Here is a 142,747-nt window from a genome sequence, read left to right as displayed (position 1 = left end):
TTAAGAACCAATGGAGAACTCCCTTCTTAAAGGGTTTTTGCTGATTATTGCTCAGGCAGAAACCAAATCAATTCATTGTTTACAAACTTGGAAAGAAAATTTTGATATTTCATTAATGAAGGACATAATCTCTTTGTTTGTGTCCAAATTTGAAAGCAAACCACTGTTTTTGGTTTGTAAAAAACCCATTTCAGGGGAATATTTTTTTTTTTTTTTTTTTTGGCAAATTTCAGCACAAAATCTACTGTCTTTCAACTTGAAGTTCGAGTGTCTTTTAAACAATTTTTTGTTTTGCAAAATTTCGAAAGCATTCATTTTGAAACATTATTTCTAAAATAAACTAGTCTTTTTTTAACCCGCTTCAGCGGCCTGAATTACTCAGTCTCCGATGTATGAACACATCGACGGTGTTGAAGGCTGTGTTTAGGTGCTGGTGCTGTGTCAGTGTGACAGGACAATAATCAATGATGCTGTGCCAAGCTGTTCTTCTCTAAACCACGATGAGCAACGTCGACGGATGCCCGCCGGACGCGCTGGAAGGGGCGGGTATTCCTCACGGCACAATGTCTATTCGCGCGCTTTGCGACTGGATCCAGGCGGCTACGGAGATTCGGGACACCGTCATCACGGACATTTGCTGGTGGCAGGAGGCGGACACGATCCTCAAGCATCAATGTCTGGCCTTGCGCTTTCATCATGCTGGTCTGGCCTACGACCTGATCCTCGAGCGCGCGGGGAAGGCCATTTTGCGTCCGTTTGAGCTGGCAGCGGACAAAGCAACATTCATGGCGGCGAAACCGGAGCCCGACACAGCTTTTCATGGAACTCATCGATTGCTATTCGCGCTGGTCACGGACCGCAACATCCTTCCAAAAGGTATGGCGCTGTTTTAGTTGCATCATGATAAGGGGAACCATTCTGGCTAGGGACCTTTTGCGTTGACGCATTTAGAGACTTTCTTGACTACAAATGGTCGGGACCGTATCCTCGCCTGTGTGATTTGGCACGTTATGTGGAAATTATCGCTGGGGAGGAACCGCGGTACAGCATTGCCACAAGCAACTGTTACTGGTTTTCACGCATCGTGTTCCATACTCTGGCACTGCGCCATTATGCCTTCCCATTTGTTGCGACATCGATCACCCCGCGGACGTTTGTCATCCCGCGCACTGCCGCCCTTCAGACGTATGGGACTTCAGAAGTCAAGGACCTCGAGCTCTCCCGCCACGATCCATCCTCGGTCTCCCTCGTCTTCCGCTTCCTGCACTACGAGGAGTGGCGGAACGGCATCCTGATGTTCCGTCGTTTGGTGGTGATCTTCCTGGTGTTGATTTCGCTCGGCGCGACGAGCGGGGTGGTATACGCCGTCTACCACGCTATCCGCCACACATCGCCGATGGTGGCAAAGACGCGCCCCATCAAGTCCACGGCGGGGACCATGGCGGTGTCGATCCTGATCACCCTAATTTTCCTGCCCCTCATTTGTGTGATGATTGGGTTAGTTGCGGTGCGCTGGATCACTGCCTTGCTCACGTATCTGCTTATCCGTCGGCGGACATTGCAAGTTTTGGATCTTTTTGGTGCGCACGCCTGGTTTGCTTCAAGTTGAGGAGACATCGACAAAGCTGACACTATTCATGCAGACCGAGGGATGAAGATGGAAAGCATCCGAGGGGACTACGTTCCCCCGAAATTGCCATTCCAGAGGCACAGAAGAGCAGCTGCCGGACCCAACGACGAGGTCTCTGAGACGATGATTGTGTCCAGGCGGCCCCGGACGTTGCCGAAACTGTGGGTGCACGTAAGCCATTTCCCCCCGTATCTACGCCGCTTCTGAGCCCTATGCTACCAGGACGAACAGATATACCCTTGCACGAAAGAAGCGTACCTCGCGGCGTGGGCACGATTAAGTGCGGGCAACCAGGCTGGCTGAGCGCGTGAGTAAATTGTGAAATCGGTGGTGTCTGATTCGCCAGACGTGTATAAATACCGGTCGATAGAGTTCGTGTGCAGAAGTCACCGATCACGGAAGGCACGTCCCGAGCGCCCGGCGCCAGACTCCCACGTCGCGTAACGCGTGACACCGCTTCTCCTCCTCGTTCCCCCGCCACCGGCAGCAACGACCGCATCGCAGGGATGCCTGCGGAAAACGACGAGCTGACAGCAACGCTTTCCACCGCTCTGCACTCCCTTTCGCACGCGCGCAAGGCTAGCTTACTTCTGGACACAGCGCTGGGGCTGATCCAGAATGGACGGTATGTCTGGTCTGCAAGACCTCTTTCGACGACTGAAATGTGCTGCGACAGATACGGGCCGGAGGTGGAGAGCTATCTTGAGGTATACCTCAAGACTCCGGGATTAGAGAGACGGGATATAGTGAGGGCCCTGTTGGCGCGGGGGACTGCAAGGAAACGGGAGGGAGAGAGGCTAGACGAGCTAGCGGAGCAAGGTGTGTGGCTTCTTATATATTCCACCGTCACTGAAGCTTGCGTCAGACTTCAAAGCTGCCCAGAAGCTGGAGCCAGGTAACTCGGAGGTGCAGCGGTACTTTCAGCGCGAGACGGTGAGTCGTTTTCTTCCGCTCGTCCGCCTCCTGAATTCCAGTAGAAAATTGCTTTTGCGAGCGACCCGGCGTCGCATCGCACGCCTCTTGAAATCTGGGAGCGGATAGCGTCCTTTATTCCCCGATATCACCTTCGGACGTGGTTTTTCGTCTCCCCTTTCCACCGCGAGATTGCGGTCCGGCTCATATTCGATACGCTGGACTTGTATTTTGCGGAGGACCAGCAAGACGCTCTCAATCGCGGTCTCGACGTTTTCGACCGGGTGAAGACGGACAAAGTATTTGCTGGGCGAATAAAGACGCTAAGGATTCATTGGGCATATGAGGAGGGCGAAATGCTTGATTTAATGATGCGTGCGTCTTTATATCTCTTTTTCTTCTCTCTGTCCTGAACCGATGCCAGGTATATTCCGCACAACCATCCCCGAATTCCACGCATTGCGTTCATTTGAATGGATAGGATATCCTGAATTACGGGCAGAGCTTGTCCAAACTGTCCTTTCAGCCCACCCCAGGCTTCACGGCCTGGGCCTCATTGGATGGCATTTCGACGCCGTTGGCGTTTCTGCCTTCCACAATCTTCACAAATTCACCCTTCGAGCCGAAGACGACGACGGGTTTGCGGATATGGGAGAAGTGCGGTCGGTACTGGACCATAACTCCGAAACGCTCAAACATCTGGTGCTTGGCGCCTACCTCATGCGGGCCCACAGCTGGGATGCGGCGTTTGGGAGCGTGACCATCCGTAATCTCACCCACCTCGACCTTGTCGATACCCGCATATCACAACTCGTGCTTGTTCGCATAGCGCAAGCGCATGGTCTCCAGAGCCTTACACTGCATGGGACGTTCGAAGATCCCGTTGCCGCGGGTGTCGTATTTGGCACTGATGTCCAAACTGGGGAGGACCACTCGCTCTTGCCATTGTTGGAATCGTTCCGCTTCATCCTCATTGGTCATGATGACCAACCAGCGCTATACCGATCTGTCACCCAATTTCTTGCCTCCCGTCAGCGCCTCCGGAGACTGGACCTCGGCAGCTGTCCGTGGGAGCTCGTGCACACCCTCCTGCCCACCCTTCCTTCGTTGCGCGTATTTGGTGTCCGAATCGCTCATCTGACAGTCGCTGCGTTCTCATCATTGGTGGACTGTCTTCCGTCATCCCTAATCGCCTTGCACCTATCCACCGCTGTCGCAGATAGACCTGTCCACGACCCCGCGCTCGTACATCGGCTGAAGCAATTTACCTCCCTTGGCTTTTTGCACCTCCAAAATAGCGCGAGTCGGCGGCCACAGCCTAGCTTGATGAGCGAGAAGGAGTGTGCGGTCCAGACCGACGCGTGGGCCGGCGCGGCAAAGGGTGTCGCGGCGGCCCTGTCGAGCATCGATTTTCTGGGCTGGCATGGCGAGCACTACGTTGTTATACGCTCGGGAGAGCGGGTCACGTTGAAGGAGCTGCCGGGGAGAAGACATCTGGACTGCGGGAGTGGTGTGGATTTGGGCGGGGAGGATGCAGCGTGGCTGGAGAGGAAGGATGTGCCGATGGATTATGAGATGCCTGTCGGCAGGGACGGGTAGAGCTTCCGGCATTTTTTCTACTTTCTCTCTCCTCTAGGCCCCAGATACTGTGTATAATTTTGCTGTACCGTAAGCTCGAAGAACGTTTTCGCCCGCGACGAATATCGATGACGCCGCGTCCATTCCAAACTTGAATTGGTACAGGTTCATGAGACTACCAGAGATAGGAAGATAAGATGCAGACCCCGCCGAGAAACTGGGGCGAACAAACAACGCTGACTCTCCACAAGTTAACCACTAATCTAGTTTGAAATACAACCACTTATAGGAGGCATTTCCCACTTCAACGTAATTGAGGGGGCTCTTAGGTGGTTGGTAGATTTCTGTGAGAATTATATCATTTATTCTTTCCACGGTAATGAGCTGTCAATATGACCACTATATGAATAATAACATATGGACCCCATAAATTCCCTTTCATGCACGATAGCCTTGCAATATATGGAGAATCTCAGAATAAATGTTGGAAACCTTTGAATCAATTCTATTAAAAAAATATTCATATTAGTGCATAAAAGGACAATAAGAATATATTCTTGATTTTATACACTATTAAAAGTTGAAAAGGTTTTTAAGCAAGATAATGTAAATCGCTTTGCCGTACCGCGTTTCTCATGCTATGGGCACGTGACCGGTACCATTTGAAAGGGAATTTTCTGCTCTTTCCAACGGCGCTCCTCCATCTGATAATGACCAAGACAAGGTAGATGACTTCAACTGGGATGATAAGGATAATGCTCTGGATAATAAAGAGTTGCAAACTTGGCTTGTGACTTATATCGTTCTTGTAGATGAAACTGTAGATTCTGATACAGAGTGGCTGCCTGCAGATATGCTTCACAAGGTCAAATGACGCAGGAAGGAGCACAAGGATAAGGATAAATTGTAATAATTATGTATGATACTAATAAGTTAATCATGCAGCTAGACAACCTCATTATACAATAGGACTAGGACATGTTGGTAAAGCAAAATGAATCTTACAAGAGCCTAAGTGGAGAAAGAGATTACAAGGCTAACAGGAAATGTCTATTTCAGCAGGAGCATGGACATTGACAGCTTTGACACCTGTTGAACCAGAACCTGAGGCTGACCAAGTTAGACCAAGCACTACTCTTGTGGCAAAGAGCAAAACCTATCAACACCAAAATATCATAAACTTAGCAAGTGACTCTGAGTCTGAGAGGCAACAAATGGATATGGATACAGAGCCAGTAGAGAGATTTTATAGGACCTATTTCTGCAGCACCCTCACCAGTGCCTGGTGCTATCTTCAGCTGCAAGCTCTATACAGTTAAGTCCAATCTCAACTAGGCTAGCAACTCCAGTCGCTGCTCCAGAGGAAACTATAGTCTATCTCTAATGAAGATAATGAGCAGACAGACAGATTTGAGGAAGAGTGGGAGGCAGAGCTGGAGGAATAAGTCTCAGAGCATTTAGCTGATATCTTAAGCTGGGATGGAATTAAAGAGCTAGTTGATCAGTGGCTTAAAGAAGGGAAAAAGAAACATATTCCTCTGGCACAGGTTGATCAGTGGTGCTTGAAATTTCTGTACCCTCATGCTGAAAGGATTCTTAAGAATCCGTGCCAGTATTGTGATTGCAAGGCAATGACATGAGAAAGAAGGTGTTCATTTTGCTAGACATGTTTGAATGCTAGTTAGGCACTTTGAAGTCTTTAGGAGTCTTCCTAGGGAAGCCCAGGGAGGCATGCAGGATTCCTGTTCTCTTTGATCAGAAGAAAATATTAGGAATGCTACTAGGACTTGGTTGGAGGCACAACCATCTGGAGGTATTATTTTTCTAAAAATTTTCAATATGCCATTAACACAACAATTTTACCAGGTATCACTACTAATAAGCCTTTATGTGAAAGAACTGCAACCCGCTGGTTAATAAAACTAGGCTGGAGATTAACTGTCATACACAAAAGTGATGATGGAAAGCAAAGAATCCAGAAAATACATTTATGCCTCAAACCAATCCTTCAGTTGCTCAAAGAGGAAAGAAACAAAGATGACAACTGATGCCAAATACCAAGCACTGGAATATTTAAATACATGCCCACCTGAAGTGATTAGTGTAAGGGCAACCCCGGAGGCCTGAGATCAAGGTCCTAGCAGGGGAGGATCCAAAGCGTGAACATTGGTAAGCGAATACAAATGAAGCTGACCTAGCAGGGGAGGATCCAAAGAGAAGAAACTCTAAGGGTCCGCCTGCTAGGTAGCTGACTATATACTGCTTGTCCGTAGCTGCCGCTGTCGGGCACAGAAGGCTTGGGCGGCGTCGCAGGCGAGGTCCCAGGGCGACCGTCGGGAGGGCGTTGACGGATCGGTGATTGTGCGGGCGAGATGGAGGGCCGGACCGGAGACGGAACCGGAGTCGGACCGGAATCGGAGGCGTCTCCGAGGGGCCGAAAGGGAGGTTCCCCTGACATCACCCCCCCCTTTGAATGCGGCGTCCCGACGCATAGACCGGAACGGAATCGAGTCGAAGGTCGCGGAGGCGATGTGTCGTGGCTTGCCAGGGTACTTACGATAGAACTCCGCAATTTTCTCCGGGGCGAAGACGCGGTCGAAGCGGACCCATTGGTCGTGCGATGCGTCGTAGCCTTTCCATCTGACGAAGTAGTTCAGCCGCTTATACCTCACCCTTGCGTCCAGGATTTCCTCTACTTCCCACTCCGGGACTCCGTCCTCGAGGTCCGGAGGGGGCTGGTCGTAGCCGGGGCGTCCGTCGAAGGGGTCGTCCTGAGCGAGCTCGAGCTTGACGACGGGGAAGACCGGGTGGAGCTTCGAGTAGCGCGGAGGGAGGTCGAGCTTGTAGGCACCTTTGCTGATCTCCGCGACTATCTTGAACGGCCCAAGGCGGCGATGGGAGAACTTTTCCGAGGGTCGAGTCGTCCTGATGTCAGAGGCATCCAGCCAAACACGGTCGCCAACCTTAAACTCCGGAGACGGAGTCCGTCTCCGGTCGTAGTAGCGCTTGTACTCCTCTTTGGCCTTAGTGAGCGCGGCCTTGGCTTCAGCAACACCAGTGGCGATCCGGTCGCGGAACTCGTTCACTGACTCCATGGCGGAACGGACTCCGGGTTCGAAGCCCATGCGCGGGAGCCGTCCCGTGTCCGTCATGAAGGGGACCTGCTGCGTGGAGGAGTGAACGTGGTTGTTGTAGGCGAACTCCGCGGCCGGAATCAGCTCATCCCAGTCGTCCTGCTGGTAGTTGGTGAAGATCCGCAAGTACTGCTCCAGCTCCTGGTTGACGCGCTCTGTCTGACCGTCTGTCTGCGGGTGGTACGCGGTGGACGTGGCGGGCTTGATGCCGATTAGACGCCAAAGTTCTCGGGTGAAGTCCGCGATGAACTGCGAGCCGCGGTCGGAGACGTACTTCTCCGGAGTCCCATGGTGCCGCCAGACATTCCGGTAGTAGAGGCGGGCTGCCCCTACTGCATCGACCGTCGTATGACACTCTGAGAAGTGGGCGCTTTCTGAGGGTGTCAACGACGACCATGATCGCGTCGTACCCATGGGCTTCGGGAAGCTCTACGATGAAGTCGACGGAGACGGTATGCCAGCGTTCCGGAGGCGTTTCCGTGGGGTGCAGTTCTCCGTGGGGCAGTCTCCGGAGTGCCTTGGTGCGACAGCACAAGTCACAGGTCGCAACATACCGGCCGATATGGCGAGACATCTGAGGCCACCAGTAGTTCCGGGAGACCAACTCCAGGGTCTTGAAACGACCTGCGTGTCCGGCGACTCGGGTGTCATGGCAGAGCTCGATGATGCGTCTCCGGAGGTCCTTGTCTTTTGGTACGACGATCTTTCCTCGGAAATGGAGAAGACCGCCGGAGACGGCCCACTCGTCAGAACGTGAGGAGCGGGGGCCTCGAGCTTGACCTTGAACCTTAAGAAGTTGCCGGGCCGCTAGTGCGACGGGCTCCTCCAGGTCAGGCTCACCGGAGAGGGCATCACGGATGTCACGGAGGAGTTCAGAGCCGGGACCGAAACGGAAACGCCCTCGAGTGCGCGGACGTGGAAGAGTTCAGGCCGCAGAAGGACGACGTCGGAGTTGTCGGAATCGACTCCGTGGTCGGGTCTCCGGGAGAGGGCGTCAGGCCGACCCATATCGCGGCCAGGTTTGTGGTGCAGCGTGAAGTCGAACTGGGAGAGGTACAGAGACCACCGGGCCTGTCTCCGGTTGAGGTGTTGCGTCTTCCTGAAGTACTCCAAATTCTTATGGTCAGTCCAAATCTCGACAGGGTGCGCGGCGCCCTCGAGGAAGTGTCTATATTCCTCGAGTGCGCGGATGATCGCGAGCATCTCCTTGTCGTGGATTTCGTAGTTGCGCTGGACATCATTTAAGCTTTTGGAATAGAATGCTACAGGGTGCCACTTCCCGTCCGGGGCGGATTGTGAAAGAACCGCCCCCTCGCATAATCAGAGCTGTCCGCCTCGAGTCGGAAAGGCCGTGTGTCGTCCGGAATCGCCAGGACCGGTTCCGAGGTGACCGCGTCCTTGATCGCTTGGAACGCGGAGGCCTCCCGCGTCGCCCCAAGTCCATTGCTGGTCCTTCTTGGTGAGCACGAAAAGAGGGCGCGCAAGGGTCGAGAAGTCCCGAATGAACCTGCGGTAGAAGTTAGCGAACCCAAGGAACTGCTGAATGTCCTTCTTGTTTTCCGGAGTCGGCCAAGCGGAGACGCCTGCGACCTTGACGGGGTCCATTTCGACGTGGTTGTGGGAGATGATGACTCCGAGGTACTCGATTGACGATTTTTCAAAGTCGCACTTCTCCGCTCGGAGGTACAACTTGTGCTCCTGGAGTCGCCGCAAGACCTCCTGAACAATCTGCCGGTGTTTCCGGAGGTCGGAATGGGCGATCAAGATGTCGTCAAGGTAGATCATGACGTCTCCGGAGAGGATGAGGTCCTGAAAAATGTCATTCATCATCGTTTGGAACGTCGCGGGAGAGTTTGTCAGGCCGAAATACATCACCAAGGGCTCGAACAGGCCTCGGTTAGTCCGGAAAGCCGCTTTCCACTCGTCACCTTCCTTGATCCGGACGTTGTTGAAGCCCCAACGGACGTCGAGTTTGGTGAAGTAACGAGCGCCTTTGAGCCGGTTGATGAGGTCGTTGATCAGCGGAAGGGGGTACCGGTTTTTGACAGTCATCGCATTGAGAGCACGGTAGTCCTGGACGAAGCGGAGTCCGCCGTCCTTCTTCTTGACGAAGAAGACCGGAGACGCCATCGGAGACTTGGAGGGGCGAATCCGGCCCGTCGAAAGCCCTTCCTCGATGAACGCGTCGAGCTCGCGTTGCTCGAGGGGCGAGATGGGGTACACCTTGCAGTTGGTGGGCTTAGCGTCGGGGACGAGTTCAATGGCGTGGTCCCAGGCTCTCCGCTCCGGTAGCGTGTCGAAGGACTCCTTGTTGAAGACGTCCTGGAACTCCTTAGCCCAGTCCGGGATCTCGGAGGGCGGAGGGGCGGAGTTCCTGGCGAAGGCTTCGGCCAGGCGTTGCGAGACAGTACTGCCAGCGTATCTCCTCCGAGGGGCGGAACGAGGTGTAGAAGATGCGGTCACCATCTTCAAGCTGACCATCGTCATCGTCGTCGTCGGAGTCCGGCATCAGATCAGGCAGGCCGGAGTCGTCACCGGAGACGGAGTCGTCTCCGTCATCAGACCCAGAAAGGTCCATGGCGCAGACCGAGGGGAACGGGCCGGAGCGGAGACGCGCTTCTGAAGCGACCGGAGTCGCCGCAACTCGGTCCGTTCGACCCGCTCTTCCTCACGGCAGGTCGAGCAATTGCGGGGGCACCGTGTCATCTTGACCTCCTTGGTTTCCCAATTGATCTCTGGGTTATGTTTCCGCAACCAGGAATACCCCAGGATGAGGTCTTGCTTGCCAAGATGGGTGACGGCCAGCTGAACTCGTTCGGCATGGCCCTTGTAGCGCAGGACCAAGTCCGCGATCTGTTTGATGGAGCCAGCGTCATTGGGGGTGCCATCGACATTGAAAACCGGAATCGGCTGATCGAGGGTGCGGACCGGAATGCCATTCCGAGCAACATAGTTTGTGTCAATGAAGTCGGAGGTGGCACCACAGTCGACAAGCCCAGAGAGTGAGAGCTTCAGCGCTGGTGGTGGACTCGAGCTCTAACGGGAGGTGGAGGGAGTTCGCCCCAGGGGCAGCGGCAACGGTGTACTGCTTGGGCAGTTTCTTTTCCCAGGCAGTGAGGCGGCGGAGGACGATGACCGGAGTCGCGGGCGGAGTCGGAGACGGAGTCGAGGCGGGGGCAGGAGAGGGTGTGTCTTTCGTTTCGGGCTCATTGTAGGGCAAGGAACTGCATTCATCATACAAAGAGGCAAAACGATTTATAGACGCGAACGAGGGCACACCAGTCACTCGTCGCGGGGACAAAATCCTCTCCGGCCATCGACTCCGCTGCCGTCTCCGGCAGGGCAGCTGTGTCCGTGTAGCGGGCGATCAACTCCGCTAACATCTCGTCACCGAGTTGTTGGATCACCTCGTCGAGGATGTCCATTGAGCGGACATCGGCGGGGAGGGGGCAATCCCGGGCGAGATGGTTTGGGTCGCCGCACCTGAAGCAGGCGCGACGAGGGGCACCCCGAGCCCTGGTGCGATCCAACTCCATAGGGACGGGAGCTGGAGGCGCCGGAGCGGGGCGCGGGCCGCGGGTGGCACGACCGGAGCCACCGGGCGGAAAGGGGCCGGAGCCGGGATGCGGTTGACCGGAAACGGAGTCCGAATCAAACCGCCAGGCGTCTTGGGGGCGGCTGACTTGATCAGCTTGGCCCGGACCAGGGCCTCATATTGACGGAAGGCCCGGGTGCGCCAGCTAAGGTAATCCCGGAGGTCCGGGGGGTCGTTCGAGGACGTGATTCCGTTGTTGATCAGGGGGTCAAGTCCGTGGCGGAACTTGGTCACCTTGACCAACGCGTCTTCGAATCCGGCGAGGTCCATCAGGTCCTCGAAGTCGTCGGTGTACTGGTAGACATCCTTTGTGCCCATGTGATAGGCGGAAGTCTCCAGTTTGGAGAGAGCATGATCTTGCTCGTTCTCCTCGACGAACCGGAGTCGAAACTCGGAACGAACGAGCCCCAGGACGGAAACGGAAACGGGGCTTTGCTTCCGTGGCGCTCCGCCCATTGCTGAGCGGGTCCTTCTGCCATAAACGACATGGCATAGCGGACGGCCTTTTCCTCACTCGCCTCTCCGTTGACCACGAAGGCCTCAGGGGCAAGGCGGGCGTAGGTGCGGACCGCGTAAAGGAACGCGCGCCCGCTTTCCGGTCGCCGTTGAAGGTGAACGGGGGGTTTGGTCGCAAGACCAATTTTGAGGCGAGGTTGATGTCGCCAAAAAGGGCTTCGGAGTCGCCCTGGACCGGGTCGGAGTCGGAATCGACGTCTCCGGCGATGGTGTTTGGGGTCCGCCAGCATTATTAGCGGCGGCAGCGGCAGCGGAGCCTGGTTGGTGAGTAAAGCAAGGGCCTCAGTTAGGCTATCGATTTTCGCCTCGAGTGAGTCCAGCCGGGCGTCTGCGGTAGGAGTGACTCCGGACGGCATGACGGGTGCGGGGACCACAGGAGTAGAGGAGGAGGGGACAAGTGGCAGGGGCGGTGACGAGGGCGGAACGGACTCGTACTCCGAGCCTGAGTCAGCGCCGAACCTGGCAATCTTGTCCGGTTGATCCCGTAGAGAGTTTCTTCTGCTGTAAGGGCAACCCCGGAGGCCTGAGATCAAGGTCCTAGCAGGGGAGGATCCAAAGCGTGAACATTGGTAAGCGAATACAAATGAAGCTGACCTAGCAGGGGAGGATCCAAAGAGAAGAAACTCTAAGGGTCCGCCTGCTAGGTAGCTGACTATATACTGCTTGTCCGTAGCTGCCGCTGTCGGGCACAGAAGGCTTGGGCGGCGTCGCAGGCGAGGTCCCAGGGCGACCGTCAGGGGAGGGCGTTGACGGATCGGTGATTGTGCGGGCGAGATGGAGGGCCGGACCGGAGACGGAACCGGAGTCGGACCGGAATCGGAGGCGTCTCCGAGGGGCCGAAAGGGAGGTTCCCCTGACAATTAGAAGGTTTATTCAAAGATCAGATCATAGAGATTCATGAGTGCCTACAGAATGGAACTTACTGGAAAGGTTGCTGCATGGGCTGTCAAGAAGCAAAAGTCACACAGAGCATGCAATAAGAGTATATTAGCTGAGATAGGCAAGGCAGGAGTTAATAAGTAATAGTTTCTTTCATATACATAATTAATATGGTGGCCTAGAGACTCACTGAGGTACACAATGTTGTTGTTGAAATGGTCCAAAATATTTGCCATACATGACTTCTTGTGGGAAAATTCTTTTTAAGTGCTGAATCTGATTCTGAATAGAGCTAAGGCTAATTTGTACTAAATCATATATAATAAAGTTGTCAGGTTTGATTGTCCACAACTGTAGGAAACAAGTGGCCAGGAAGCAAGTTTAGTTGCATATTTGACTTAGTATCTTATGACAAGAACAGATACATACTCCGGTTCATTTTGTTAGACACTTTGGAGGTTGAGCTTAATTGTTCCTTCTTCTGTGTTTCATAATAACAGTACTAAGTGATCTATAGAAAGTAGATTCTATTGCTATATTTGGATATTCTGAATCCATTAGTCGTTTCCTGCAACTCGAATCCCTGAACACACACACACACATATACACAAACAAATAGTGGATCAGTAGGTTGATAGAGTTAAGGTCTTGATTAAAGCTCCTCACGAGTGTCGCAGGTAGGGTACCTGTACTCTACCTGCAGGTATCAGAATGTCTAAAACAAACACCTGTACTTTAAGCATCTGTGGGAAACATATAGGCACCTGTACAGGTATTCTGCAGGTTTTGATAAATAATATACTAATATCTAGTAGTTATACTGGTCATGAATATCATATAAGTATATGAGATGCTCTCAATAGCTATATTCCTCAAATATATGGGCCATAATCCACTAAAAGAATATAGCCAAAAATATTCAGTCAGTATCTCAGGCAGACCTGTACTCATCAAGACTCTTGATTGAGCTCCTCTATTAGTTTGCTTTCCCAGTGTATTAACAGCAACCTAACATCAGGTGGTTTTTAACAAAAAAAAACATTGTGACCAGTTACTTACAACCTAGATACTGTACTATTTTGTTTAGGTGTCCACGTTACACGTTACACGCAGTTGCAGCACGCATACCTGTGGCCTCCGTTACGCGTTTGCAGCCGGATTGCGATCAAAAACAGCCCTAAAAAGGCAATTTTTCGTTCCGGCGTCAGTTTTATAGTAATACACCCCCCGGACAGTTGATCGAAATACTACAGTAGGTTGAAAAGTTACCTATCTGGGTTGAATAGATTATACAAGGCCATATACCATTTTCAATTGATATATCAAGTCTTTTTCCACCTACTCAGTACCAAAGTTCCCAATATAAACAATTACTGATATTGGATAACCCTCATTAGTGCCTCTAAATATTCAAATGTGTATACTGAGTTAGTTTTCACTCATATTACTGATTGTTAAGTGACCTATAGTGGCAGCTAAATAATTGTGTTAGGATTGGCTAATCATTAGCTGATCTACACCTGATACAGTGATATATTACTAAGTGGATAACCTATATAGGTGACTGAAGCACTATTAAGGGTGCCTAAATGATAAGATCAATATTCTGGGCAATAAGATGTTATTAGTATAGCTATATCACCTACATGGATGCTGCAATATCTCCATTGATCCTGCATCAAGTGAGATAATTCTTGTACTGGTAGGTAGGTCATAACCTAGTGTTCATATGATCTGATGTGATCATGGCCATATATCTTGAGACCATGATATTACACTGTTTTTCTCCAGTTTTTATGTTTCAAATTTGATCAGACTCAATGATCACTTGATATCTCACTGAGAAATCCATGCATAAGCATAATCCAAGTTGTGCTCTGTTCTAATAGATGTCCATCATAGATATAAGAGCTCCCCATATTTTCAGGTATCATATCTACCTCTCTATATGATATATATCTTAACCCACCAATCTCCCAATAACTCACTTAGAGGTGAGGGATCCCAAATGGTATAAGGGTAGGAAGCATGAGGAGGGGTCCCCCTATGAGATTACATTTCTTACACCACATTATATGCATGGAAGATCCTGTTATTCCCCATTATAATAATGAATAGTACTGCACATCATATTGACAATACAGCTGTAATCTGCTAGTTGATTATAGATCACATATGTAAAACTTGGCAATGAGGTGTATACATCTATCCACATACTCTGATTGATCTATATATATTCTCAGAGGATGAATTGGGGACCGGGGTGCATATTTTGAGATGAGTTGAGTGAAAACTGGTTTACATGAATGGTGGGGATGTTTGGATGTCTAGTAGAACCCTATACTATAATATATTATGGTTCTGGAAAGTGTTCCAGAAGGTAGCTGAAGAGAGGGTAATCACCCATAGAGCAAAAGACAGTGTCTTTGCTATTACAACTGATCAGAAATTGATTTACAGTATGATCTAAGACTTCAATATAGGATTGTATATAGGCAACTGCATGGGTAGGCCAAACCCGCACGGGTAGGCAGGTTTTACCCACGGGGTTATGGGTACGGGTCAGCGAGGCGGATACCCGTAGCCTAATGACTCAGCTGGCTCTACTCTAGGTATGAGTAACGCCTCGGATACCCATAGGTTTACCCGTGCAGTTGCCTAATTGTATAGACCTTCCAATGAGCCCCTCCAGCACTTGAATCAACCTCATAGCTATTCGGAATCTCTCACAATACTATTATCAGTGTTATCTATCCCAAAAATGATGAGTTCACCATAGTATGACCTTTGTGACTCTCATTGATCTGAGTACATCTAGAGGTAGGGATATTACACATCTTCCAGAAAACAGTGCCCCTATCATTTTAGCTTATCTCCGTCCTAGAATATATAGCACCCAAGGTCTCAGGGAACTACCTGACCCTCATAGCTCCTGTGTGGTTATAAATGGATAGAGGTGTGGTAGACCATTCTATAGTATCAGATCAAATTGGATCATGAGATTTGATGCATAACCGTATTAACGATATATCCAAAATATATTTTGGTGTATTGTATCTTTGGACAGCACTAATGCATATAGTGCCAGGATATCAGTAAGACATTGCTCAACTTAGTATTCAGGCATGCTTGGCAGTCAATAAATCAGGCTAATGGGGATAAAAAAACATAGCTAATGAGGTTCAATGATAGTAAAATGGTATGACTTTCAAATAAACTCTCTCCCAGCTATATTCACCAAGGCTAGCTGGAGATCTGTGCTCATCTTTCAGAGGTAATGAAGATCAAATGCCACTGATGAGTGAATACATTGTTTTCTCAGTGTCATATTCACTAGGTGTCATCAGAATACATACCAGAGCCCTATGTTAGAGTAGCCACGATGTATGACATTCTCTGATGATTCTGTCTGTTGAACTGTGAAAATTTCCTTTTTGGGAAACATGTCACGCCTGTGACTCCATATAACAGTGTGTAACAGCATGTCTGGAAGCTGAAACCAATGTTTGATTATCAATATATATAGTATCATATAGATGAATATAACAAGCCTGTAGATGTCACATACCAGTGTCACATCTTGTTGTCTGAGTCCTATGGTGCCATATTTATTCATAATTATCTATACCCCAATGGAGTTGGAGAGAAAAAGCCTTGGAACTTGTTTATTCTGCTTTTTATTAATTATTCATTACTATGATTAATTATTCTTTACTATGGTAGAGAAAAAAAAATGGCTGTGAATTGTCTGGTCTGTCCAAACAATTCATAATGAAGCAAAGACCCACCTGCATTGCAGTTTGTTGTGCCAGCCTTACAGCTTCATCCTCAGCCTCTAGTTTCTGGCGCTTCCGACGCTCCAGCGCAGCTTCGAGCCCCTTGTCAACATCATTGAAATCAGGACATATTGACGGATGGAGGTCGTGGGATTTTGCATTATTGTAGACCTTGGTACACAGCCCCAGTGGTTGGCAGTAAGAGAGCAGGGCCATGAACAGGCCAACAAGAAGAAATAATAATGGACCGGAGTGTATTTGAGAGCTTCGCAAACATTGCGGTGGTGGTGGTGGGCTGAAGCCAAGAATCATCTTGCTATCAAAATTGTTGCAAACATAGATTCAGTGCACTTGGTTCTCTACATGTCTCACTACACTACTTCAGTACCACACCATGGATTTTGTTATCTCAAAATATTATTTATCCCAGCACTAATTTCAAGCTGAATTGTAGAATACCAGTACCGTAAAAATTTGGACGGGTATAGTACATCTGGGGCTTCTTATTTTTTTTTTAGTAGATATCTGGAACTATATCTAGACTAAACCGCAGCCCGTACCGAAAGACCGACTCTATCAGATTCACAGAGAGCAGGGCCATCTTTTTCTTCGCTATAGCCAATTCAGCATCATTGTATGAGGCCATAACTGATGCCTGCAACACAAATGGGTGTGCTGCATCTTTCCAAGTCCTGTCTCTCTTCTGGTTCTCGCTAGTCCGGCTGATCATAAATTGGATAAAAAGGGCCTCTTGGAATGAAAAGTAGGATGTGATATTCAAATATGTGAGCTTTGGGATGAGAGCATGATTTTTGGACAATTCATCAAGCAGTGGATCATCTAAGATAGGATTTGAGACATGCTCATCAGTTTTTGCAACCTCTTTGAGAATGAGTTCCTCTAGCAAAGGTGTTTGTTTAAGGGCACTCAGTAATTCCTGAGAGCTGAGGCTGATATTCTGGAGTTGTAGCACTCTAAGCAGAGGAGATCGTTTGGCAAAGTGGCTAAAGACCACAGAGTCCCAGGCAATAATAGGTTGACTGCTGTATCCTGCTGGTTGAATGTCCAGATACTGGAGCCTAGGCAGGTTAAGCAACTGCAGAACACTCATGGCAACTGGAGATGACACTGATTCATCTTGCCAACCTGAGGTCATCTTCAGATGCAGAGCATATATGCTAGACTTGAATATAGGATTTTTTGGCCACTGCTCAAAATTCTGCCCCTTTTCCAATTCTGAGAAGGTCACACTACACTGTTCAGAGCAGTTCTCAATAAATGAAAACAGCTCATAAATTGTGATATCTGAATCTCCTTTAGCATCCCTAGTGCAGACAAAGTCTACATCTGTAAGCTGCTTCCAGGGGACTGGTGGTGGCACATTGTCAAAGTGCAACCTTTTGAGCATAGGAGCAACTTCAAAGAGGGAACAGTTACTCCAGAAGTCAATAGATGGTGAGATTTCCACTTCGTGTGAGCTAGAGGTTAAATGAAGATGCTCAAGATTTGGAAGATGGTTCTGAATGCCCTTGAGCTCTGTCAACTCTTCTCGGTCTGCCCATAGTGTAAATGATTTCCACTGTTGTGAATGTGCTTGGAGTAAGCTAATGGTTTCCCGTTTTTCCCAGTTATCTGGGAAGGAGAAATGCCATTCAGATGGTTCAATAGTCATGATCAAAGTAACAGTGAGTGGGGCCTTGTGAGCCAGTGCCAAGGCTTTCTTGACTGCCCTTGCTGCAATCTGATCATAAACTGCAGGTATCATATTGACAGAGATGACACCCCCAGATAGATCTTGCATTCATGATAGTGGTATACCAGTGGTAGCAGACAGTTGAGAGCTGTCTCCACTGCTGCTGGTGCAGAAGATTCATGACATAGGCATCCTCTGAATTCATAGTGGATGGTTTCGCAAAATTCGGAAAAAACTTTGCAGCTTCATAGAGGATCTTGAGCAGGACCTCAGTGGGAATCCTGCGGAGTGGTGCTAGAACACTGGTGCAAGCAGTGCAGTATTGTTTAAAAGCATTGTGCTCCTGTTGGAGCCGATCAAGTCCTGGATGGAGCTGTATTTCTGCTGTATAGTGGGCCAATTCTGTTTGGTAGGCACTGATTTGCGAGTGCAAGATGGTAGAGTCAGGTGGCTGGGTGTTGCTCCTAAGAAGGGTCAAGATAAAGTTAACATCTATAGCAGATGGCCAGCATTTTGACTGGAAGCAGCCATCTGTAGCAGGGCTCAAGGGTTGCAGCCAATCCATAATGCAGGTCACTGTGGGCTCTAGATATCACTTAAGGGATTGACTGCAATTAGTAGAGGTTCCCACCAATAGACTGTCTGAACTTGCAGGGCTGTGAAGATGCAGCAGATATGCCAGAAGACAAGCAGATGGTCGTTGCAGGGCAAGGGCAGTATGACGTGGGAAGGAGCTTTTAATATCTGATCGATGATCATTCTTCCTGATCAAAATCGGCAAAACATCACATCTATCTTCGATACAGGTTCCCATCCCAAGCATTGCCCGCGCATAGCACTAACGAGGGATATCTAAGCGTTGAGACGCGTCTCTTCCTTCCCTTCCCCACCCATGGCCGCCCTTACGACTGACTTGTCTCCTCCCTCAGGGGCCCCAAATAACCGCCCCACTGGCGGTGCACCAAGCAACCTGACCTGCCCTCCAGAAGACCTGGACGGCGACACGCTGCTGCCTGACCTAGGCTTGCCTGTGGCCGCAGGTCAGGGGCTGCTTGTGTGTAGCTACGGTGGCAGCCTCCTCCTACCGGAAACAACCTGTTTATATGACGTGAGCGGCGAGGGAAATAGCAGTTTCAAAGTTCATGGGTACTGACGTTGCCCCGGCCCTAGGCTCACGGCAAACTCGTACCTGCCAGTGTCCCGCTCCCATCATCGTGTGTTCGTCGTCTTTCGGACAACAGTGACACTGGCAGCAGCTCGATTGCGTGAGTTGTGTCTCCGGAGTCTGCCATGGAGTTCATATTCATGGCGATAGATCCACTGCGTCTGCGACACCTGTAGACTCCCCTTCAGCCAGCACCTCGCGGCAGATCATCTCAACACCCACCGGGACATCCGCGCCAGCCACGCAAACACCGTTGTCCGGTACTACCGGCCTGGGCCAGGGAGGTGGTCAACAGACAAACCCTGCTGCCGGTGTAGGAGGCCAGGACGCGACCGACGGGCACATAAACCACGTATTCACGACGACGATAACCGCCGCAGATGGCTCCGAAACGACAGGCAACATCTCCGCGAGGTAAGCTTACCAGACCTTCCGAGCCAGAATTTGACGGCGCTGACTCCTTCTATCCTAGCGCGGTCGTGCACAAGGTCCCGACCAGCTCGATCGTTGGTGGGATCATCGGCGTATCAGCGCTTATCGCCGTGCTCGTGTGGCTGTTCCGGCGCTGGCGCGCAAACGTCCGCCGAAAGAGGGAGGAGCAGGAGGAGTGGGATACACTGAATGGGAATGTGTTCAAGGACCACCGTGACTGGCTCGGGCGCGAGCAGAGGGCGTTGGTGGAGGACCGGGACGGGGAGTAGAAAGCTCTGGAGTATTTATTTTCAGAAAAACAACCTGTAAAACGCTTGGACTTGCTGGGCATGGGGATGGCCGGACCCGTTATGAGGCACTGTATGCCTTGGATAGTCGGTTTGTGCTGTGAAGTGAGTTGTTCAAGCCCATTACTAGCAGTTCTTCGACGGAAACAACTGGGAAGTGGATAATAAGTATTGGGCAACGGTTGCCATGCGCTCAACGAGGGCAACGATGTTCAACATGCCTGGATTAAACAGATGGAGCATGCCACCTTATCAACACAGCCGTTGCGCATGAAAGGACTTACGTGGGCGTCTAGGTGCGGCCAAGCGCGCGATCCGTTTAAGCTTTTTGGCTGTGCGGGCTGCGCGCGGGGATCTCCGCGTGGTATGCGTATCACGGGACCGTATTTCCGTCGCGCGGGGATTTTTACCGTCAGCGACCGGCGGAGCGCACGACAAGCTGAAGGCAGCAGTAGAGCAGCACGTTATCTTGCCGCGCATGGTGCGCAGGGCCACTATCTTGGATGGGCACAAGCATCGCAGCAGCGCAATGTGTGCGGAAGCCAGCTGCTCGATCTGTCGACCCAGAAGCGGGCTATTTTCGTAGAGGTTCTCTTGTCCGGGCCGCTCCCCTTGCGCGGGACGCTATCTGGCCACACATGGTGCGGGGCGGCTCTATCAGACGTCCCCACAACGCAATGTGGAAGAAGCCGGCCAGACGCGCGATCGCCCGGGGAGAAGCGTGATGCGATCACGTACGATCAGGGCTTGGCGGTGCCCGTCGCGAGCCCTGTCAGCCCCGTCGTTCTTCCCGGCAACAATTGCGAGATGCGGCGTGTGCTGCTGCTCGTGGGCTTATCGGGTGGGCGGTCGTATAAGAGCAGAGAGTCTCCAGAGGGCAAGACACGACCGAAAGGAACGAGATGTTCACCGCCTCCCTCCGTGCCACGCTCATCGCGCTCTCCTTCGCCGCTGCAGTTTCGGCTGCCCCGGGGCTTTCGCTAGCCCTCGACGGTACGCATTTGTGCCAGATCCCTGCTGAAGCTTAACAAGTCCATAGGCCCCAAGGAGGTTGACGGCGTCGGCGCGCTGAAGGTCACGGCCAAGCTCGTCAACACCGGCGACGTCGAGCTCAAGCTGCTCAACGACCCGCGCACGGTCCTCCACACCTTTGAGACGGACTCGTTTTCCATCGCCGATGCAGCCGGCAAGGGCCCCGCTTTCCGTGGCGCGTTTGTCAAGTACTCCCCCGAGAAGGTCGTAAAAGAGAACAAGGGGAGCTCGTTCACCGTCCTCGCCCCTGGCGCTTCGGTCGAGATTAAGCACGACTGTGAGCCATGTCCTTCTTGTGAAGCGCGCACTGCTGACCAAGAATAGTGTCCAAGGCATATAACTTCACCGCCTCTGGCGAGTCGACATACGACATCGTTGCCGCGAATGCGTTCCAATACGTCGACGCCTCGGGCAAGCTCGCTACGATCCACGCCAACGCTGCTGAGGCTGCCCACACCACCTCGCTGAAGGGCACGCTCGCTGTCGCCCGCCGCGGCCTCGACAAGCGCATTGCCTACCGCTCCTGCTCTTCCTCCCAACAGAGCCAGCTCGTCTCTGCCGCCTCCGCGGCCCAGACATACGCCAACAACGCGGTGAGCTACCTCACCGCCAACACCGCCTCCACCCCGCGCTTCACGACCTGGTTCGGCTCGTTCACCAGCGCGCACCGCACCACCGTCCTGAACCACTACACCAAGATGGCCGCCAACGCATACTCGGGCTACACGTACGACTGCACGTGCACCGACAGCGACACGTACGCGTACGTCTACGCCGACCAGTTCGGCACCATCTACCTCTGCGGCGTCTTCTGGCAGGCGCCCACCACCGGCACCGACTCCAAGGGCGGCACCCTCGTCCACGAGTCGTCCCACTTCACCGTCACCGCGGGCACACAGGACTACGCCTACGGCCAGAGCGCGGCCAAGTCGCTCGCCACCAGCAACTCCAACCGCGCCATCGCCAACGCGGACAACCACGAGTACTTCGCGGAGAACAACCCCTCGCAGTCGTAAATGAGCTAACGTAGAGTAGACGGAATGCGCTCACTGTATTTTATATTGCAATCGAATTCGTGGCATTATTTAGCATTGAGCCCTCGCTCCCGCGGGAGAAATAAGATATCTGCGCAAAGGAACAATGAGAGTCGCGACAACAGGAGCAAAGTGAACGTTGCCTCTGATGCCTGACTAGAACTGACTGAGTTAGTCCGTCGTTGCAGAGAAGGTTGGGTTGTAGTCGGAGAGCCGCGACGCAATGCGCAAAGAGGAAAAAGAAGGATGAGTCCAGATAATAGTCCGAGTCACGGTCAACGTCCGCTGGCACGACTGCCCAACTTGAATTGAACGCGCAGCCTGAGGGAGTAGTGCCCATCGCAGAGCTTGTTGGGGCTCCAGCCGTTCCAGATCTAATCATCGAAAGTGAGAACCCACGACGGAATTTAAAGAAAAAAATGCACCACGCCATGCTTCCAATGCATCAATGACCCGGCCTGTGCGTGGGGCAAACAGAGCCCGCCGTCGTTGTTGTACGGGGGTCAGCGCGCCCGAAAGGCCGGGAGGGACAGGAGATGCGTCGATGATCGTAGTCCGACGCGTGGGTTGAGGGTTTTGCGTCGTTGCTAGAGGCAGAGTAGAAGCCTTGAGTGCCAATTTCATCGACTAGTATGCCTGAGGCTCATAGCCTAGGATTCAACGGAAGAAAATAGGCGAAAAGCAAGTCTTTAGCCCATAAGCGTCCGCAGCACGGGCGGTCGGCAGCGCGAGCTGGTGGTGGTCGAGAGCAAAAAGGGAGCGACAGCCGTAAGCGACGTCACGCGTCACGCCGAGTGAAGTCATGGCGGGTGAGCGGCCCAAGACGAAATAAGCAGTCGAATCGCAACGGCCACATATGATTCTGTCGGCTATACCAACCAAACTTAGCTGCGAGTCGAAACTCGAGTGTCCAATCCATTCGGCCCGAATCATTTTCAGTGTCCGATCGACAGCGTGTGAAGGTGCTTTTTTCTTCTTCATGATACCACCACTACGAATAACAGTCGAGAAGAAGATTTCACTTAAGCTGCCCTCCAATCCTCCAACACTCTGACCATTGTGACTTTGACAGGCTATATACGACAATATGCCACTGGACTGCCACACGGAATGGCAACGGAACGACGGATACTTCTGGGAAGCCGCCAGAGACGTGCGAGTTGGGTGCTTCCGCCGTTCGTCTTGCCGATTCAAGACTGAAGGAAGCTGTCACCAGTCCCCCACGAGTCACGACGAGGAGGGGAGGGTTTTGCCGTGACAGCGCGCATGGAAGGCTTAAGGGCAATAGAACTTGAAGATGACTCTCATCTCACTCTCGGATCCGAAATGCGCACTTTGCGGTGTGTGACTGCGTTTTATGACCCTACTACCAGATGCTCATCTGCATACAAGGGTGCATGTGCTCCTGCTCCGTCGTTGAGCCGAACAAGACTCGGGAAAGGCAAGAGTCTTGCTGGACAGTGCGTATCAGAAGAGAAGCGCTGGCAAGGTACAGAACTTTCTTCCGAGGAAGCTTCCATACCGCCAGGCACCCTTATAACCCACTCCGGGGTCCGGAAAGCGTTCCACGCGATCCCAATGCCTCCCCAGACTGCCCGCACGTCCGCACACCCAACCCAACTCGACACCGTGCTGCGCCACATCTCCACTGCCGCCGGCGTGCTCGATGTCCTTGCAAACAACGTCGCGACGCCGTTCCTCGACGTCCTCTGCGCTACAACGCGTGCGCTGGTCTTATCAGCTCAGGTCTACTGTCTGCCCATATGCCCTTTGTTATTTCTGCTGATTCACAATAAAGAATGTGCGCCGGAACAAGAATGAATGCACTGATCTCCTTGAAAGTACCAACCAGCTTCTGCAGGCCATTCTTGTGTTGCTTGTGAAACAGGACAGTAAGCTGCTGTCTTCAAGTGCAGTAGAACATCTCGGCCGCCTTGTGGAGTAAGTCCGGCTTCTCTGTGTGGTGTAATTAGTGGCTGACCTTTGTGGCAACACACACAGGACTCTTCACAAGGTGCATCATTTCCTCGAAGCACAACAGGACCGTAGTCGTTTCAGGCAGTTCTTCAAGCAGTCTGAAACCACGGGGATCCTCAAGGAGTGTCATGCAGGGCTGCAAACTGCACTGGATTTCTTTCTGGTATTGTATCTTTCATTTCAATGAATCTGGGTTGTTGATTGAAATACCTCCAGCTTGAGCGGTATGAGATCTTGAATGACATCAGAGATCTTCAGCTCACTGCAGACAATGATCACCAAGAGATTCTGCAGATGATCCAGAGTATTCAACCTGGCAATAATGAGATGTCAGACTCAGAGTCAACCTTTTCAGTGAGCAGCAATAGCAAGCTTTATTATAGTACTGAATCTCCATATAACTAGATCACAAAAGATTCCCTCAATAGGTAAACACTCTTAGCATTGATCTCCCCTTTCTCACAGTCATAGCTCCTACTCACTATCTCTCCTTCCCTCTCAGCCAAAGATATTCCATGGCCGTGAAGCTGAAACAGAGGCAATACTCTCCACTTTTGTTACTAGTACCCCACGTGTAGCAATCCTTGGGGCTGGTGGGATGGGCAAGACAAGTCTAGGCAAGGCCATCCTCCATGATCCTCTCATAATCTCCCAGTTTGGAGATCACAGATACTTTGTACCCTGTGACACAGCAGCCAACAAGGTTGAGCTTGCCTCTGTCATTGCTGAGTATGTGGGTGTCAAAGCAGGCATACATGCTCAAGATCGGACCCGCTTTGTAGTCAAGCACCTTGCTAAGGGCCCCAAAACTCTGCTCATGTTAGATAATCTAGAGACTGTCTGGGAGCCAATTTCAGGACAAGAGGATGTGGAGGTTTTGCTTGGTTTATTAGCAGGTATTGAGCATCTGGCACTGTTGGTAAGATAATCCTATCCATGATATCCACATTGTATAACTTATAACTTAGATAACTATGCGTGGTGCAGAACGACCCGCCCAAGTGCAGTGGACACGTCCATTCCTGCCTATACTCAAGCCACTCTCAAATGAGGCAACTTACAAAGTCTTCACAGACATAGCTGATGGTGTTGAGCAAGACCAGTTTTTGCATCCATTGCTCCAGCTTTCAGATAACATGCCACTTGCAGTCACTCTTCTGGCACATCTTGTTGCAGATGAAGGTGACTGCAAGATTATCTTAGACCGTTGGGTGCAGGAACACACTTCTCTGCTTTCAGATGGAATCGATAAGCGTTCTAATCTAGAGATGTCTATAGCACTGTCCCTGTCTAGTCCCAGAATGCTAATACAGCCTGAAGCTCAAGAGCTGCTAAGCTTACTTAGCATTCTACCAGATGGCCTTTCTGATACAGATCTTACACAAAGCAACCTCCAGTTGTCCAACAACAGCTTGAAGACCTTGAAAAGCAGCCTTTTAGGAAGCAAATCAGCTTTGCTCAGAACAGCTTTAGCTTATATGAATACTCAAGGCAGGCTCCAAGTACTTGTGCCAATCAAAGAATATATGCAAAAAGTTGCTCCACCTTCTGAAGCACTTATCCAGCCTTTGCGTCAACATTACCAGGGCCTTCTACAGATCTACAAAATGCATTATGGAACATTTGGTCAAACAGGTGTCACTTCTTGGCTTGGATCAAACTTTGGGAATGTCCAAGTGATTCTCCATAGGGGGCTCCAACTCTCTTCACAATCAACTGTCTCAAGTTGTATTGCATCTATCCATTCCCTGGATATGTTCAGCATTGGCACTGGTAAAGGGAAGCTTAGACTGGTGGATGATATCCCTTTCTTCTTAGCCAAGCTTGAACCAATGGACCATCAGCTAGAGGCTGTGCACCAAACACGATTCCTAGATAGCTGGCGATTCCATCCCATTCCAAACCCTGAAGATTTAATCCAAACTATTATGAAACACTGTGAACACTTTGATGATGCACCAATCAAATGTAAGCTAGATTCATAGCTCTAGTGCATATATTTATTGACATTCCACTCAGGTCATATCTATTTTGTCATTGGAGCATTTTATCATCATCATGACCACAATCCAGCCAAAGCTCATGACATGTTCAATATTGGTCTTTCCCTAGCAGAATCTACCTCCAACACAAAAACAGCAATGTGATCTCCTTGACTCTATTGCTCATCTGTATTGGATGACAGGTGATTTTGGGAAAACTAGACAATATACAGGAGAATCCCAGATTCCTAATACAACACAATAATATTTGATCCCATCATTACCACTTAGCAAGGGTAGGTGCATGGGACTATTAAAAATAATTATTAGTAGGCTATTTCCAGGGAAACATCCTATGATGAAATCCATCACAATGGCCAAGGGGAAGGGAAAAAAAATAAGGAACATACACACTTACAGCTGGACCAACCGATCGTGACATGTGTGAGAATTGCCTATTTAGGCAGGTATTTCACAGGATTATGTGATTGACTCATCTGGAAATAATGCTTACAAACTGTTGATCATTCTTTAGGGATGTCACCCGGAGCTGTTGCCCCGGGTCTACAGCACCTGTCGACGGGTGCCCGTTACCGTGCCGTTTAGGGCTTGGTTTATATAGGGGTGTTTGTAAACCGGTTTATAAACACCCCTGTTTTATATGTTTATAAACAGCCTGGCTGGAAACCCCCTGTTTTATGGTTTTATATTAGTAAGCACCCAGAAAGGAAAGAAGCTAGCAAACCAGACTTACTTTACACTAATATTGCTTCTATATACTGCTAGTAGGTTTGATCATATCTTATAGGTCTATTATAATATATTGTTTCTTATCAAGTAGGATCTCAACCCACTTTCGGCTAATATTGCCATATTGATCATGATTAATCCAGTAAGTATTGGGAGCTTGGGTGTGTGACTATACTATACTAACCATACAGATTAATTATTATCAAGGTTATCATGATTTTTAACTGTTCTAAAGGATTCATGACAGGGGTTCTCAAGTCTGCTGATAAGTAAATTATACACGTTATATATAACTAATTCATGTTATGCAAACTTACAAGTGATAGTTGATATAACCTTGCTGTTTCAACCCCTAATGTCTATGAATCTCAAAGTCATGAAGTTAAAACACTAAAATTTGCTGCAAAAAAATTCCTAAAAAGGCAATTTTGATCTCTCCGGTCATATCGGCTCAGTTGGTTTATAAAACCTAAAAACCGGTTTATAAACAAGGTTTCAGAGGCTATTTTTATCAAACCGTTTGATAACCTCCAAAATTTTTACAAACCAAGCCCTAGTGCCGTTGGCAATCCAGCCAAGTGGTTGCGATGGCAAGGTTACAGGACGGCTTGGACCCGTCATTACCGTCGGAATACGGCCGTTACCCCCGAACTTTGATACCTCCGAAGGCCAATTTTGTCCGAACAAGAGGCCAAATTTGGGCAAAATTTGTCCGAACATGTATGAAAGTTCCTGGCGGCATCAAATCGCTGATGGGATCAACGTCGCGTGAATTCAGGCGGAAACGCATGAAACAGCGAAAATCGATCAAGAGATCGTCGCAGGATGCAGCGAGCGCGAAAACCACTAGGCTAGGGGGCCACGAGGGACTGCATTCGGGTGTCCGTCACCGCTTCGCCGCTCTGGCGGCCGGCAAATTTGTCCGGACTTGGTCACAAACTGGGACCGACTCTTGACCAAATTTGTCCGCACAAGGTGCCAAAGTGATCGGCACTTTTGCACCCAATTGTGTCCGAATCTGTACCCAAGTTAACACCGTATTTTCGGGGGTCCTCGTTACGGCCGTTGTTACGGGTCGACGGTTGATGGCCATCAAACAGGGTTGGGGCGTTGATTTCTCAGTCAATTCAGAGGTTTTCTGGCCCTATTTGGTGGAAATCATGCCTGATTGGTCTAGATGGCACGGAAACCAAGCGAAATAAATTTAAAGTGGACATGCACCACCTTGAAAGTCACACCGAGGTCACGTTCCGGCCGGGAGATCTTCTGAAACACTCTGGCAGGTCAGTTCTCAGCCATGTGAATCCCGCGTCATTCAACTAACTGCATGACGACAGTCAATCTAATGCCAACATTAGTTCATTGATGAGATGCAGAGAAATTGCATGGTCAGAACCTATGTTGAACCTATGGAAACATCTCCTTGCACTCATTGATTAATGCCTCATATTCGACTTCAGTCTCAGAAATTTGTGTCCCACAGGTAAGCCCTGACAACATCCATATGCTGGTGATGTGTGTCATAGCCCTCAGCCCATCATTGTTCAACACGGGGACGGGCCATAGTGTTCCTGGGCGAATAAATAGCTTTTTTATGAAAAAAATCAACATCTATCCTACGCGTCATGCTGCCCCCGCCCCACTTCCCACCGCCGGCGACGCCGCCTGCACTTCCACCACCGGTACCTCTATTCCCTCCTCAGCAGCCTTACGCCTCTCCGCCATCCCCTTCAACTCCCGCATCCGTCCCTCTAATTCGCGGATCTGCTCCTGCCCCGCCTGCATCTGCGCCAGCATCCCAAGCTGCAGCCCCGGACTCAGCGGGACACTTATCCCGGGCGTCTCGGCCAGCATCGGCGAATAAGGGAGCGGCATCCCCGACGCAGCAATCGCCTGCATCTGCCGCAGCACGTCGTTCGGGGAGAGCGTCCCAGTCGGGATGCCCATCGCCGCCATCACCGCCATCCGCCGCTCGATTTCCGCCGTCAGCGGGTCTGTCGTCCCGGGCTGTTGTTTCACGGGGACAGACTTTTTCCCCCCACGCCGCTTTCCCTTCTCCTTCCGCCCCTTCTCCTCCTTTCTTTTCTCTTTCTCCCGCTCCCTTTCCTCTCGCCGCTCCTTCCGCCCCTCCCTCTCCCGTTCCACCCTCGTTTTCACTCTGTCCACAACGCCCGCGTCGTCCCACCACCCGTCCGCGAGCCACTTGCGCTCGTGGCTATATATGCACTTGGCGCCGAACTTGCACAGGCCTAATAAATGGTACAAGCACACGTTCTTCCCCAGCCCATCGCGCACACTCTTGTGGTCCGCGGCATGGGAGAACGCGCAGGCACTGCCCCGCAGACAGCCGCCGTGGTTGTAGAAGAGGCAAGGTGTGCCCGAGCCGGTGTGGTTCGCATCGGAGGTGTCCGAGGTGGACAAAAGGTCTGGGTCCAGAGTTGGTAAAGCGGGGAGGGTAGAGGTGATCAAGGGATCGGCGGGGTCGAAGTCTGGGTCGCTGGGAGAATCGGGAAGTGGCTCGGCGGTGAGCTCGCGAAGCTGGGCTTGGGCGGGTTCGTTTTTAGGGTCCAATTGAAGGACAGTTTCGAAGTCTGTATCCACACTTAGTGTTGTAAAAGAGAATGTGAATACTGGGACACACCGACGATGGCTGCTCTTAGCACGCCACGGCCCTTGCGTGCCATCCCACGGACATATCGGGCTTCCACCAACTTCGGGTCAAGGTTAAGAGCGTTAGAGGCGGAGGCCTCCGCGTCCTCAAATCTGCCAGTGTGAAAAACTTAAGGTTTTCACAAGAAGGAAAGGAGTACTCACCTGCCGAGATGCATCCACGCGGTCGCAAGGTCACACCTCAGGACCGGATTCGTGCGCCATAATGCACAGGCTTCCCCGAAAGCCGCCGCTGCAGCCTCGTACTCCTGAGCTCGCATAGCAGCCACTCCCTGCAGCGTATATGTATCAGCGTCGCATCCGAATGAAGAAAAGGGGGAGGGGGGGGTGATAATAAGAAGGTACAGTTGAAGGAAAGGCTTGTATCAGGACTGTGCACCGATAGTAGAAGGACGGCGAGGAGAAATGGAAAGCTTTTGAAAAAACTCACCGCCTCCCGCTTCTCGCCCGCCTGTTCCCTCCTTTTTGCGGCGCTTTCGATCCGGCGTATAGCCCGCGTAGCAAGTAGTCGCTCCCTTGCGTCAGCGTCGTCAGCTGTTAAAACAACAACCACATCTTCCCGCTCCCCGGCCGGTGTGCTCGCACCCGTCTCCAATGCTGGGGTGGGCGTTAGCGCCGGGGTCGGCAGCGCTGGCGCTGCTTGTGTGTCCGCCATTGGCTTTTGCGTGTAGTGACTGTGTATGGTTTCGTGTGAGCTGTAGAGTGTATAATGTGAGCGTAGGCGGTAGTAGGGTGTGCCGTGGGTCTTCTGGGTGCTGGAGAAGACGGGAAGCAAGAAGCAGCGGGGGGCTGTGCCCTTGTGGGATGCGCGGCAACGGACAGGTGGTGATGCTGATACCGATCGCTATGTGCTGGCTAGGCGCTATCGATCGATGGGTGACGTCAGGGATGATCGCCTACGGTAAAAAACATTCGAAATCTAATTCCACTGGCGCCGTCTGCGACGACTCTGCGTAGAACAGGACGGCGTTGACTCAGATGCCACGTGTAATCGTACCAGCCGGGCTACGTATGTCAGGGCGCCTATTCTGCATAAGCGCCGCCGTCTGATGCAGCAGATCAGCCGTCAGAGTCTCCCGCATATAGCTAGGCTATCTTATTATTATGAGCAAAGACACAAGTGTTAACAAATTAAATAAATAAGTACTTATACCAGTCTGAAGAGCACACAGCTCTATGCCACATAACACCATGGAATGCATTCTCAATAACATGTTAAATTCATAAAGATAGTTACCTATTGCCACCTAGAAATAATTAGTTATGCCATATGCTATCACTATTGACAATTGTAATGTGGTGACAAATCCTAAATAAGGCAATTCACTCCAGCAGAGATGGCAGGGTTGAAGTTTTCAGTTCAGTTCAGGTTGGGGGCATTTTTTCATGAATCCCAAAGTAGTGCTGAGATTGCTCCACTAAGGGCAAGTTGCTAGTGAACACCAAACTACTGACCACCAGATTCTCATGCCTTTCGACTCCCCCCCCCCCGAGCCAAGTGTCACGACTGGAATGAGTTTCTGCAATCTGACATTCACTTTTGCTTTTACTTCTACATAAATTCTTCTACTCTTTTTCCTCCAAAATCTTTCTATTTGTCCGGACATATTGACCGTTCTTCTGACGAACACTGCACAAGCCAGTACTTCCACAACAGTGCCTCAATCTCTCAACCAAATTTCTCTAAGTCATGAAGGTGTGACTGACATCCATCTTGGCTTCAGAAGTGGCATCATATTGATGTTGTAATATACCCTTCTTTCCTTTCTCCCTTCCACCATCTTCCTATTGGCAAGTCTTTCCACTTCACTGTACCCATTGCTCTTAGTGATGCTCAGGTCTGGTTTAGGAAATTGATTGCCTTGGGCTGCGGAGCTGCCTGCTTGTGCTGACAAAAACTTTTGTCAGTCACACTGCCAGTGCTACTACACAGCTGACGGAACATTGAATTCATCAGGGGTGTCATGTGGCCGACCCCCTGATGAATTGATTAAATGCTACAGTATGTTAGTAGTAACACTGAAATCCACACTCTGTCATAGAAGACGATAGCAACCAGTGACCTATTCCTTCCATCCAGCAGCCTTCTCCACTTCCCACTACAGACTCTGTCTCCCAGTATGTCTGTCCTAACCCAACATATGACCCTGTTTCATGTCTAGGCTACATCGACCTTTCTCTTTCCGGCTGCCTAGGACCATATGCAGCTGCAAAGGGGCAAAGGAGAGTGTTCTGGGTACATTCAATAGTTTCTCTGTACTATAAATTTACTGCAATCCATCCTGTTTCATTCCATTCTATCAAGTCTTTGGTCCTAACTTATTGAAGTCTGCTGCTGGAGAACCTGTCAGGGGAACCTCCCTTTAGGCCCCTTGGAGACAATTCCGATTCTGGTCCAATTCCGGTTCAGCCCTCCATCTCAGCCACACAATCACCGATCTGTCAACACCCTCCCAACAGTCACCCTGGAACATTGCCTGTGACACCTCCAAGGCCTTATATGCGGCAGCTACGGATGAGCAGTATATAGTCAGCTACCTAGCAGGCAAACTCCTAGAGTTTCTATATCATTTCTGTCACGGATAAGACCCGGCCCGTCCGCTCCGGCGCTGGTGTCGGGCCATTGCGGGCCCGTAACACGCAGCACGTGACGACGGGGAACATGCGCCCCAGTAGGAGGAACGCACACGTGGGAAGCACGTGACCGAGAACGACGCGTCGAGCCGTCGCCGAGCCCAACTCGACACCAGGGGACTGGGGAGGAGTGCTAGGAGGTCAGGAGTAGCCTGGCCCGCAAGGGATGTGCGATCGTCCCCTCTGCGGCCAGGAACGGGAGCGAGGAGGAGGAGGAGAGGCCAGGGTGTCCGATCACCCCCTTTGCGGGCCCGCGTATATAAGGCGCGATAGTGTACCCTGTACTCTATCACTTAGATCGTCTGAAGAACTACCTTACTCCGTGCGAGGAGACGCTATCGACTCATCGGGCCCGACACGACCCGATTCGAACCATCGACCACCGACTACGACAAGGGACCGAGTTCACGGGCCCTTTCGGTTTCGATCTACACCGCCCGCCGTACTTGCGGGCCCGACTATTCGTCTGTTCTGTTCCGGGCGCGCGTTCTTAGGAGAAGTCCTTGCACGGCCCGACCCGCAGTCTGACAGAATCTAAGCGATCCCCCTACACCCGCAACAGAATGGACACTACCACCGTCATCGCACTCCCGGCGTGGGCTACGCTAGTGGCTATCGTCATCGCCTCCCTTGCCTACCTATACGGACGCACCCTCGAAGCCCAACCCGTGGTCTTCAACCGCGTCCTCTACGGGAGAAAGGAGCCCGCCCTGAAGTGGGGCACCCCTAGGCGGGTCTCCCTGGACGAACACCATCGACACATGGAACACGCTTGCCCGGCCCATGGTGCCGGGCCCGCCGCAAAGCGCCGACGCCTCAACAACTCACCGCCCCTCCCCGCGTACGGCCGAACCCCGATCCGAATCATCTCGGACCGCCCCGGGGCCACCGGCACACTCTGCCTGATAAAATGGGGCACACCTCCCTCCGCACGAAGGCCCTGGGGGCCGTTCTTATCTCTCTCGTAATCTGCTCTACTTAATCTGTGGCGGGGCCTCTGTCCCCTAATAATAAATCTCTTTCTTCACCCATCACACAACGGACGAGTGCAAGACGAATCGATCGATTATAGACAGCAAAAATACAAAAAGTGGAAAATACGCAGACAAAAACACGATACGGTCCGAACCACCACGGGGGCGCCCTACGGGAGAAGGCCGACTTGACAAGGCGCGCAAACGATGACAGCAAACAAATGGACGGGGATACCCGAACGCCGAGGCCCGAGTAGACGGGGAACCCCGGCCGATTCCGCGAAGAACGACCAACGAGTCGCCGAAGCCTAATCCAGGTCCATCATGTCGAAGCTCAGGCCGTCCTGACGGCACACATTCGCATACACCTCTCGTTTAGCGGCCCGACGCTCTAAACCCTCCGGCGTTTCCCAAAATCCCGACCTCTCTCCTTCGGACCGGTGGATAGCCAGAAGAATGGTGCCCAGATAGCGGCATACGTCCGGCAACGTCCCGCGATGCTGTCAGGGACTCCAGCGAGTTCACCAACCGGAGGTCTGCGTCCAGGGAACGCATCGACGACAACTCCGCGAGGGCGCGGGATCGAGCATCCGGGAAGCCCCCGTCGGCCGAATGAACCGCCGATTGTTGCAACAATAGCACGCCCAACGGCGACAAGCGCTGATCGGCGGGTACCGACAGGTCCTCATGCAACCGGGCGAGACTCGGCAATAGCCCGATTCAAGTCCCACTCCCTCCCGAACCACAGGGAGACTCGAGGGAACGAAGGCACCTGGAAACCCATGGTGGGATAAGAAGGAGGGTGGGTCTTACCCGCAGGAACGGATGGCCGGGACGATGCCTCTCCTAACGAGCGATCCACGACAGGGGAGGCCGGCCGGCGGAAAGTGGGGCGAGGACTCGGCGGGGGGACGACTTGACGATGGTGGAGGAGACGGGCGAGCGGGTGCGAACTCGTTTTCGCACGGGGGACAGGGAGGAGTCCCGAGAAGACACTGACGAAAGGGACGACCGGGCGACGCCGACGGCCCGAAGAAGGCCAGACCGTCGGGGTCGGGAACCGATCCTCGTTTGAACGGGGCAAATAAGAGAACAAGAAGGATCGGTACGGGACCAATGCGGACAGCCCGACTAGATCGGCGAAGCGGGGATTGGGACGTAGCAGCGCAAACTCGCCATCCTCGACTTGACGCTCCCAAAATTCGAAGGAAAACTCGCGCAGATCCGCGGAACGAGCCTTGTACGCATCCGCAAAAGACCGCCAACGCAGACAGGCCCGATGGAGCGGGCTGCATGCGTCACAAGCCCGACGCACGGGACCAGGGAGTTTCTGGGGCGAACTATCTGGGACGCCCCACACGGTGCATAAACGATCATGAGCGATGCAATACTCACAGCGAGGGGAAAGGGATCGGATCACTGTTCCTGGTTGACGAGGGGGCTCCCCCCGGAAAAGCGCCAGCTGTCCAGTAGATTCTAGACGAGGGGCCAAGGGGGTGCCGAAATCCCGTTGCAACGGGGCAGGCGACATGGCTGGGGAGAAGGAAGGGTCGAGGGCATCCGTAGCCGACTCGTGTTCAGAGGCGTCGATCCCCACTGAAGACAAACGACGAGGGCCGGCGATCACCTCCACATCCGAGTCCGAACCCGAGTCGGAAGGTAGGAAAAGCAGGGTCGAAACCGGCGGGGCACCATCCCGTTCCACGTCGACCTCCATCGAAGACGAAGACCGCGCCCGAACCACCGGCGCAGGGGGAACGCGCTTCAGGACCGCCGTCGACTCGGAACCCTCCGGATCACTCTCGGGGCTCGGGAATTGATCATCCAACCAGGCCGCCAACGGGAGGAAGCTGAACGAAACACCCGCTTCCGCCTCATCCAACGAGGGGCCGCCCGAGAAGGCAAACTCCTCCCGAGGGTCAGGCAAGGAAACTACCCGAACGAAGGACGACCACCGGTCGGCATGGAGGAACGGCGGCACGAGAGATGGAGGGAGAGGGCCCAGCAGCCGGGCCAACGTATCAGGACGCGCCATGTTCTCTTGGGGAAATACGCGGAAGGCGGCCACGTGGGCCAGGATAAGGAATCGATCCGATACGAAGGAGGGAAGGCCGGCCTAGGAGGCGCAAGACAATGCATGCAGGATAAGGCGCTGGATGAAGACCGTAAGCGCACGGCCGGAAGCGAGCCAGGAAGGAAGCATACCACCCAACGCCACAAGCGGGGAAAGAACGAATCACTGGGGAAAGAAGTGTCGGCAGAGAGGAGATGGGCAAGGAGGCCGCGGCCCAGTTGTCCGAACAAGGGGCGGATATCCTGAAGGGAGCCGTCCTTGCGACGCCAGATGAAGGAGGAGGGAAACGCATCGAATAAAATGCCAAAGTAAAGGTGGTGGGGCCCGAAGACAACAGGCTGCCACAGGCCGGCTTTCATCAGGCGGTCGAACTCGCTTTGCCACAAGATTCGACGAGAGGACGACGGGAACTGGGGCGCTGCAGGGAGAACTGGGAGAGTGGGAGCTCGATGCGAACAGACTACGGGGGCCAACTGAGGGAGCAACTTGGAGGAGTACTCGGCAGCTTGAGACAGAGGCAAGTCCTCCAACGGACGGAGGCGCTCGAACGATCCCCGGTACGACGGGTCTCGCCCTTGCGCGATGGGCCAGGAGGCAGGAAACTCGACGAGAGACATAGAGGCGAAACGAACGAACAGACGACCAGGTTCCGACGACGGGGGAACCATCTGAGGGGCGAGGGGGGGCAATAACCCGGAGCGATACAAGTTGGGGGAGGACATGGAGAGAATTAGAAGGGGAACCCCGGCTTATATGGAGAACGAACGCGTTCTATATCGAACTCGACCGAGGCGCGCAGCACAGCCTATTCGCAAGCAATACGAACAAAGGACGCGCAACTGAATTGAAAAACACCTACGATACACCGCACGTGACCGCGGTGAAACACTTGATGGACAGGAAGAATCGATCTGCGTACGCCACGAGGCGACAGAAGCCGCGGGAGATTAAAATGCGCAGCCGAAGCTTAGCTTAAGCTTATGGGCTGGATGGAATTTGCGATTGGAAAGACGAGCTAGAGTCAAAATTAAACCCGAGAAACCGGGGCGACCGAGCCACGCCGACTCGAGACGAGTCGTTCCTGGGGAGGGGGTGATGTCACGGATAAGACCCGGCCCGTCCGCTCCGGCGCTGGTGTCGGGCCATTGCGGGCCCGTAACACGCAGCACGTGATGACGGGGAACATGCGCCCCAGTAGGAGGAACGCACACGTGGGAAGCACGTGACCGAGAACGACGCGTCGAGCCGTCGCCGAGCCCAACTCGACACCAGGGGACTGGGGAGGAGTGCTAGGAGGTCAGGAGTAGCGCCTGGCCCGCAAGGGATGTGCGATCGTCCCCTCTGCGGCCAGGAACGGGAGCGAGGAGGAGGAGGAGAGGCCAGGGTGTCCGATCACCCCCTTTGCGGGCCCGCGTATATAAGGCGCGATAGTGTACCCTGTACTCTATCACTTAGATCGTCTGAAGAACTACCTTACTCCGTGCGAGGAGACGCTATCGACTCATCGGGCCCAACACGACCCGATTCGAACCATCGACCACCGACTACGACAAGGGACCGAGTTCACGGGCCCTTTCGGTTTCGATCTACACCGCCCGCCCGTACTTGCGGGCCCGACTATTCGTCTGTTCTGTTCCCGGGCGCGCGTTCTTAGGAGAAGTCCTTGCACGGCCCGACCCGCAGTCTGACAATTTCAACGGTAAGTTCAGATGACACATTACACATGCACCTGGACTGAGCCTAATTAAAATAGGTTATGTGTTACATGTGAATTTACCATCAAATGTGTCCTAATTAGGCAATAATATATTTAAAAAAAAACTTCGGCGGGCCTACCATATATAGCAATTCCATCAATGATAAACTTGGTACATTGCAAGTTCATTGTGTTACGTGTTACACCTGCTGAACTTATGATTAAAATGATACAGTGGTTTCAAAAGTGACTGAACAAGATAACATACAGAAGTGCGGTATCCTTCTCATTTCATTGCTGTAGATCACGTAAATTTAGGACAAAATGTGTATGGAATAACTATTGTTAGGAATGGAATGTACTGTCCATATTTCATCCAGTTTCATCTCATTCTGCACCATGGAGTTCTTCTCACTAGGAATCAGTCTCAGTGTCAGGGGAACACTGACCAGTGCCCCTTCAGGGGCCCTGACCCACCCTGACCATCGTCCATAGCCTCCTTCACACACACACAATCCCCGATCTGTCAAGACTATCCCAGCAATCACCTTGGGACCTTGTTTGCGATGTCACTCAGGCCTTCTATGCTCTATGTCGGCAGTTATGGACAACCAGTATATAGTTAGCACTATAGCAGGTGGACCCTTAGTGTCAGGGGAACCCCCCTTTCGGTCCCTCGGAGATGCGTCCGATTCCAGTCCGACTCCGGTTCTGACTCCGGTCCGGCCCTCCATCTCGCCCGCACAATCACTGACACGTCAACGCCCTCCCGACGGTTGCCCTGGGTCCTCGCCTGCGACGCCGCCTAAGCCTTCTGTGCCTGACAGCGGCAGCTATGGACAAGCAGTATATAGTCAGCTACCTAGCAGGCGGACCCTCAGAGTTTCTTCTCTTTGGATCCTCCCCTGCTAGGTCAGCTTCATTTGTATTCACTTACCAATGTTTACGCTTTAGATCCTCCCCTGCTAGGACCTTGATCTCAGGCCTCCGGGGTTGCCCTTATACTTAGAGTTTCTTCTCTTTAGATCCTCCCCTGCTAGGTTGGTCCCTCTGTGTATTTCCATAGCTCTTATTCATGCTTTAGATCCTCCCCTGATAGGACTCTCGTTGGACCCTCCAGGGTTGCTCTTACAGTGGCTGGATATGAAAACATATATTTATGGCCATGATCTTATGGGCTCAAGCTCGGGATGAACCAAGGTGCACATGGGTAATGGTGGACACTGTATTACCAATGAATGGGGTATATGCACCATAGGCAGTGTGAGCCTTGCCTAGAGTGTTGGTGGCTCTGATTATTTCCGTTTGTCAAACTGGACACTTTTATCCATTTTTTATCTCTGCTTTTATGTGTAGGCGTCACAGATAAGACCCAGCCCATCCTCTCTGGCCCTGGTGCCAGACCACTAAGGGCCCCCAACTCGCAGCATGTGATGATAGGTAACAGGTGCCCTAGCAGGCACCCCGAGGATTCGGAACAAAAGTGGGGCATTTTTAAAAATTTTAATGAGGGAAATAAAGTTGCCAATAATGCCTACTATTTTTGTTGCCTAGATATCCATCCAAAAATGGTCCATATTTCTGACCAGATTTATGAACAATAAAAGTAAAAAAAAAGGACCCAGATCTGATCACAATCTAGGTCTCAATAAGCTGGCATTTTTGAAAACAAAAAGATTTTAAAAATGCTATCTTTTTTTCAACCCAGATTGTTCTGATATCTTTCCCCACTTTTTCATCTATTTTTTGTCCAAAAAATTGTTATAAAAATAAAACCAGTTTATTCAATAAAAAAGGAGAACAAAAAAGGCAGGTCAGATAATAGTGAAAAAAGGGGTGCATTATTCTTAGTGGCCGATGATCGGCCGACTCACGACCACGTATCGGCAGCGGGAAATTTTTCATTCATTTATCATCAATTTACAAAAAAAAAGGGGAAGTCACACTACGAATGAGCACGCAGATATTCAGTTCCCAGTTTGTGCTGTGCTTGCTGGATTTTCATGGACTTGGTCATCAGTCGGAGGGACTTGCGCCACTGTTCCTGCGTTCGCAATACTCCTTGCCCCGACTCCATCTTGACGAGTTCCTTGTCAAACCACTTGTCACAGTTTGGCGACCACCATCCAACATTGAGACCTGATTGCGCAAATGCTGAGGGAAGTGGCCACCAAGATAGACGACGCTGTTGATGACCCGTGGCGTCCCGTCGATCCAATTGATCTAAAAATAATCAGTCCGTGTGCTAGATTTTCGGTTTGACTGACCTGTTGCTATTGAATAAACCCCACAAATCAGATCCTCTTCCTCGGCCGTCAATTTCTCGAAGAAAACAGCCCGTTTTGGCCCGGGAATAGGGAAGGATGCATTGGCATCATATATGTCGAGGTTGTCTCGCGAGCAAAGACTAATCGGGCTCTCGATGATAAGATGGGCGATTCGCGAAATGATGCCGCCAGCATAAATCGCAAGTTTGCCCCGAGGCGAGCGTAAAAATTCGTCGGCAAGCCTGACATATCCGTAGTAGTCAAGGAGTGTCGGCATGTAATTTGCCACGCGAAAGCCCAGTCGAGGCATTGGTGGTGGAACTGCTGGGCTCCAACGCCGTCGGAGCGTCTTCCACAGCAGTGTAAAATTGGCTTCCGCCAAGGACAAGAAGAGCGATGATTGTAGACCAATCTCGGACGGATGAGCGCAACAAGTTTAGTACAGCCTGGGCACGGGGTATCACGATGCAAGATTGCTCGCTCTTGCCTTCACCATGGGGCCGAACGATGAAAATATATCTTTCATGCTCCTCTTTTGCATCCACTCGTTCCACAACTTGAACATCGATTCCGCGCTGTTCCCAAAGATCATGGTGCGTTAAATCAAAACAGCCGAACGGAACATCAGCAAGTGAGCTGGCGGACTGGAGTGCATGTAGAAATGCTCTCACATCTTGGGGCGGGTCCGTGTCCCAGTCATTATTTCCCATGGCATTGAGTGCCACATGCGGCTGTAACATTTCCTTGGGCAGGGAATCACCCTCGGAGCTTCGAAAACCAAAGTGAACACGTAGAGTGTCCGCCACTGAGTACGTCTCTATGGGCGGCACCCTGCAAGTCCTGTCTACTTCAGCATGTTCTAACTGGGACCCCGTAAGGAGGTCATCAGCGGCAGCATTGGGTTCTTGGACGACAGCGGCCGCGTTGGGATGTATCTCTGGCAAATCCAGGGTGATGGAAGATTGGCTTGGCCAGAGCCCGTCAAAATTACTGTCTCCAGCAAATAGATCATCTTCCGCTTCCATCCGAGACCTGTCGTCCATGGCCAGCGGATTTAAAGGCTCACAGAGGTCCCACTCGTTATTGTATTCGTCATAAACTCGAGTTTCGTTCGAGTAAAAGTCCCAAGTCTCCTCGATTTCCGAACGAGGGACACGATGGCGGATGTAGAACTTATCGTCGTCCGTGTCTCTCCATTCCCAGACTGTGGACTTGCGGCGTATATATATTTTTCGTCCGCGCATAGGTCAGACGAACAAGACGCTGCTCTTTTTCCTTTTCTGTCTCTGCAGCCTGCCGCCGTGCGTTCTCTAGCTTGTGACGATAGAAGAAATCGCGGAATGACTCATCCTGCTTTTGTCCGCTCCGTGGCTCGACTCGGGGATGCTTACGCGGAGGCTTGTAGTCGTAATTGGTGAATACGCCATGTCGCCGAATGTTGGGATCAACATAGACCCACTCAATCGAGGGGTACGCATCGGGGGAGTCATAAATTGCCGTCAAATTCTCAAGCTTAACTTCAAGTTTGAAGTTTTGGCAGAGCTCCAACCGAAGAAGCTGCGGGAGAGTGGTGGAATTGAATCTGATATACAAGGGGAGTGGGCGGTTATGCTTGAGCATTAATGCGAAGATCCATTCGACTCGACAGAATTTGCGGATATCATCCGCGCTGACGAAATTGACGATGCCGCCAACGGGGTTGCTGGTCATGTTCTCTATTGTTTGTTCGAGTGAATCCCAGAGTTGAGGGTGTGTTTTCGTCGATGAAGGGATTTTCTGGCGCCAGTCAGCATCAGTGAAGGCGAGATCCAAAAGTGTTGCGTGCATTGCAATCGCTGCAAGCACAGGGAGAAATGCTTCTTGCGCGTCCGCCGTGGCTTTGAGCAGCGCATCTTTGGTTAAGAATGAGTCTTGGTAGCGGAAGTGGGAGGGTGAGTGAGTAAAGAACCCAAGGAAGCGATTGGGGAATCTCGCAGTGGTTTCAATGCATTGCCACCGCAAGACGGCGAGTAAGAAACCTTCAAGCCGCAGCCAACGGTTGGTGATATTCGGACTCAGCTTCCAGCGTGATTCACGAGTGATGAAATTGGAGTCCAGCGGCGGTCGCATTTGGGCTGGCACCTCCACTGTTTCCCGCTCGATTGCTCGTCGGGAAATGTTGAGACATCCGAGAAGCGGGCCTACCCAAGGTTTTGTGGGCGGGATCATAGTGGAGTGTGGGAGCTCGCTGTCAACCCAGGAAGTTTGGTAAGGGTTACTAGTGGAGGAAAAAGGAGGGGGCGCTCGTTTTGCGGTGGGAATTCGCCTTAGAAGTTGCCGATCCGCATTGGGGACGAAAAATGAAGCATTGCCCGCTCGAGTAAGGCCAGTGAGCGCAGCAGTGGGCTAAAGTGGCAGTGAGTACAGGATAATTTTGTTATTTTCTGAGAAATAACGCACATGAGGCCGTTCACGATCGTCGAGTGAGCTGACTGGGAGCAAAATGCGCTGCGATCCGACAGACATTGCGTGCGGCAGGGCCGATAAAAACACCCAACGTGTAACGTATGGGTAGTTTGGTGGCGAGTGTGCTTTGGGCGTCGGCGCAAAACCAGCGGGATAGAGGGTCTGTCGAGTTGGCGGTGGGAGAAGGAAGGAGAAGAATCTTAACGTGATGTGACGTGACGTGGCATGTGATCGGCGTGGCAGTGATGTGATCGGCGTCCTTCCTTGGTTTCGACATCCATGTGAGTTTTCCTCTTCGACCCTCACTGGAAAAACTGACGCACTTAGAGCTTTATTCCCGCCAACCACTGCCATTCCACGTCAAGTCCAACATGCGAGCCATACGTTACACGTTGGCTGCTTGTTTTGACTCATCTTCAACGTTGCTGGCGGCCTCAAACTCGATCGCGTTATCGTGAAGACGGCTCATATTCATCAAGTGGGACTAAAACTACTACTACGACTACAACTACTACTACGACTACCTCAGGCTTCCATGCTCCTCACGATTACATACGATCAGTGGCTGCGACAAACAACGCGAAGTTCTTCTGCGAGATCTTGAGGGACTTCTCGACCAATTTTGGCTGGGACGCAAGCCACTTTGCATTGTAAAGACAACGCGGGAGATCTGTGGGCGGGCTCCTAGCTCCATTCGCACCCCCGCGAGATCTGGGGGCCGTTTGGATGCCTCCAAAGTGGATTTCAGCCATGCGGTCGGTTTGATCGTCGACCATTCGCATGTAGTCCACGATTACGGGCTCCCGCCAGACGCACAGCCTGATCGTGAATGTCTTGACCTTCTTCCCCTTCACAAATGTGTCGGACTCTTCTTCTTCAGACATGCCGCTGGGGCCGAGGAGGTGGAGGAGCTCGAGAATACGCTTCCAGGCGGCTAAATCTTCCGCGCCGTCAATGGACTTGAAATAGATCACCGCTTCTACTGTTCGAACACGACGTTCAAATTTCTACATCGAATCAGTAACGCGTCTACTATGACTGATGTTCATACCGAGTGTTGCCCGTTGACCGTTCTTGATGATTCCCGACGTCGATTCAGCATGAAGTTGCCGCGCGCTGTCGCCTCTGCCTTGGTCTCAAAACGATTCGCTTTCTGGATGAAACGAGGCTGAAACTTGTTCCAATCCCCGCGAATCCTTTCCAGCTGCTCCGGCAATATGGTTTCCAAGTACTCGCATCGGATCTCGCCTTTTCCAACCAAGTTCGCTTCCTCCGCATCTTTTGCAATCGCGCGCTCGATGACGGCTTGCATGTGGACTTCGTTCCAAAGCGAATGCAAGTAGCCTGTGTTAAAATCCCATTGGGGGATTGCTTTAGGCAACGCGATTATCTCCCCTTCCATGATATCCTCCATTTCCATCGCAAAAACTTCTTCACCTCCTGAGGCGTAGCTGATTGGTGAATGCTGAAATCGAGGACTTGGTCGACGCCAAATAGATCGCACATAGAAGTGCGAAGCATAGCCTAATATGATCCTGGTTAGTTTACTTCACAAAGTCATATATGTTCTCACAAATGCGATAGCTTTGAGTTCTCTCGTCGCTGGTTTCAAGCTGTCCTTTGCGCTGGCCAACCTCGGAGAACGCTTCGGGCCGTCAACGACAATGGTGATGCGAGTATCCTCCCCCAGTTTCCCCAGATTCCGCAACTTCGCGACTAGATCATCCACATCCACGTCGTCCTCGTCCTCGGGAGGATTAGAGCTTGAACCAACAATTGGTGCTGGATTCAGCGGAAGCTGCGGCGTTGCATTGCTCATATTCTGCAGCAGCTCTCCACTAAATCGACCCCGCCGCTTTGGGATAGCTGGTGCTGAAGACTTGAGTTTAGTGCGCACCCTCTTGATCTGGGAACGAAGCTCAAGGACCTCGTCGTTGCGCTCGTTCTGACTGCCCTGTGAGTAACAACGAAAACCGATGCCATCTCCATCACTGACCATTGCACGATGAAGATTTACCGTGGTCGCCGCCAGGCCTTGCATCTCGCTCAACTATTGTATCTGTTAGTGGTCGCAAAGCGACTGAAGATTCAATACACATACCATGTTAACCACTTTCTTCTGCTCCTCTTGAAGTTTTTCGCGCATGGCAGAGTCGCTGTGCTCGAGCGCCGCCATCTGCTCGGTGGTTTTCGCGATGTGGACTTGCATTGCGAGGATCTGCTGATCCTGCTCGAGACGAATGCGATGAGCCTCATCAAGGGCCTTGGTCAGAAGCGCGTTGTGGTCAGCAAGCTGACGACGGTCTGCCTTCGCGTTTGTTGCTGTCTCCTTGTGGTACGCGGCCTCTTCGCGTGCCTCGTCGAACCTCTGGCGCTGGGGACCCGAGACGAGGGCTCGCTTGATAGGACGTTCGACGCTGGTTGGCGAGCGATCGTGAATGCCCATGTCGTCGTCCATGTTGGGAAGATGCAATGGAGTAGAGTGGTCTCGAAGTGTGTAACGCGTTCGAGCTCTGGTGTTCACGAAGGATTCAAGGTCCTTTTATATCAGTGGACTCCCTCATCAGAAGAAGGGACCGCTCGCGGGCACGCGCAGCACGTCTCTGTGCATAGTTGTGCTTGTATGGGTCCGTAATGAGTTTCGAGGGCGATTGCCGCCCATTCAGGGCGAAGGGAGATTTTAGCAGGGATGGGCTCGAAGGGCAACGAAAAGTCATTGATTTGCGGGACTAATCGAAAGCATTTTGAGCAGTTGAAGGCGGGGGGAGATTGACAATTGAGGAAAATCAATGGGGGTAGAGGAATGGAGATTTTCGCCCAGAGTTGCTTAGCGGCCGCTGCAGACCGGACCTGGGCGAAGGGAACAATAGTCGTGAGAGGCGGAGTGTCGGTGTGGAGGCGGCTGAGTCGGGCTAGAGGCACTGCCAACGTGTAACGTATGGCAAATGCGACAATAGCATGGGAGGGAGATGAGAGGGAGACGACGGGAGCGTGACTGATTCACATCGGTCGATCTACGCGGATCAGATCTAGACCGATCATCGGCCGTCTGACTCACCATACGCGTTATGTCACACTCCCACAGCTCCTCGTTCTGACCTCGTCCAGCTCGTACTTGCCATATGTTACACATTGGCAGTACCTCCCGCCGGACGTCCCCAGTCAGCTTTCCTTCTCTTGGAGCGCCTTCGGGTTGGCCGCTGTCGCTACCGCTCTTGTCAGCCTTGGCCTTGGCCTTAGCCTTGGCACCATTGGCGTCAGTTCGTGCGCCGCATGATGCCTGTACGTTGTCTTTTTGTTGCCCATTTTCGTCTTCCTAATTGTCTGTAGGGTTTAAAACAGCTCGTTGAAGACGCAATCATATCAAGACATTCTTTCCAATGTGCGGACACCACCACACCTGCTGCCCAACTGTCGCAGACTCTTTTTCCGGTTCGTCGAATCCGCGTCATTTTCGCCGTCGCTGATGCCGTTTAGTTGCAGAATTTTGCTCCAAATGCGATATCTGCCCCACCTGCGGAACCCCGCCTCAGTCCGAAACGGTCGTTTCGCCGCCTTCCCCACTGTACCCCACCAACTATACTTTTCCTGGTGCTCATTTGCCAAATGGTGATCAAGGTATGTTTCTTCAATCCTTCCTATTCTACGGCTGACCACATTCACAGCATATGTTGCCCCTCGTATTCCGCCCCATATGCTCGTCACTTTGGCCCTTATCCAGGTTCAGCTTGATAGCGGGTGGACTCATTTGATTTTACCCTATACGGCTATCTTTGTACTCTTTTGCTTGTCCTAAACACATGGCTTATGCCCAACGCGGAACGATTGATGTGGAACAACGACATCCATAAGCAGAATAAGGGCGGCTGCTGTATAAAGAGGCCTGGCCGATTTGCGAGAGTTAATCTACTCCTGCCTCCTTGTCATACGTTACACGTTGCCAGATGGCGCCGGAGCATTATCGCTGTAAACGCTGTCCCTTGAACGACCGTGTGGACCACATGGTTCTCAAGGTGGACAAAATCCAACACATGCTTGATATTCAGGCTCATCTGGACCGGGAAGCGGCAGCTGGGCAAGCCATTGACGAGCTCGGAAATCTCCTGACTGCTATGGTTGTTACGGACGACGATATTCGCAATCCAGCACAAGAGCATTCCAGGCTATTCAGCTCACGCGATGCTTCTCAAGCCGACGCGCCTGATGTTCCAATGGCCTTTGCAACCCTTTCCGCGGACGATGCGATGCAGCACCTCACCTCCGTCTTATCGCAGCAAGTACCTGCAGAACAGCCAACACTTGCGATGGAAGCCGCGGCTCTAGCATCTGCCGCGCAGCCATCCCGGGTGCGGTCTCGACAGCAAGATGAAACCCTGCTGCGAGATATGTTGCAATGCATCCGCGATGCTCGCGAAAAGCTCACTATGTCACATTCCTTGGATGCCGCCCCCGAAATCCTGGAAGCCGACCTTGAACACGCGGCAACCTTCGTCACTCAAGCTAGCCAACTTCTGTCAAGCATCAAGATTGTGTCGGAACCCTCGCGACAAGTGAAACGGTTGCGCTCCAAGAGCCAGGAAGTCGCGTTCCGCGAACTTGTGGAGAGTGTCCGATCTGAAGCTCGCCTTCTTGACGCTGACATCGATGTCATTGGTGCCATTGTCCCGAAGGTGGCTGCGACTGATGAAGTCAAGTATGAATCAGGTACATGGTTTCTCTTTGACTATAAAATGAGTTCTGACCGCGACTCTAGGCCACCACTTCATCAACCCAGTGGGCATTTACGATACTGTAGTACAGGTTGTGACCCTACTAGCGGTTATATGCCATGTAGTCATGAGGGTCAGCGAAAACCCTGTGAATCTCATCCTTCGTTTCGTGAATGTCATCATTCAACTGACGATGTCAACTGCATCTTCGAACGCCAATCCGACACCCAAACAAGAAGACATCTTAAACCAGCTTCCAACAAGTCTAAATATGGCATTGCGACGCTTTAAGCTTGACCCAACAACTGTTGTCTATGCCACTTGCCCATCCTGCCATTTCATCCATAAACCAACAACCGACAGACTCACGGGTGACGCTGTGTATCCTCGCACGTGTCAAGGCTTCCTTTATCCCAAAGATGGTCCATTTGTTGGGTGCAACGAGTCATTACTAGAGTTGCGCAACGGCAAGTGGAGACCGATCAAGCCTTATGTTTATGCGTCATTCCTTGATTTCCTGGCCAGCATGCTTGCCACCTGCTAAGCCCAATTATCTACTCTAATTAGAATGAAGAGCCCACTAGGGTCTTCATTCTAATTAGAAGGGAACATATGAAAATGCCTATGCTGCAGTAAAGCTTACAATAAATCTTCTATAACTGCAATAACTTCACAGCATAAGATGATACTGACCCTAAGTGTCTATGCTGCAAATGTCATGCCTATGCTGTAAATATAAATATTTACTACAAGACAAGAAGCCTTAAGCTGCAACTAGAGTACTTATGCTGCAAGAAAACTGCAATGATTTCTAGCTATATGACATAGTAAGTCAGTGGCTGCTACATATGCTGCAGTAAATTCCAGACATTTACCCTAGTAGGTAAGTCCAGTTCTATCCAATCATAGACTACTTGAAAAGGAAATTTACACAAAGTTCTAATCTTTAGTAAAATTCCAGCAACAGGCCAATACCTACCAGCTCCATACAGTCCACTATATAATGTGACATAAATGTTACCAGTGTGACATGGTTCCAAAGGAAATTTTCACAGTTTAACAGCAGGATTACCCGAGATTGTCACTGATTGTCACAAAATCAAAGTTGTGTATTTTAACTATACAAAGAACTTTTGTTAAATGACGGACCTATAGTCATAACTGAATAATTGTGTCAGTAATGACTAATCATTTGCTAATCTCTACCTATAATTCACTAAATAGACAACTTACAGAGATGATTCAAGCACTATAAAGTGTATCTGCAAGATAAGATTAATATTCTTGACAATACAGTGTTATCAATACATATAGATTATCTCATCATTATTTATCACACACCTTGATGCAGCAATATCTTCACTGATTGTGCATAAAGTCAGATGATTGTTATACTGGTAGGTAGGTAATAACCTAGTGTAGACATGTTCTGATGTGGGTCTGGTCTCATACTTTTAGACTATACTGTTATACCACTTTTCTGTAGTTTTCCTTCATTAAATGTGATCAAGCACAATGATCACTTGTTATCTTGATGAGGAATTCATGGATAAGCTTGATCCAAGTTGTATTCTGGTCTACTACATATTTTGCATAATTATGAGAACCTCCATATTTTTAGGCATCATATTCACCTCTATATATGGTGTATATCTTATTACTCCAATCCCCTAATAACTCACTCAGAAGTGAGGGGTACCTAATGGATTGAGCGCAGGAAGCATACAGAGGGTCTCCCTAAGAGATGGAATACCTCTCATCTTGTTTTATCCATGAAATCTCTGGTAAATGTCTATTATACACATGGCTGCTAGTATACATTATATTGGCAATATAGCCATGATCTGTTAGTTGATTATGGATCAAAATATGTCAAGTTCAGTCAATGAGGTATATACATATACCCGCATACTCTGATTCATGAGTGTATGCTCTTGGATGGTGAATTGGGGCGGACATTCAACTACTAGGAAAGTGTGAAGACTGGTTTACAGGAACTTTTGTGAGGTCTATAAACTGAGTGTTGGACCTTGAGGTGGGTGTATGAAAATATTTGAATGTCTAATAGGACCCTATTCCAGAATCAGTTGTGGTTCTGGAGTGTGCTACTAAAGGTAGCTGAAGAGAGGGTAGGTACCCATAGAGTAAAAAAGAGTGTCTTCACTATTGCAACTGGTCAGAAATTAATTTCAAGTATGATGAAAGACTTGAACTTAGGATTGTATAGAACCTCAAATAAACCTGTCCAGCACTTGAATCAGCCTCATAGCTATTCTGGATCTTGTACAGGACCATTATCAATACTATCTATTCCAATAATGATGAGTTCACCATGGTCTAACCTTGGTAAATCCGGAGAATCTGAGTATATATCATAGTAGGGGTATAGTATACCTCCCAGAAACTGGTGCCCCTGCCCCTCTAGCATATCTCTATACTAGGTTAGATGGCACCTAGGGTCTCTAGGAATTCAGTGACCTCAACACTTTCAGTGGGGTCACTAGTCGGCAGGATTATAGTGGAATATCCTCTGTAACTGGATCAACTTGGATCATGGGATTCCATGGATGAGGGCCCAAGATATCAGCAAAATGCTCCTCAACTCAGTATTCAGTCATACTTGGCAGTTAATAGATCAAGGTGATGGTGACAGATGGTATAACTGGATGGGCTAGGATATGGTGACATGATACACCTTTTAAATAAGCTCTCTCCCAGCTTTATCCTCTACGGCTAGCTGAAGATCCATGCTTATCTTTCAGGGTTGATGGAGGTTGAATACCACTGATGAGGGAATACATTGTATTCTCAGTCCCATATTCACTGTGGATTAGGAAGTCACACACTAGAGCCTCAGTCTATAGTATCTACACCTACAATCCAGCCACCTAGCATGTTTTAATTTTGAGATATTCCATTTTTTATGAATGGATGGTGAATATGGTAATTATATCAAATCATGATGATGAAAATATCTCATTGATCAATGATACCTTTGAGAACCTTCTACCTAGTACTTGATTCATGTGTTTAGCTTAAGTATCTATGGAGATAGAGGCCAATCAGTTATCTATTGACCAGTGATTGAACAGTTTTAACCTAGCTATTGAGCTACAACTATAGGTCACTTGATAAAAGTTGTTTGTATAGTAAAAATGCACAACTTTGATTTTGTGATGATCTGTGACATTCTCTAGTCATCCTGCTGTTAAACTGTGAAATTTCCTTTTTGGGAACTATGTCACACTTGTGACCTTGTGTCACATTCTGTAACAGCATATACAGAGCTGGTAGGTATTGGCCTGCACAGGTGCTGAAATTTTACTGACAATTAGGAATTTCCTTGTCAGGTAGTTTACGATTAGATAGAGCTGGACTTACATACTAGGGTAAATGTCTAGGACTTACTGCAGCATATGTAGCAGCCACTGACTTACTATGTCATATAGCTAGAAATCATTGCAGTTTTCTTGCAGCATAAGTACTCTAGTTGCAGCTTAAGGCTTCTTGTCTTGTAGTAAATATTTATATTTGCAGCATAGGCATGACATTTGCAGCATAGACACTTAGGGTCAGTATCATCTTATGCTGTGAAGTTATTGCAGTTATAGAAGATTTATTGTGAGCTTTACTGCAGCATAGGCATTTTCATATGTTCTCTTCTAATTAGAATGAAGACCCCAGTGGGCTCTTCATTCTAATTAGAGTAGATAATTGGGCTTAGCAGGTGATGCTTGCAGATGCCGAAATCGAGAAGTTATGTGAGGCTGCTTGCGACAAAGCCTTCAAATCTGTCAATGAAGCATTCCAAAACCCAGATGCTCCACCCTCGAAGGAAGAGGTCAACAGTGTGTTTGAAGCCGCGTTCTTGCGGAACTTCGAGGGTCCCGTTCCTGACAAGCTGTTCATTGAACGTGATGGGAACCTACGGCTCGCTCTTGAAGTCATGCTAGACTTCTTCAATCCTAACGGAACTCGCAAGCGGGGAAACCACGACTCCATTGGTCTCCTTGCTGTCGTCAATCTCAATCTTCCAGCCGACATTCGCTATCGCCCCGAACTGATGTGGATTAGCATTATTGTTGGCCCACACGAGCCCAACCACGACCAGGTTAGCTACTACTTCCGCCCTCTTATCGACGATTGTGTTGATGCCTGGACGCGTGGCATTCGACTCTCACGAACAGCATTGTATCCCGAGGGCCGTCTAGTCCATGTAATGATTGTGATTAGTGTGAATGATCTTCCTGCAAGTCGTAAGGCCAATGGCCTGGCAGCTGCTACATCGGACCATGTCTGCTCTGTTTGCGATCTCATAGGTGTCCAAAACATGTACCGTACCGACTTCAATAATTGGAAAGCCCGTGATGTAAAAGTCTTGCGTGCGAAGGCCTATGAATGGCGTGAGGCTCCCTCTCAAGCTGTCCGCAACCAAATCTTTTCCGAGTATGGGGTGCGATGGTCAGAATTCTGGAGGCTTCCATATTGGGACCCGACCAAGATGGCTGTTGTCGATTCTATGCACTGTCTGTTTGAAGGTCTTGTCCACTATCATTGTCGCCGAGTTCTCCGCCTTGACGCTAAGATTGCAAAGCGCAAAATTGACGCTGGCGTGGCATTTGCTCATGAGTGGGTTGAGTTTGACCCTGCTACATGCCATCCCGACTTCCTTCTTGGAAAAAATACAGAGAAGGAAATTGGTCAGATTCGGAAGATCCAACTCAGACTTGTTGAGCCTTTGCAAGCTGAACCCAACATTGATGCTGATGGTGATACCAACATGCCTTCAGCTCAAGCGGCTGCTGCAATCACACCCGAACAGCTTAGGTCAACATTAACCCAAGCAAACCGTCCTGCATTGCGATTTGTCGCACACTCTCTAGGCTTGAATATCAGCAGTGCCACCACAAAAAATGACTTTATTGAGCGTCTTATTGCATGAGTGGGTTTGCTTTTCTTATTCTTTTACAATCCTTTCTAATTTGTTTTGCAGCGGTATACAAAACCCTTGATTGACCCCAACTTCATGCCACGTGCGATCGACTTGAAGCAACTCAAATATGTTCAAAGCGTCATCGCAAACACCTCAACACCCTCATGGATTGACTCTGTTCCTAGTAACTATGGTGAAAGCAACGCAGGGACAATCAAAGCCGCTGAGTGGCGTATTCTTGCCACTGTATACTTGCCTATTGCTCTAGTCATGCTGTGGGGTGATAAATCAGACAGCCAAATGCTGGAGATGTTGGATCATACCATGGCCCTCTTCTCTGCTGTAACCATTGTCTGTCGTCATACAATGACAAAACAGCGGGCTGAACAGTACCGCTCACTCATCAAGCATTGGGTTGATGGCCTACGTACGGTTCATCCACATACTCGATCTCACCACATGCGACCCAATGTCCACATTGCATTCCATATCTATGATTTCCTTATCTCATTTGGCCCTATCTCATCCTGGTGGTGCTTCCCATTTGAACGTGTTATTGGATTCCTTCAGAAAATGAACACCAACGATCACACTGGTGGCGAACTGGAGGCAACACTCACTCAGTCATTCTTTCGCGGTGCTGCACTGCGTCGTTGGCTCCGCCGTCCTGATTGTCCTCCTGTTATCAAGGAGTTGAAGGCTCTATTTGATAAGACCTTCCCTTCCTACAATATTAAATCCGACTCATTGCCAGCGGCACGTGAGGGTCCTCGGGCGCATTATACCAGAGATGGTATCAACTTCTCTCGGGCTAGTACACACCTTGGCAACAGCCTAGTGCTCTACTATCCACCTGGCTCTAATACTCCAGTCCCAGGTAGCATTGAGCAGATTCTGTCTTCAGACAATGGTCAAGAAATCAAGTTTGTTATTCGGCGTCAAGCAGCATTGGCAGCGCATATGCATGATCCGTTTGCACGTTATCGCCACTGGCAGTTCCCTGCCCGTACATACTCATCTCAGATGGAGAACTTTACTGAGACTGTAGTTGTAGATGATGTGCTTTGTCATTGTGCTCGTTATAATTTCCCAGATCTAGAGCGTTGTGTAATTTTGAATTTAAGTAGAAGCTAGTAAATATATCTTGTTTAAATATTACTCTTGGCTGATGTGTGGCTGCGCATCGGCCGATCATCGGCCACTAAGAATAATGCACCCTTTTTTCACTATTATCTGACCTGCCTTTTTTGGTTCTCCTTTTTTATTGAATAAACTGGTTTTATTTTTATAACAATTTTTTGGACAAAAAATAGATGAAAAAGTGGGGAAAGATATCAGAACAATCTGGGTTGAAAAAAAGATAGCATTTTTTAAACTCTTTTTGTTTTCAAAAATGCCAGCTTATTGAGACCTAGATTGTGATCAGATCTGGGTCCTTTTTTTTTACTTTTATTGTTCATAAATCTGGTCAGAAATATGGACCATTTTTGGATGGATATCTAGGCAACAAAAATGGTAGGCATTATTGGCAACTTTATTTCCCTCATTAAAATTTTTAAAAATGCCCCACTTTTGTTCCGAATCCTCGGGGTGAGGGAGGAACACATATGTGGGAAGCATGTGACCGAGAACGAGGTGCAGAGCTGACGCCAAGCCCAACCCGCTTCACAGGAGGATGGGGAGACTACTCCCTTCCTGACCATGTTTTGTGGACAATAATTACACCTCATTTGAACCCGAATATTTGTCAAAAAAATATGGTGTCACATTATTATTGCCCCAATTTGTCATATATAAGGGTGATCTGTCACTTATTTCTAATATATTGGGTACACTTTGGTGCTGTCCCTGATTTTTGATATATATGGTTATATACTAGTATGTTGTGGCATATTTAGTGCATTTATTTGCTACAAATTGTAGCCACAAAATTGTCAGTTGGTATTGGCTATGAGTTAAGTCCAATCTTATAACCAACATATGCCCCCAATTCTTGAAAATCAAGTCTCCTTTCCTGGAGTTTCATTTGTTATTTTTTCAAGTCATGAAAATATATATCTTTTTTGTCTCCTATTTATCATAAATAAATCCTACTTTAGGGCCCATTTGTGGGCAGAAACCCCAGTGTGATCATGCCTTTTGTCAATCATGTAAATAGGATTATGTTTGAATATTATATCATATTATAACTATACTATATTATGGCCACAGAATATTGAAATATAGTAAGGTGGATTATGATAATCATGTTTCCACTCTGTGTGCCTACTAATATGATTAAACTTAGTTTGATTCAGACCCTACGGTCATCTACTTTACCTTGATATTATATGTGAGCCATTATATGAAGCAATTCCATGAAGCAATACATCACTACTACTATAGCAGAAATGAGTTTAAAATATTAATCACTTTGCGATTACTCTGCTAAACATAGTGTAGGAAGTTTATACTAGGCACTGATGGATCAAAGCCCCTGATTGTCTTTTGTGGGTTTCTATAACTCCAAAGGGAATTAAAGAGGCCTGGCAGGAGAACCCCCATTTTGGCCTCCTTAGGACCGTCCAAGCGCATCCGAGGCACATCCGAGGCACATCCAACTGGTGCTCTCTCAGATGCTCTGACCCACCCTGACTATTGTCCACGGCCTCCTTCGCCTGCATAATCACTGATATGTCAAGACCCTCCCAACAATCACATTGGGACAGAGCCTGTGATGCCACACAGGCCTTCTGTGCTCTATGTCGGCAGCTACGGATGACAAGTATATAGTTGGTGCCCTAGCAGGCTAACCCTTACAGTTTCTTCTTTTTGAATCCTCCCCTGCTAGGACTCTCGTTGGAGCCTTTGAGGTTCACATAGGTTTTACTCTAAATTTGCAAAATTTGGCAAAGGTGATAGCCCCCTCATTGCAAACTGTCCATTCTGAGAGTAGAGTAGTAGTATTCTCTAATCATTGTACTATCAATGGCAAGAGTTGCTCTTTTGTGGTAAATTTAGTGCATTTGTCACTGTGACACATGGTAGTCACAGATATAGCTATACAACATGTATTTGAATAGTGTAATATTTTGTGATCGTGGTACAATCTGTAAACACAACTTTTCTTTTTGGCCATTTTGTTACATTGTCACATATAGTTCATTGCCGATTGTGTGATTCTATCTCTGTATAACGACTTCATCAACCTAAATTCTTTGACTAGAGTGGCTATATATTAAAATATCACTAATTGGATCAAATCATTTCTCACTGGGGTAGAGTGAAACAACTCCCAAGTCCTAGAATCATCACAGAATTATCTGGGTAATTATCACAATGTGGCCCTGTCACTCTTCTCTTCGTGCCCACATGGTTCTAATATGAAAGGATAATTGGGATTAACAGGTGAACCACCTCTCTGTTTGTTCATACCACTTATCAATGCCTTATACTTGTGCTTGAAGTGCCTGATGAACTGCTGATACTTGTTTGTTTTTGTTCTTTCCACTTGTTTGGTTTGAATTTATAGTATACAGAACCTAGCTGAAGCAAGGTAATAGTGATCTCAAAACACGTATATAAAAATATTCATCATATTTTAAAAAATAGTAGATACCTAGAGTACGTGGAAATCTAATGCCTGAGATATTAAAATTGCTCTATCAACTATAGTGACTGGGAAACACTTAAGGTTATCAAAGTTGCAGACAAGGGGGTCCCAACTTTCGAAAATCGGATATACCGTCGAAAAGTTTTTTTCAGGCCATTGTAAGGGCAACCCTGGAGACTCCGACGAAAGCCTAGCAGGGGAGGATCCAAAGCGTGAATAAAAGCTACGGGAAATACACGGAGGGACCGACCTAGCAGGGGAGGATCCAAAGAGAAGAAACTCTAAGGGTCCGCCTGCTAGGGCGCCAACTATATACTGGTCGTCCGTAACTGCCGGCGTAGGCGCAGAAGGCCTGAGCGGCGTCGCAGGCTCTGTCCCAAGGTGATCGTTGGGAGGGTCTTGACGGATCGGTGATTGTGCGGGCGAAGGAGGCCGTGGACGATGGTCGGGGCGGGTCGGAGCGTCCGAGGGGGCGCCGGTCGGATGCGCCTCGGATGCGTTCGGAGGGTCCGAAGGAGGCCGAAGGGGGTTCCCCTGACATCACCCCCTTTGAATGCGGCGTCCCGACGCATAATACGGAAGGGCAGCGAGTCGAAGGTCGCTGAGGCGATGTGCCGTGGTTTACCCGGGTATCTCCGATAGAAGTCCGCAATCTTGTCTGGCGCAAAGACACGGTCGAACCGAACCCACGAGTCGTGTGAAGCATCGTAGCCTTTCCACCTGACGAAATAGTTAAGACGCTTATACCTTATCCTGGCATCCAAGATTTCCTCGACTTCCCATTCGGGAACTCTGTCCTCTAGTTCGGGGGCGGTTCGTCGTAGCCGGGTCGTCCATCGAAGGGGGTCGTCCTGAGCGGGCTCGAGCTTAACAACGGGGAAGACGGGGTGGAGCTTGGAGTAACGCGGGGGGGAGGTCGAGCTTGTAGGCACCTTTGCTAACCTCTGCGAGCACCTTGAACGGTCCAAGGCGCTTGTGGGAGGACTTCTCGGAGGGCCGAGTCGTTCTGATGTCAGAGGCGTCTAACCAAACCTTATCACCAACTTGAATATTCGGAGCGTCCGAACGTTTCCGATCGTAGTACCGTTTATACTCGTCTTTGGCTTTAACGAGCGCGGCCTTTGCCTCGGAGACGCCGTTTGCTATCTGATCGCGAAACTCGTTCACCGACTCCAACTCTGAGCGGGCGCCTGGCTCCAAAAACCCATTCGGGGGAGCCGACCAGTGTCAGTCATAAAGGGTACCTGTTGAGTGGAGGAGTGAACGTGGTTGTTATAGGCGAACTCAGCGGCAGGGATAAGCTCGTCCCAGTCGTCTTGTTGGTAGTTGGTGAAGATCCGGATGTACTGCTCGAGCTCTTGGTTAACGCGCTCGGTTTGTCCGTCGGTTTGCGGGTGGTAAGCCGTGGAGGTAGCCGGTTTGACGCCAATTAAGCGCCAGAGTTCGCGCGTGAAGTCAGCGATGAACTGCGAGCCACGGTCCGAAATGTACTTCTCGGGGGTTCCGTGGTGCCTCCAGACGTTCCGATAGTACAAGCGGGCAGCTCCGACCGCGTCTATTGTCGTATGGCACTCAGTGAAGTGGGCACGCTTTCTGAGGGCGTCGACCACTACCATAACCGCGTCATACCCATGGGCCTCGGGCAGCTCGACGATGAAGTCTACAGTGACAGTGTGCCAACGTTCGGGCGGGACTTCGGTCGGATGCAGCTCTCCATGCGGAAGCCTTCGGAGGGCCTTCGTGCGGCAGCATAAGTCGCAGGTCGCGACGTGGCGTCCGATATGGCGAGACATCTGCGGCCACCAGTAGTTGCGCGAAACCAACTCTAAGGTCTTGAACCGCCCGGCGTGTCCGGCGACTCGCGTATCGTGGCAGAGCTCGATGATGCGCCTCCTTAGGTCCTTGTCTTTAGGGACTACAACCTTGCCGCGGAAGTACAGGAGGTCGCCGGAGACGGCCCACTCGTCCGAACGTGATGAGCGGGGGCCCCGAACTTGACCTCGGACCTTCAAGAGTTGCCGGGCCACAAGCGCGACGGGCTCCTCTAGGTCAGGCTCACCGGATAGTGCTTCCTTGATGTCGCGGACAAGTTCGGAGCCAGGCCCAGAGACGGTGACGGCCTCAAGCGCGCGAACATGGAACAGTTCGGGGCATAAGAGGGTAACATCCGAGTTGTCCTCGGAGATGCCGTGGTCGGGCCGGGCGGGAGAGAGCATCGGGACGGCCCATCTGGCGACCTGGGACGTGGTGCAGCGTAAAGTCAAACCTAGAAAGGTACAACGACCATCGGGCTTGCCAACGATTAAGGTGTTGCGCCTTTCGGAAGTATTCCAAGTTCTTATGGTCGGTCCAGATCTCGACCGGATGTGCGGCGCCCTCGAGGAAATGCCGATACTCCTCGAGTGCACGGATGATCGCGAGCATCTCCTTGTCGTGAATCTCGTAGTTGCGCTGGACATCATTTAAGCTTTTGGAATAGAACGCTACAGGGTGCCACTTCCCGTCCGGGGCGGATTGTTGTGAAAGAACCGCCCCCGTCGCATAATCTGAGCTGTCTGCTTCAAGTCGGAAAGGCCGGGAGTCGTCCGGGATCGCTAAAACGGGCTCTGAGACGACCGCGTCTTTGATAGCTTGAAAGGCGGCGGCTTCGGCGTCTCCCCAGGCCCATTTCTGGTCTTTCTTGGTGAGCGAAGAGAGGTTGCGCTAGGGCCGAGAAATCCCGAATGAACCTGCGGTAGAAATTAGCAAACCCCAGGAACTGCTGGACGTCCTTCTTGTTCTCGGGGCGGAGGCCATGCGGAGACTCCGGCAACCTTAACGGGATCCATTTCGACGTGGTTGTGAGAGATGATAACCCCCAGGTACTCGATTGACGATTTCTCGAAGTCGCACTTCTCCTTGCGAAGGTACAGCTTGTGCATTCGGAGTCGCCGAAGAACCGCGGACGATCTCGCGGTGCTTACGGAGGTCCGAATGTGCGATAAGGATATCGTCAAGGTAGATCATAACGTCTCCTGAGAGAATGAGATCCTGGAAAATGTCATTCATCATCGTTTGGAAAGTCGCGGGGAGTTCGTCAGGCCAAAATACATCACCAAAGGTTCGAACAACCCTCGGTTGGTCCGAAAGGCCGCCTTCCACTCGTCTCCTTCTTTAATCCGGACGTTATTAAACCCCCAGCGAACGTCGAGTTTGGTGAAGTAACGGGCGCCCTTAAGCCTGTTGATAAGGTCATTAATCAACGGGAGGGGGTACCGGTTCTTAATCGTCATTGCGTTGAGGGCGCGGTAGTCCTGGACAAACCGAAGTCCTCCGTCCTTTTTCTTAACGAAGAAGACGGGGGAAGCCATCGGAGATTTCGAAGGGCGGATACGGCCTGTGGCAAGTCCCTCCTCGATGAACTCGTCAAGTTCGCCTGTTCAAGGGGGGAGATCGGATACACCTTGCAATTAGCGGGCTTCGCGTCGGGAACGAGTTCGATAGCGTGGTCCCAAGCCCTCCGCTCTGGTAACGTGTCGAAGGACTCCTTGTCAAAGACGTCTTGGAACTCCTTGGCCCAGTCCGGAATCTCCGAAGGCGGGGGGCCGAGTTACGGGCGAAGGCCTCTGCAAGGCGTTGGGACACGGTGCTCCCAGCGCGAATCTCCTCGATTGGGCGAAAGGAGGTGTAGAAGATGCGGTCGCCGTCTTCAAGATGCTCGTCGTCGTCAAGATCTGGTGAGCGCTCCGGAGGGTCCGAAGGAGCTCCGAGTTCGTCGTCGGCATCGTCTGGGCCAGCGATATCGATAGCGCAAACGGTGGGGAAGGCGCCCGCAAGCAAGCGCGATTTAAGGAGTCGGAGGCGGCGAACCTCAGCGCGCTCGGTCCGTTCCTCGTCGCGGCAGGTGGAGCAGCTTCGGGGGCAGCGGCTCATTTTCACCTCCTTTGTTTCCCAGTTGATCTCGGGGTTATGCTTTTTGAGCCAGGAGTACCCGAGTATCAAGTCCTGTTTCCCAAGGTAGGTTACAGCCCGCTGAACGCGTTCCGGAGTGTCCGTTGTACCGTAGAACGAGGTCCGCGATTTGGCGAATAGACCCAGCATCATTGGGGGTGCCGTCGACATTGTAGACCGGTATGGGTACTGAGAGATTTCGGACCGGCACGTTGTTTCGATTGACGTATTCTGTGTCGATAAAGTCCGAAGTGGCTCCAGCAGTCGACCAGACCTGAGAGGGAGAGGCTTGAGTGCGTTCGCAGTGGACTCAAGCTCAAGAGGAAGGTGGAGCGAGTTAACCCCAGGAGCGGCAGAGATGGTATAGCTGCCAGGTAGCTTTTTCTCCCAGGCAAGTCGGCGAATCCGAGCGGGGGCTTCGGAGGGGGCAGGGGGTGCGTCTTTCGTTTCAGGCTCGTTGTAGGGCAAGGGAGTTGATTCATCATACAAACAAGTGAAACGATTTATGGACGCGAACGAGGGCACACCAGTCACTCGTCGCGGGGGACAAAATCCTCTGCCGGAGCCTCCGAATGCGCCTCTGCTAAGGCCGCGGTGTCGGACAACCGCGCAAGTAGCTCTCCCAGCATCTCATCGCCAAGTTGCTGGATTACCTCGTCGAGGATGTCCATATGGCGAACATCGGCGGGGAGCGGACAGTCCCGAGCCAAGTGATTGGGGTCGCCACATCTGAAGCAGGCTCGACGAGGGGCGCCCGAGCCCTAGTACGATCCAACTCCATAGGGACGGGAGCCGGAGGTGCCGGGACGGGGCGCGGGCCGCGGGTGGCGCAGGTGCGGCCACCGGGCGGATGGGGAACGGAGTTGCCGAACGGGCGATAGGGAATGCGCCACGCGGAGCCCCAGGGCGTCCGGGGGTGGTCCCCTTGATGAGCTTCGCCCGCACCAAGGCTTCGTATTGGCGGAAAGCCCGAGTGCGCCAGCCCAGATAGTCACGGAGGTCTGGGGGTCGTTCGAAGACGTGATGCCGTTGTTGATCAGGGGGTCAAGTCCGTGGCGGTACTTGGTCACCTTAACCAACGCGTCTTCGAATCGGGCGAGGTCCATTAGGTCCTCGAAGTCGTCGGTGTATCCGTAGACATCCCGCGTTCCCATGTGATAACCCGCGCTCTCCAATTTGGCAAGCGCAAGGTCCTGCTCGTTCTCCTCAACGAACCGAAGGCGAAACTCGGAGAGGAATAGGTTCCACCGAGGGAAGGGGAAGGGGTTTTGCTCCCATGACGCTCTGCCCACTGCTGAGCAGGCCCCTCCGCCATATAGGACATGGCGTAGCGGACGGCCTTTTCTTCTGCTCGGCTCTCCGTTGACCACGAAGGCCTCCGGGGCAAGCCGAGCGTAAGTCTTGACCGCGTATAGGAAGGCGCGGCCGCGTTTGCGATCTCCGTTAAACGCAAACGGGGGGTTTGGTCGTAAGACCAGTTTTGAGGCGACAGTAATATCACCAAATAACGCATCCGCGTCGGGGGCATTCGGAGATGCCGAAGGTGGTTCGGGAGCTGCCGAAGGTGGTGCGGCAGCGGAAGCCTGGGAAGCAAGGTGGGTGAGGATATTGGTGAGGTTGTCTAGTTTCGCCTCAAGTGCGTCCATGCGCGCATCAGCGTCCGGAGCAGCTCCGGTGGACATAGCGGGCGTAAAGACGACAAGAGCAGAGGAGGAGGGGTCAAGTGGCAGGGGCGGTGACGAGGGGGGTACGGACTCGTACTCCGAGCCTGAATCAGCGCCAAACCTGGCAATCTTGACCGGTTAATCCCGTAGAGAGTTTCTTCTGCTGTAAGGGCAACCCTGGAGACTCCGGCGAAAGCCTAGCAGGGGAGGATCCAAAGCGTGAATAAAAGCTACGGGAAATACACGGAGGGACCGACCTAGCAGGGGAGGATCCAAAGAGAAGAAACTCTAAGGGTCCGCCTGCTAGGGCGCCAACTATATACTGGTCGTCCGTAACTGCCGACGTAGAGCGCAGAAGGCCTGAGCGGCGTCGCAGGCTCTGTCCCAAGGTGATCGTTGGGAGGGTCTTGACGGATCGGTGATTGTGCGGGCGAAGGAGGCCGTGGACGATGGTCGGGGCGGGTCGGAGCGTCCGAGGGGGCGCCGGTCGGATGCGCCTCGGATGCGTTCGGAGGGTCCGAAGGAGGCCGAAGCGGGGGTTCCCCTGACAGCCATCTGGGACCCCCCCTCCCCCCTTACCATATCGGGTAATATATTCCCATGATCGCACATCATGTGACCTGTTGATGCGATCAAAAGTGGCAATAAAATGTATATTTCTAGCCACATTCATTAGAATGCTTTTATTTTTTGAGTAATACATAGCAATTGAGTCTTTACAGAGTCCCTGGTAGGCTTCCTGTGATTATAGGTGATGAAATATAAATGATAAATTGTAAGGCTAGTCATACTCCAGTCACACTACAGCCCAACTAGACTGCTGAGAGCCTTGCCATAAGCAGATAGTAGGGCTAGTCAGTACCCACCTTGCATTCTATGCTAGAATGCTACACATCCAATCCCAAACACAACCTTAAACCTACCAAAACCCCCCCAAACTTTGTTATAGCAAAAGTTTTTTTCAGCATGCCTGGGCCCCCCCACCCCATGTCCGTGATAAGGATCTTGGGACCCCCTTGGTTGCAGAGGTTGTTTTCAAACTCAGGTCAACTGGCAAGATACTTCACTCTTGATGGTACAGACCCAGTTAATGTTCTGCTATGACTTATTCATAGTTGTTTGCATTTGTAAAATAAGTATAGACAGAACAAACCATATACTAGTAATACTACTAGTGCTCAGGAGAAAGTTAGAGTACCGACTGCCAGTGCCTTGACTTGCAAATATTGGAGGCATCCTAGGGGTACTGAGTAATCACAATTCTTGGAGGATGAGTCCCAGGGGCAAGGGAGATGAGCCCGACATCTGCATCCCACAACACTCCGGCAATATTTGGATGTCGATACACTCTCTGCACAGAATCAAATTGAAAGTCTGTGGGACACACCATGATGCGCGGGTCGATAGAGCTGCCAGTGCTGTTGGTGTATGAAGTTACAGTGGAATGTCGTCCATGCTGATGCTGGCGGGCTTTGGTGATCGCTACAGGATGGTCTGTAGCAATGGCAACAGAAGACTTATCGTGGGCATAGCTCATTTGGACCTCGAAGCCTGCAGCGGTCGTCGAAATCTGCAATGGCCCGGGGGACGATTGAGGTTGAGAATTAGTCGGATCATCTCGCTGCTGCCAGTAGGTGCCAATGTTGAAATGTGGCAAAGCACCATGACGGGTTGATATCGATAAGATACTGCGTTGCAAAGGGGACATATGATTCATTGTGTTGTTGTGGTACATGGGGGAAGACATCGATGGAGTGGTGTAAAAGGGCAGGTACTCTGGCCCACGGATTCAAGTCAGTGGATATTCTCGAATGATCAAACTTGAAACTGAGACGTACGTTCTCGCCTAGTCCGAGTCCTACACCAGTAGGCATTAAGATTATACCAGCGCACGTCGGGTGTAGAGAAGGATGGATCACTATCAACTTTTGGGACATTAGTGCTCATCGTAGATTGAAGAGAACCATAGCGCACCATGCATTCGCTTCGCATCTCCGTACACAACTTGGACGACGAGCGGCTTGTCGATCCAGATCGAAACATCACGGTGTCTCCATATCATCGAAGGCTGGTTGGAAATATGCGACCAAGGGAAAGTGTCAGATGCGGCCGGCTGCCGAATCAATGGTAGTCCACTGGCAGAAGGGGGACAATGGCTCACTTTCAATCGTGCAAGCGATAGCAGGACGGTGTGGTCATTGAAAAACTCCATCCAGACGACAAGGAAGGGCCAAAGATTTTGTTGGCTTTGTTCGCACCAGACTATCGCTCCGAGAAGGTCTCCGGGGTCGTTAATGGGTGTTCCAAGACTAATTGGCATACTCCCAGGGGCCAGGGCGATGTTGAAGGGGGGGTGGTAATACTGGGATACTTCGACGCCTTATAAACGAGGAAGGTTGGACGAGCGCTGTCCGGGACGCGTCACCCAGCCGAGCTCGAGTCATGCATCAGCGCCATTGACGGCTCTGGTAGTCAGACCAAGACGCATAAGGCAATGGCCGGTCGGACCAACATGGAAATGGGGCGCGGAAAGAGCAAGAGACACTGAGGACCAGATGATGCTGGGAGAAGAAGCATGCGAAAGCTGTTAAATAGGCGCGGGCGGTCGCCTTGTGGGGCCATATGCTGTGAGCCCATAGACATAACGTGGCAACGACTAGACAAAAAGAACAAGGCGGAGTACAAGACGGGCGCCGTGTGAGAGAATAGAGCGGAAGGTTCTTGAACCAGATGGGATAAGTCGCCCTCACCATAGAGTGCGAGTAGAGAGTGCGAAGGAGAGAATCATGATGGCGGGCGATGTCAAGATTGTTGACTGTGCGTGATCGTGGGATTAGTATTCGTAAGCTGATGCACATCTCACTCTTCAAGCGACGACTGTGGACGTTCGTCGTGGAGCCCGGCATGCGGATACGGCTGCTGTACACTGGAGTGCCCCGGCCCCCGGGTCAGACGCTTCTTTCCTCTCGCTCCACTTCTAACAAGAACCTATGTAGCAAGCTTAAGAGAAGCCTGCCATGAGGTAAAAGCTACTCGGATTGCACATATCCGCGCCATTGGCGCTAGACTTAGTCTGTCCTTTACTCCCGCTTCCATGCTTTGCACCTCTGACGCGCCCGTCAAGGTCCCAACCTCTCGGCCTCCCGCTCAGCCTGGGGTACCACCGGGACTGCAAGTCATATGCCTCGGGTTTCCGCGAACAGGCACATCTTGTACGCACATCATGCTTTTCATCGGAATCTCCCCCCTCACTCATAATGATCAACAGCTCTGCGAAAAGCCCTCGAACTGCTAGGCTACACATTCCATCCGAAAGAATCGGCGACGGAGATGGGGCTGAGCACCACCGAACGACGGACATGGAGTCGTGCTATCGATGCCAAAATGTACGGCCGCGGTCGTCGCTTTGCAAAGGAGGATTGGGATGAGCTGTTGGGTGTGGCTAGCGGGACTACGGTGCGTTTGTTGTCGCTTGTGTATGCAGAAACTAACTCTTGTATCTTAGGCAGTCATCGCTGACCTCCCTCACCTTATCTTTTCCTCCGAGCTCATCGATGCATATCCGCACGCTAAGATCATCCTCACCACTCGCAAGGCACGTAACTGGTGGAAATCATACTCGACAATGGTCGAGATCCTCCTTGCGCCAGTGGCCCGTTTCCCATTCGTTCTCCCCTGGAATCAACGCTCAGTGCTTTCCAAGCGCAATTTCAACGTCAAAGCTCTCCGCGCCATCTTCGGACATCCACAGCCAAACCCCGAGCAAGCGCGAAAGCGTTATGAAAAGCACTACGAGAGCATTCGAAGACTGTTGCCGAATGTCAAGCCGGAGGGAGCTTACATAGCACTCGACAGTGCGGCGGCACTCGGCGCAAAAGACCCCGCTGTCAACTTGAACGAATTTCACCAACGACGTCTGGAGTACCGGGTTGGGGAAGGTTGGGCACGCCTGTGCGCCTTTCTGGGGAAAGACGCGCCGGCCGAAGAGTTTCCGTACACCGAGTCGTGGCGTCAGCGTCAAGGGTATGGTACTGGGATACTCCGCCAGTGGATCAACGGGTTTCCGTCCATTGAGAGTTCCCTTAGGACTTCTCTTGCCTCAATCGTAGTCGGTTTGGCTTGCGCCGTCTTCGTCTACTCTGGAGCAAGACGACTAGGACGGTGAAGGGGAGAAACTCCGAGGAATCTCTTACCGCATCTTGTTGCACTTCGTTTTTGGAACGGAGATATTTTTGCGTGCCAATTGCCTGCGGCGATGTGGGCAAAAAATAGATACTGCCGATCAGTCACGCTGTTGATCGTTTCCTCTTCTTGATCCTGACCACAACAGTGGATACGCTGCGGAACATGAGGGCGAGGACTGCCGAAGATGGAAGACGGGCATTCAATACACGTCTCGGTAAGGGATGAGCAGGAACACCGTCGGACGGTATGTCTGCCACATCATAAACAGACGCCAGCTCACTGTGATGTCATGACCCTTAGCCCAAGTGCTGTCTGTTTGGCGCACTGACAACAACGCGTCCAGTCTCTGTGCTCCGAGCTTCTTCCCAAGCAACAAAAATAGCAACTCGACGGCGGTTTTCGCTGATCAAGGACGAATGATTCCAAAAGAATCCAAGTTCTGCCGCAAAGCACTCTTCGCATCAGATCTGAGGGCGAAAGCCTCCGATTCGGAGTCGGAGGGGTCCCCACGGGGTCAAACGACGTGCGGAGTCTTTCCCAGCCACGCGACCCGGGGTTGAGCCGGTCGCCCTCCCCGTCTTCTGTCCCCTCTATCAACCTTCGAAGGCGGCATTCGCTGTCGTCTGGCAGTGTCGGGCCAGCGAGATAAGACAAGATACGCGGTCATCCCGACAAACATGCGGCTTCCAACGTTCCGAATATCATCCACTCACCAGCGCAGAGCAGTTTGCCAACTCGGCAGCTCAGAGCTTCCCGCACTGCCCGAACGTTGCACGCTGGAAGGGGTATAAAAGTCAACGAGGCTCGTTGGCTTCAAACCAGTCCTCCCCTCTCGAACAGGATCCCCGGTATTGGCACTAAAGCAAGTCTCAAGCGATACGACGAGCAACAAGGAGTAAACTGACCACTTTCTACAGATGTTCCCAACCTCTTCGCTCCTCGCCTTTTGCTTCGTGGCAGCGCGCCTCGTTTCTGGTCAACAAGTCGGCACCCTCCAGGCTGAAAACCACCCCTCGTTGCCTTCCCAAAAATGCACGGCTTCGGGTTGCACAACTCAACAGACTGCTGTTGTCCTTGACTCGTGAGTCCTCGCCGAAAATGGCTTCCTCTACTAATAAAACCGCACAGCAACTGGCGCTGGACCCATGCGACCAACTCGTCGACCAACTGCTACACCGGCAATACATGGAATGCTCAGCTGTGCCCGGACCCCACCACCTGCACAGCCAACTGCGCTCTTGACGGAGCCGACTACGCTGGCACTTACGGTATCACGACCTCTGGAAACGCATTGACGCTTAAGTTTGTTACCGGATCCAATGTCGGTAAGTGAACTCTTGTGCGCCAGCTGTTTTCTCGTCCTCATCTGATTACAGGATCCCGTGTCTACCTCATGGCGAACACGACCAACTACCAGAACTTCCAGCTCCTCAACCAGGAGTTCACCTTCGATGTCGACATGTCCAACTTGGGCTGTGGCTTGAACGGCGCCCTCTACCTCTCCGAGATGCCCATGGACGGTGGTCTTAGCTCTACCAACAAGGCCGGTGCGAAGTACGGAACGGGATACTGCGACTCTCAGTGCCCCCAGGTACACCTTGAGTGTTTGTCTGAACGATTACTCACATGGTCGCTATACAGGATTTGAAGTTCATCCAGGGCAAAGCCAACGTGCAAGGCTGGACTGGTTCCGCCTCCGACCCCAACTCTGGCTCGGGCTCCGTCGGCACCTGCTGCAACGAGATGGATATCTGGGAAGGTTAGTAGTTAGATTGCCTTGCGTGCCTGCGTCCGCTCATGGAATCACAGCCAACAAGAACGCGGCTGCGTTTACTCCCCACGTCTGCTCCAGCAAGGGTCTGACTGCTTGCACCGACGCAACCACCTGTGGCACTGGAGACAACCGCTACGCGCAGACCGCCATCTGCGACAAGGATGGCTGTGACTTCAACTCGTACCGCATGGGCGACCAGACCTTCCTCGGCCCCGGCAAGACCGTCGACACCAACTCCAAGTTCACCGTCGTCACCCAATTCATCGCCACCGGCGGCACCCTCACCGAAATCCGCCGCATTTACGTGCAGAACGGCAAGGTCATCCAGAACTCCAACACCAACATCGCCGGAATCTCCCCTGCCGTCAACTCGATCACGGACACCTTCTGCAATGCGCAAAAGGGCACGTTCGGCGATACCAACTCTTTCGAGGCCCGCGGCGGTCTGGCTGCCATGGGTGCCGCTCTTCAGCGCGGAATGGTTTTGGCTCTCAGTATCTGGGACGATCACGCCGCTGGCATGTACTGGCTCGACAGGTATATTGCGCAGGTCATCTTTCATCTACCCTGCTGACGCGCACAATAGCACCTACCCCACCAACGCTAGCACCAGCAGCCCTGGTGTGGCCCGTGGTCCCTGCAGCACCACTAGCGGTGACCCCAAGACCGTCGAGTCGACCGAGGCCAGCAACTCCGTCACCTTCAGCAACATCAAGTTCGGTGACCTCAACAGCACCTTCAGCGCCGGCACCGGAAATGGTAACGGAAACGGAAACGGCAATGGCAACGGTAACGGCGGTGGAAGCACTGGCGGCGGCTCGATCGCAGCCTGGCAACAGTGCGGTGGTATGGGCTGGACCGGCAGCGGCACATGTGTCAGCGGCTCGACATGCACAGTCCTCAACCCCTGTGAGCAGCCTGTCTTTTCTTGCATCAGGCTCAGAGACTGATTCGTTGCAACAGACTACTCGCAATGTATCCCCCACTAAACGAAGGGCCGGCCGGCTGGGGTCTGTGGGCTAGAAAAAATTGCTTCTCTACTGGTTCCTTTCTCTCTCAAAGATGTCTCAAGTATTCTATCACTTGAAATAAATGCTCTCTCTCTCTACGTCGCACTGCAATTCAGCCTGAGTCTCACGGCATAAGCGGAAATCGAGGCTGAGAATAAGCAAAGACGAATTGCGAGTTTTTTTGCTTCGGACAACGAACGGAGGGGGGCAATCGGGAGGAGGCATCAGGGAGGCATGCTTATGAAAGGTTACATTGGCGACCCGGACGCGATCCATCTTAGTCATCTGACAATGTGGCCACAGAGTAGATAAATTGAATATATTAGCAGGTTAATGTTAATGTTAAATGTAGGGGCCAACAACAGAACAGATAACTAACACAAAGCAGATCATATCAGGCGGCAGCAAGGGTAGCACACATAAATCAAATCTTCCATCCTCCGGCGAGTCCCATAACATTCGTGGGGTCCACAATAGCTTTCACGGCCTGCATCGTCGCCAGATTGGAGCCGTAGATGCGTGAGAGGGGGGTGCCGATGAGAGCGTAGTTGGGGTACAGCGGCGCGGTGTCGACGCCGGTCTGGCCGTCGGCGAGGGCGACCTGGGTTAGGTGGGCGGCGCTCGCGCGGAGGGCATCGTGGAAGAAACCGTCGGTCAGCGACGGCGCCCATGCGTAGTAGAGATTGAGCGGGATGAAGGGCTCGGCGGTGAAGGGGAAGGCCTTGGGAAGTGTGCCGTGGGTGTAGATTGAGGGCAGGAATGGCTCGATGTCGTATGAGACGAAGGCGGCACCGGCAAGGGTGAGGGCAGCGCCCCAGTACTATTCAGCGTTAGAAGGGTATACGCCAAGCGCATTCTCATCGACTCACGATGGTTTCGTTGATGATTGCGTCGATCATCGTTTTGGAATAGCTCCGTAGACCAACGGTATGAAATGCTCCTCTGGATAATGTCAATCAGTATAGGCCAATGGAACGAATGATTCCTACCTCGTACCACTGGTGGCATCAGACGGCGCGCTTTGCACCAAGTCGAGGAAGCTCCGGGTCTTGACATCTTTTGTGAAATGTGGAATGGCCAAGAAGTCGTCGAAGATGCCCGACGGAGCGGTTGGTCCGTCGTAGAACATTATGTGCGATACACCAGGCTGCCCTTTGTGTCAGATAGGTGTAACTTGAATGAGCGGAAATAACCTGAGTAGCGAGGAAATTCACGGCTGGAATGATTGCAGCTTTAGGATCGGTAACGTTGGCGGCGAATGCAGCAACTGCATTGGCGACTGCGGGCAGTTTATCGGCGGTATAAGTAATCAAGCCTCCCTGTGGGGTAGTCAGAGCATTGTTGAGGTATTAGCAACGGATGCCTCACCCAGACTTGGGTCTAAAGGGCGGAGATCAACGCCAGAATCGGATGGAATGAGACCTAGCTTACCTGAGGGAAAGTCTTGAGAGTGAAGTCCGTAACGATCCCAAAGTTATTGCCTCCACCCTATATAGAAAGAGCCGTCAACGCTAGTCGAACAGGAGCCCAAGAAGTCCACACCTTCAACGCAAAGAACAACTCAGGGTCGGAGGCCTGGGTGACAGTCACGACGGCCCCCGAAGGCTTGACGAGTTTATACGCGGTAATAGTATCCACCGTCAGGCCATACTGGTTCGTCTTCCAGGAATAGCCTGCGGATTATGATTAGGCCTGGGGAACGGAGATGCACCGGCATACACACCTCCGCCCAATGTGAAGCCCGCGACACCAACGCCTGACACGCGGCCGCCGACAACATTCACGCCCAGCGGGTCCAGCGCAGCATAGACCTTGAACTAAATCAGTTGAGGTGAGGGAAAGCCATGGTCTCGACTCACATCATCCCATACCAAGCCCGCGCCGATCCTGACGGTCTGGCTGGGGGCATCGTAGACCACGTCGGAGAACTTGGTCATGCTGATGTGTACGCCGGGCGTAGAAGAAAAGCCAGGATTGGCTGTATGGCCGCCGCCTTTCACCTGCAGCACATTCATCAGGGTAAGTGAAGCATGCGAAGAAGACCCTCCGCACAGCGAATGGAACCCTCGCGCTCCCAATCAGGGTAAGCTGCAAAAGGTTACATGAGATGTCCCAAGCTATAGATGAACAAAACGCACGATAGTGCCCACATCCGCCGCGTTGGCGGGCTCGACTGTACACGCAGAGAGGTCGGAGCTCGACGACGCCCAATGCGAGAGGTCTGCCGCGTAGTTTCCGAGGAGGTCAACTGCGGAGGCTGCGTCAAATATCGACACTTGAAGTAAGCCGCTACACACCTGGATAGTACACTTTCGTGGCCGGCGATGTACCCAGGTTGATTTGCCCGCACACGTCGACTGCGGCCAGAGTAGCGCCCGCCAACAGATGCAAACTCGCCAGAGACGTCGCCAGCAAAAGAGCCATCCGGGTGAAGCGGTCGGTGAGCGCGTCCCTGTAGCGCAGTCCATGTATTTATATTTCTTCCAGAACATTCCCGTCAGACAGAGGCGGCCGGGGCCGACAGCTAAAATGGGCCTATGATATCACAGAGAATTTTAATAAAACACTTACGAATGGCAGATGTCGACAGGTCCGGACAGAGTGAATGCTGAGTTTTCTGGCGGATCCGCGGATCCAGCTAGCGGTGGTGGGGTGTTTGTGAATGTGTTACTGGATGTGGGGGGTCTTCGTACTAGTAAAAGACCACAGGCCGAGATTCATAGCTTTCGTGGGTAGTGCGGACGACGAGTGTATTAGACCAAAGCTATACGTTGATTTGGCGAACGGGAAACTGTGGCCGACCGAATGAAAAACCGACATGACGCCATTCTTCCTCTCTGACACAAAATGCATTAGAAAGGCGGGCCTAAAAGGCAATCACAAAGAACGTACGATTGCGTTGAATCTGTCATCTCGCGTGTTAGATGTTTCATTCCTTGACATGAGTGGAGCGTGCAATGTCAAGGCAGCGTCACTTGTGTAGATATCGCTGGTATTTTAGACTCGGAGAGTACGCCACAAGTGTTCGGAGGCTCTATGATAACTCGTAAGTGCCGACGCTGAAACTGGGAGATGGAAGCGGTATACGCGTGAGTCTCATGCACCAGGCATAGAAAGCATCGAGCTTATGGTGGCCTAGATATACCTAGGCCGCCCGACCGCGTGTTTGTTCGAGGTAGGTATGTGTCGTGGTGGGTGAGAAGAGAAAAGGCTTAGCGCGTGACGTCATCAACTTGGCACAAACTTGGCATATCCATCAATTGGTCGATCAAACACAGCAAATACCGAGAAGCCAGACAGGCACCAAAGAAAACTGGAGCATGGTTAAAAATTTTAATAATCCAAAAAGGGTCATCTTTATAAATTGGAAGAAAGAGTTGAAAAGGGTCAAATAGATAGAAAAGAAATCTATGATCCTAAAAATGGCTTCCCAGATTGTGGCAAAAAAAGCTTGCCTATAGTGTGAAAAATGGAACTTGTTTGGTTACAAGGAGCCTTTTTGTATTAAAATATTGATTTCTTTCTTTTTTTTTCTCTGTCAAGATTGCTATTTTATTCATTGGGTCTTTTTGACTCTTGTTTCCCAATAAATAAAGATATCCCTTTTTAGCCAATTATTACCCTATTGAATTTTTTTTTTTTAAATCCTCCAGTTTTCTTTTAAATAGGGTACATGGGTAGGTTAGACCCATGGGTTGGCAACTTGGGCTAACCTGTCACAGCCCAGGCCTTCTGTGCCCAACAGCAGCAGCTGTGGACAAGCAAAGACCACGCTTATTAAAGCTAAGGACGAGTATAAACAGTACTACGATCGGAAATGTTCAGACGCACCGAGTATCCAAGTCAGTGACAAGGTTTGGCTCGACGCCTCTGACATTAGAACGACTCGGCCCTCTGAGAAGTTCTCACATAAGCAAGCGAGTTGGGCCATTCAAGGTACTCGCAGAGGTTAGCAAGGGTGCCTACAAGCTAGACCAACCCCTGCGCTACTCCAAGCTTCACCCGGTCTTCCTCATTGTTAAGCTCAAGCCCGCTAAGGACAACCCCTTCGATGGATGACCTGGTTACAACGAACCGCCCCCGAACTAGAAGACGGAGTCCCCAAATGGGAAGTCGTGGAAATCTTGGATGCCGCAATAAGGTATAGGCAACTTAACTACTTCGGTCAGGTGGAAAGGCTATGATGCTTCACATGACTCGTGGGTTTGGTTCGGCCACGTCTTTGTGCCAGACAAAGTTGCAGACTTCTATCAGAGATACCCAGGTAAACCGCAACACATTGCCTCAGCAACTTTTGACTTGCTGCCCTTCCGTGTTATGCGTCGGGACACCGCATTCAAAGAGAGGGGGGGGGTGATGTCAGGGAAACCCCTGCTTCAGCCTCCTTTGGATTGTCCAAGCGCATCCAACCAGTGCCCACCCCGACCCTTGCCCCCGGCCTCCTTTACCCGCACAATCACCGATCTGTCAAGACCCTCCCAACAATCACCTTGGGACAGAGCCTGCGATGCTGCTCAGGCCTTCTGCGCTCTACGTTGGCAGTTACAGACGATGTCAGGGGAACCCCCACTTCGGCCTCCTTCGGACCCTCCGAACGCATCCGAGGCGCATCCGACCGGCGCCACCTCGGACGCTCCGACCCACCCCGACCATCGTCCACGGCCTCCTTCGCCCGCACAATCACCGATCCGTCAAGACCCTCCCAACGATCACCTTGGGACAGAGCCTGCGACGCCGCTCAGGCCTTCTGCGCTCTACGTCGGCAGTTACGGACGACCAGTATATAGTTGGCGCCCTAGCAGGCGGACCCTTAGAGTTTCTTCTCTTTGGATCCTCCCCTGCTAGGTCGGTCCCTCCGTGTATTTCCTGTAGTCTTATTCACGCTTTGGATCCTCCCCTGCTAGGCTTTCGTCGGAGTCTCCAGGGTTGCCCTTACAGCAGAAGAAACTCTCTACGGGATTAACCGGTCAAGATTGCCAGGTTTGGTGCTGACTCAGGCTCGGAGTACGAGTCCGTACCCCCCTCGTCACCGCCCCTGCCACTTGACCCCTCCTCCTCTGCTCTTGTCGTCTTTACGCCCGCTATGTCTACCGGAGCTGCTCCGGACACTGACGCGCATGGACGCACTTGAGGCGAAACTAGACAACCTCACCAATATCCTCACCCACCTTGCTTCCCAGGCTTCCGCTGCCGCACCACCTCCGGCAGCTCCCGAACCGCCTTCGGGCGTCTCCGAATGCCCCCGACGCGGATGCGTTATTTGGTGACATTACTGTCGCCTCAAAACTGGTCTTACGACCAAACCCCCCGTTTGCGTTTAACGGAGATCGCAAACGCGGCCGCGCCTTCCTATACGCGGTCAAAACCTACGCTCGGCTTGCCCCGGAGGCCTTCGTAGTTAACGGAGAGCCGAGCGAAGAAAAGGCCGTCCGCTACGCCATGTCCTATATGGCGGAGGGACCTGCTCAGCAATGGGCAGAGCGTCATGGGAGCAAAAACCCCTTCCCCTTCCCTCGGTGGAGCCAGTTCCTCTCCGAGTTTCGCCTTCGGTTCGTCGAGGAGAACGAACAGGACCTCGCGCTCGCTAAGTTGGAAAGCGGGTTATCACATGGGAACGCGGGATGTCTACGGATATACCGACGACTTCGAGGACTTGATAGACCTCGCTGGCTTCAAGACGCGTTGGTTAAGGTAACCAAGTACCGCCACGGACTTGACCCCTTGATCAACAACGGCATCACCTCTTCGAACGACCCCCCAGACCTCCGTGACTACCTGGGCTGGCGCACTCGGGCTTTCCGACAATATGAAGCCCTGGTGCGAGCGAAGCTCATTAAGGGAACGGCTACCCCGCGGACCGCTTCGGGAGCTCCGCGCGGCGCCTTCCCCATCACTCGTTCGGCAACTCCGTTCCCCATCCGCCCGGTGGCCCCGTCTGTGCCACCCGCGGCCCGCGCCTGTGCCACCCGCGGCCCGCGCCCCCGTCCCGGTACCTCCGGCTCCCGTCCCTATGGAGCTGGATCGTACTAGGGCTCGGGGTGCCCCTCGTCGAGCCTGCTTCAGATGCGGCGACCCCAACCATTTGGCTCGGGACTGTCCGCTCCCCGCCGACGTCCGCCATGTGGACATCCTCGACGAGGTAATCCAGCAACTTGGCGATGAGATGCTGGGAGAGCTGCTTGCGCGGTTGTCCGATACTGCGGCCTTAGCGGAGGCGCATTCGGAGGCTCCGGCAGAGGATTTTGTCCCCCGCGACGAGTGACTGGTGTGCCCTCGTTCGCGTCCCATAAATCGTTTCACTTGTTTGTATGATGAATCAACTCCCTTGCCCTACAACGAGCCCGAAACGAAAGACGCACCCTCTGCCCCCTCCGAAGCCCCCGTTCGGATTCGCCGACTTGCCTGGGAGAAAAAGCTACCTGGCAGTTATACCATCTCTGCCGCTCCTGGCGTTAACTCGCTGCACCTCCCCCTTGAACTTGAGTCCACTGCGAACGCGCTCAAGCTCTCCCTCTCGGGTCTGGTCGACTGCGGAGCCACTTCGGACTTTATCGACACAGAATATGTCAACCGGAATAATGTGCCAGTCCGAAATCTCTCAGTACCCATCCCGGTCTACAACGTCGACGGCACCCCCAATGATGCTGGGTCTATTCACCAAATCGCGGACCTCGTTCTACGGTACAACGGACACTCCGAACGCGTTCAGCTGGCTGTAACCCACCTTGGGAAACAGGACCTGATACTCGGATACTCCTGGCTCAAAAAGCATAACCCCGAGATCAACTGGGAAACAAAGGAGGTGAAAATGAGTCGTTGCCCCCTGCAGCTGCTCTACCTGCCGTGACGAAGAGCGGACCGAACGTGCCGAGGTTCGGCGGCTCCGACTCCTTAAATCACGACTACTTGCGGGCGCCTTCCCCACTGTTTGCGCTATCGATATCGCTGGCCCAGATGATGCTGACGACGAACTCGGAGCTGCTTCGGACCCTCCGGAGCCCTCACCAGATCTCGACGGCGACGAGCATCTTGAAGACGGCGACCGCATCTTCTACACCTCCTTTCGCCCAGTTGAGGAGATCCGCGCTGGCAGTACAGTGTCCCAACGCCTTGCAGAGGCCTTCGCCCGTAACTCCGCCCCTCCGCCTTCGGAGATCCCGGACTGGGCCAAGGAGTTCCAAGACGTCTTCGACAAGGAGTCCTTTGACACGTTACCAGAACGAAGAGCTTGGGACCACGCTATCGAACTCGTCCCCGACGCGAAGCCCGCTAACTGCAAGGTGTATCCGATCTCCCCCCTCGAACAGCGCGAACTTGACGAGTTCATCGAGGAAGGACTTGCCACAGGCCGTATTCGCCCTTCGAAATCTCCGATGGCCTCCCCCGTCTTCTTCGTTAAGAAAAAGGACGGAGGGCTTCGGTTTGTCCAGGACTACCGCGCCCTCAACGCAATGACGATTAAGAACCGGTACCCCCTTCCGTTGATTAACGACCTTATCAACAGGCTCAAGGGCGCTCGTTACTTCACCAAACTCGACGTTCGCTGGGGTTTTAATAACATCCGGATTAAAGAAGGAGACGAGTGGAAGGCGGCCTTTCGGACTAACCGAGGGTTGTTCGAACCTTTGGTGATGTATTTCGGCCTGACAAACTCCCCCGCGACGTTCCAAACGATGATGAATGACATTTTCCAGGATCTCATTCTTTCAGGCGACGTTATGATCTACCTCGACGACATCCTTATCGCACATTCGGACCTCCGCAAGCACCGCGAGATCGTCCGGGAGGTCCTTCGGCGGCTCCGAATGCACAAGTTGTACCTTCGCAAGGAAAAGTGCGACTTGAGAAATCGTCAATCGAGTACTTGGGGGTCATTATCTCGCACAACCATGTCGAAATGGACCCCGTTAAGGTCGCCGGAGTCTCCGCATGGCCTCCGCCCGAAAACAAGAAGGACGTTCAGCAGTTCCTGGGGTTTGCTAATTTCTACCGCAGGTTCATTCGGGATTTCTCGGCCCTAGCGCAACCTCTCTTTGCGCTCACCAAGAAAGACCAGAAATGGACCTGGGGAGACGCCGGCCGCCGCCTTTCAAGCCATCAAGGACGCGGTCATATCAGAACCTGTCTTAGCGATCCCGGACGACTCTCGGCCTTTCCGACTTGAAGCAGACAGCTCAGATTATGCGACGGGGGCGGTTCTTTCACAACAATCCGCCCTGGACGGGAAGTGGCACCCTGTAGCGTTCTATTCCAAAAGCTTAAATGATGTCCAGCGCAACTACGAGATTCACGACAAAGAGATGCTCGCGATCATCCGCGCACTCGAGGAGTATCGGCATTTCCTCGAGGGCGCCGCGCATCCGGTTGAGATCTGGACTGACCATAAGAACTTGGAATACTTCCAAAGGCGCAACACCTTAATCGTCGGCAAGCCCGATGGTCGTTGTACCTTTCCAGGTTTGACTTTACGCTGCACCACGTCCCCAGGTCGCCAGATGGGCCGTCCCGATGCTCTCTCCCGCCGGCCTGACCACGGTATCTCCGACGATAACTCGGATGTCACCCTCTTACGCCCCGAACTGTTCCACGTTCGCGCGCTTGAGGCCGTCACTGTCTCTGGGCCTGGCTCCGAACTTGTCCGCGACATCAAGGAAGCGCTATCCGGTGAGCCTGACCTAGAGGAACCCGTCGCACTTGCGGCTCGGCAACTCTTGAAGGTCCGAGGTCAAGCTCGGGGCCCCCGCTCATCGCGTTCGGACGAGTGGGCCGTCTCAGGCGACCTCCTGTACTTCCGCGGCAAGGTTGTAGTCCCCAAAGACAAAGACCTGAGGAGGCGCATTATAGAGCTCTGCCACGACACGCGTGTCGCCGGACATGCCGGGCGGTTCAAGACCCTGGAGTTGGTTTCGGCGCAACTACTGGTGGCCACAGATGTCCCGCCATATCGGACGCTACGTCGCGACCTGCGACTTATGCTGTCGTCTGAAGGCCCTCCGAAGGCTTCCGCACGGGGAGCTACATCCAACCGAAGTCCCCCGAGCGCTGGCACACCGTCACTGTGGACTTCATCGTCCGAGCTCCCCGAGGCCCATGGGTATGACGCGGTTATGGTAGTGGTTGACGCCCTCGGGAAACGCCTCACTTCACCGAATGCCATACGACAATAGACGCGGTCGGAGCTGCCCGCTTGTACTATCGGAACGTCTGGAGACACCACGGAACCCCCGAGAAGTACATTTCGGACCGCGGTTCGCAGTTCATCGCTGACTTTACGCGCAACTCTGGCGCTTAATTGGCGTCAAGCCGGCTACCTCTACGGCTTACCACCCGCAGACCGACGGACAAACCGAACGCGTTAACCAGGAGCTCGAGCAGTACATCCGAATCTTCACCAACTACCAACAAGACGACTGGGACGAGCTTATCCCTGCCGCTGAGTTCGCCTATAACAACCACGTTCACTCCTCCACTCAACAGGTACCCTTTATGACGGACACTGGCCGGCTCCCCCGAATGGGTTTCGAGCCGGGCACCCGCTCAGAGTTGGAGTCAGTGAACGAGTTTCGCGATCGGATAGCGAACGGCGTCTCCGAGGCGAAGGCCGCGCTCGTCAAAGCCAAAGACGAGTATAAACGGTACTACGATCGGAGACGATCGGACGCTCCGAATATTCAAGTTGGTGATAAGGTTTGGTTAGATGCCTCTGACATCAGAACAACTCGGCCCTCCGAGAAGTTCTCCCACAAGCGCCTCGGACCGTTTAAGGTGCTCGCAGAGGTTAGTAAAGGTGCCTACAAGCTCGACCTCCCCCGCGTTACTCCAAGCTCCACCCCGTCTTCCCCGTTGTCAAACTCGAGCTCGCTCAGGACGACCCCTTCAATGGACGACCCGGCTACGACGAACCGCCCCCCGAACTAGAGGACGGAGTCCCCGAGTGGGAAGTTGAGGAAATCTTGGATGCCAGGATAAGGTATAAGCGTCTTAACTACTTCGTCAGGTGGAACTCGTGGGTTTGGTTCGACCGTGTCTTCGCGCCAGACAAAATTGCGGACTTCTATCGGAGGTACCCAGGTAAACCACGGCACATCGCCTCAGCGACCTTCGACTCCTTGCCCTTCCGAACTATGCGTCGGGACGCCGCATTCAAAGGGGGGTGATGTCAGGGGAACCCCCCGCTGGCCTCCTTCGACCCCTCCGAACGCATCCGAGGTGCATCCGACCGGCGCCCCCTCGGACGCTCCGACCCACCCCGACCATCGTCCCACGGCCTCCTTCGCCCGCACAATCACCGATCCGTCAAGACCCTCCCAACGATCACCTTGGGACAGAGCCTGCGACGCCGCTCAGGCCTTCTGCGCTCTCGTCGGCAGTTACAGACGACCAGTATATAGTTGGCGCCCTAGCAGGCGGACCCTTAGAGTTTCTTCTCTTTGGATCCTCCCCTGCTAGGTCGGTCCCTCCGTGTATTTCCTGTAGTCTTATTCACGCTTTGGATCCTCCCCTGCTAGGCTTTCGTCGGAGTCTCCAGGGTTGCCCTTACAGACGACCAGTATATAGTTGGCTCCCTAGCAGGTGGACCCTTAGAGTTTCTTTCTCTTTGGATTCTCCCCTGCTAGGTTGTTCCCTCCATGTATTTCCCATAGCTTTTACTGTAGCAATTTATTCAATTCGGCAGTCACGTGTCACACCAGCCCTCCGGCGCCAAAATATTTCGGCGTGTCACGGGCCCACAGCCAGATGCCGAATGTCAAATGCCCATCAAAGCATCAAAAAGATTTTGGCGGCCGCTAAATAGGCTGAAAAATTCCGGCTGTCACCCACATCAACAGGCAGCACTGAAAATTTAATTTCAGTGCCGATGTCACACCATTTTGGGGCGCCGAATTGAATAAATTACTACAGTATTCCCTCTTTGGATCCTCCATCTTGTAGCATATTTGGCGCATCTATTTGCTACAAATCATAGCCACAAAAGTGTCAGCTGATATTGGCTTTAAGTTGAGTCTAATGTGATAACTTAATATATACTGCCATTCCTTCCAAATAAAGTCTACTTTACTAGAGTTTCATTTGTCATCTTTTCAAGTTGTTAAAATAGACATTTTTTGTCTACTATTTATCATCAACAAATCCTACTTTGGGGCCCATTTTTGGTAGAAACCCCAGTGTGTATAGCAAATGTTATTGATTTGTATTTCAGAAAAATTATATCCCTGCAATTTTTTAATCCATATTGGATTTTTCTCTCTCATGCATAGCAAAGTTGAGAAATTTGATTTAATATTGATTTTTAGTAATGTGTTGCCGACAGGTTTGTTTTGTGACTTGTCACATATCATCTTACTACTGAAATGCACTACCCTCTCTGATTATTGATTGGCAGGCCAGTCCAAAGGGGGGGGAACCCTTGTCTGTGTTGAGATTGGCTAACTTGCAACTGGACCCAATCCCTGATTCTTGCTGCTAACTCAAGAAAAAGGAGGATGAAAAGCTACCTATGCTTTTTGGCTGCCTTACTGTGGAAACGTCCATGAGGACATAATTGTCGACACGAAACCTCGGCATTTGATATCATAAGAACAGTTGATGGGTCATGTGTCGATCGCTCCGGTGATCCGACACTATGCGGCGACACAGCCCCCGAATTCTTTTCTGTCTCAACCCTGCATGTCCCGCGGGAGCGAGAACTGGGATGCATCCACTACAACTCGAGAGGCGAACGAACCCGTCCAAGAACCTATGTTGCCAACGCTCAGTGCCGCTGATATTGTCGTGCTTCGACAAGAGGCAGCAACACTTGACGACACGATCGCTGCACTCGAACGTCAGCTAGGACAACTCAAGGCCCGGCGCGACGCTATCCACACTATGCTATCGGACGTGATCTACCCCATGCACACCCTCCCCACCGAGCTCCTTTGCCACGTGTTCCAGGCGCTTGTCGCCTTGTGTCTTCCGGACGAGGTCAATTCTGCGCTGCTCGCGGTCACGGCGGTGTGCCAGCGATGGCGAAGCATTGCGATTGCGGACCCACACTTATGGACGACGACATGCTACATTTTGCGCGGCGGTCCCGACCCGCTATTCGACCACTTCCTGGCGCGCACCCAGGGGCTGCCGATTGCGATCGCCATCGAGGAAACTAGACACACGTCAGAGTGCGCGCTCACGCCCGCAGTGCTCAGCTCCTGCCACCAATGGCGAGAGGCCGATCTGTCGGTTGCTGACCTGGATGTACACTTCCGGATAGAATCCCCAGACACAGAGTTGGATCTCCCACACCTTACCAAGCTCAGGCTCAACGTCGATCAGCGCACCGAATATTATAATTACCAGACATTTGCGCATGCGCCGCGCCTGCAAGACCTGGCCATCAGCTACCCCAACCTGATCCGCAGTCTCGGTTTCCCGATGCACCAGCTGCGCAAGCTCTCAGTGCTTCATCGGGCCGCAGCACGGGACGTCCTCTCACTCCTTCCGGAACTCGTAGTGCTCGAAGAGCTCGCCGTCGCCTCCCTCCTCCGCATCACGAATCGGGATCAGCAAATGGTCGAAATGCGCTCCCTGACCACCCTGCGTCTCCTCGGCGAAAACAGCTGCGTAATCCTACGCTATCTCCTCCTCCCGCGCCTCGCCTTGCTCCATCTTGCCGAGCTCGACGACTACGACGCTGACGTGCTCGTCCGCGGCTGTCTGTCCCGCTCGGCCACCGATATCGCTGCGCTCTCCCTTTTCCTTGTGGACGTGCACTGCTCCGCGCTCCTCATGCTCCTCCGCCCGCGCGTCGTCGGTGGCGCGCTCACGTGCCTTACCATCGCGAAGCTCAAGGCGACACGCATGGAGCAGAAAGCACTCGCGGCGCTTCTTGCGAGCGCTGACTTCCTGCCGGACCTCGCGGCGCTCACCCTCGTTGCGCCGTCGCCGGCCGTCCTCGGCGCGTTCTGGGACGGCCTCGCCCGGCGTCTGGCGAACGCGGCTCAGGGTGCCAAGCATGCGGTGAAGCTCCGGCAGCTTGTGGTGCAGCCGGAGGGGATGTCTACGGATGACATGCGCCGACTGCGCGAGTTGCAACGGCGCCTAGAAACGTAGTAATACACTGGCATGTACATATCATGAATCACGATGAGAAGTCTATATGAGCAACTTTGGTGGGAAATAGCTTTTGAGCCAGGATCTTTGTAAACATATAAAACACATGTCTTTCTACAACCCATTTACATACACCCAATAAGTAAAAACAGTGCTAGTTCAAAATATCACCTAAGAACTCAGAGATGTTGCAGACTTATTGAGGTATTTATTGCAGGATAGGGCATTAATTGATAGGTGGTTTTAGTGCTGGCCAGAAATCTATATTATAGTCACAGAATATTCAACTATAGTAAGGTGGATGACCACAGCTATTTTCTCAGTCCATGTACTCAGTGATAGTACTAATCTTAGTCTGAGTTAGCCCTACTTCTGATAAATGTCACATATTATCTATTATATATGGTGATTCATACATTACTGTCCTATTTCAATCAACTGTCCATGTTACGTGTTACATTGATGAAAAAAAAAAATCCTCTTAAATCAAAAGAGATTTTTGGTCCAAAATTTTTTTAAAAAAGTGCGGGACACTTGATCAAAATAACACTACTCCTAGTAGGAACAAGTGTTAGGAGTCCGGGAGTAATCACTTTAGGCTGGGTTGTGTCAGCATCGGGCTCGGGCCGTATCGGGTCGTCGGGTTATCTGACTTCAAGTGGGTCTGAGGAGCATGAAGAATGGGGTTTAGCCCGGAGAATAGACAATATTAGCCTAACAACTACATCCTGCAAGTACAGTTTTTATACGCTAGGATATTAGGGATGGATCGGATGGGTGCCAGGTCCCAGGGCGGATCGGATGGGCGCTGTGTAGGGCCCGTAGGGGTGAAGGGAAGGGGTTGGAAGAATAGGAAGCTTTGAGGAGTGCGGCGGAGATGCAGGCCCAAGCGGGCCCAAACGGCCCCATGGCCCAGCAGCCCGACCCGAACTGTGACAGGTTGACCCTATTAAACATAGTGTAGAACCCCCGATCAAGTGTCTGCTGGCCAACCTAATACTAGTGGCAATGCCCTGATTGTATTTTAAGAGTCCTATGTATCTAAGGCTCGACTTAGAGAGGCCTAAGAAAAAGTTGCCCTGACAATTCAGCATGTATTTTATGTTTTTAATTTTTCTTTCCTAGCAGCAAATATGTCAAATATATGATTATAGTTAAATATATTCATGACATATTCATATTTTGCAGCTGAATATGATTATACTATACTACAAATATATTATTGTGATGGAGCTCTGAATCTGATATGATTATAATATATTATGCCCATAGAATAATATAATCATATTTGGCAGCACTAGGTGGTTTGGAACAACTGTCATATGACTTATGAGTAGTTATTATTTCATACTTACTACTGAGCTTCTATTTCACATAGCTCATATATTAGCTGGTATAACAAAAAAAATTGTATTAAAGACTTATAAAGTAGTTTAAGTATATTCACGAGTTGTTGTTTTCTGGCGCAGGGGCTATTAGAACAATGTTAAGTAACTACAAGGATTTAGAACAAGAGTATTTTCGAAAAAATTTATAAGAAAGTTACCACTTTTCTTAACTAGAGATCCTTCCAAAAATGATTGATGAAAAAAAAAAGTAAAGAAACAACATAACAACTACGCTGGCACAGGCCTACGCCGAAGTTTGGCCACACCCATGTGCGAAGTCTCTGTCCTAACCACATCATAGGAATGGAAGATAGAAGATAAAAAGCGAGAAGTGATCGTCGAGCAGCGTCGATTGCTGACCCGTTCTGTGGGGGTGAAACATAACAGGCACCGGGCCCTATGTTTCACAGCCAAACCTATCTAAATAAGGCAATTTCCGCATATAATCCTGGCTGTTTCAATGTTTCAGGCCTGTAATGGTCCTCCAAGTTCACTCTCACAGAACCGGTTAGTGGTACGTGTTGAAATGGGAGAAGAAAGGGCAACCCACTGGCAGTAATGCATCAAACCAATCAGCAAGACCACACCCTCGGCAGCCTGCAGGGTCCCCACTGTGTTGACAAAATGTATTCGGGAACTCGTACTGGTACAATGAGAGAGCCGTCAAGGGGCTATATGGTTCGCGACAGGAAGTTGACAGTGACTGAAGTAGGCTCGCTTATGCCAGCACCCAACGTAGGGTGCTGTAAGTAATTCCCCAGCCAATACTTACAAGTGTCTCTAACAGTTTTTAAAAACAGGGGTGTTTATAAACAGTTTTTTGAAACAAGGGGGGGGATTACTTAATATACTTTAGTGTCTATAATAATTATCTAGTACTACTACGTCTATAGTCTGGTACCACCCTATCATTAGACTACCTGTTGATAGCAACAGTATTTTCCATCTCAGCAACTAGGTATCTACTATCCAGAAGGAAATTACCATATTTGGTAGTGTTGATTGTGTGACTGATGTTATATAATGTCACACATGGCTGTTTACAAACACCCCCCACCCCCAGGAATTAGAAACTAATATTGTTTTTAAAAACATGTTTCTAACTGGTTTGTAAACCAGATCAACTTACAGCACCCTAACCCACAGATGAAAGGGCAAGCACGATCACCGCCAGAGGGGCTGGAACAGAATCACCGTTGGCTTAGGGAGATTGGCGTTTCGGGTGCCAGAATCGACCCTCACTGAATTGCAAGATTTTTGCATCAGTCGATAGCCAGTGAGATTCTAAGAGTCGCTATGTTTTTATTTTTGCGAGAAACTCAAAACTATGTGTGCTACGAAGTAATCTATGATACTCGGCCGACCGGCACCGATCCTAATATGGAAACGATGCTCCGCGCCCGCCCAACACCATCACCGAGCAGTGTCACAAGGTGACGGTGTCGGCGGGCTAAAAATTACTTTATAGCACACGCAGTTGAGTTTTTCATAAAAATAAAAACATAGCAAGTCTTAGAATTCTACTGGCTATCGACTGGTACAAAATTTTTACTGATCTGAGAAGGTCGATTTCGGCGGGCCAGCAATTCGACGACCAAAACGCCGATCTCTCTAAGCCAATAGTGATTCTGTTCCAGTCGTTATTGGTTGTCACACCAATACTATGATGCACACCGTAATTGAAATGTGTACTTGTAATTGAAAATGTGGAATAAAATGGTCAATTCTCTTCCAACAGAATCCTTCCGGCATGCTTAAGATGCATAACTGGGGTCAACTAAACAAAGTGCAAAAGAAATCTCACCTAGATCTGCAGTGGGAGGCAAGATATATTCCTGCCGGTTTTCAGCGTGACAACTTCAATGTCCGCTCACTTAGCTCTCAGCCGAAACTCCGGCAGTCAATGGCAGGTGTCGCACGTGAGTGAAAACCAACACGATCACGACTCATGAACGCCGATGAGACAGAAAGAAAGCTAGCCGCTGGTGTCGCAAGACTTCGACAAATGCTGAAGCCCAACATATCCCAGGTGGCTGCGCAACTCGGCATCAAATACACAACATTGCGCAATCGCTTCCAGGGTGTGACTCGTTCTCGGGCGGAAAAGCATGCAGAGCAGCGCCTTCTCTCTGACGAGCAAGAAGCAGCGCTTGTTGATTGGCTTATTTTTCTGGCTGCCACGGGCCATCCAGTTGACAAGCGGACCATTCGCACCCTCGTCAAAGGCATGATTGGACATCTTCCGAGCAGAAGCTGGATGCGAGACTTTCTGGATCGGAATCCCGACATTACCCTGGGAAAGGTAGCAGCCCTAGAACCGAAACGAGCGCAGGCCTTCAATCGTCCGGTTGTTGGCCGTTACTTCGAGATGCTGAAGAAGATTATTGACAACAATGACATTCCAATGGAGAACGTGTACAATATGGATGAGAAGGGCGTACAAGGAGGAGGCGGCAAGAAGACCAGCAGTGTCAGGGGAACCTCCCTTTCGGCCCGGAGACGCACCCGATTCCGGTCCGACTCCGGTTCCGACTCCGGTCCGGCCCTCCATCTCGCCCGCACAATCACCGATCCGTCACAGTACATATAGCTGCATCTATGCAAAAGATGTGGGTACCATCCCAAGGGGGTAATGCAAAAGATGTTATGACAGATGTATTTCATGAATTTCTCACTGGAATCAAGAGATATGACTAATATAAAAATACGTATAGGAAGATAAATCACCTTTTCTTTGGGCCGAATATTCGTAATATTATATTTGGGACCTATAAGCCCAGGGACCAAAAAATTAATAATCGATTAAGTAAGGTTGATGTAGCAAGATGCAGTCATCAAAAGCTCTGATGGCAATTAAAAATCGTTCCACATTGATCAACATACCTGGCTGCCATTGATCCCATCACTGATACCTTGATATAGCAGCCACAAACAAGAAAACAGTGTTATTTAATTTAATTTCCAAGCAGTTGCCCTCATCTTTTGCATTACCCCCCTAGGATGCTACCCACATCTTTTGCATAGATGCAGCCATATGAGCTGTCCGTCAACGCCCTCCCGACGGTCGCCCTGGGACCTCGCCTGCGACGCCGCCCAAGCCTTCTGTGCCCGACAGCGGCAGCTACGGACAAGCAGTATATAGTCAGCTACCTAGCAGGCGGACCCTTAGAGTTTCTTCTCTTTGGATCCTCCCCTGCTAGGTCAGCTTCATTTGTATTCGCTTACCAGTGTTCACGCTTTGGATCCTCCCCTGCTAGGACCTTGATCTCAGGCCTCCGGGGTTGCCCTTACAAGCAGCCGCAAGTACTTTCTCGCAAAAACAAGAATGTCCGCACTTCCTATCGCTTTCGTAGTGGGAATCTTGAGCTTGTCACGATAATCGAATGCGTGTCTGCTGATGGGACTGCCCTCCAACCGGGCTTCGTGTTTTCTGGCCCAGAATTTTGTCCGGAATGGTTTGAAGAGGAGGGTGTAACGTAGGGTGCTGCTTCCTGTGCTGTTCCAGGTGACTGATAATTCTAGGGTATCAATGTTGGAGAACGGATGGATGGACAATGTCTTGGGCAGTGAATGGCTTGAGAAGAACTTCCTTCCTCAAGCGACTGCTCGTAACCACTCCGGCAAACCAATTCTTCTCATTTACGATGGTCATGGCTCTCATGACACGCTCCCGATTATCCAATTTGCACGACACAACAATATTATCCCTTTTTGTCTTCCCCCACACACCACGCATAAGCTACAGCCCCTTGATGTTGGAGTGTTTGGTCCCTTCCAGCGCCTCTGGGTTGACTACTGCAATAACTACATTGCCGAGCATGACAAGGAGATTCCGAAGGAGGACTTTGTGAAGCACTATATGCTTGTCCGAGCACAGTCCTTCAAGCGAACAACTATCAAGTCAGCCTGGCGGTCAAGCGGGGCATGGTCAGTTGATTACTCGGTCTTCACGGATGCAGACTTTGCCCCTAGCGTCTCATTTTCCACAATGGCGGACGGTTTTCCATCAACATTTCCTGTCAACACTATCCGCACAGCGCTTGAAGCTTACCAAGCAGCGCTCAACCCATATTTCTCTGTCAACACTTTTCGCTCAGCATTGCAATCAGACGATGAAACGGACGTGAGCTCCAGTGATGATTCCTCAATCAACGACACCGATGTAGCGCCAACTCCTACCCGCCGACTTACTGCTGGAGATCTCGAAAACATTAATCCATCCATATTCCTTATGCCTCAACTTCTCTCACAAACCCCACAAATCAGCCTTCCCAGCATAGAGCCGCTACTGTCTTCTACTCCAACTCCAAGCCCATCAACCCACCCTCGGCGGCGACTTGCAGCCACAGAACTTCCTGGAGCCCCACCTGCAAAACGCGCCAAAGTCACACTAGAGTATGTCAACTCGCTTGAGCACCAGGTAAAATTCCTTGATGCACATGTCACGTTAGCTGGTTCCCAAATCAGCCAACTTAAACAGCGGGTTAATGCTAAAGACAGTCGCAAAACAGCACGGCCAAAGCTCAATGTTGAGGCACAAACATTAACATCAGATGAAGGCCTTCGACTTGCGCAGGAACGAGATCAGGCGGCCAAGGAGAAGGAGGCTGAGAAGACTCGGCGAGACAAGGAACGAAGGGCTCAACAACTGGCAGAACAACATGAGCGTGTCACAAATGCTCCAACCATGGTTTTCCGTGGAGCTCTCACTGGTCGCAAGAAGGAGAATCTCAAGACTATTGCCTACGCTCTTGGAATATCAATGGATGGGACAGTGAAAGACCTGACGGAGCGCATCACAACACATCTTGACGAGCACCCAGATGTTTGTGAAGACCCACGATTTGCTGGCCTCGGAAGTGGTCGCTCACGCGCGCGCTGATAGAACCAACGAGCACTGGTGCTGCCGCTCCCGGACCATCTCCCAGACCATCTCCCGGACCATCTCGCACTCCACTCGCTGATATTACCACGACATTGATTCCGCGCCAACCTCTCACAGACACAACTTCATCGTATCCCTATCACACCCACTATAATACTCCAATGCCTAACCAACCTTCTGCTTCATCGTACATGCCTTCCCCTCCTTCATACCTTTCTACACCATATAATAATTACATACCTTCTTCTTCCTTGTCTTATAATTCTGTAGATGCGCAAGATAATGTATTTGGCTATTGAAGTCTAAAGTTCTCGCCACAACGGAAAGATAAGTTGTCCCAGGGGAGCCGCTGCCTTGGCTGCCTGCTCCCATTTCTCTAATTTCGTCTTGACTACCTTCAGTTCATGATGTAACCTCTCGCGCTCAAGCGACCACTTCTCGCGCTGATCTCTGAGTGCTTCCAACTCATCCTCTAAATCCTCTTGTAGTGAGTCTCGTTTTTCGATCCCTTCTGCCAGTCGAGCTTGACCGAGCTCAAGCTGGAGTCGAGCATCAAGGTTGTTAACCTCGTGCAGTGGTTCCTCGTTTTTAACACTCGGGACTGCGTAGATTAGTATGATAATTCTCTGTGCATACTATAGCGCCACCATAAACAGGCTCAGTCTCCAGCTGAGATTGTTCCTGTGATGAATCTCCACCATATAATCCATCTACGAATGTCTGGTCTCCCGTCTGTGAATCCAGTGCACCACCTCGCTCGAAATATGGCCTGTGGAGAGGTGTGTGTTGCCGTCAACTAGCTCAGTAAGCAGGCAATGACACACCGAAAGCTGGCATTGCTGACTTGGGCACTTGGCCTGGGGGTTCGCATTGGGGAAGAGGGAGGTGAATAGCCATGTCGGACGCACTTCTGGTGGCGCTTGCGTTGTTCAGCAGCAAGGGTAGCGGGAGACATCAGGAAAAAAGTTTTCCCATAGTAGCTAGGTGGGAGGATCTGCACTTGATTTGTAGCAAAATATAGTCATATATAGCATTTGTAGCTAACAGAGACAAAAACTGGTATTTTAACTTTAGATGACAAATCCTTTATTTTCATAGCAAGTATGTAGTAGACATGTTACTGGTACCAGTAGTTCCATAGAATAGCCAAAATGTAAAATTACCAACTTCTGTAGTATCTGTAGCAGATAGGATATCTTTGTAGCCTTTATAGTCTACCTCCAAGCTTTGTAGTCAAATATTGTACAATGTATGGATGTAAGGAAAAAGATGTTAGAAAATGCTCTGAATAATGAAGCTTTGTATCTCACTTAACTTTGTGACAACAGAATTAATTTTTCATCACTGAGTATTCTAAGTCCACTCTTCAAGAGTATGAAATACAATACAAAATACACAAATTGCACACTTTAATATGTTCTAGACATGTTTACTCTATCCATAATAAGTAAACAGTAGTGAGATATGCTAAAAACAAAAAAAAAAAAAAAACTCATGATGAATGAACCTGAACCTGAATATGTGGCTATGAACTTGCTCTTGTCTTACTCTTGCTTAGTCTAATGGTTTCACTGTAAATTCTGGTGTTGCTTTTGTGAGGTTGACAGTTCAACTCCCATAAGAGTCATACTTTACAACTAATTCCCCTTAGCTATTCTGTCCCTTGTAATGACTTGCTATCCACTAATTCATAAAGGCTAGTAAGCTTGCAAGGATCTGAAATTGGCTTTATTCTGTAGCTACCTCCTAGCTATATTGTTGTCCACCTAGCTACAGGTGCTACATTGTACTATAATTCACCGGCACCTAGCTACATATGGGGGACCTTGCAATTTAGCTACCGCAGCTATATTGTCTATATAGTCATATATTGCAGTTCTGTTTTTTCCTGATGGAGAGTAGAGCCTCGCACTTCATCCGCTTTTCCTGGTCAAGCTGAGAAGGCTCCCATTCGAACTGCACAGGAGAAGAGGTGCGATAGGATTCGTCGTCGCTCATGGCTGTCAAGAGCCAAAAACGGAATGCCACAAAGCTGCCGACATTCACTTATCGGCTGTTCTTGCCATAGGGTGACAGGCTGTGACAACCACTTGGGGTGGTCGATATCTCTCCGCCCCGACCAGATTTGACCCGGATTTTTTTGAGAATTTTCCTTCAATAGACTGTCCAACGTCCCTCCCAAGTTCCGACAAGAGTGTGAGAAGTCAATGGGTCACGATTACGCCGTTTCCACGATAGACAGCTGAGTTGATGGATGAGATGGGGAGCCTTTCAAGCTTTCCTCCCAAATACAACTCAATTTTTTGTACCATACGATGCGGGCGAAGTAGCTCTTTCCAAATTTGAAATCACTACTTTATTTTGCTATCCGTTGAGAATTGACCATTTTATTCCACATTTTCAATTACAAGTACACATTTCAATTACGATGTGCATCATAGTAACGACTGGCTCGAGTCTATGACTGAAGCTGAGCAAAAATTCGGACAGGGACGGACTGGCTCGGGGGCTGTGCGTGGGACACATGCTTACGTGGGCCGCTCCTCCGCTCGTGGCCCGCCGCGCTTGTCCTTGCCCTCGCCATCGTCTTCCTCGCCGCGCGGTCGTCGCCCTCGGTGCCTTCGCTCGGTGCCTTCGCGCAGCGCGCGCTCGCCTGGCTCCGCGCGCTGAGGATGGGAAGACCTCCGACGGCGCGACCCTTGACGATCCTCTTGGCAGTCCGTTGCCTGACTACCGAACCCGCCCAATGCAAATCCCTGCATTTGCCAGTGATCGCCTGCACCGCCCACGGGATGAACGCACCTTGGAGACTGTGGAGCGATTGTCGTCCCGATACTACAAGCAGGGGTATGGGCGTGCGTTCAACTACGGCAGTGTTCATCGGTCTTGGTACGCCGGCACTATGCCTCGTATAAATATTAGCGTTGGCTCCTTCTTTCCCCCAGTTTTCCAACCTCTACTACCTAACAGTGTCGCGCTCTCCTCAGCTTTCCTGCATTTGTGCTCACCTCCGCAGACAGAACTCATGTACGCTTTGACGACCTGTGTGCTCCTCGCGCTCGGCCTCGCCGCGTCCGCGGAAATACAGATTGCTGCGAGTGCGAACCCGAACTGCGAGAAGCCCACTGTATTCCAGTATCGCGACCCCGGCTCGCAGGTGGAATGCGTGAACTTGGGGGGTGCCATGCGGAGCATCCAGTGGAACGGCCTTGAGACGGAAGCCGACCTCTTCGTTGGCAACGACTGCTCGGGGCAGAGCGCACCCCTCGGCGGTAACTCCGGTTGCGCAACCGGGGCCAACGGGTGCGTGCTGCGCCGCCCATAATGCTGACCGTTGCCGACTGACTCGTTTGCAGGGCCACCTGGAGCAGCATCCGCCTTCACGTTAGCAACCCCAATCCGGGCCTCCCCGAGATCGACCTCCCTGAGCCACCGTTCTGACCGCGGCACATCTCTGAGCGAGTCGTGGGCCGGGCTCCTAGGCTGGTAGTTGCTGTAGCCGTATATTTGGATGATTTGCTTGTGAATTCAAATTGAGCTGCGACATACTATAGTATCCAGAGAATTGACTTCGCTTTCGCGGTTGTTAATTGATATATTAACAGAGGTAGGCAGTCGAACCTCCGAGTCCTTGAGGATAGAACATCGACCATTGGCATGATGACCAAGTCCAAAACATCTATAAATTCATCTCATGCCTGGAAAACAAGGAGAAGCCCAAAGCGGCCAGTTCAGGCCTAAAATCTACAGAAGCCTACGCGCCTTCCACACTCGTCCCCACCGTCCCTCCCCCTTCTCCGCGAGTATCTCCTCCCCGAACACATGCCGGCGCACATATTCATTCCTGAACACCCCATGTGGGTCGACCTCTTCGAGCACACGCACAAAGTCGGCGAATTTGGGGTACATCTTACGCAGCTGCGGCGGGGTGAGCGGGTGCGCCTTGGCCCAATGTGGTCGGCCGCCGTGGCGGGCGACGATGGCTTCATAACGCTTGAAGAAGGTCGCGTAGGGAACGTTGAAGCCATATGGCCTGAAAAGTAACCGTTAGTCTGGAGGGTCGAGAAGCCAGAGAACCACAGACCGATACTGCGCAATTCCAATCCAACATGTCTCGCGACCGTATGCGGGACTAAGCCATATGTCATCCTCCTTAGAGAACCGGACCTCGAACGGAAAGTGCGGTCGCAGCCCATGGGGATCTTTCGCCTCGCTGTCCATCCAATTCTTCAATTCCCGAAGACATGCAGGTGCATTCGCGAGGGGGACAGCCCATTCGGTCGTATGCTGGGGATAACGACACTCTACGTTGAAAATTTTGGGTCCGTCGTCGACAAGAGTAACGGGGGCTGCGGCGAGCCAGGAGACGAAGATGCCGGTGAGAGTGTTGAGATATGGCCAGAGGCGGCCGATGAAGAGCAATAGTTGCACGACATGGAATGCGAGGAAGGAGCTGTAGAACCAGGGAATGGGAGGGAGTTTTGGCTACAACAACCAAGTTAGACGTGAATCCGAAGGCAAAAGGTCGATAACGCACTTCTCGTGTCCTATTTACGGTGCTGCATTTGACCTTATGCGACGCTGCTATCCACCAGAATCGCACATGCTCTGCAGACCGGACCAGCGATTCGAAGTTGCCCACCCAGTCCTCGAAGCTCCGCGAACACAGCTCTTCCTTCAGCCGAAATGCTGGCTCGACTTTAAGCTGGATGCGAAGAATGATACCGGTGGCCCCGAGCCCACACAAAGTGGCCAAAAACAAGTCCTCTTGTTCTGTCCTTGAGCATTGCGCGACAGAGCCATCTGCAAGGAGCAGCGTGAGCGCGGAAACGTCGGTCGACATGGACGCGAAGCCGATCCCAGAGCCATGACTGGCAGTGGTGACGATTCCGCCGAGAGTCTGGTCGGATATCGATCCGACATTCCGCATCGCCAAGCCATGCTTCGCCAGCTCGATATGGAGCGCGGTGAGGGTGATTCCCACCTCAGCAACCACGTACGCCTTCTCCACGTTGACCTGCGCATCTCCATTAACGGTTAGAACAAGCCTGGGGAAGTGGCCACGCACCTCTAGGAGACGAGCCATCTTCGTCATTCGCAGCATGAAGTCTCCTGTGCACACCAGATCGCTGGGACTATGCCCGACACCGACGGCCTTCAGCACCCTCCCTTCGCGCCTCGCCATCGCCAGCACCAGCGCACAGTGCTCCTCCGTTTCGGGCTCGAATATAGCCAGCGGGGTGCACTCGAAACTCAGGCCCCAATTGACGAATCTGGACCTTGGCGACGACGAGGGCACCGTAATGGACGCCAGTATCGCGGCATCCGACTCGTCGACGGTTGCGCGGGCGGAGGACGGAGGCGCCTGGGCCATGGTCGTGTCAAGAGAGTCTCGCACTTTTTTTACTTTTTACGGAGGAGTCATCCTGATCGATGGCGTATAGATGAGCATGCTGATGACAGCAAACGACGCACATGGCATGCTTGGTGCTTACTCGATTCCTATTCTAAGATGCTGATAGAACCCTGTAACGCTCGCGGCCGTGGGGGGTGTCCGTTTCTCCCGCGCGAGATGGGGGCAATGAGAAGGAGAGATGTGGCGCGACAGTTGATCCGTACCGGGGAATACCGGCTGGCCGCCTGTCTATTGCCGGTGGGAACAATCATACTCACACAGATATGGCTAAATACCGGTGTTGTAGCCGAAAAAAAGAAAAAGAAAAATTCCCAAAAAGGAAGGAGGGAGGAAAAGAAAAGAGAGGGATCTGAATAGATCTCTGTACTGTATTCCTACTGTTTATACAGGCAAAATGAGCCTTCCTCAAGTGTAAATTTCTCTGAGCGGCGCCTGCGGCGGGCAGTTTGGTGTGTGAGGCATCACAGAATACTGTCAACAATTTCTGTTTTCGAATATTTTTGGCTAGATACTCATGTTGGTAGATAGCGCAGATAGTGAAAATTAGTAATAGTATTACCTATTTGGGCCATCCATGTGATATTAAATCTCCATTGTGCTACTGTGCACTGAAATGATAACAGATTCAGCTGGAAATTGGTGTGTGGTTAGATATACAGGATACCTTGAAATGCTCCAAGTTTGGAATTTTTCTATGCTATAATTATCAAGTAATTTGATAATTTCATCGAAAATTACAGTTCATGACCTGAATTACCTGGATAAAAATGCAGGTCTCTGCAGGAATAGTTGATTGGCTATTACTGCTATCATTTGTGCATATCAAAGGTAGAAAGGTCCATGGAGCTGTCCACAGGGGAAATAAAACTTAGGAAAGGTAAATTTATTTCTTTGATTCTATCCTGGTGTTCATTGTGCCTGGAAATACGGAAGCGGTGAAGACCCTGAAACTTTGGATATATATTGTCACTTCTACTAGTTCACTTACATGTATAGACAATATGAGGGTTGTCCAATTGTTTGTGTATATTTGACAATCACTGGGAACACATCACGGCGGGTTTGCTGTGATGTGACACTAACAATCAGTTACGGAAATAAACCTTTTTTGCATCCAGTATCTGGATCAGTCACGAGAACCGGGGCCGGTGAATGCTCACACCCGGAGAGAAAATACTAAAAAAAAAGGAAATTTAGCTGACAGTATCTTGGATGTCGGTTCAAGCGCCGCAGGCGCCCGAAAAAGATGATGAACATTTGGAAGAGTAATTTTTCAATATTGTATACCAGATCTGAGATGTATGGTAAGACATATGCAACTCCTAGGGAAGCTCTCTTTTTTCTCTTTTTTCTCTTTCCTTTTTGGGATTTTTTTTTTTCTTCTTTTGGCTACCAACAACACCAGTATCAAGCCATATTTTTGCCATGCGGAACCTGTTGATGGCAAATACTGAACCCAAATCAGGTTTTTTTCGGCCGGCTGTTCCACGGTACGATGCCCGTCACGCCATGTAACACAGAGTCACAGACCCATCAAATAACATTGGGCAGCTCTGCGTGCCTAAGGAGATGGTAGGTGGTTGGGAGCATGGTCTAAGAGTGTAGCTGTAACAGACTCCCAGGCTCATACCCAGACCTTGTTGTGGAGCTCACAATCCCACTTGTGTAGTTTAAAGCCGAATACTGACCTATTTCATTCAATTCAGCAGGCCTGTGATCTGTGACCGTTTGGCCGAAATGTCCAGGCCGAATTTCATATGACCTCTTACCTGATTAGGACCTGCCGAAATATTTTGGCCCGGAATTGAATGAAATAAATCAGTATGATTTGATTGATCGATAACTCCGAACTGTGACAAATGTGACGGGAAAGTTGGGGATCGCTCTACAAGAGGGCTGGCGCAGCTAGGCAGCTAGCCCGACCCACGTCAGCCTGGCCATCTGATAAGCGGTGCTCAGCGCAAACCGCCATGGCTCTTGATGTCACCATCCTCTCCTGCATCCTCGAGACGCTCCAAAGTGCCCGCACCACCCTCCATGGGTTGACTTTGGGCCCAGCATGGTCACTTGTTGAAGACCGTCTCGCCTAGCTGCCATATTTTGCGAATGGACCACTTGTGCACCAGTTTGGAGGGCTTCCAGGGTGGTGGCAGCGGCGGTGGAGGTGGCGGCAGAGGCGGAGGGGGTATGGAAGGTTTCGAACATGGCGTTCGCAGGCCGCGGGGATGGGAGGAAGAAAAGAGTGGTGGGCGGAGAGACTGACAACCGTTTGGGGTTACACGGCTCAGAGCCGGACCAGGCTAGTTGCGCCAGCCCTCTTACAGAGCCCTCACCCCAAAAACTAATAGCACTTGTCACATCATTTTGATTTAGCCCAAAAATCATTACATACATATATTACTTATTGTGTCTGTTTCATCCTTTGTGCTGTTCCAGCAGCAGTAATATATACCCTAATTTCTTTTCACAAATCGAGTCTTCTGGAGTTTTATTTGTTATTGTTCTCAGTTGTGAAAATATACATTTTTGTTGTCCACTATTTATCATAAATAGATCCTACTTCAGAGCCTATTTTTAGGCAGAAACCCAGGTGTGAAAGATAAGATTATAATGATACATCCTTATTTATAATAAACTAGGCATGTCTATTGTAGGAATTTTATTAATTACATAAAAACGCATTGAAGGCAGAGCCTATGTAACAGAGTAGAGCATAGTAATATACTATTATGACTGGACAGGGCTGGGGCCTATGCCCCAGCTTTGAAGTTTGCTTCAATAACATGAATTTCTATATTAAGATCATTGCCAGTAGTCATAGAATGGCACACAAATGTCCTATGGCCTTTTTAAATATCTGGTCTACTATTGTTGCTAGTATATGTAGATTGGAACCTAAGTCAGGAAAATTTATGTACTTATCTCTCAATTTGTAGGCAATTTGAGAATATATAGTGAAACATTTATTCCCAGAACTTTCCCTGCTAACATCTCTATGAAGCCATAAGTAGATTCCGCTGATGTTTCCTACTGACATTATTATGATATTCTACAGACTTCATACTGATTGCTATCCTCAATTTAGCATAATATCATTGAGAAATGTCCTGTCACAGATAAGACCTGGCTCATCCTCTCTGGCACTGGTGTTGCAGGCCCACAACACATGGCACGTGACAACAGGGAACATGCACCCTAGTAGAAAGGAACACATACGTGGGAAGCACATGATCAAGAACGATGCATTGGGCGCAACACTGAGCCCAACTCATGGCAAACCCAAGTCTATGCCTGTGGGATGAATTGCCAAGTTCGTCAGGCATGTCATGGCCCAGGCTCATACCCAGCCCTCATTGCAGAGCTAATCCAAGAGCATGTATTTCAATCTAAATAGTATGAGTTTTGGGGAAAATGAAAAAAAAATCTGATAAATGTGACAGTTTTGGCTGGGGGTGCGCTCTGCAAGAGGGCTGGCACAAGTAACCCAGACAAACACCTGAGGCTGTGCACTTATCTCCAGATTGGATTTAGCTTCTAACTATGGACTAGGACTAGTGCTGAGACGATGGCTGGGTATGAGCCTGGTCATGGCCTTTGAGCTATGAGGAGTTGGATAAAATGCAATAGTAATTAATCTTGTTGTTTTTTGTGCATGCTCTATGCCGCTTGGGTTTCTGGTGCAGGCCAGGGTAGGGTGTACTGCAATGTGGCAGAGGTTTTTTTTTTTTCTTTCTTTTCATTTATAGGTAGGTAAACCTACCATGTTGCGGTTTTAGCCTGACAGTTCCACTGGTAAGAGTATCTATAGTGTACATAGTTTTTAAAGGATTGAAGCAACATTCAGAGCTGGGGCATAGCCCCAGCCTGTCTAGTCTGTTTTAATTCATCTGTGAGCTTGTGAATTCCTAAGGTATATATGACTCATGTATTGATACTATCACAGAAATGGCTATACAATTAACTGCTCGCTCATAATGTTGTGAATAACCCAAGAATCGTAATTTTAGTTTGACAGCTTGTTCTCCCAATCAGGCTTGATTGCATTTTATAGCTTTTCTTACCAATTCAGGGATTCAATAGCAATGACCCCTAAAATGGCAATTTGAGTAAATGAATTGCCAAAGCCAGTGCCAAACATGTGACATGACATCTGCTTAATATAAGAGTAATAACTCCATTTGAGAGATCTGGCCACTTATTCATTCATGATTTGGAGATGCTAAAAATCATTGTATGCCATGGTTCGAGCCAGGGTGGGGTGTTACAACAAGCCAATGTCGTTTTGATTTTATCTTATTGATGTGCTTGGAGATGGACTGTGGTGGGGTTTTACTTGATGTCTGGGTGTATGTCGATGTCATCTTAAGAGTGATCTTATTTCAGTTGTACCAGCAACCAAGCGACCTATAGGATCCTGAAGTATGCATTTCATTTTTTTTGTTCTTGTACGAGTATTTATTAGTGGATGACTTGGAAGGTGCTTATGTCCACTTTGTCTCTCTGAAGTGTCAGGAAAGGCGGTTGACTCCTCAGTCCTGAAGACGCATAGCAGCTAGGTCCAAGAATAAGGCTGTTCTCACGGAAACAGAATGGCACTTAGCCCGCAGGCCCGTGGCCACCAAATTAACATAGTTGCGTGCCAAAACATGTATGTACCATTTGGGCTCCTGGTTCATGCTGGGGCGGGGTGTACAAAGTGTACAAAGAATGGAAGCGTCATTTTTATTTGCACCCTTGTTGAGCGGCTGAAATGTACTGTGAGGTCTCAGGTTTCGGTGCGCAGCACTGCCGCAGAAACACTGTATATGCATTGTGGATTAGTGATGTCAGTGATGATGACATATTAGTCTGCACTATTGTTGTGTGTATAGTGTGAATTCCATTTGAGAGACCCTATAGGGCCTGGCTACTGAGTCCGCTGCAGATGGGAATATCACTGTATACTGCTTGGGTTCCTGGTTCAAGCCAGGGTGGGTGTTGTAGGGAGGTAATTTGTCGATTTTATTTTATTTATTTATGGGTGTGTGAATGTACTGTGTTAAGGTTTTACCTAGTGCTGTGTATTATATGGAGGTCAGAGCTGTACTGATAAAAGGGTGCTTACTTCAAGGACCACGATAGAACTTTAACTTGTCGTATTTGTTGAAAACACGTAGGTTTAGGTTACAGTTGGTGGTAGAGAAGTAAGAGCTACCCTCCTGTAACAGCTAATGCGGTAACTACCGTTGATCGTATGATGGCAAGAATGGATCAAGAAGTCGTGCGTGCGTCCCAGTATCCCAACCTTTCACTCTCCCCCATTGCAAGATCTCGGTCTGCAATCATCCTGGATGCATGCCGCGAAACGCGCCACGGAATGTTCCGCGTGGGCGTCCGCGTCCGCGATTTGGTTCAGATACAAACTGCGACGTGAATGGTATATTGTTGGATGGGAAGTGGTTATCTGGAGCCGCGCGATAGGCTGGTTTATGGTGGTATTCGTGGTGCGGAAACTCGTGGTGAGGGTAGTGGTACGACGAGGGTCCGGGCTTCTGGGTTGAATGAGGATCGGGGTATGGCCACGGAGACGGCTTGGGCTTCGACTTCTACCCAGTGGCTTTCCCATTTCCACCTGCCTCACGCCAGTTGCTGCCTGTGTCGTGGTCTCGATGAACAAACTGCTGCGTTCGCGAATCAAATCTGACGTTCATTCTGCGCCGTCCATCCGAATGAGCCATCCAGCCACAATGCGCGCGGTGGTTTTCGAGATTCTTCCAGGGAACGAACTCATTGCGGTGGATGACTTGTACCAGTGGTCCTAATGGCGCATGGTTGCTAATGGAGGGTAGCCCTTGCTCAATAAATGCTGCGAATTGCGTGGCGTCGACTGGGGCCAGGGCCGCTGGTGCGTGATGTGACCCAGGAACTTTGTGGTCTCTCCAGTCGCACGCATAACGACGCAGGTACGCTCCAAATCGAGCCGCGGAATCAATCTGCATACCCCACTTTGCGAATTGTGCTGCAACGTGGGCGGGGCTGATTTCGATCATGGACAGGCGGTGAGCATCCCACCGTTCAGGTTTGAATCCGTCGTTACTGATGTGCAGTCCATGTTGATTCAGCAGCTTGAGATACGCGCCATTCCACCCAAACACGACGACAAGGGCACGCATGAGCATGTGGTTCCCGGTGGTTTCGCTCGATGGCTGATTGGCACGGCCGGGATAGGGTTTCAATAGTTCCCAAAGCAGTACACCCCAGGCATGCGATAGGTCAACAGAATGTAGTTGGTCGACGAATGAGCAGCCAGGGAATTCGAGATTATGGAATTGCATATAAGCCACTAGCGTTCGTGGGTTATCCCCAAATGTGGGCATCGCCATGTTGTCGAACCAGGCGCGACGATCATCAGGTTTGGAGCGGGCAATTGCCAAGTAGATATCGCTCGCCCAGCGAGGAGGCGCGTAGTTATCCAGCATCATGGTATACACCTCCGACATGTCATTATCAGGTCGCCCTTGAGCATCCCACTTGGTAGCGCGACCGAGGATAACTTCACATTGGTGAAGCAGCACATATGACTGCGTACGCAAATAGCGATGCGATAGCGAAGTTGATAGTCGTCAATTGACGCCGGAAAGCCCTGGTCATTTGTCTTCCATTTAATTGCTGCCCGCTCTGTCTTGTGCTGGTTATTCTCCCAAGCCATGGACACCAATGGTGGCGCCTGCTGAGGTTGACATTGGGTGATCACCGCAACCGATTCCTGGTCATCGTCAGTGTCCATCTGGACGATTTTGGCGGAGCTTACTGGCCCGACGGGCAGCTGGTTCATATTGCCAATAGGCACCATTACTCCCATAGTGTTAGGCTGTGCCTTATGACTTGCTAACTCGCGCTCAGCGATTTCGGCGCGTACTGTCGCCTGTGTAATCTCTATTCTCATACGCTCATTCTCTTCTTTCAGTCCATCGATCTTTCCTTGGAGTGTATACACCTTGGCGAGATGCTGCTGCGTTCGCCCACTCGCGATTACTTCCAGAAATCTGGACAAATTGTCCTGGGTCGTCATATGCCCCACATAGTTCGAGCATGCCGTGCATGTGTCGCTGCTTTCGTCGCCGCTCATCAGCGAAGTGCAAACGGGAACCTCATAGTTGAGGTGGGCCTCGATCTCGAGTATAGCCACGTCCCTCATAGTTGCATCGATGTCGACTTTCTTGTCGAGCAGTTCTTGATTGAGCACGGTACCATTCAGGTTTTCGTTCGTTTCGTTCATAGTCTCGGCAAGCTCGCAGTAGCGGGCAGTCTGGGTTGAGTGTTGGGTCGTCGCTCGAAGATGAAGTTAAGAGGGAAAACAGTCGAAGATGAAGGTAAGAAGCAAACTAAGCACAGGAACCGACAATTTTGCTCCTCGGTTGATACCTAATGCTTCTTTTCGGCTGCTCCCCCATGCTTCTTTCCTGCCTTTGACAGTTGGCGCCACGACTTGACTCCGTGTAGTGCAAAGTAGTCATCCAACGCAACAAGCAATTTTACAGCCTGGAACGGCTCCCAGGTTATATCACTGTCATTCCAGCACACCTCAAATTCGACTTTACCAGCCATCGTCCATCGGTGGGCCCTGATGCGGTCTACCATCACTTCCGACTCATCAGAGGCTCCAAAATCGTATGCCTCTGGCTTATCTCTTGCTGGAAACATGTCATCAGAGCTTGCGATGTATGGTCGCAACAAGCTTATGTGAAATCGGTTATGAACTCCACGCTCAGCTAACACGGCAGGTAATTCCAGCTCGTAATTCGACGTGTGTGCAACTGCTCGCTGCACTCTATATGGGCCCACAAACTTAGGCAGCAATTTCGATGCCCGTGACTTAGGCAATGCTAAGTTTTTGGTCGACAAGTAAACCATTGCACCTTCTTCAATTATCGGTTCCTCCCCTCGATGTTTGTTCATCTGATAGGTGTTGAATACGCGCGCGCGCGGCAATTATTGAGTTGTGTGCCTCAGCAAGATTCAATAATGCTCTTTCAGCGAATGCGCGTACTCCCGCTGGAACAGTCTCTGCTCGGATCTGTCGAATCATTGCGGGCATGTACCCATAATTAAGGTCAAAAGGTGCGTAGCCTGTTGACGCACACACACTTGCATTAATGGCGAATTCAGTCATTGTGGTTTTGGCCTTCCAGTTTTTCTGGTCAGGCGCTATCAGCCCTCGAAGGATCTGCGCGATTGTTCGATTGACACGTTCGGTCATTCCATCCGTCTGAGGGTGAAATGCAGTCGACATTAGCAATTTTGCTCCGAGCAGTCGGTGTACTTCTCGCCAAAACACAGATGTAAATTTCGGGTCTCGATCCGACACTATAGACTCGGGAAGGCCATGTAGCCTTACGATCTCACGCACAAATAACTCGGCCAGTTCTGTTGCCCTCATCCGAGTCGTGATTGGTATCAAGTGCACCATATTGGTCAAACGGCACAGTACAACCCATAGATAGTCGCTATCCTCCGACTGTGGAAAAGGACCAAGAAAGTCCATCGATATTGACTGCCACGGCTTATTAGGTATTGGCAGTGAGTGCATCTTTCCCAGTGGCCGTTTATTCTCGGTTTTTGTTGTCTGACATGTATGACAACTGGAGCAGAATGCATGAATTTGTTTCGTCATCGACGGCCACCAGTACCACCGTCGAATGTAGTCGCCTGTCCGCTGTGGACCTAAGTGTCCCAATATTTGGTGTGCTTGCTCCAGAACTAGTCCATGCACTGATTTCTCCCCCATTTTGGCTTTCGGGATGCATACAACATTTTCACCACCACGGTTCTTCATATAAATCACCCCATTCTTGACCCAGAAGTTATGAAACTCCTTCGGCGCCTTCAACACTTTTTGGAATACCGGATCGTGTATATAACTAGCCTTGATGATGGCCAGTAGCCCGTTGTCAAGTTGCAACGGCTGATTCACCACTTCCTCACGCGCTCTCGACTAGAACACGGTAGGGTTGTCTTTCGGTGCTGTCTTATGCCTGTGTTCATCACGGCTCTGCGGCTCGACCAATTTCTCAGCCTCCTCATCATGTTTCTCAATTCCCTGTTGCACTTCACGCTCTCGAAGCCGTTGACTTCGCCTGGCTCTATCGGGCTCAGCCATTGCTCTCAGCTCAACAACTTCCTGGCTTCGATCCCATGGTAGGTGATCCATATCTGGGTCAAGTCGGATGTCTGCATTTGCAAACTCACATTTCTCCACGCTCCAGTCATCTGTCTCATGGTATCGGGACAGCGCACCTGCCACTTTGTTTAACGTTCCTTTGATGTACCGAATGTCAAAGTCAAAGCGAGACAGGTATTCCATCCAACGCACTTGGCGTGGCGACAAATTGCGCTGCGTATGAAAGAACTCCAATGCTTTGTGGTCCGTGACCACATGAAACCGATATCCCATTAACTTATCTTCCCATTTTAGCAGAGCATCCAACACGGCGAGTGTTTCCTGTTCAAACACGCGATAATTATGTTGCGCGGACGTGAACTTTTTGGACATGAACCCTGCAGGTCGACAGTCCTGCCAATTGTGACCCTGACCGTAAACCGCACCCACTCCCGACACCGATGCATCACAAATGACCCAGATGGGTTCATCGATGTTTGGGTCGATAGGCTTCAGCACCGGCGTGCGACAGCAAATAGTTTTGATGGAGTCAAAGCAGGACTGGTGTATGGGATGCCACGTAAATGGAGTACCATTCCTGCACATTCCCGACAGTGGTCCTGTATACGCACTGATATCTGGTAAAAAAGGGGCCAAGTACTGAATCAGTCCGAGAAACTGTTGTACTTCATGGTAATTCTGCGGTGTTCGCCAATCCCGTATAGTTTTCATTTTATCAGCATCAGCGTGTATTCCTGTGTCGTCAATGACATGTCCAAGGCAGTCTAGCTTTTCAGCATATAATTCACATTTCTCTTTCTTGAGATAGAATTTGTTGGACCGGAGAGTACCAAACACTTTGCTTAGGTGTTCTTCATGCTCCTCAATGGAATCAGAGAACACAAAGATATCATCCAAGTAAACATGCACGAATCGACCAATAAACTCGTGGAAAACCATAGTCATAATCCGTTGGAATGTCGCTGGTGCATTGCAGTCTCCGATTTACATAATATTACTGACGTATGTGCCATAGATTGTGGCGAACGCAGTTTTGCAGACGTCTTCCGCCACGATTCGAATTTGCTCGTAAGCATCGCTCATGTCAATTTTCGACCGATACTTGGCTCAGGCGCAGTCCAGTCTAATCTGATCCTGGTCCGGGAACGGTGTCACGTCTCTGAGCGTATTTTCATTGCGCTTTCTAGCATCAATTGCTGTTCGCAGCTTGCCTGTCTTTTTCGGAATGCACAGCATGGGAGCCGCTTGATCTGTTTGCACCGGCTCCCACCATCCAGCTCGCACATACTTGTTGATTTTATCCAACAGCTGGGGTTTTAATGCATCTGGGCAACGGGGCAGGTGGTAATGGTACACCTTGTTTTCGTCAATCAGGTTGATTCGGTGGTTGATCTTCCTTAGCGGAGGCATCTCCTCTGGTAATCCCGACATGATGTCCTCATTGGTCGACATCCATTGAGCGCGTAACCTAGGAATATCCTCTGCCAACAATGGACCATTTTGTGGCGGCTTATACCCGTGGTGTCTGTCCATCCTCTTTAACCGTGGGTGTGCTGACTCGCGTCTGAGTATGTCTTCGCTGATCTGTAACCAGCTGTCTCGTATTGCGGGAATATCTTCTTCGGTGGGTAACGACCCTGTTTTAGCGCATTCCTCGACTTGCACTGCCGCTGCTCGCGTAAATATCTCGGTAAGTCGTTCCGTCATGTCATTTCTCAGCTTCAGGTTCTGAGTAGATGGCTGGCGATTAGCCCTCGTTGTCGGCGCTCTCTGCTCTGGAGGCAGTGGTGGTTCGGGCTTGCCTTCCTTTGGCTGAGGCGGCGCTCGGTTAAATGCCTTGTCAATTGGATTTGATTTTGGGTTCTCTGCCTTTGGCATGTAATATCGGGAGAACTCGTATACCAGCTCGGTATTCTGCGCAGCTAGTTGTGCGTCTACAACTGCTGATTCTTCTAATGGACTTACCCACTCCTGGGGTAGAAATTTTCGTTCTAATGCGGCAAACGTCTCTTCATCAACTACTTCTTCTACCATTGCACGATGTCCTCGTCGGCGATGCGGGGCCTTTGGATCACCCGCAGTTGGGGTTGCAGAGACAACATTCTCTGCACCCCCGAGTCATTGTCGGTTTGGGCTGGCCAACCAAGCGGATGCCCGTCGTTCGATAACATCACGTTCATCCCGCTCCGACAACGTTGGGCTGGGTTGTCCTTGAATACGCACGGTATCCATTTCAAAGTCCAGCGAGATTTTATGCTCACGCATATACTTAGTGCCAATAATCGCGTCGAATCGATCAAGATTCACAATATCGAAATATTGTTCCGACCGCAGTGGACCATATTGCACTTTCACAAACGTGCCATGATTGATCTTCGCTTTGCTACCCGCTGTACCAAGCTGCAATACCACTGGCGACTGAATTGGGAACACTTCTACCCGAGCAATTCTAGCAAAATCCGGGCTTATTGCCTCAGTTGTGCACCCTGAGTCAAACAGCGTGAACGCCTGTTGGCCGTTGATATTCACAAATGCAGTGAGACAATGATTTTCGCGTTTAGCTCGACTGGGTCGTTCGTGGGCTTCCTTTGCTCGTTTTAGCGGCACTCGACGAGTTCCTGTAGCTGTCGCCGTTCTAGGTGAATCCAGTCTCGAGAAGTACTCAAGTGAATCTTCGAAACTGTTCTGCCTATCCTCCATATGCGTGAGTATTGCACGTGCAAACACGTCGATTTCCTCGTCCTCCAAATCTGCAATTGAGTCATTGTCACTCGTCTCATCTGGGCTCTCGTCGGCAGTTTCATATCCGTTATCTTCTTCACCGGAAGAGTCGGACACCTCCAATAGCGGAGGACAGTCATTCGTATCCTCGGTCTCATCAATTTCCTCTTCTGAGTCGGATACTTGCTGTAGTTCGGGGCAATCATCCTCATCTCTCAATCGTGCTGTTTGCATATGATAGCATGCAATCAAGTTTTCATCCTCTGAATGGTCAGATACCTCTTCATATGTGTAGTCTGAGTTGTATTCCGCCTTTTCGGAGTCTTCCTCCGGCTGCTCGTCCGGAGTCACATGATCTCCTTCTTCTTCGTTGGCCTCAACTTCCTCCTCTGCTGGATTCAGTCGCTCGTCATCCGCGCCTTCACCATCTACATGGGCTGCTCGCATAAACTCGCGCCGCAGGCCGTTGTCCAAAATTCCTATTATTCTGTCTCTCTCTCGGACTATCCTCTCGTTTCTCATCGACTCCTCTTGCCGGCTCATTCTGTTTTTTCTGCTGATACCCTCCCCCATTCTTCCTGAACGGGATGAACGGACGCTGTCGATTCTGGTCAATCGCAGCCATTCGTTGGCTAGAATCGTCGTCCCCATCTTCAGCATCTTGAACAACAGCCATGCGAGGTGAGTCTCTTTTCTCCTTTGAATCTCCCGCTAATTTAACGGTATTTTCACTGTAGAAATTCATGGTGTTCATTCCATGCTCTACAATACGGCCAATATCTTTCATGTTCTCAAGGGAACAAATCTCTGGGTATGCATTGCGCGCTAACATCAATCCGCGCATCTTCGCAGGCACTGTAGCCAAAAACTTCCGCTTGACTGAGTGAGCATCCGGCGGGAAAATCATCCGACGAACGTTGGAGGTGAGTTCATTGTACAGTCCATCCACTCCAAGCTCACTATTCCAGGTTATCTTGTCAAACGCCTTGGCTGACTGCTGTATTGCCGTAGACGATACAAATCGATCAAATATCGCAGCAAGCACATGTACGAAATACCAGCTTCGAGTTGTACGGTGAATGCCTGTCACTTCATCATCGTAGAACAACTTGGCTGATCCTTTTAGGTATAATCCATACATGTCGGTGCACTGGGTATCCCACGAAGGACCTGCCATCCCAAGCATCTTGAAGTGTCGCAGCATGCTTTTCATATGTTCTTCGAACTGCAACACGTCTGCGGACCCGCTGTAGCTAGTGGGTTGAGGGAGTTTCAGCCCGCGTACCTCGTCCAGAACCACTGCACTCTTGCAGGGTAGCTGCAGACTTTCCTGCCAGTTGCGATACACCATTGAGTTCATCACGATTTTCCAGTCGTGCAATTGCTCGGAAGGAACTCCCCCAACCACGTCGAACGCGGATATAGTCGTTCGTGATACCATCTCTCTGGTATGACGCAATTTATATGCTGCTAGTAGCTTCTCCTCATCCTCCCACAAAAACGGGTTCCCGCTGTAGGGTGCGCGATTGCCTCCAACGGGTATTTTCGGCCCGCCTGCTGCAATTTTTGGCTTATTTGGTTGACCTTTCTTCCCACCACTGTTGTCATCGTCCGAAGACGAGCCTCCGGAGTCATCTCCCGGACCTGGTGGTCCTTTTGCAGCCTTCTTCTTCACTGGCCGATCCATTTTATGCCCTGACGGCTTTGCATCAGGCAGTGGCTCGTGTTTCGGGTCAGCGAGGTGAGCATATTTCGGGATTCTAATGTCAACCCATTTGCCATCTATTAGACGAAGCCCTTGATCAGGGTAGCGCATATTCGAATTTGGATCGCGAGCTGCTGCGTCAGCGAACTGCTGTAATGCTTTTCGATCTTCAAATGAGGTCGGGGCCCAGTTAGGTTCCGCCGGGCTTACGGTCACCCTCTGGATCCACATTCACTCTACTTCTCAAGTTGCGACCTGCCGGGACTGATGGTACAATTGGGCTGTATTTTTTATGCACCTTGTCTACGGCCGCTTCATATTCCTTGGCCAGTTTCTCTAGCTCAATGGTTTGTGTATTGTCCTCAATTTCAATCACCGTCGGCTCGCGTCTTGCTTCAGTATAGACATCGGCCTTTTCGCTGTCTACTTTCCAAAAGCTTTGCTGCGCCTGCTCTTCTGCGTCAATCGCCCTGGCTAACTCCGCATCAGCTGCAATTTGAGCCTGAATACGCTCTCGCGCTGCCATTTTACGCTGAACCGTAACCAGGTCATCCGAGGTATTCTCGGGATTGTAGTTGAGCAGATACTGATGCGCAGCTTTTAGGATCTCATCCTCATGACTGTTACGCTTCAACTTATCTGGAAGCGACAGCGGGGGTGAGGTGGATCCTCCCGATGACACCACTGCACGTCGTTTTTCCTCTCGGCGCCGTTGTCGCGTGCCTTCGCTCATCGATTGTTGCGAGGGCGGCCTGGGGACATTGCTTGCTGACCCAGCTGGTCCTGCCCATGGCGTCGACATTGGGCCACCATACGATGATATGACGGGGATTGGTTGATAAGGATGTGGTGGAGGATAGCCTGGACCCCATGGGTTGACCAGTGGTGGATATGGGTTCCAATTCATCGATGAATGAGGAGTATGGTACATTTCAGATCCCGTAAGCGTGTACGGTGTATTATTAACATTATACATTGGTGACAATTGTGAGTAGCTGAAGTCCATTTGCGGCGGCATCGGTGACTGAAACCTAGCGGCCGGGTACAGTCTTTGCGGCGGTGCCTGCGTCGACTGTCCCAACGACAACGATGGTCCCAACCTGGGTGACACCGAATGGTCTGAGACTTCGTCAACCCTTGCTCTCCGATTATGCTGCTGCGCCATCGCATTCACAATAGCCATTTGGTCACCCGCATTTATGCGCGCGAGTACTGATGGTGTGCGCTGTATGGCAAACGGACCCATTGGGTTTGGTCTCCATTCGCTACTCGCAACTGGAGCAATAAACGGAGGCTCTGCTGCCATTGTTCCAACTATCGCCTCAGCAGAGTTGTCCATGTTCGTTGGCAAGACTTGTTCTGAGCTGTGCTCGCGTGAGTTTATCGACGTCAGCGTGGACCCAAAACTGTCCGTGCCGTATTCGTGCGGTTGTCCCGCACTACTCGGTTGCTCGTACGAGTCACTATGGGTTGACAACTGCTGAGGAGTTGACCCACGGCGCGTCACGTTCTACGCGTCCAGTCGGCAGACTTGCTTCTTCTTTCGGAAGATGACGACTAGACCGTCAAGGAGTGTTGGGGGGTTGGGATGGTGCTCGTTTAGACATTTCTGAGCGCGACTCTGAGTGGGTAATGGAGGACGGGTACTGGATTGTTAGACGCGCTCAAGTCGCGTCGTAGTTTCGTTTCTAACGCAAGGTAAGTTCAAAAAAGTAAAAGGGCGCTTACTTCAAGGACCACGATAGAACTTTAACTTGTCGTATTTGTTGAAAACACGTAGGTTTAGGTTACAGTTGGTGGTAGAGAAGTAAGAGCTACCCTCCTGTAACAGCTAATGCGGTAACTACCGTTGATCGTATGATGGCAAGAATGGATCAAGAAGTCGTGCGTGCGTCCAGTATCCCAACCTTTCAACTGAGTAGTAGTATATGTAGTTACTCTGATTACAATTCCGAGTCCAAAGTCTAGTTAATTATTGTTTTTTATCACTGGAAATGTACTTATTGAAGTCAAGGCTTGTTCACCAGGGCAGTGCAAAGTAATTCTGAAGGGTATACAGTTTGGTCCATTTGTACTGCTGTTTATTGGTGGATAACCTTGGGGTTTGAACATTTTTCTGTGGTCATTAGATTGTCCCAGTCTCTTATCCCTCCTTGTGCATGTGCACTTATAAGGTGAGAGAAGACTTACAGCAGCTGTGGGGCCGCATGATGACCCTCAGCATGATATTGATGGAAGTAGATACATAATTACCTGCACCACAGAGTCCGGAGAGCCCGCAGGCCGCCGGCGTAGCCACCGAATTTACGTTGCCTGTTCATCCCCTTCATTGCAGTTCGGGATCCTGGTTCGTGCCGGGGCGGGGCGTGGCGAAAAATACGCGGGAAGTTTTTATTTGAATTTTGCACCCTCGTTGAGCGGGTGAAACGCATTCGGTGCCCTGCACCACCGCAGAAACACCGCGGGGATCGTAGATCGGTGATGTCAGCAATGATGACACATCAGCCCCGCCAGCTCCACCGCTACGTCGAGCCGCCCATCGTCCGAAGCCGCACACAAGGCCCGACGGTGCAGCGAGCATCCTCCGCCGTCCGCGTCCGACCCTGGACGACACGGCACGATTACCACACGGCGAACTCGCGGCATGACCAATCATTGAATAGCCATCAGGGATCGGAATCAGGTCCTATACCCTATATAGCTATAGCCGGGGTGTCACGCCTCGCCCCGTTGCCCTCGCCCTCGTCGTCAGCCCATCCCTCGGAGCGATGTTCATCCTGCCCGCCCACGGCGCCGCCGCCGCGCTCCCGCAGCCGCTCGCGCACCTCGCCGCGCACTCCGCCGGGCCGCTCCTCCGCTCGTGGCCCGCAGCTCTCGTGCTCGCCCTCGCGCTCGTCCTCCTTGTTCGCGCCGCCGTCGCTGTCGCTACCTTCGCCCTCGCCCGGTTCCGCCCGAAGGCCGTCCCGAGCGGCCCCGGCGCCAAGGAGAAGCAGGCGCAGGAGGCGCACCCGTCCCCGGTGCCCGCCGATGCGAACGGCCATGCCCAGCAAGGGCCCGCGAAAGGCCGCTGGTGGAACGGGCTGTTCCGGCTGCGCGCGAGTTTGCCGCCGCTCAGCCTTGCAGAGGCCCTCCCCATTACGCTCCACCCGCCCCCGCCGCCGGTTATGCGGGGCCGATACGTGTACCGCGGCGGAAGGGGCGTGGGGTTCAGCACCCGCAAGGAGACGGCGTTGGCTGTGGAGACACCAGGTGGGTGTTGTTTTCCATTCGTGGCTGGCTGGTTGGCTCGCTGCTGGCTGGCTGGCTACGATGGTATGTAATGTGTCCCTGGGCTGTGTGCTGATTGTGTTTCAGTGCCGGCGATCTACGAGACCCAGACCCCCGCGTCGATGGCGAAGCTCATCATGAGCAGGCATGTGCGTCGTCTTTCTTTTCCCCTGCTCTCTTTCCGCATTTTCCCTCTTTCTTGCTGCTTTCTTTCGCTTTCTTTCATAGCCGTTATCGCACTCTATTCCTGGGCGTGGTACCGCTCGGTACCGTCCCCACACCCACTCCCTTTGCCTTCCTTCTCTCCCACCACCTCCCACCCCTCGTCTCTGGCCTGCGAATGCGCCACGTCGACCTTCGGGAGCCTCGGCCTCGGCGCCGCTCGGCGATCGCTTATCGCTTCTTAACTTCTATCTTCCATTCCTGATACGATCTATCCCCATCCGCCCTCCTCCCGCCCTTTCTCCTTTCAATTTGCCCACTGAGCACAGACGCTGACCCCGCCCCGCAGACCTACCGCCGGCCCACCCCGCCGTCGCTGCCCCAAGCCCCGCGCCGCGTGCGCGCCCCTTCAATAATCAGCGCGCCGCCGATGCTCCCGCCCTCGCGCTCGCCGTCGCCGCCGTCCCGCTCGCCGTCGCCCCCCGCCGAGGAGCCCTAGGCCGACAACCCTAACCACTAAACCTTTATCGAAAACTCTTACACTATACACTTATCCCCCCCACCCTTGCCCCCGATTATCCCCCCACCCATGGTGCCCGCGAAGTGGAGATGCTTATACTACTAGACCGTGACGGAGCGCGACGAGAGGCGACGAGCGATGATAGCAGACGACCCTTTTAATGGACGGCGATGAGATGAGCGATGATGAGACGGCTTGGACTTTTATTCGGACTGATTGGTGATTAGTTTATTGCATATTGTGATATATGTCTTTTTGTTCGTAGGCGCGTAGTAGCTTTTATTCGAGGATGATTTTTGTTTTGCTTTTGGGTGGTTGGACGACTGGAGGGGGGATAAAAACATAGTGTTGATGTGGCATACAGCTCGGCCTCGGGACGAACGAGGCGCACGCGGGTGGACAGTGCTTCTCAGACGTGATGGGCATGGGGTGCGTGGACCGCGGGCGGTGCGAGCGTTGTGTGGGCACTTGGTTTGCTCACTTTCAGTCACGGAATTAGGAAGAACAGCAGCATAATAAAAACATATCTTTATTGGGACTGATTGGTGATCATGATGATTTATTGCATGTTTGTAGGCACGTAGTAGGTAGCGTAGCTTTTATTCGAGGATGTTTTTCTGTTGCTGTGGGGAGTTCTTTTGCAAATTTGGTGAGGAAGGGATAAAAAGTGTGATTTGCGAAATGTGATTTGCGAAATATGGTTTACGGGCTCGGCCTCCGGGACGAACGAGGCGCACGCGGGTGTAGGTCATAGAGAATGTCTGGGGATGGGGTGCGTGGACCGGGGGCGGTGCGAGCCTTGTGTGGGCACTTGGTTTCCTCACTTTCAGTGGCGAGTCACGGAATTGGGAGCTCAGGAGGGCAGATAAAAAACATGGGGGAGCAGGACTAGCAGGCAAAGGGCTCGGCCTCGGGACGAACGAGGCGCATGCAGGTTTAGGGTGAGCTTCCGATACGCTGTGAACGGGTGCGTGGACCGTGGTTGGTGCAAGCCTTGTGTAGGCACTTGAGTTGGTGATCTTGGTTTTCAGGCGTAGGGTGGAAATCAGCCAACGGATCATGATGAAACTATGCAAGGGGACAAGTTGGCGATGATCGCTTTGAACGAATGAACATAAGAACAGATGATTAAGTGTTTGGGGGTCGAGTTGTGATGGGAATAATAAAGATAAAAACTGACAAGACGATATCAGAACTGTGTGAATAACAACAGGACTGGATTGAGTATATACCTGACAATCTACATAGAGTCATAAGCATATGTAAGCTAGAGGAAAGCATGTCAGTAACTCACCAGAACTGTGTAAATAACAACAGGACTGGAGAGATGACGAGCTAGACTACTCAGTATATATACTCAGGCTAGCTATGCTGACTACACTACGTTGACTACAATTTATAAGTACGATGAGTAAGTAAAGGTAGAGGATGACTGAGCGAGTATTCAGTCCTTACCAAGCGGTCATGTGCAAGTATGGTAAGCAGATATGACTTCAACTTCAACACACCCCCAGAAGACATATACGTCTTCAACCAGTATACTGACCTATTTCGATCAATTCAGCAGGCCTGTGACCCGTGACCATTTGGCCGAAAATGTTCAATTCGGCCTGCGGCCGAATTTCGCGTGACCTATTACCTGATTAGGAAATTCGGCGCGCCGCAGGTGCGGAAAATTTGAAAATCATCCTAATTGGGACACTTTGGGACCAAAAGATTTGGCTGTGACCCGTGACCCGCCGAAATATTTCGGCCAAAAAATCCTATGTGACCGTGACCGGCCTAATTGAAGGAAATGGGTCAGTACTCAACGATCCCGAGCAAAGGAACAAACTTTGAGAACGTGTCATAACTCAAAGACTTTGTCAGGATGTCAGCAACTTGATCCTCCGATGGAATATGATAGGTCTCGATAACACCGTCTTCGACTTTTTCATGAATGAAATGATAGCGCATGTCGATGTGTTTGGTACGGCAATCATGAGTAGGATTCGAAGCCAAGAATATAGCACCCTGATTATCCACGCACAGCGGGATGGGTGGAGGCTCGAATCCAAGCTCTGTCAAAAACATCTGCTGCCAACAGAGATGACGAGAAGCGTCACTCTCAGACATGTATTCCGCTTCAGTAGAGGAGAGGGCCACAGTGGCCTGGCGGCGGGAGACCCACGTAACTGCACCATTGGCAAGGAGTGTAACATAACCGGTCAGTCTGCATCGGAGAAACCAATCAAACCACTTTTGGATTTCCCATCATACTTGATATTGTAATCAAGTGTGCCTCGGAGATACCGCATTATATCCCGGGCTAACTTTAAATGATGTTTAGAGCTAGACGTATGACATAATAGGCAATGTCTGGTTGCAAGCCAAGCATGCCATAAAGAAGTGAACCGATCATCTGTTGAAACAGAGTATGTGTTTTGGGATCACAAGTTTCCTTGTTCTCCGTAATAACAACTCCTGGTGCAAAGGGTGTATCTATGGGGATGCTATCCATCATACCAAAGCGTTCTAGGACACTGACTAAGTAGCGATGCTGATTGATGAGAATTGAGCCAGACTCTTTATCCACCTCAGGCTACCACCCCCCCAAACCTCTTAGGGTTAAATACCCCCCCCTGACTTCTAACCTAAGAGGTTCACCTGCATGGGTTTAACCCACATGCTATGGCTGTTCCCATCACTATGGGTGTCTCCACCCCCTGTCACATCACACCCGCTGTTTAGTGCCTGTGGTTCACCCATCCTGAGCAAATGATATTAAATTCGTTCTGGGCTGTATACTTGTGGGAAAGATATAAAAAATTATGTAAATGGTCTGACTAGTCTAAGGTAATATATTATGGTGATTAGGGGATGGGGAAATAACTTTGATCAGTGTGTGGGGGGGATGGTATGTAGGGGGGGTTTAGGGCTCTGGGCTAGGGGGGGGTCTAGATGGCTATAGAGTCACTAGCATAAGTAGATAGAAAGGTATTCTCTGCTCTAACACAAAGACCACGGAATAGAACCATTTCAGTCAACAAAGTGTTGCAAGATGATCAGCTAGAGGGTTTGGGTCTGCCTCCCGGTCGACCGAATCAAATAATAATAAAAAAGCTTTGCAAGCCCTTGTCGTCCACAGTCAGTACCCTTATATCACGCTATGCAGCCAACAAGGTATGCTATAAAGGTCCAGACACTACTGACTACACCGGGTGCAGATGCTGAGCATCGACACATATACCACGCGATGCCGACGGCATGTTCAACATGGGCAACGCCCAAGGCTTGATTAGGTACATCCAAACACCTCCTTTGAACCCCCCCATGGTGTACCCAATCATGCCTGATGGGACAGGTGTGGGTGTATCCACCTATTAATGTAGGCATACCCCGGAACACCTACTGGAAGCGGAGGGCATCACCCATATCTGATGGGATCACCCAGACGGTTTCCGGCCAGCGTCCATGGGTGATCCCATCATCAGGCATGTGGTCATGCCCACACCTGCCTAAGAAGGCAAGGTAGCACCCACCGCAGGTGGCTACACCCAGCATGCTTCCTGACAGGGTATGTGGAACACCCTCCCACTGTGGGTGAAGTCTAAGGCCAATTTTTTGCTAGTATATAGGGGGTGAATAAAGGTCAATAATATGACATGGACCATCTAGGCCAACTCTCCCAGAGTCATACTATGTGACATGTTACACAGTGTCCCAAAAAGGAACTTTCATCAATAGAGACTACAGCTGGTAGTTTCAGTGACTATATCATGTGGTTATATACTGTAACATAACATGATACACATGACAAGTTTCCAAAAAAGGAAATTGCCGTGATTTGAGGATGCAATCATTACAGAATGTCACAGATTGTCACAAAGCCAAAGTTGTCTATATTATCTATATAAACAACTTATATTAAGTCACCTATAGTGGCATTTAATTAGTTGTGTCTACACTAGCCAATCACTAGCTAATCTATTACTGATAAAATGATATCTCAATAACTAGGGTGGCTACAGAGCTGATTGAAGTTCTACTAAGGATACGTAACTGGTAGGGTCAATATCCCTGTCAATATGATCTTATCAGTATATCCATACTATCCAATAATTGTGCATCAGACTTATTAATTTAGCTCTATCTCTACAAGTTCTCCATGCATTCAGATGATTGTTACATTAGTAGGTAGGTGGTCATATTGTCTTGATATGGTCAAATATACTGTTATATCATTTTTCTGTGGGTTTTTCTGTTTCAAACTTTATCCAGCACAATGAGGCCCTGATATCTGGGTGAGGAATGCATAGATAACCATGATCTAAGTTGTGTCATAGTCAATTGTACATCCATTATAGCTCCGAAAGACACACATATTTTTAGACAGCCTACACACCTGTATATATGGCATATATCCTGTTATTCCCATCTTCTAATAACTTACTTAGAGGTACTGGATCACTGATGAGACGAAAGTAGGAAGCATACAGAGGGGCCCCCCTAAGAGGTGGTATGCTCCTTATGATTCTTTATCTATGTAATTGCTTGTTCTTCTCCATTATACATATAACTACTGTTACAACTGGTCAGAAATTAATTTCAAGTATGATACAAGACTTGAACATAGGATAGTATAGACCTTTAAATAAACCTGTCCCACACTTGAATTAACCTTATAGCTATTCTGGATCTTTCACAGTACCATTATCAGTGATATCTATTGCAAAGATGAAAAGTTTATTATGGCATGACCTTTTTGAATCTGAAAAATCAAAGCATATAGACCAGTAAGAGTATGGTCCACATCTTAGAAAGTGGTGTCTCTGCCCCTCTAGCATCTCTCTCCATCCGGAGTTATATAGCACCAAGGTTCTCTAGGAATTGACTGACCCTAACACTTGCTGCATGGTTGTTAATGGGTAGGATTATAGTAGACCAATACGCAGAACTATATCAACTCAGATCATGAGATTCCATGCATGGGGACCCAAGACATCAGCAAAATGCTCCTCAACTCTATATTCAGTGATACTTGGCAGTCAACAGATTAATGTAATATATGATGAGTGAGGTAGATTTGGATGGTATACCCTTGAAATGAGCTCCCTCCCAGCCTTATCCACCCAGACTAGCTAAATATCCATGTTATCTTTCAGGGTTGATGGAGATCAAATACCACTGATGAGTGAATGCCTTGCCTTCTCAGTGTTAAATTTACTTGGGACTGCAAGTGGACACACTAAAGTCTTATAATACTTTGGAGTCTCTGGAAATATAGGTCATCTACCTCATAATGTTGGAGTACCAGATATTTCCTTTTGTATGACTAAATAGTAATTATAGTGGGTATATCATATGATGGTAATCAGGAGCCATAGACTATTAATAATACTCTTAAAAATCTTCCTAACAGTACTTAAATCATGTATTTCCATTAAGTAGTTATAGATATAGAAGCTCATCAGTTATAGATCTGCTAGGCACTAAAACTACCAGCTTCAGTATCTATTAATAGAAGCTCCTTTTTAAAACACTGTGTCACATGTTACATAGTGTGACTCTGGGCAACTTGGTCTAGACTGCCTAAGTCGTATTATTCACCTTTATTCACCCCCTACATACTAGACTTAGCGAAAAATTTGCCTTGGACTTCACAATTATTCACCCTCTTCACCACCAATTATTCACCCCTCGATAGATTCATCGTAGACAATGTAGATGTAAATGATGATAATGTATTTATTTAAATGCAGATTCTTCTTTGGTGTTTTGTCCTTCCAGCCTGCTGGGCGACGAGTGACATGTCAAAACATGTGGTAACGCCTCAAACACATGAATACATGAGCACACATGTTGACAAGGATATATTAAGTTTGGGGAAAGCGAGTGACACGTCAAAACATGTCCAATGGGTGAGAGCATGAGTACACATTGGTATATAGTGAGTCTGCGGAATTAGATACATGTTCGTGCGGCAAGTGACAGGTCAAATATGTGAGCACGTGTTGGCCTCTGATAGGGATGCCTATTCTGATTGACAGGCACGTGGGTGTACCCGGTGGGTTCTGAGGGAAGGTGGGGGAGGACCCACAGTGGGTGGGTGTTCCACATACCCAGTCAGGAAGCACGCTGGGTGTAGCCATCTGTGGTGGGTGCTGTCTTGCCTTTTCAGGCAGGTGTGAGCATCACCACATGCCCGATGATGGGATTACCCATGGGCGCTGGCCGGAAACCGTTTGGGTGATCCCATCAGATATGGGTGATGCCCTCCACTTTGGGTGGGCGTTCCAGGGTGTGCCCACATTAATGGTTGGATACACCCACACCTGTCCCATCAGGCATGATTGGGTACACCATGGGGGGGTTCAAAGTAGGTGTTCCGGTGTACCCAATGAAGCTTTGGGTGTTGCCTAGGTTGAACATGCCATTGGCATTTATTTTTCCAAAAAATATATAATAGTATAGATCTACCTTTAGTGCTTCTCCTTGCCCTATATACTGTTATATACCCGAAATATCCTTCCACCTGTCTAGACTAGTTACTTTATAGACTCAGACTTGTTCTCCATCCCCCTTCTATGATTCTTTTGGATAAATATATAAGATGATATCATGTATAGAAGCCCTGCAAGCCAACCCACATACCTGTAGTTCTTTTCCTGGCCCTATACTCTGATAGAGCAGAGAATACCTTTCTATCTATTTATGCTAGTCACTCTATAGCCATCTAGACCCCCCCTCTAGCCCAGAGCCCTAAACCCCCTACATACTAAACCCCCACACCAGTCAAAGTCTTTTCCCCGTCCCCTAATCACCATAATATATTACCTTAGACTAGTCAGACCATTTATATGATTTCTATATATTTTTCCCACGAGTATACAGCCCAAAATGAATTTAATACCATTTGCTCAGGATGGGTGAACCACGGGCACTAAATAGCTGGTGTGATGTGACAGGGGGTGGAGACACCCATGGTGATGGGAACAGCCATAGGATGTGGGTTAAACCCATGCAGGGGAACCTTTTAGGTTAGAAGTCAGGGGGGGGTATTTAACCCTAAGAGGTTTAGGGGGGTGGTAGCCTGAGGTGCTTTATCTTGGACGATATCTAAACCAAGGAAATCAAGTTCCTGGCCTAAGTCAGTCATTTGAAAACAACTCTTGAGCTCTGACTTCAATGTAGCGATAGATTTCGAGTTATTCCCCATAATAAGCATGTCGTCGACATATAGCAACAAAACAACAGTGATGCTTATATCTCCCTCCTGTCGACGATATACGTAGACACCCCCATCAGAGTATGTCCTGAGGAAACCAAGTTCAAGCAACGCCTCATGAATCTTCTTGTTCCACACATGTGCGGCTTGATGAAGACCATATAATGACTTTTTGAGACGAGCGACTTGATCACGGGTAAACTGAGGAAAGGATGGTACTGTAGCAATTTATTCAATTCGGCATGCCAAAAGGGTGTGACATCGGCGCCGAAATTAAATTTTCGGTACCTCCTGTCAATGTGTGTGACGGCCAAAAATTTTCGGCATACTCAGCGGCCTGGAGGGCCACCAATTTTTTTTTGATGGTTGTTTGACATTCGGCATCCGGCTGTGGGCCTGTGACACGCCGAAATATTTCGGCGTCGGAGGGCTGGTGTGACACGTGACCGCCGAATTGAATAAATTACTACAGTAGTAGTTCAGGCAATTCCATGTAGATCTCCTCGTCTAAGTCTCCATGAAGGAAAGCGGACTTGACGTCCATGCCATGAATTTCCCAACCTTCAAGTGCAGCAATAGCTAAGAGTACGCAAAACAGCCTCAAAGCTAACAACAGGAGCGAAGCCTTTGTTAAAATCAACGCCGTGAATTTGTGTGTACCCCTTGACAACTAACCGAGCCTTATAGCGACCATCCTGTTTCTTCGTAAATACCCAACAACATTTGACAGTGGAGCGACCCTTTGGAATATCTTTGCAATTGACAACTACCCAAGTGTTATTGTCCTCGAGTGCATAGAACTCTTCGCCAACCGCAATGATCCATTCAGGGGCCTCATCACTATCCAATGCGTCTTTAACATGTTCAGGTATTCCATCTGCCCTTATTTTATTAAGATAATCAGACAGATTAAAATTGGGAGGAATGACTTTTTGCATAAGCTCGTCAATTGAATCAACTTTTCCTTCAGCACGACGACGACGTGTCTGTGTGTCCGGGTACTCGGGCCACTCCTTTTCAACAACTGAGGAGGTGGCGGAGCATTATTATCGAGGGGAGGAGCACCCCCATCAGGCTGTGCCGGGGGTTGCTCATGCTGCGGAACTGTCCAATCCATGTAAACAGGCTCAGGGACATACCCTCCTTGAGATTGTATCTGCTCTTTGGCTGGGAATACTCCTTCATCAAAGACAACATTTGAAGAAGTAACAACCCGTTGTTTAAACGGATCCCAAAAACGATATACACTTCCTTCGGAATTATCGTAACCAATAAAGATGACGAAATTATTGTGAGCGTCACCCTTAGTAGCATATTGGTTCTGATTAACGATGGAAGCTTTACAGCCAAATATGCGGAAATATTTGATCGATGGTTTACTACCGACCCAAATCTCATAGGGGGTACGCCAACCAATCCTCGCCATTGGTTGACAATTGTATATGTGGGTTGCGCATTCTAATGCCAACTGCCAAAAGCGCTTCGAGAGGCCTGCGTCGAGATGCATTGACTCGGCCTTCTCTTGTAAAGTCCGTGCAGTATGCCTGCGCCATGTCGCAGGCCAGGTCCCAGGGGAGAGCCAGGCGGAGGCGGTGATGCGATCACCGGAGTCGGAATCGGGGCGATTCTGGGCTGAAAGGGAGGTTCCCCTGACAACACTGGATTATAGATGAACGAGATGTGTGGACCAATGGGGGGTGCGAGCCTTGTGCCACCACAGTGCAGCTACTTGGTTTGTTGGGTACTAACATATCATAGGGACGAATGAGGCACATGTGGGTGACTGTGAACACTGCATAATACACCGCCAACGAGTTTCCGGCTATGACACAGCCGGAAAACTCCCGGTGGATACATCTGATGCCCAGCTGGTTCCTGGATCAGTGCCACATGGTTACCATGTTTGGTCGCAAATGGATCCACTCTGGGTCCAGAGTAGTGTTGCCGCGAGTTCGAGTTGACTCGGCGACGAGTCGAGCGCAACTCGACTCGTTCCTAATTTGGAACGAGTTAACTCGACTTGTTGATGGCTCGTCATCGCGTCACCCCACATCACTGTCAACATACTGGCTGGGGGCCAGCCTGCAGGTCCTGCCTCTCCCTCACAATAGCCACCAAAATTCATGTCTACACATCAACTTATGCCAATCTCAGCCCTCTTTGCCCCACTGACCTGGCACCAGCCTTGCTCATAAATGATATTGAATTATTTGGATGCCCAGTCTTAGTCTACCATGCCTGGGTCTTCGGCCGATCAGCAGCCAAGCCGAGCCAACTCGCGAGTTGGCTGATGAGCCATCAACTCGAGTTGAACTCGAACTCGACTCGCGGCAACACTAGTCCAGAGTGTCTGGAAACCAGCTGGACATCCAGGGAGACACCCTATAGCATATTTGGTAGGGTATATATACAAGCCATCTGATGGTCTGACTCCATTAGCTGAATGCAAATGAACAAAAATTAGATATTATTACGGGGTACTACATATGTACATGGCCACTGCAATACTACCACACTCGCAGTGCTTGCAATGCTTACTCCGCCGCAAAGCGCAAGCAACGAGGCTGCTGAGGCCACGGCTGTTGTCGTCCTTGAAGTCGAGCACGAGGGCAACATAGTCGACACTGCGGCAGCGGCATGAGTTAGCAAGTTCCTCGAGCAAAGTGGCGGAGCTCACCGACGAGATGATTGAGTTTCACGCGAAACGGCCAAGAGATCGGTGCGGGGGTAAGTTGACACTGGCCACCGTTCGTTGTTCCAGCACAGTGACCGGCCAGCGCGATGGGGACCGGCGCGGGCAGGTCCGGCATGACCCACACGAGCGCGATGAACACCCAGACGCCCGTCTCGATGAACATCCCCGCGCCCGCGGGACGACAAGTCCACATACTGTGCGTCCCATCATCAGCAGCGTGCCCACTGGGAAAGTGACGCTTACCAGAATTGCACCCTCTAACTCACGGCCCGCTCAAGGAATCCCACCAGTTGTTGCGAGGTTGCGGCCCTGGCATCTTGCAGAACCTAACTGCTTCTGTCAGGAGCGGTTAGCAGGGGAGGGAGGCACACACCCGATGACAGCCACATGCTTATATCCTCGAGCTCATCCAACACCTGCCGGCCAGCCCTTGGCCCGTGGGAGCGCCGACACCATGGGTGAGGTGGATGATGAGCTGAGTGGTGAGGTGGATGGTGAGGCGGGTGGTGAGGCAAGGGGGAGAAGAAGGGGGAAAAGAAGAAAAGAGGCTGAGTGTTACGGAAATGTGACGCCCGAAAATTTTCATGACCCAATATGGGAGCCAGATCAAATTACGGGCGCTCGATCGCTGATTCTAACTGTCAGGTACCACCTCAAGTCCAGTGTTGCCAGACCGGCCGGCCCTAAAGTCATCTTTTGTGGCTTTAATTCTTTATTGAATTTCTATAACATCTGTAGCTGTGGACATAATATATAGCAGGAAGGCTGGGTTACAGACAGACACAGCACGTGGATTCTAGCTGGAATTTCCAGCTGTGGGAATCTGCTGGGAATCAGGTGGAAACCAGCTGGAACCAGATGATAGGTTATGTGGACACCAGCTGGAATATTCAGCTATATCATAGCTGCGAACACTTTGGTGGTGTAGATAAATCAGGTGCGTAGACCAGACAGTGCAACCCCTACGTAAACACTGGGTGTAGGGGGGTTGGTTTCAATGGCAATTCAGAAAATTGAGACTCGGAAGGGCAGCCATGTAATAAAAATATGGGGGATATACTGGAAAAAAAGTATTTGATATGTGTTTTAAGCTGAATCCAGCTTTTTGGAGCTACAACTTGGGCAAATTAGATACAACTTTTCACCCCGTGTACATGTACAAGTCAACCCCAAAGATAACTTTTCTGGGATTGTAGGGGCTCGGGCCGCTTGGCCTCGGGACGAACAAGGCACTGGCATATATGCCTAGACTGTAAGGGCAACCCCGCAGGCCTGAGATCAAGGTCCTAGCCGGGGAGGATCCAAAGAGAAGAAACTCTAAGGGTCCGCCTGCTAGGGAGCTGACTATATATTGCTTATCTATAGCTGCTACTGTCGGGCACAGAACAGCGTCACAGGTCCCAGGACTTGGGAGGGTGTTGAATTATGGGATAGATGGACCTGCAGCGGCTCAGCCTCAAGACAGATAAGGTGCACGTGGGTATGCAATAAAGATTTACTGAGCATTTCCAATTACTCCGACTTATGATCTATGCAATCACCTATGCCTCATTTCTTGTATGTAATTCCTCTCACTACGGACATTAATGTATTTTCTGCCCCAGAAAATGCACAGAAAATTTGAAATTTTCTGAAGATCTTCTGAAGATTTTCCGAGAATTTTTCTGTCACGGAAAATTTGGAATTTTCCATCAATCTTCTGAGAATCTTCTGGAAATTTTCCGGGTCAGAAGATTTCTGATTTTCTGCCACGGAAAATTTTCAGAAAATGTAGCACTCAGATCTGTGATCCGGCCGATAACATTTGTTCTGGCATACAAATTAGCTATTAAGGCAATCAGTCAGCATACTGAATCAACTCCAATCCCCATTTGCTACAATTACATTACATTGACCTACAACCAGTATAATAGTATACAAGGCTTGTCTTGTATCTTGTGCATGTCCTGCTCTCGCCAGCTCCCGCATCCTTTTCAGAAGACCCACCATTGGATAGTCAACCGTGTCTCTCCACCACCTATGTGCCGGCCATCTCTTCCACCGTGACGACCAATGGTGAGCAGCTTCTGCAGCTTCACAAAATCCACTTACAGTTCGACAACCACGTTCCTCGTTGCGCTAACAGCAGCTTGTGTGGCGCTACTATACTGAGACAGGTCGTGGCCGTAATGTTGGCAGTACTGGTGCAGCAACGACTCGGAGGCTGCAGGTTGCGGGCCAGGTGGGGTCTCTTTGTGCAGCATGTTGGTTGGAGTTAAGGCGGGGCGGGGAAAGCATGGGTTACACTGGCAGCGCGTGAGGGTGGCGGGGCTAGAACGCAGCATTGGCTAAGCCGCGGCTGCTTCGAACACGAGAAGGTTACCAGCCATGCATTCGTTGCTGGGGCGCTGTCTTGTCGCTGTTGCCATCCATGTAGCTTGCTGTCCCGCCCGCAGTTGTTGTGAATGGGCACACATTCCAGGGCGGCAGGTGTTGGCGTCGAGATGCTGGAGGGAATTTGAGCAGCTGCAGGTCCTGGGCTGTCTGGCGATGCAGTTGAATGCCTGGCGCGACCCGGCTCTGTAGCAGTAGTCCGTTCCGGCTGTGAGATGGCTGTCGAAGGAGAAGGTTGTCGGCGATCACGTGGAGGCCGGATTCTTGCTACCAAAAAGGGATAAGCCACTTGAAGGTGCCGCGGTGGAGTCGACTTGTTCTGCTTGTGTCCACTGGCTGTGGCTGGCGGCGCCGCGTAGAGACACGACTTCGAAGGTGAATACACATGCATTAAGACTGTGCAGAGATGCAGCACACCTGCGACAGTGCATTCGATCTGACAAGACGGCGCTGGTCAGTTCCTCCAAGTCGTACCACTGCCGCCTGTCCGGGTATGACGAGACTGCTGATGACGTGTCGTAGAAGGTTGGTTGGTGGCTTTCAGGGCCAGCGACAACTTTGGAGGCAATTCTGGACAATGTAGAATGAGCCTTTTGAGGACAGGAGACCGTAGTTAGCGTATCCACCCACATGAAACAGATTTTGAGGCTTGCTGGGTGGCCGTGCAAATGGCCCAAGTCAGGCGAGGTGTGACCAGCGAGGCCGGGGCGAGTGGGTTGCCTGGTACTACTATATAGCGAGTGGGAGTCGAAGAGAAGGAGGTCGCGTGTCCGAGCCACGTGTCTTCGGTCACAGTATCACGGTCTGGGTTTCTCTTTCCTCTGCTCGCAGTAATGATAATGAGCAGCCTGGTGCGGTCATGCATTGGGGACAGTTGTAGTTCCCCGGCATGCGACGACGAGCAGGCTGCAAGCGCCACTGGCGGAGGCCAAGTCTGCTTGCAACAGAAACATGTATGTGACAGTGTTACGACAGTGTTACACTGTTTCAAAACACTGATTATATAATCATGGTCGGCCGTCCCACTCCGAATGGTCTTTTATGGTGGTCACTTTGGGAAAATATCCCCCCCCTGCCATATATGTGTACATTTTTTCGCGTTTAGCACAATTTTTCCTGTATTTCTCGGTGGATTTGACTGTAACTGACCATGATAATATAAAATTATATGTGTTACTTCTATAAGGCATTTGCAATTTAAAAAAAGTTACATGCTTGGACTTATGTGGCATTTATTAATGATTGCCTTTTTTGGTTAAACTTTAAAAGCTATTAGAAAAGAAACAATAGTCACTGTATTCTATATTTTTGTTTAGCTGTGACAGATTATGACAGTACATAACAATTTGCACAGGCCACTGTCCACAGACTACAGTTCCAGGGTTTAATAACTACTATTAACCCCAAAACTTGTCTAGTAATCGTGAAATTAGAGGCATTTCTGTATCAATTCAAGAGATATCCAGGCTACTTACTGTCAATTGAACCTAATTAAGCTGGCAGTAAGCCAAGGCTCAGTATCTGCCTTAGACAGACTGAAATTTGGGTCAATCCATTGTCAATAGTCTTGGTGATGTGTAAATGAGGTTTGGCTGGGGATGCTATAATAGCCTATTGGGCCCTGGGGTGATGAACCAGTTCAGCCACTGGGGTTATGCAGAAAAGTCATGCCATGTTGCGGAAAAGTCGCACTGTCAAAATAAATATGTTGCTGAGTCTGTAAGGGCAACCCCGGAGGCCTGAGATCAAGGTCCTAGCAGGGGAGGATCCAAACCGTGAACATTGGTAAGCGAATACAAATGAAGCTGGCCTAGCAGGGGAGGATCCAAAGAGAAGAAACTCTAAGGGTCCGCCTGCTAGGGAGCTGACTATATACTGCTTGTCCGTAGCTGCCGCTGTCGGGCACAGAAGGCTTGGGCGGCATTGCAGGCGAGGTCCCAGGGTGACTGTCGGGAGGGCGTTGACGGATCGGTGATTGTGCAGGCGAGATAGAGGGCCGGACTGGAGTCAGAACCGGAGTCGGACCGGAATCGAACACGTCTCCGAGGGGCCAAAGGAGGGGGTTTCCCCTGACAAACTTGTTATAGTGTGGTATTGATAATAATAGGCTGAACAATCTCTATACTCAGGGTGATGTTATTCTGACACAGCTTTATAAACTCAAGGAAGTATATTTTGGGAGGGTCTTGACGGATCGGTGATTGTGCAGGCGAAGGAGGCCGTGGACGATGGTCGGGGTGGGTCAGAGCGTCCAAGGGGGTGGGTCGGAGCGTCTGAGGGGGTGCCAGTCAGATGCGCCTTGGATGCGTTCGGAGGGTCCGAAGGAGGCCGAAGCGGGGGTTCCCCTGACATCACCCCCCCCTTTCAATGTGGCGTCCCGACGCATAGTTCGAAAGGGCAAGGAGTCGAAAGTTGCTGAGGCAATGTGCCGTGGTTTACCCGGGTATCTCCGATAGAAGTCCGCAACCTTGTCTGGCGCAAAGACACGGTCGAACCTAACCCACGAGTTGTGTGAAGCATCGTAGCCTTTCCACCTGATGAAATAGTTAAGACGCTTATACCTTATCCTGGCATCCAAGATTTCCTCGACTTCCCATTCAGGGACTCCGTCCTCTAGTTCGGGGGGCGGTTTGTCGTAGCCGGGTCGTCCATTGAAGGGGTTGTCCTGAGCGGGCTCGAGCTTAACAACAGGGAAGACGGGGTGGAGCTTGGAGTAACACGGGGGGAGGTCAAGCTTATAGGCACCCTTGCTAACCTCTGCGAGCACCTTGAACGGTCCGAGGCGCTTGTGGGAGAACTTCTCAGAGGGCCGAGTCGTTCTGATGTCAGAAGCGTCCAGCCAAACTTTATCACCAACTTGAATATTCGGAGCATCCGAACGTTTCTGATCATAGTACTGTTTATACTTGTCTTTGGCTTTAACGAGTGCGGCCTTTGCCTCGGAGACGCCGTTAGCTATCCGATCGCGAAACTCATTTACCGACTCCAACTCTAAGCAGGCGCCTGGCTCGAAACCCATTCTCGTCCCAGTTGTCTTGTTGGTAGTTGGTAAAGATCCGGATGTACTGCTCGAGCTCTTGGTTAATGCGTTTGGTTTGTCCGTCGGTTTGCGGGTGGTAAGCCGTAGAGGTAGCCGGTTTGACGCCAATTAAGCGCCAGAGTTCGCGTGTGAAGTCAGCAATGAACTGTGAGCCACGGTCCGAAATGTACTTCTCGGGGGTTCCGTGGTGCCTCCAGACATTCAGATAGTACAACCGGGCGGCTCCGACCGCGTCTATTGTCGTATGGCACTCAGTGAAGTGAGCGTGTTTGCCAAGAGTGTTGACGACTACCATGACCGCGTCGTACCCATGAGCCTCGGGGAGCTCGACGATGAAGTCCACTGTGACGGTGTGCCAGCGTTTGGGGGGGACTTCGGTCGGGTGTAGCTCTCCGTGCGGGAGCCTTCGGAGGGCCTTCGTACGGCAGCACAAGTTGCAGGTCGCAATGTAGCATCTGATATGGCAGGACATCTGTGGCCACCAGTAGTTGCGCGAAACCAGCTCTAGGGTTTTGAACCGCCCGGCATGTCCGGCGACTCGCGTATCGTGGCAGAGCTCGATGATGCGACTCCTTAGGTCCTTGTCTTTGGGGACTACTGTAAGGGCAACCCCGGAGGCCTGAGATCAAGGTCCTAGCAGGGGAGGATCCAAAGCGTGAATATTGGTAAGCGAATACAAATGAAGCTGACCTAGCAGGGGAGGATCCAAAGAGAAGAAACTCTAAGGGTCCACCTGCTAGGGAGCTGACTATATACTGCTTGTCTGTAGCTGCCGCTGTCGGGCACAGAAGGCTTGGGCAGCGTCGCAGGCGAGGTCCCAGGGCGACCGTCGGGAGGGCGTTGACGGATTGGTGATTGCGCGGGCGAGATGGAGGGCCGGACCGGAGTCGGAACCGGAATCGGACCGGAATCGGGCGCGTCTCCGGGCTGGAAGGGAGGTTCCCCTGACATCACCCCCCCCCTTTGAATGCGGTGTCTCGACGCATAGACCGGAACGGAATCGAGTCGAAGGTCGCGGAGGTGATGTGTCGTGGCCTTGCCAGGGTACTTATGATACTGCTCCAACTCCTGGTTGACGTGCTCTGTCTGACCGTCTGTCTGCGGGTGGTACGCGGTGGACGTGGCGGGCTTGATGCCGATTAGACGCCAAAGTTCTCGGGTGAAGTCCGCGATGAACTGCGAGCCGAGCCATAGTGGTAAAATTTAGGCTAAAACCAGTAGGTACGGCTAGGGAACCCTTTGTACAGCTTTAGCCTAAAACTTACAGCTACGGGTGGCGAGCCGCGGTCGGAGATGTACTTCTCCGGAGTCCCATGGTGCCGCCAGACGTTCCGGTAGTAGAGGCGGGCTGCCCCTACTGCATCGACCGTCGTATGACACTCTGAGAAGTGGGCGCGCTTTCCGAGGGTGTCAACGACGACCATGATCGCGTCGTACCCATGGGCTTCGGGGAGCTCTACGATGAAGTCGACGGAGACGGTATGCCAGCGTTCCGGGGGCGTTTCCGTGGGGTGCAGCTCTCCGTGGGGCAGTCTCCGGAGTGCCTTGGTGCGACAGCACAAGTCACAGGTTGCAACATACCGGCCGATATGGCGAGACATTTGAGGCCACCAGTAGTTCCGGGAGACCAACTCCAAGGTCTTGAAACGACTCGCGTGTCCGGCGACTCAGGTGTCATGGCAGAGCTCGATGATGCGTCTCCGGAGGTCCTTGTCCTTTGGTACAACGATCTTCCCTCGGAAATGGAGGAGACCGCCGGAGACGGCCCACTTGTCAGACCGTGAGGAGCGGGGGCCTCGAGCTTGACCTTGAACCTTAAGAAGTTGCCGGGCCGCTAGTGCGACGGGCTCCTCCAGGTCAGGCTCACCGGAGAGGGCATCACGGATGTCGCGGAGGAGTTCGGAGCCGGGACCGGAAACGGAAACACCCTCGAGTGCGCGGACGTGGAAGAGTTCAGGCCGCAGAAGGACGACATCGGAGTTGTCGGAATCGACTCCGTGGTCGGGTCTCCGGGAGAGGGCGTCAGGTCGACCCATGTCGCGGCCAGGCTTGTGGTGCAGCGTGAAATCGAACCGGGAGAGGTACAGGGACCACCGGGCCTGTCTCCGGTTAAGGTGCTGCGTCTTCCTGAAGTACTCCAAATTCTTATGGTCAGTCCAAATCTCGACAGGGTGCACAGCACCCTTGAGGAAGTGTCTATACTCCTCGAGTGCACGGATGATCGCAAGCATCTCCTTGTCGTGGATTTCGTAGTTGCGCTGGACATCATTTAAGCTTTTGGAATAGAATGCTACAGGGTGCCACTTCCCGTCCGGGGCGGATTGTGAAAGAACCGCCCCCGTCGCATAATCAGAGCTGTCCGCCTCGAGTCGGAAAGGCCGTGCGTCATCCGGAATTGCCAGGACCAGTTCCGAGGTGACCGCGTCCTTGATCGCTTGGAACGCAGAGGCCTCCGCGTCGCCCCAAGTCCACTGCTGGTCCTTCTTGGTGAGCACGAAAAGAGGGCGCGCAAGGGTTGAGAAGTCCCGAATGAACCTGCGGTAGAAATTAGCGAACCCAAGGAACTGCTGAATGTCCTTCTTGTTTTCCGGAGTCGGCCAAGCGGAGACGCCTGCGACCTTGACGGGGTCCATTTCGACGTGGTTATGGGAGATGATAACTCCGAGGTACTTGATTGACGATTTTTCAAAGTCGCACTTCTCCGCTCGGAGGTACAACTTGTGCTCTCGGAGTCGCCGCAAGACCTCCTGAACGATCTGTCGGTGTTTCCGGAGGTCGGAATGGGCGATCAGGATGTCGTCCAGGTAGATCATGACGTCTCCGGAGAGGATGAGGTCCTGGAAAATGTCATTCATCATCGTTTGGAACGTCGCGGGAGAGTTTGTCAGGCCGAAATACATCACCAAGGGCTGGAACAGGCCTCGGTTAGTCCAGAAAGCCGCTTTCCACTCATCACCTTCCTTGATCCGGACGTTGTTGAAGCCCCAACGGACGTCGAGTTTGGTGAAGTAACAAGCGCCTTTGAGCCGGTTGATGAGGTCGTTGATCAGCGGAAGGGGGTACCGGTTTTTGACAGTCATCGCGTTGAGAGCACGGTAGTCCCACCTGTTAATCCCACCCTCACCCACATATTAGAAGCACCACCACACCCAAGAGGTGCCTCTAGCATGAAAGGATGCAGTTAAAAGCCCTATGTTGTGATAGCTACACTAATATTTTGCTACAATTTCAATAATTTCTCAACTTCTGACTTGGAAAAACTAGAGCAGCGTGTACATACCTATACTGCAATATCTGCTATAATTATGCTCACTTATCTGCTATAAATCCAACAAACTCAATTAACTAAACAAATACAACTTCTACTATAATAGGAAGGTATGTTACCAAAAAAGGAAGTACAGCAGTTTCAAGTCCACGATGCACGCAATTGTATTGAAGTAGCTAATGTGAGTCCAAACCAAAAACTAGAGGTGATTAAAAAGATAGTAAGGACTTCAAATCTAGAGATCTAATATGTGGGTGAGGGTGGGATTAGCAGATGATAGCACGAGGCAGAACTCAGGCCCTCTGTCCAGGGGGGCCTTTCCCCTTCTTCCCCTTCACAAACGCCCGCGACACACTATCATTGGCCTTCTTACCCGCAAATGCTGGTCGAGGACAAGGCCGGGTCGCAGTTCCTGAGGGCTTAACCATCTCCTTGCTCATACGACGCTTAAGCCGCCGCAGCGCTTTCCCGCCATCGTCCATCTCGTTTTCCTTGTCAGCATCCCCACGCTGCCGCTTGCGTCGATGATCTTCGTCTCCCCTCCCCATCCCCATCAACACGCTTACGCTTCTGTTTCTGCCTTGCGTTGCTTCCCCCGTCCTCGCCCTTTCCACCATCGTCCTGTCGTAATTTCTTTCTTGTCGACTTGCGAGTGCTAGATGCCTTAGCGGCTTCGCGAGCAATCTTCGCGCGAGACAATGCTGTCAGCATTGCCCGCTTTTGGCTAATGTATCACACCCTGTTGATTCCTACCACATACCTATCCTTTTTGATCCGATCATCGCCCTGATGACATCCCCGCTTGTCACTGTTCCTGTCAAATGTCTATGTCCTGTTGCATAGCCTTACTCTGACAGTAGTGTGACAAGTGTCATGGTGAAACAGCTACTTACAGTCTAGTTTAGTCTGACACCTGTTGCACTAGTATGTGACGTCACAGGTGCAGACGGTATATAAGTAGCCTGCTAGATCTCCTGTACCCTAGTCCTTTTATTCTCATTGATTACACCAAACACACCTACCTGTTTGGGAGTCTGTCACACTAGTAACAAACTCCTACCATCTTACGAATCCTCCCTTTACTTTGTTCTACGGAGCCATCACTTGATCACTCATTCAGTTGACCCATCATTTGATCAAGCTCTGTTTGTGACATAATGCTTGCTTTGCTTCCTCCCGATGCCTTGCCATCTGTGATACTCTCAACACCGCTATCCTTCTCGACATCATCATCCTTCTCACTCTCGTCATCCTGCTCGTCTTCGGACTCGTCGACCTCCTGGCGCTTTCTTTTCCCTTGCAAAGCTCCCTTATCAGTCCGAATTTTGCGCTGCTTGGGCTTTGGAATTTTTCCCGAGTCTTGCAGTTGTCGCAAGCGCTTCAACTCGTCTTGGACCCCAGCATCCGTCAGCTTCTCCCATCTACACGTCTTATCCTTCAGTGCTCGATATATGGTACGTGTGTCGGTGTTGTTTTGAAGAGACATTCGTTTGAACAACGGTGCGATATGAGAGGCACTATAGAAGGGAGTTAGTAAGATTGCTACAAGCAGAGGGTGAGTGGACGTACATCGTCTGACAAAAGCTTGCTGGCGCGCTTTCAGCTTGCCCACGCGAGCCTGCCAGCGTTACATCCCAATGAAGTTAATATCTAAGGGATGATTAGTAGCCAGTTCGGGACATGGGTGGAGCACGGAGAGCTGCCATCGCAAATGGTGAGAGTTGGGCGGAAGAGGCAGCAGAGGAAGAGTGGGTGGCGGGGGGACGGTATGAATTGGATGACAAGCAAGTCACGCGTGACCCACCATCGATTCAATGCGCAAGTCCCGCGCCAGCTCAAAGAAGTTAACAGTCTTCGGCACGTCTTTGACGTCAGAAGGACTCTTTGCGGAAGCACCAGCTGAGCGCAGACAGCTCGATGCTGCAGGAATCAAGAAGTACCGCAAAGAAGTGGCCGAGGCAATGGATGAGGACCGACAAGGCTTGTTTTTTTTTTCGTTTCAGATTCAAATATTAACAGAGATTGCTCTAGTAATGTCCCCTCAATCTCTCGACACACTGCACACACTACAGCATCTGGCCCAGGATGAAGACTTTGATGCCTCGGACCTTCTTTCCCGTGAAAATATCGTCACACTGGGTAGCGTTCTGGATGGCACTCATCGACCGGATTTGAGCCATGCTAGACAAGAGTTTGAAGCTTTGGAGGGGTTTATAGAGGGCTCAAGGTTCATTCTCTTTCTTATGTATTCACGTCACTGACTTCTCCACAAGACCACGGCGTAGTAGAGACTGGCGAACGAGGCGCGAGCATACTCAAAATTGCGTTGATGCATTTGCCGTTCAAATGCCAGCTATGCTGAGGGCGTACCTTCGTTGTTGCGCTGGCACATCTGTGGTACCTGCCGCAGATGACACGATGGATTTGGACATGTACCCACTTACTGTTGTCGGCATGTTTGGTTTGTCTCTTTGTCATTTTGAGATAGAAACTGACTGTTCTTCAAGAAACAACACATCACAAGGAAGTGTGGTTAGATCCGGCTGCAGGCGGCATCGCACCGGGTCTTATAGCCCAAGGACTGATCCCATGCGCCCCATGGACTCCAACCCTGGCGTTTTCTATCCAAATACTCGACTTCTTCCGTGTTGCACATGCACGCTGTCCGCAATATACAATCTACGCCTTCACACAGACGCTGAGCGACATTCATGGGGTTAGTCAGTTCTTTACCACATTTCTGCTTTCGCTAATCGATCGACAGGTAGGCCAGCGGCCTTATCTCCATCAGCAATTTTCCATCGCCTATGATCTCTACCTAGATCTTTGACGCCACGCAGAAGCCCGCGTCCTCACTCGTCTTGGTCGCAATAACAGCTCTTGGCGACTCAAAAATGTGTGCGCGGCTTGCACCTACAAGCTTGTCGACAAGCCCAAACTCAAGTTTGGCATGATGCTTACCATGGACGGCAATGACTCGCTCAAGCGCATCGCACGTAAAGAGCTTGTTGATGAAGGGGATTCATTCGAGAGCAAGGAGCCGGAGAGATACTCGTGACGCGAGTGATGGTTATTTTATTCCTCAAGAAAAGGTCGACCGATTCGCGAAGGATCCAAAGGGGAAACAACTTACAACGGAGAGCACGGTTTGTCTTTTATTTCACCATTCATGAAATGACAGCTAACATTCTGTTGAAGGGCGATGGCAACCCATGTGCTACTCGCTGGAAAAACATCAAGAACGACACCGTCTCTAAAACGTGGAGCACATTTGATGAGACGGGATTGTTTTTGTCATTATGTCGTCACGGACATGTTTTCGCCGCTGTTGACATGGTCCAAAGTGGTGAATTGTAAGTCGCTTGCTGCCAAGGAATATCAACTTACGACTTCCAGAGCTAAATATGCCCTTGCCGTTGTCGAAGCAATTCTCGAAAACATCGACGATGATGACGATGTTCTTGGATATGACGTTGGGTGTAACCTCGACGCAACGATTGCCAAGAGTATACTGGCGGAGAAAGCAAGACAGAAAGGACTCCACTGTTTAGTTGGGGCGTTTCACGGCCACGCGCATAACCGTTTATGCCAACTCCACTTCCTTGTCAGTTATATCGAAGGTCTGGGGCTGGAGGATCTCGAGACTCTCGAGCGTTTCTTTTCACGGTCAAATGCACTTGCCCGAGCATGTCGAAAAGCCAGCCGCTTCCACCGGCAACAAGAAATCTCGACGTACTTCAAACACGTTGACAGCTTTGAAACTTACGCAAATATCAGTGGGTACCATGCATTTAACGCCCCATTTTCCTTTCTAACCTATCTCAGGCAAGTTTATCGCTGATAACTACCGACAGGCTCTCCGGATTCTCGAAACCGAGCCGACTGTGAGGGAGTTGATGGCGAAAGAGGGCGTAGAGAGTGCTGCAGACTTCATCGAAGCGTTGGAGGAAGAGAAGGCTTTTCTTCTCAATCTGAAGGATGCCGCGACACCACGCGAAACCCTGACGACACAGTATGTCCATGCCCTCAAAAAGTTGGATGCTACCAAGTCTGTCCGGCTTCCATTGCTTCGGGTATCTGCTGACATCCTCTAGTACACTTGTTCTTCAACGACGAAGTGCTGCTCGTCGTGCTCGGGCTGACAACGCTGCTTATACACCCGGTAGGACCAAGGCTGAGATTGAAGCTCGGCATGCGGAGGAGCAGTTGGGGCGAGACCTCAAAGCTGTTCACGAGCTAGAGGTGGCATTGGAGATACCTAAACGATGGGAGCCGCACCAACAAGAATACAAGCAGGCCGAACAAGAAGCTGTCGAGTTGCAGTACCGCCAAGCTCTTGACCGTCTTGAGCTGCTGCTCGTTCAGCGCTTACTGGAACTCTCCAAATGAATCAGTCCGGCATGGGTGAGTGTGCTTTTGTTATTTTGTTTTACGAGGCACTGATTTTCACTTGTAGGTTATCATATGCGTACCCACCTGGCCAGGTCGATACAGGTTCGGTCGAAAACCATCCGAAGTGCCCTCGAACAATTCAACGATGCAGCTCTTCTTCAAAACCCGCCCAAACCCCAAATTCCCTGGGACGATGTGGTTACACAGACATTCCTGGCCGAGTTCAACCTCCTTCGCGACAGCAATAGTGAAGTCCAGCATAAACGATGGGCACGGCCATCATACCGGGAGGTTATGCATCGCTACTTCAAAATCTTACGAGCACGCGAGGAAATCGAGCGCCTTAACGTGGAGATTCGTCGACTTTTAACGTGGATGCAAGATGATCTTGCGTTCTTGAAGAAGAAGGAAGCTGAACTGCGTAACTCGGCAGGAAAGTCGGCAGAGCAAGCGGAGCTCGATTTCCTGATAGCTGTTCAGCTCTCGGAGTACGCTGCATCCCGCCATCGATTCGACGACACCCACCTTCAGCGATTGCAAAGCCTGGCCCGAGTGGAAGGGTTTACTGGCTCCCTGGAACCTGGGGATGCTGTCCATCCATGTGAGGTCAATGACAGCGATGAAGCAATGGAGGATGATGTGTTCATGGTGAATTTGCTCTCTGGTGTGGGTGGGCCAGCTCAAGACATTACTATGGAGGTGGAAGAAGATGAGAGTGATTCAGAGGATGAGGGTGATGATGCGTATGATGACTACATCACTGATATCATCTACAATCTCGCTGGACTTGGTGTTGATGATGATGAGCGTGCATCGTGGACTTGAAACTGCTGTACTTCCTTTTTTGGTAACATACCTTCCTATTATAGTAGAAGTTGTATTTGTTTAGTTAATTGAGTTTGTTGGATTTATAGCAGATAAGTGAGCATAATTATAGCAGATATTGCAGTATAGGTATGTACACGCTGCTCTAGTTTTTCCAAGTCAGAAGTTGAGAAATTATTGAAATTGTAGCAAAATATTAGTGTAGCTATCACAACATAGGGCTTTTAACTGCATCCTTTCATGCTAGAGGCACCTCTTGGGTGTGGTGGTGCTTCTAATATGTGGGTGAGGGTGGGATTAACAGGTGTGTCATAGTCTCAACATATATAAGCATGATCACATCAGAGCATATCAACACTACGTTATTACCTACCTACCAGTACAAAAATCAACTCAGTTGATGCAGGATTGGTGGAGATATTGCAGTGTCAATGTAGGTGATGAATCATCATAGCATAATATAGCTATGCAAATAACATTTTATTGTCCTGGATATTGATCTTATCATTTAGGTACCCTTGGTAGTACTTTAATCACCTATATAAGTTATCCACTTGCTGATATATTACTCAGGTATAGATCAGCTAATAATTGACCAATTCTAGTAATACAATTATTCAGTTGTGACTATAGGTCAATTAATGAAAGTTGTTTGTATAGCCAAAATACACAACTTTGATTTTGTGACGATCTGTGACATTCTCTGATGATTGTACAGTCAAATAGTGAAAATTTCCTTTTGGGGAAATTTGTCACACATCATGACACACATGTAACCCAGGTGCTGAGTTCAACCTAAGTCTCTAGAGGGTTTGAATTATTCATTACTATTCATTATTATTCATATCAGAATACACTTATATGATAGCTATACATATACTAATAAGCTAAACTATATACAATGCTACTGGGAAATACCCAGTCTATTCAACATTATTCATACTATGAGTGAGGTGATAATAGCCAGTCATGTGGACTTGGTGCGAAAAATGGTGAAAACCTAAGAACTGCTCAGATTTATTCAGTTCCCTTTCCAAGGTTTATTCAGTTCTATGGCAATGCTGAGAGCAGCATGGCTTATCTGGGACACCCCCGCTGGGGTGGACTAGATAGTACACAGTGGGTATTGGGCTACACAGGTGTCGGGAGGGCGTTGACGGATCGGTGATTGTGCGGGCGAGATGGAGGGCCGGACCGGAATCGGAACCGGAATCGAACCGGAGTCGGACGTGTCTCCGAGGGGCCGAAAGGGGGTTCCCCTGACACCGAGTTCTACAAGGATGAGCCAGCAGCAGGCTCATCATCATCATCACACGAACACGGCACCCACTCATCACCAGCGACATCAATGCAGTCCTTTGACTTCAAATCGACAGGCAGCGATGGTGGGTATGGGTCAACAAATGGGCACAATTTTTACGATACAAGCTATGATCCTACCTCATAGTCTAACTACTTTCATTTCTTCACGCAATAATGCGACTTCTTCCTGCCAACGGTCTTGACGAGCTTTCGCCTTGCTCCAATCAACACGTACTGCTAGTAAAACATTAGTCAGGCTACTCGCCACAAAGACACAAAAGACCTACAATCATGCAACTGCTGGTCATCGCCCCCTTCACCGTCCAAATCCACGAGACTGCTGAAGTCAGAGTACCCTGCGTGGGCTCATTGCGAGAAGCACGCCCCGCTTCTGCTGCCCGTAATTTTTTCATTGCCCAAATGTCGTTTTCGACCTCAGGTCGCTTGCTGATGTCTCCGGCCTCCAGCTTTCGGAAATGCGGGGCGAAATTTACTCCTTTCAGCGCAGCCAGAGCCTCGTAAGCCCTTCTGTACTTGGCTGAAGCCCTCCTTATACGCTCCCCCACCCTTGCCAGCAGGGTTGCCGATCGCGTCGACTGTCGCTGCCCCACAGAATTTGCATTTCGCCAATAGATTAGATGCGCTTGGGTGTAGAGATAGCTACGCAAGCTAGTCAATGCATCTGAACATTGCCCCATCCGAAGCTTTACTTCAGCGTCGATAACGCCTCGTGCGCAAATCACGTTTCGCTGTGCCGCAGGAATGTCGGAGGGGAAGTACAGTTTGGTTAGTTCCACCTTCGGAGGAGGGACTTCAGCGGGTTGATGGTCGTCGTCAGTCAATCGCAACTCATGCGCTCCCGCCATGTAGCTCAGCTGCAGCTGCTCCCACGATTTCAGCTTTTTAAGGATTGAATATCGCTGTTCTTGAATCGCGCTAGAACGGTCTTCCGAGAGCAAAGATTTTGATTCCAACTCAGCCAGAATCCGACGTCTGCGAAAAGTATGATGTCAATAGTGTTCTAGCCTTTATTTGCAATGAACTCACTGAGACTCCTCGATAACAAGCCCACTCTTAATAAACGCAGCCGCCGTCATTTTCCCTCCTTCGATGATAGGAACCAAACCAGCTCTTACGATGCTTCACACAACTCGTGGGTTAGGTTCGACCGTGTCTTTGCGCCAGACAAGGTTGCGGACTTCTATCGGAGATACCCGGGTAAACCACGGCACATTGCCTCAGCAACTTTCGACTCCTTGCCCTTTCGAACTATGCGTCGGGACGCCACATTGAAAGGGGGGGGTGATGTCAGGGGACACTGCGGGCAATGGAACATATTCCGCCCTGGAATATGTTGAGAATATTATGAATATTCCAGGCTGTGTTCATTCCATTTTCTAGGCTGGAATATAACAGGAATATCCGTGGAATATTCTCAATTTTCTCACCATCTGCCATGTATATGACAGCCCGGAAAATGTTGGGCAGATCCGTGGAATATTCTCAATATGCCTGATGTTTTCATTCCATATTCCGGCCTGGAATATATCACATGTTCCAGGCTGGAATATTCTGATAAGATTCTCAGACCATCATTGATTGGGATTCTGATTGGGATTCCATAAAACTGTGATATACCACTACATAATTACATGGCTAGCAGATACCATCTCTCGCACACCTAGCTTACCCCTCATCACAAAGGCTTGCTGCTTGTGTACCTGCATTATAATATTTACATACATGCATACACCAAGTGTCCGCGTCCACAGCTGAGTTGATACTGTTGGCGAAGCCCGACGAGAAGCACGGCGCCGGCCACCGCCACGACGGCCTGTGCACATCAGCATCCTAAGTAGCGCCAGAGCAAAGGAGAACGCACCGCCTGCACGTAGAAGACCGTCCCGGGGCGCGTCCCGATCGTGCTGCAGGCGCTCAGTGCTCGGGGAAGGGAAGAGCGCGGAAGACTCACCGCGCGAGGACGGTGCCCATGACGAGCGGGGCAAGGAGCAGCCCGAGGCTCCACACGCTCTCGAATACGCCGAGCGCCTCGCCTGCCAGCCCGGGTCGTCAGCATGCAATGATGGGTAGGAGAGCGTGACAGACCTTGTTGCTCCGTGTCCCGCACCGAGGCCCGCCACCACAATCGCTGCACCACTTCAGCAACTCATCCTTCCCGCAAAACACAAACACACGCACCGCCCATCTGCCCTGCCCGCCCCCTCGCCGCCGCCGAACCCCACCCACGCGACACACTCCACCGCATACGACCCCAGTAGGTTCCTGCACTGGTTGTCAATACTGGAAGACCAATCTTACGATGATCGGAGACTAACCTGGCTGGCCGGCTGTCGAAAATTTGTACAAGAATGAATCATTTTGAGCGATGGGGCATTGCGTGATGAACACAGGACCATCGGCCCAAGAGCTGCCTGCCTGGAAGCTATCGAAACCGTTACTCACGCGTTATACCAATGCAAAGAATAATTGAATAATTACAAGCCGTGCTAATGAATGGAGCTGCTGAGCAACATGGTGTTGTAGATCGCGTCCATATTATACCGTCTGAATGCAAGTCAACTTTAAGCAGGAAAAAAGCAAAAGCAAGCTTACCCAATGTAGTCGCCCATGAAAGGTGGATTGCCATATTGCATCAGCAGACACTGAATCTCCTTCCTGTCAACTTGCCCTCGAAAATGGCCGTAGATTTTGGGAACTGCCCTCCCTTGAACTTTCTTCAACACCCGATACATCGCCGCCTCTCGTTCGAGGGTGGCAATTTTCTCCGGGGTCTGTGCCATCTTGACGATAGCTGGTAGGGTTTTCTGATCGCGATTGCTCTTCGGAATCGTCATGTCCGTCTTGTGGGCCCCGATTCGCGCGGGCAGCACCCGTAAAGAGTGGTTCCGCCCTCCGTTCGCAATTCTTTTGATAATATGAGCAACATAATCGGTGTCGGGAGGAGTCGTCTCGACTTATACAGTGTTCGGTTCGCGATCGGGTAGTTGAGACGGGACCCAAAGAGCTACTAGTACTAGTTCGGGAAGGTGCAATGACGGCGCCTTGACTGAGCCGACTCGGTCTGGCTAGCTTGGCGGCTGAAACCAAAGGGGAGATATGCCTGATGAAGAAGATGTTGAATGAGCGCTATGAGTTGACGACCACGAGCCAGCCCTGTGATGTGGAATTGGGCGGGGCAGGAATACCATTGTTGCTCTGCGAAGAAGAAGTCGCCGGAGAGGGTCGATTACTGGGCATTGGAGAGGAGCGCGAGTTGTTGCTCGTGGTTGTTGTGGGTGAGATAGCCTTATTCGAGTTGTCCTAACTCCGAGTCGGCCTTGCGAGTTGACCGAACTGGACGAACCAGATGCCTCGGGTTTAGAATATGATAACTGTAGGCGCCATTTGTTTGTAGAAGAAGTTTGCGGGGAATAAGATTGTGACAATGACTGCTTTTCTGGCAAAATGGACCTTGTTGTTGGTCGTCGCAGACGTGAAATACGTTGTCAATGAGCAGTCGTCATGCCACAAATGCGCAGCAACGCCTTCAGGGGGAGATGGGCAGAAGATGGAGAGTGCTGGCGCAAGCACTGGCCGTCTCGGTGATGGGAAGTTTGCGGGGTAGCTGCAAATGTAACATGTTGAGCCGCGTCCGAAAGCAAGTCGCGGTGGTGACGGCGACTTGAGTATGTTGGTTTGCTCTGCCCAGCAATGAGTATCAGCTCGACCTCGTAGCATCGGGCATGGAGGTAGACGCGGTTGTGAGGGAGGTGAGGGAGATAGCGGCGTGGGAACGTGGCCGGCAAGTCGGGTCTGGAAGGTGTCGCAGTTGGAGGTGCCGTGAGTGTCGAAGATGAGATATCCCGCGACCCGGCTCACCGATCGTCCGCTGTTCCGCCGCGGACTTCGCACCGAACCCGGGACAGGTTCTCACGCGCCGGTCCTTGTCACGAGCCACCACCATTGTTGCCGGCGCTTCGAACCGCTGCCCCAAGATGGACGTCTGGGAGGCCAACAGCGGGCAGAATCCGCGTTGATCCTGTTACTGTTCCTCCGCCTCCCCGCCGGCGTGCTTCAGGCCCGACTTCCCGCACTCGAGTCGTATTGTATACCCAGCCCTTCAACATCTCTCCGCCACTGCAGCGCCTCGAGCGCCTTCCTAACCTGTGCCCTCCGCAACACAATATCGAACCGCGCGTTGTCCTGCGGAGGTCGCCACTGGCAAGCGTGTAGACCGCCAACCTCTGGAGCACGATGGCCCGCTGAAGAAATGCCGGCAATCGCGGGGGACGATGCAGACTCGGAGGTGTAAATGTCCTCCTCCGCATCTGTCAGTGCCAACGCGCTATGGTGGAGGATGATCATCAAAATCCAGCGCTTCTATGTCAGACAGCCCGGTCAACGGCCTCTCTGGAAACTCGCTCACAGATGACTTCTATGGCGTGTTCCAGTTCCTTGGATGCAAAGATTGTGGGCATGCTGATTGTTCTCCAGACAAGACGGCCTTCGGCGACACCTGGCACTGACAGGCAACACCGTCGCCCAGCGGGCGGATTGTCCGGCGGAAGACTCCTCAGGAATCGTCCTTGTCATCTGCATGGGTAAGTTTTGTGCACAATATTCGCCTATCGTGCATGTTGCTGATGACATTCAGGACGACCATGCTGCTGACATGCTCTGCTTTGACGCAACATACCCGTCAAACAAGGACGCCAGCGTTATACCCGGCGGATTAGCCAGGCGTGACTCGCACGGAGTCGCACCCTTCACCGCATGTCCTCGCGCGTGCATACAGCCTGAAACGCAGGGCACAGAGACAACGGGTAGCCTCAGCGGCGTCTTCAGTGGGTTTAACTGGGACTCGGCATTGTTGTAGACGTCGGGTGCCTGTCTCGCTCAGTGTCGCGCAGAACCAAAGATCATCGACCAGGATCTAGAGATGCAGTTGGCGCAGACCAATGCATTTCTGGTTAGCTGACTGGCGGCAGCACTGGCAAACCGAACTACCGTCCCACATCGAGCACCAGCTTGTCGGACTCCAAGGTGTGGCGTGGCCCTTCCTTTCTTCGAGGGCAATTACTAACATCACTGCCTAGAACACGACTTATTCAAGCCGAATTCGAAGCCAGTGAAGAACGCGGCTGTCCTCGCTCGTGGCGAAACACAGCCAAAGGCTTGGGGGCCGCGACGCACACAGTTCGGAACGTGCTCGTGTCACGAACCGCGGCGGGAACGTGAGCCTGTTGTTAGCGCCGACTGCGACGGCGTGGCTGACCACCATGATGGCGGCGGGGCAAGCAAGAGGAGAGGCGGTTTCGCGAACATGACGGTCCTTGGAGTGGAAGTGTGCCAATGTATATTGGGAGAGTTTTCAACAGAAATACTGCTTGTATAAATCTATATTTTTTACCGAGTACAAAGTAACTACTTGATGGTCTTGCGGCTGCAGGAATCAGGTGGCTTCACAAACATGACAGTCCTTGGAATGGAAGCGTGTCAATGTGGGGTGTGGAGTTTTTATACCTGCATAAATTATGGGATAATATAAAGTAACTAAATTGTGACCAGCCGTATATGGCTTTCTTTTTTTTTTTTTAAAAAAAAAAAAAGGCCTCTGCCCGGATTCTGCCCCACTTTCCAAAACACGTGACCACTAGGACAAAATCCGGGCAACCATCAAACTGAGTTTCCATATGCACATCCAGACCTCGCATGGACTTCAACTACTGAGTCCAACTGACCTCGCAGAGTTGGGCGTCACTGGCAAACCAACTATCGAGCAGTACCAACTTGAATAAAAGAAATACTAGTTGTATAGCGGATAATATGACTAAGTACAGCATAACTACTTAATGGTCTTGCGGCTACAGGAACAAGGTGAGTAGGAAGTTCATGGCATACTAAAATAACGTACCTGGGCTTTGTGTTGCTAAGCACTGGTAGCTCGTCGTCACGACGCGGTGGCTTTATGGCGCGGACTTTGACGGGGTGCTGCGACTGAGTCCGGATCAGCCTCCTGAGTTGCCTTGCGCTTTTTCGAAGACTGAAAATAAATATCTGGTTAGTATACAAGTTTGGCATTAGCAGACAATGATGATGCTCACTGGGACAGATCCTGACTCCAAGTCCGCTGTTTCGGACTCCAGCTCTGAAGGCTTATTTCCCGCACGGGAAGCTCGGACTCGTCCGGAAGAGTTGGTCTGGATACGACCTCGGAGCCAGACACAGCTGTGATGTCAAGGAAGACGCTTATGGTCGTGGTCGCGGGATCAGGTCGCAGACGATGGAGGTCATGGGCAACCACGTGCAGGCAGATATCAAGACAAGTTGGACAACTCTGTCGATACATGAGCAAAAAAAAATGCATAAAAGTGCCTTACAGAGCAGTATGTGTTCTGTCCGAGTCATGAAATTTCCGCCAACTTCTTCCCAAAGTGCGCCACGATGTTCTTGGTATGTGAGTCGGTCCAGACGATAGCCTTGCAGAGAAGTTTGCTAGTTTTTCGATTCCAAGCAACCATGGTTTCGCGTTAGTTGGTGATACCTTGGGCAGACGTAAGCCGATAAAACACATAGTACCATAGTGACGCACCAATGACCTTGACACTGTCGGAAGCCCATCCGTCGATAGCCAATTTCTTCATAGTCTCCTTGATACACAGATTGGCATGTTGCTGAATCTTGTCCGCATCATGAGAGTGCCAACTATATCGGTCAGGGACAAACAAACAAAAGCTAATCAGGCTTACGCAGGGTGCGGATAGTATTGGGGGAACTCGAGCTAATGCTCTCCGACGATATTACTACATGTTTTTGTTTGTTTGTCGAATACAATGAACCAAACGGAGCTAGAGAGTGGTCAGCCTGGGTCGGTTGCATTGAGAATGCAGAACTCGCTGCCAGCCTGGGCATTCCCTGATTTCGTTGTTGCAGTTGATGGACAAAATGGAGGGCCAGAACAATAGCAGACCACAACAGTTGGGTTGTCTTGAGCAGTTTCTGATTGAACGCGACAAATGGGCGATGGCAAAAGTTGGAGAGGAGAGGGGGAGGGGTTGAGCTCGTTGGCTAGGTTGGTGGTGAAAGATAAGGGGAAGGTATGCGCCCGCCGCACATAGAACCTTCGGGTCGGGTCGCGTCCACGCAACATAAATGATAAAGCCAGGACTTCGACTCAGCTGGTGACTGCTTCTGTGCGCGCTGAGATTTCGACTTTTTCTCAGGCTGATTGTTGACATCGTAGTCCGCGGGCAGTTTTTGGCGTGCAAACGGAAGTAGAAGCTTTGTATAGACGGCCTTCAAGTTGTCGATTTAAGGCGGGCAAGGCTCAAGCTATTGCTGTCCCGCCCACCAGTTCTTGTTAGTCAAGTCGATCTCGTGCAAGTTGGGCAGCGAGGGCGGTCATCAAAATGGCCGTTTGGCGGGTAGTTGGCAAGAACGCACAAGCGCATTGCTGGGGAAGAGCCAGACACCAGCATGGCATTTCGCTTTGCCACAATTGACAGACGCCTTTGCCACAACCCAGCAGGTGCATGAAAGAGGCGTAGGGTTGGACCCGGTTGGTAGTTGGCGGAGGCAGTTGGTGGGGAGGTAGGCGAACTAGAGACGATTGGTTTTTTTGCATTCTTGGTCACGCTTAGTCAGAGTCTTCCCGTTGGACTCTGACAAATCTGTAATCATATGACTCTAACTTTCTACTTTCTTGACACTTTCTTAGAAAGTTTCTCTGCCCACAACCTCGACACGAGCCGGACGACAAGCTAGGAAGAGAGGACGGCGGATGCCCGACTGTCAGTGGGTATTGACACTGGCAACACAGCTAGTTCATTTTCACCCCCGTTCCTGGTTCACTCTGACAGTCCATGTTATAGCCGACGAATTCTCCCTTCTCTATCTATGTAGATACTGCCTGCTAACAAGTTCGACAATGATCAGGCTTTCCGACACATCTTTATCGCCTCCCTCCTCAATTTAGACAGCCGCGACATCTACACTGCAGTGCCCCGCAACTTGAAGGTGGCCGCCAGCCCGGGACACATCCAATCCACACGACTTGAAACAGTCTGAGCTCTTTCTTATAGAAGGCTGTTGTCGTCGCAGAGGCCGGTTGCGCTTGCACTGACGATACAGTGGTCGCAGTCCGCCCAACGTTGTCTTGATAGCAACATCAACCAAGTCGCGTTGCACTTTGAAGTTAGTCGACGTTGTCCCCAGACTCCCCACCCGGACTGTAGTCATTGTTGGAGTTGATTAGCGGTGGGAGTCTGTCCCCATTTCGAGTTCCTTCCGGGCCGAGCTCCTGCCAGTGTGGCAACAAATGTGGTCGTCATCGTTCATGATGAGAGAAAGGTCCATCTTTAGGATTAGTGAGCATGTTGGTCCACCAAATTGCCACGCGATTCA

At 50.8% G+C, this 142,747-nt stretch overlaps 14 protein-coding genes across 14 annotated transcripts; 9 read left to right on the top strand and 5 right to left on the bottom strand.

Annotated features, from left to right (window-relative positions):
• Positions 1-500: 500 nt before the first annotated feature.
• MIND_00189300 (uncharacterized protein) lies at positions 501-4,141 on the top strand (the record flags this gene model as incomplete). The annotated part of the gene is made up of 8 exons (XM_037358801.1): positions 501-876; positions 927-1,580; positions 1,644-1,801; positions 2,014-2,255; positions 2,307-2,449; positions 2,496-2,563; positions 2,608-2,917; positions 2,967-4,141. The coding sequence occupies 8 exons, from the start codon at positions 501-503 to the stop codon at positions 4,139-4,141; spliced, it is 3,126 nt and encodes a 1,041-aa protein (XP_037223896.1).
• A 14,464-nt stretch (positions 4,142-18,605) lies between these two features.
• Positions 18,606-19,579, top strand: MIND_00189200 (uncharacterized protein; the record flags this gene model as incomplete). Its single annotated transcript, XM_037358800.1, has 4 exons — positions 18,606-18,821; positions 18,884-18,978; positions 19,029-19,292; positions 19,351-19,579. The coding sequence occupies 4 exons, from the start codon at positions 18,606-18,608 to the stop codon at positions 19,577-19,579; spliced, it is 804 nt and encodes a 267-aa protein (XP_037223895.1).
• Positions 19,580-19,963: 384 nt separating this feature from the next.
• On the top strand, positions 19,964-21,645 carry MIND_00189100 (Peptidyl-Lys metalloendopeptidase; the record flags this gene model as incomplete). Its single annotated transcript, XM_037358799.1, has 4 exons — positions 19,964-20,438; positions 20,480-20,590; positions 20,637-20,906; positions 20,954-21,645. The coding sequence occupies 4 exons, from the start codon at positions 19,964-19,966 to the stop codon at positions 21,643-21,645; spliced, it is 1,548 nt and encodes a 515-aa protein (XP_037223894.1).
• A 1,596-nt stretch (positions 21,646-23,241) lies between these two features.
• Positions 23,242-24,072, top strand: MIND_00189000 (uncharacterized protein; the record flags this gene model as incomplete). Its single annotated transcript, XM_037358798.1, has 5 exons — positions 23,242-23,409; positions 23,462-23,604; positions 23,665-23,803; positions 23,857-23,994; positions 24,046-24,072. The coding sequence occupies 5 exons, from the start codon at positions 23,242-23,244 to the stop codon at positions 24,070-24,072; spliced, it is 615 nt and encodes a 204-aa protein (XP_037223893.1).
• Positions 24,073-27,995: 3,923 nt separating this feature from the next.
• On the bottom strand, positions 27,996-29,697 carry MIND_00188900 (uncharacterized protein; the record flags this gene model as incomplete). The annotated part of the gene is made up of 4 exons (XM_037358797.1): positions 27,996-28,963; positions 29,014-29,135; positions 29,187-29,314; positions 29,473-29,697. The coding sequence occupies 4 exons, from the start codon at positions 29,695-29,697 to the stop codon at positions 27,996-27,998; spliced, it is 1,443 nt and encodes a 480-aa protein (XP_037223892.1).
• A 31,500-nt stretch (positions 29,698-61,197) lies between these two features.
• On the bottom strand, positions 61,198-62,280 carry MIND_00188800 (uncharacterized protein; the record flags this gene model as incomplete). Its single annotated transcript, XM_037358796.1, has 5 exons — positions 61,198-61,311; positions 61,348-61,736; positions 61,799-61,885; positions 61,935-62,073; positions 62,122-62,280. The coding sequence occupies 5 exons, from the start codon at positions 62,278-62,280 to the stop codon at positions 61,198-61,200; spliced, it is 888 nt and encodes a 295-aa protein (XP_037223891.1).
• A 774-nt stretch (positions 62,281-63,054) lies between these two features.
• On the top strand, positions 63,055-64,125 carry MIND_00188700 (uncharacterized protein; the record flags this gene model as incomplete). The annotated part of the gene is made up of 3 exons (XM_037358795.1): positions 63,055-63,172; positions 63,229-63,416; positions 63,466-64,125. The coding sequence occupies 3 exons, from the start codon at positions 63,055-63,057 to the stop codon at positions 64,123-64,125; spliced, it is 966 nt and encodes a 321-aa protein (XP_037223890.1).
• Positions 64,126-64,329: 204 nt separating this feature from the next.
• MIND_00188600 (Glucanase) lies at positions 64,330-66,908 on the top strand (the record flags this gene model as incomplete). Its single annotated transcript, XM_037358794.1, has 10 exons — positions 64,330-64,389; positions 64,446-64,455; positions 64,862-65,007; positions 65,063-65,226; positions 65,274-65,470; positions 65,522-65,736; positions 65,787-65,904; positions 65,955-66,456; positions 66,506-66,828; positions 66,883-66,908. 10 exons carry the CDS (start codon positions 64,330-64,332, stop codon positions 66,906-66,908), a joined length of 1,761 nt encoding a protein of 586 aa, XP_037223889.1.
• A 445-nt stretch (positions 66,909-67,353) lies between these two features.
• MIND_00188500 (FAD-binding PCMH-type domain-containing protein) lies at positions 67,354-69,353 on the bottom strand (the record flags this gene model as incomplete). The annotated part of the gene is made up of 12 exons (XM_037358793.1): positions 67,354-67,749; positions 67,799-67,871; positions 67,919-68,076; positions 68,123-68,248; positions 68,298-68,309; positions 68,361-68,417; positions 68,472-68,602; positions 68,653-68,746; positions 68,789-68,929; positions 68,982-69,017; positions 69,068-69,177; positions 69,227-69,353. The coding sequence occupies 12 exons, from the start codon at positions 69,351-69,353 to the stop codon at positions 67,354-67,356; spliced, it is 1,461 nt and encodes a 486-aa protein (XP_037223888.1).
• Positions 69,354-78,584: 9,231 nt separating this feature from the next.
• On the top strand, positions 78,585-80,018 carry MIND_00188400 (F-box domain-containing protein; the record flags this gene model as incomplete). The annotated part of the gene is made up of 1 exon (XM_037358792.1): positions 78,585-80,018. Exon 1 carries the CDS (start codon positions 78,597-78,599, stop codon positions 80,016-80,018), a length of 1,422 nt encoding a protein of 473 aa, XP_037223887.1. The 5' UTR covers positions 78,585-78,596.
• Positions 80,019-88,815: 8,797 nt separating this feature from the next.
• Positions 88,816-89,732, top strand: MIND_00188300 (uncharacterized protein; the record flags this gene model as incomplete). The annotated part of the gene is made up of 2 exons (XM_037358791.1): positions 88,816-89,594; positions 89,648-89,732. The coding sequence occupies 2 exons, from the start codon at positions 88,816-88,818 to the stop codon at positions 89,730-89,732; spliced, it is 864 nt and encodes a 287-aa protein (XP_037223886.1).
• A 303-nt stretch (positions 89,733-90,035) lies between these two features.
• MIND_00188200 (FAD-binding PCMH-type domain-containing protein) lies at positions 90,036-91,665 on the bottom strand (the record flags this gene model as incomplete). Its single annotated transcript, XM_037358790.1, has 4 exons — positions 90,036-90,324; positions 90,376-90,776; positions 90,829-91,308; positions 91,360-91,665. The coding sequence occupies 4 exons, from the start codon at positions 91,663-91,665 to the stop codon at positions 90,036-90,038; spliced, it is 1,476 nt and encodes a 491-aa protein (XP_037223885.1).
• An 11,320-nt stretch (positions 91,666-102,985) lies between these two features.
• Positions 102,986-106,632, bottom strand: MIND_00188100 (Transposon Tf2-12 polyprotein; the record flags this gene model as incomplete). The annotated part of the gene is made up of 3 exons (XM_037358789.1): positions 102,986-104,067; positions 104,186-105,460; positions 105,504-106,632. The coding sequence occupies 3 exons, from the start codon at positions 106,630-106,632 to the stop codon at positions 102,986-102,988; spliced, it is 3,486 nt and encodes a 1,161-aa protein (XP_037223884.1).
• Positions 106,633-108,022: 1,390 nt separating this feature from the next.
• Positions 108,023-109,221, top strand: MIND_00188000 (uncharacterized protein; the record flags this gene model as incomplete). Its single annotated transcript, XM_037358788.1, has 3 exons — positions 108,023-108,542; positions 108,648-108,709; positions 109,072-109,221. Exons 1-3 carry the CDS (start codon positions 108,062-108,064, stop codon positions 109,219-109,221), a joined length of 693 nt encoding a protein of 230 aa, XP_037223883.1. The 5' UTR covers positions 108,023-108,061.
• Between the last annotated feature and the right edge of the window lie 33,526 nt (positions 109,222-142,747).

This window comes from Mycena indigotica (assembly GCF_014461135.1).
Source record: "Mycena indigotica strain 171206Taipei chromosome Unknown Mind.scaff0002, whole genome shotgun sequence".
Lineage (NCBI taxonomy): Eukaryota > Fungi > Basidiomycota > Agaricomycetes > Agaricales > Mycenaceae > Mycena > Mycena indigotica.
This window is presented reverse-complemented; position numbering and strand designations above follow the sequence as displayed.